The following is a 124,847-nucleotide window of genomic DNA, read 5'->3' as shown; positions in this document are numbered from 1 at the left end:
GCCGTCCCGGGCCAATGGGGGCGGCGAGAAGCGGCGCGGGCAAGCGATGTGCTGGCCGCGGCTTCTCGCCGCCCCCATTGGCCCGGGACGGCGAACCGCGGCCAGTGAGGGGCCGCGATCAGCCGAACCTGCCGCGTCAGCAGGTAAATAAAACTGGCCCGGCCCGCCAGGGTGCTTACCCTGGCGAGCCGCGTGCCGAACGTTGCCGACCTCTGCATTAGAGTAATGCTCCCAGTGCTGAACAGAGGAGCCAAATTCCAGTTCAAAACCCAATTTTATACGCCAAGGATAAAGTGTCAATAAGGATAAATAATTCATATTTAATGTACAATAGCTGTATCTATAAATGTTGTGTAAATATTTTTATCCAAAGTCTGGACATTTTGTAGACAGCAAGAACTAGCTAAAGACAAGTTTCCTATCAGGACAGCTACAGAGATTATTGTTTAAAACTGGAATTCTTGCCCTTATAAATTCCTGTGTTTTTCCAAGAAGTGCAGATTTGACAAGAAGTGATTCTCTCCTTGTAGTATTTGCACAATGATTTGTTTTTTAAAGGACGAAAAAAGCAGATCTTGGATTTCAGCTGTCAAGCATACAAGAAATCCTAAAAAATTCATCAAGCACATACAAACAGACTATACAATGAGAGCAGCAGCAAGTTCCTCCATCACCTCTAGATATATTTTGGCATTAATACCAAACAAGATGGAAGTATGACAGGAGTGACTGCAGAAAATCTAGAAGCCGAGGAAACAACCAACCATTTGGGCACGGAAAGGTAAGAAGAACTACGGCATGATATCAAATTCAAGCTATCACACTTGCCATTTTGATTTTGACTCAGTTAGGTGAACATATTTTTTTTACTGTGAAAAAGTGCATATTTACCATATTAAATCAGGACTAGCAGTGTTCATGGAGAAAGGCATAAATCTGTGAGTTATCCTATCTATAACTATAAGATAGTTGAAAAGAAATTTACATGAATGAATTCCTGCTTGTGTCAAAAATCGCAAGAATGTGATGTTACGTTACCCTTACCAAAATGTAAGAAAGAAAGACAAAATGAAAAGGAGCTACTTTAGAATAGCAGCAAGTGGCATCAGTTTGTCTTTTATTTAGGACGGGGGTTCTCAAACTGTGGGTCGGGACCCCTCAGGGGGTCACAAGGTTATTATATGGGGGGGGGGGGGTCGCAAGCTATCAGCCTCCACCCCAAACCCCGTTTTGCCTCCAGCATTTATAATGGTGTTAAATATATTAAAAAGTGTTTTTAAATTTATAAGGGGAGGGAGGTCGCACTCAGAGGCTTGCTATGTGAAAGGGGTCACCAGTACAAAAGTTTGAGAACCACTGATTTAGGACTTATAAATGAGCTAGTCTTTAAGGAAAAACTTTTGAAATTATATGGTACATATTTCAATGATATTATTCCCTAAATAAAATTAACATGCAAGTAATGTATAATTTTTCCAGACCTAATTCATAATTTGACACTTAGCTTCAGTAACGTGCAAGAGGCAACTGTTACTGCTACTATAGCAGTTTATCTACGTTAGGTCCTAGACCCTGAGAAAACTTATACATGTGAGATAAGTTTTACACACACACACACACAGTTTTTCTTCCATTGGTTTCATTCAAAGAAAACCTTGTCTAGTTTTGATATCATATCAGTGTCAAATAATTTTAATATTTTTGTATATAAAAACAGCGTGTGAAAAACCAGAAAAAGCTACCTATAACAAAATGTCACAGTTTAATGGGAGTTCACTGAGAAGACAGAGGTAGACAAATATAATTAAGACATTTCACCAAAAATATTAAAAAGTGTTTTAATCTCAGTACATTATTATTGTGTAATAGAGAATTCTCAAAATTTTAAGAAAGCACTCTAGTTTTCAGAGCCAGGACTGGAACCGTGGACCACTAGTTCCAATACATATAGGCCTCCATTACTTGAGACAATTAACAGATGTATCAGCCATGTTGGCACCCATACTTTTTTCATGCTGTTGCCAATCAGTAGAGGGCACCATGCTCACAAACTGTGCCCAATCCTTTTCCTACTGAAATCAATGTCAAATAAAACAAGAAAACCTCATATTGAAGTCAATGGAAACAGGACTGGACTCAAAAACTATCCACAACTACAACCTTTTTTTTTCACATATAAACAATGTGCAAGTTGAAGACATTGGAGTATGCAAAAAGTTTGAAAGGGTAGTAGTAAGCTTTTTTAAAACAAGGTCAGGCAAAGACCATTAAAACAAAATCATTTTCAAATTAGAGGGGTTTTTTAAGTGACTTGAAACAAGTCAAACTTTGCAGAAACATTGTCAGAGTAAATCTGGCAGTTTACAGCCATCCCAGTCTCAGGGATAAAATAGGATTTTATAATGGAACCTGGCTGCTCAGCATGGATGCCAAGACCCTGAGTAAGTTAAGATTTCCTGTAGATCTATAAAAATAGATTTACAACAAGCACTTTAAAACTGTGTAAACCCCTCTGAACATGCAGTGAATTCAAAGCCCTAAACAAAGAAGGTATGCTACTAGTGCTACAAAGGTGCTATTCACACTACTAGAAGTATGTCAGCGCCTTCATAAATATCTGTATTTTTCAAAGTTAACCAGAAAGTAAATCAACTAGCGATTTTGTGTGCATATTTCTGTTGATATCCAAACCCAGTCCCCGCTTTTTCCTAATGAGTAGGCGACAGAATCAGTTCTGCCATTTTAAGATTTTAGATGCCTTTTTGTACACTTGTTTAAACTGAATGTTTTTTTAAAACATTAAAAAGACGGGAGAGAATAAACCTTAGCAAAATTACCTTGAGTATATACTTTACCTATATTTCCATAAAGTATTATCATGGTAGCACATGACCTAATTATGTAACGTGCACAGGATGCTGGAACTAATCCAAGTGAACCCTTTGTTTTATCTGACCCATAAAGTATGATTCTCCAACCACAACTACAGATTTAGTCAAGAGAGTAACATCTATTCTGGTCCATCTGGTATATAATGCACATTTTATAGCCTCATGTGAGAGACTGGGGGAAGGGGTTAAAATAAAAGCTACATAATAACGCCAAGCTCCTGTGACAAACCAGTAAGACCCATGTCTATGGTGTACATTTTTGAATAGTGATGTTATTCAAAAATCATGAGCCATATTTCGAAATTCCTTGATTTTTCAATTTTTTATGACCTTAACATTATTTAAAACAGTTTGTGTTTGGGGGATGGAGGTATTAAGCGCAGACACTGATGAGCAGGAAATAATCAGTTTCTTGTCAGTTTACACCTAAATTCACTCTTCCAAATAAATAAATGCAAGGCTAGTGTACACAAAGTCCCAAACAGTTGTTAATTTATATAGAACAGCGGTTCTCAAACTGTGGGTTGGGACTTGGACTTAGACTTGCTGGCTTAGACTTGCTACAGCCTGGGGCTGAAGCCTGAGCCCCACTGCCCAGTGCCAAAGCTCAAGGGCTTCAGTCCTGGGTGGCAGAGCTCAGGTTACAGGCCCTCTGCCTGGGGCTGAAACCCTTGGACTTCAGCTTTGCCCCTCATCCCCCTTCCAGAATGGTGGGGTTCTGGCTTTGCCCGCCCACCCACCCAAGACAGCAGGGCTCAGGCTTTGGTCCCCCCCACCTGGGGTTGTGTAGTAATTTTTGTTGTCAGAAAGGGGTCGCAGTGCAATGAAGTTTGAGAACCCCTGATATAGAACTTTTTACTTCACAAACTAATTATAAATCAAAATAATGTGTCACTCGGGGGGTTGGGGGGGGGGGAGTGACGTAGCTTACATTGACCTAGCGCGGTGTCTACACCATGCTATGTTGATGGGAAATGCTCTCCTGCAGACTTAGCTTCCACCTCTCTGGGAAGCAGAGTACTGAAGTTGACAGGAGAGCATTCTCCTATCGACTTGTCGTGTCTTCACCAGACTCACTAAATTGCCAATTTAGCGGGATAGGGTAGACAAGCCCTAAGAGACAAACAAGTGGGCTGAGCTGGGGCGCACTGGAGGCAAGGTAAAAAATACAACAGGATGTGCATAATTCTCAGCCATTCAGCAGCAGTGATCACAACTTTCCATCTGCCCAGTTGCTACCTCATTTGAATTTCTGTATGTATTGCAGCAGAGGTGAATTTTAGGAGGGAGCTGAAGCAGATTAAGGTGGTGGCTTCTTGGATTTTGACTGGGAGTTTTTCCCCGCCCATGAGGCGCACACTAAGAGTAAGTGCATAAGTGCTTTTCAGAAAAATAGGTGGTCAAGGTGGTCAAAGCAGAGCAAAAGTATGAGTCAACCTTGCCACAACACAACAGGCTGGATAGAAAGGAGAAGTTTATGTTTGGTACAATGGAGGAGGGTAGCCAATGAAAGGACTTGGGAGGAGGAGCATCACAGCAACAAGCCAAGAAGATTATTTTAGCAGTCACACTTTGAATGGTCTTGTGGGGAGGCAAGGTTGCAGGCATCCAAGCCAGAGAAAGAGACTACAGTGGTAAAGGAACAAGACGCACAGATGGAGTAAGCTGCCTGGTACTCAATTTATCTACTGTATTTTCTGGCGTATAAGACTACTTTTTAACCCAGGAAAATCTTCTCAAAAGTCGGGGGTCGTCTTATACACCGGGTGTCGTCTTATAGGGCGGGTGCTGAAACTTCCGAGACGGACTGGAGAATCTGTGGTCGCCGCATATGGTGGGGGGAGCTCAAAAACGGCCGCATCCCCGCCCGATGACGAGGTGAGGGGGCACCTCACCGGGAAGGTGTAAGTGAAGGGCGGAGCAAGCTGCAGGCGTCCGGGAAGCCCGGGGGATGGAAAAAAGATAGAGCAGCGCTATGCCCAGAAAAACACGCCTCTTTCACCCGTCTGGCCCGCCCTTGTATCCTATTACCGTACCTCCTTCTCTGCCTCTCAGATCTCGCTCCTGAGGACTGCAGTGAAGCGGCGCAGGCGCGCATGTGCGAGATCTGAGAGGCAGAGAAGGAGGTAATAGGATACAAGGGCGGGCCAGACGGGTGAAAGAGGCGTGTTTGCGCTACCGCTCTGATAGTCTTGGAGACAGGGAGGGCTGGGCAGGCAGGGAGAGCTGACCAATCCAAGCAGGCTTTGTATACAACAACCAGCCAATCGCCGGTAAGGTACATCGCTTGCCATGATTGGCTGGTTGTTGTATACTGGGTACCACATACAGTACAGCACCAGTATCTGTACCTGTTCATACAGTATAGCACCAATACATACAGTACAGTATACAAATGTCCAACAGTCAAAACCCCATCATGGCTCCACCAGCAAGAAGAAAGAAATATGAAGCCAGTTTCAAACTTAAAGTTGTAAACTTTGCCATGGAACATAATAACTGCACTGCTGCAAGACAATATGGAGTAACAGAAAAGATGGTTCGGGACTGGAAAGCAAATGAAAAAGCATTAAAGAGTATGCCAAGGGGTAAGTGTGCATTAAGAAGAGGCACTCCACATTGGCCAGAACTCAAAAAACATGTAGCAGACATGGTGAATGAGCATCGCCAAAACTGTTATGTAGTAACACGAAATAAAATACATTTGTTTGCACTTCAGTGGGCCAAATCTAACCCAAATCACAGCAACAGATTTAAGGCCACTGTATCCTGGTGTACTAGATTCATGGGAAGGCATAATATGGTACTGAGGCAAAAGATGAAAATTGCCCCAAAATTACCTGCAGATCTTGATAGCAAAGTAAATAGTTTCCATCGATACGTAATACAACAGCGCACTAAACATGGCTATGCATTAAGTAGTATTGGAAATATGGATGAAACTCCAATGAATTTTGATATGGTTGGAAATAAAACTGTCCATCAAAAAGGTGAAAAAACAATTTTAATTAAAACAACAGGACATGAGAAGTCCAGTTTTACAGTGGTACTAGGATGCACAGCTGATGGCGCCAAACTGAGACCAATGATTATTTTTAAAAGAAAAACAATGCCGAAATTCAAGTTCCCTGTTGGTTATTTTGTACATGTGAATGAAAAAGGCTGGATGGATGAAGAAGGGGTAAAGCTATGGCTTGATAATGTATGGAGCAGGCGACCAGGTGGACTTATTCAAAAATGTAGTCTACTGGTGTGGGATATGTTCAGGGCTCATTTAACTCCCAGCACCAAGCAAATGCTTGCAAGACTAAACACAGATGCGGCAGTTATTCCTGCAGGATTGACATCGTTGGTACAGCCACTGGATGTGTGCCTAAACAAGCCATTTAAAGATCGCATTCAAGAACAGTGGAATGAATGGATGGTTAGCGGCAAAAAGTCATTCACAAAAGGAGGAAACATGCGTGCTCCACAGTTGGATGTTTTGTGCAAGTTTGTCATAAAAGCCTGGAATGATATTGATGCAGAAACAGTAATCAAGTCTTTCAAGAAGTGTGGCATATCAAATTCATTAGATGGTATGGAGGATGACTACTTGTGGCAAGATGAAGAGGAAGCCGAAGCTGAGACCACACCATCTGATACGGAATTCGATCCATATGATGACTGCCTTACAAATGTATCACAAGATGTCACTGATGTACTTATGATATCAGATGACGAACAGGAGGATTTTGAAGGCTTTTAAAGGGAAACTGTCACGCCAGCAAAACCTGTAAAAATACCGTAGCTTGCAGTTATGATGGGCGTTGCTAACTCGCCAGGGACTTGCCCGGCACTTGCTCTCTCTCTCTCTTGTTTGTTATCTTCCTCCGATCATCATCAGTTCCAGTTTGGTTGACAGCTTAGAAAACAAACAGCATGGCAGCTCCCATGGGTTTATTGTCTTATCCTTCCTTTCAGCTTTAGAGTGAATTAGAAAAAGTTTAATCCACTTGCACTGTTTTATGTTTACATGTTTGATGACAAACAGCCTTATGTTTATAAGTGACAGTTTTCCTGCTAAGTACCTGCATGTCATAAGCATTTGAATTAAAATTACCATATTGAAATCAAATCTGATGTTTAATTTTTTTTTGGTGTGCGTTGGAAGAGGGGTAGTCTTATACGGCGAGTATATCCCAAACTCTATATTTTAACTGGAAAAGTTGGGGGTCGTCTTATACGCCGGAAAATACGGTACTCAAAAGTTGGCTGCCTGGATTTGAACCAGCGGTCTTAAGGCAAATAAGTATTTTTAACAGTACTTCAGCATCTACCTAGATACCCAAACCACTTAAATGTGTGCCATCCTGAGATATGTTACTAAGCAAAGAGTTGCAAAATTACTTAATATTCACGTTATTCTAAATAAACTAAATATTCAATAATGTTTCAAATTATTTTAATACATGAGAGGCACAAATATAAAAGCCGAATCAAAGCCCCCCCATCAAATAAATAAATAAATAAATAAATAAAAGATTGTGCACGGTGAAAGTTTTTAAAAAATTATTTCAAACACTGGTCACTGCAAGATTGGTGAAAACATATCCAGGCATTGCATCTTGTTTAGTTTTCTTGCTGTCAACTAGCAAATATAGGACAGCTTTCCTAAGTAGCATTAGCTACACCTTTTCTTGTAATTTTAAGCAGATACCCACCCCACTGCTCAACCCTCCCTTAGAAGAGAATTATTCAAACTGGAAATTGGATACATTATCTCAAAGACAATAAGTTATTCTGGACAACATGCACCATTTTACTGCCAACTTGCATTACTAACTCTACTTCAGACTTGCATCAACAAAAAAAAGTTAATGTTTCACCAGATCAATACAGCATGCAAATACTATAATAAAAGTAGACACCACTGAAGCAAAGAAGAGATTTCAAAAGAAATAAATTCATCAGTAAAATATATCCCTTTTTGGGTAAAATATACTAAAGGATCATTTCCTTGCCTTCCTCTTTCAAATTTTAAAGCAGAATTCACAAATACCAAACCTCTGTTAAATACTGAATTTTCAAATTTAGTATCCACATCTTGTAGTCACAATCAAATATTGCTTAAAGGGACACAGTCAGAGTACAAGTGTTCTTCCCTCCCACTGATTTATATAATAGTCTTTCCATCAGGGAGAAAGAAAAAACTGACTACAGTAGAACCTCAGAGTTATGAGCAACAGAGTTTCAAACTGACAAGTCAACCACACACCTCATTCGGAACCGGAAGTACGCAATCAGGCAGCAGAGACAAAAAACAGTACAGTACTGTGTTAAATGTAAGTACTAAAAAAATAAAGGGAAAGCAGCATTTTTCTCTGCATAATAAAGTTTCAAAGCTATATTAAGTCAATGTTCAGGTGTAAATTTTTTGAAAGAACCACCATAAATGTTTTGTTCAGTTACAAACAACCACCATTCCCGAGGTGTTAGTAACTCTGAGGTTCTACTGTATACAAAGTGCTGTCACAAATTACCTATAAACTGTAAACAAAGTGAATATATAGAGGGTTTTTTTTAAACCACACTTCTTAGCAAGCCACAGGTGCTATTTGCAACAACAGAGTTACAATGTTTTCAAACAAATGTGGTCATCAAGCTGATTGTTTCATTTTAATAAAGACATAAAACCACCATTAATAATCTTACCCTGTGAAACAAATAGGTGTGGGACATTCTTTTGTTTTAAATAATGTGGAATTGGAGTATTCCATGTTAGTTTGTTTATTTACTGAGCACAAAGAAATACGCATCCTCTGTCTTTGCCTCAAAAAGTTTACAATCTAAGTGACACAACATAATGAAGGGAAAACAAAACAGTAGAGTGGGGAAGGAGAGAAAAGTAAACACAGCAACAAGATTACATAATTACTCAACAAAAGCATATGTATGAACTCCTTATGCTGTTAGGTCCCAGGTTCAATACCCACAGGCTAGTTGTAACCCAAAAACATAAACCTCTACTCCTCAAGCCAAAGGACCAGGTCTGTTAACTGAAGCTATGTCTACACTGCAGCTTATGTCAGCATAATATATGTCACTCAGGGGTGTGAATAAACTACCCCCTTCCGTGTCCCCCCCACCACCACCCGAGCAACAGTAAGTTACATTGACAGCTACCGCCACTCTCGCAGGGGCTGGAGTAGCTAAGCTAAGCTGCTGTAAACTCTCTAGTGTAGCTGTAGCCTCAGAAAGTAACAAGATTCAACACCTCTCTCTTGATATCTATGTGTCTAGTCTCTCTACTAGAGGGGCACAAAAAGCCACTGTGTGTATAGGTGGGTTTTAAGAAGGACTCTGAAGGAGAAGAGGGATGCGGATTTGTACTGGATCAGTTTAAGGAAGGGAAGGCAAGGCACAGAAAAACAGTAAAGATGATTGTGGGAGAAGCAGATGAATGGGGCATCCAGGTTTGTTATCATTAGTGGAGCAGAGAAGTCAGGGCCAACATGATAAGAAACAAAGTTGGATAAGCAGACAGAGGGAATTATGCAGAGTCTCAAAGACCAGGACAAGAAGCTTAAACTGAAATGTGATAGACTAGACAGAGCCAGTGGAGAGATCCATAGAGGGAGGAGAATTACATGGTCAGATTTTAAAATAAACATTTTCACTTACACTACTTTGTCATATCTCCCTGCTGAATGAGAAGTCACATGTTAAACTGCCTTCAGACATTTCCAGTTTAATGAGAATTATGAAAACAAGAACAGCAAAAGATAAAAGGAGCAGATGAACATCCAACCTGAAGCCTGCTAATACAACAAAATACCCCCCCACACCCTTGCACAACAGATTAGAAAGTGTCCCAAACTGAAACAAATTTAACTGAAAACACTTAAGCACTTGAATAACTGTAGTCATGGAGTAATCATATTGATTTCCAACTTACTCATCAATTTAAGTGTTTTCACGATCAGGGCCTAAATACATACCAAGTTTTTCTAGTATTAACTCTTCAGAAATTTAAAATATTCTATAAAGGATTTGGCTGTTTAAGAACATCTTGAATTTAGCACAAAATATTTTTTTAAATAAAACATTCTGTGCAAATTAACTTGTAAAATATTTTTTTCTGAATATAATGAAAGATTTGACAAACACCAAAGAAAGCAGAAGGTACAAGATACTATAATGTATCTACTACACTGCCAGAAAATAAATAAGTCAGCTAATGCTAATTCAACCCAGAAACCTGTGACAGTTAAGGATCAATTTGCAGTACAGTCACAGTATGTAACAGGAATAACAAATACAGGATGAAACTTTGTGATGCAATCTCTCAACTCATCAAATCTAGGTCCCAATATTTAAGAGAGAGAGAAGTCTAATTTTCAGCATCTGTCCTAAAATTTCTAAGTCTTACATTTGTACTAGTAAGAGAGGCATAACATTTGTGTATAGAAATGTAAAATATAGTAGGTGAGAATCAACATGGTTTCACACAATAAGTCACGTTCTAAAAGATTTTTTAAATTAAAAACATTGGTCTAGATAGTGGTAAACAATAGATTTAATACTCTATTTGGATTTTCGGAATGCTTTTGAAACAGTTCCACATGATGGATTACTCTATCAACTCTAAGGCTAGGTCTACACTACCCGCCTGAATCGGCGGGTAGAAATCGATCTCTCGGGGATCCAATTATTGCGTCTCGTTGGGACGCGACAATCGATCTCCGAATCGACGCTCTTACTTCACCAGTGGAGGTGGGAGTAAGCGCCATCGACGGGGAGCCACGGAGGTAGATTTACTGCCATCCTCACAGCGGGGTAAGTCGGCTCCGATACGTCGAATTCAGCTACGCTATTCACGTAGCTGAATTTGTGTATCTTAAATCGACACCCCCCCCCATAGTGACGACCTGCCCTCAGTATCAGCTACGCAATTAACAGATTAGTAATTAAAAACAGAAGGTTAAAATTAAAATTGTGTATTCTTTGCAGAAGGCTGTAAGTAGCAATATCTTACTAGAGTGCAGGTCCTAATATAGCCCTGTATTTTTATTATTTACATAAAGTTATGACATGTAAGAATTAAATAGGGAGGAAAAATTAAAATGGAGGAATGGTTAAGTCTCAGAAAGATATAGCTGTGTACAAAATAATTCTGATTGACTAGGCAAATGATTAAAGGGGTACATTATTAAAGATTATGTGTCACAATGGAGTAATGTTCTTGAATAGAAACAAGACCTAAACAAGCAGTTTGAGAAAAGGGGTTGAACTGATGGACCCAAGATTCAAATTCTTAGTACGGTATGCAGCAATAATACAACGTTGGCTTATATCAAGAGGAACATGTGATTAGGCTTGGCAGAATTCAATTTTCATAATTTTGACAGATATTATCAATGTTTATGTTTAAGCTTTTTTATTAAAATTTTCAGTTGTGCAACATGATGGGTTTTAAGCATTTTTTCCAATTGATAGCTATTTAAGTTTTCACAGTTGCAACAAGGGGGGGGGGGCGAAAATTATTATTTAATGACACTAGATGTTAAGATTTAAGAAGTTAACGCTTCAGAACCTTTACAAACACAAACTATCAACATCACATGTTAACATATACAAATCAACCTCTAAAATAATCTCAAGCAGCATTTTTCTTTCGATTACTATTGATGAAAATGTTTTTCATTGGTTTGTGTGGGTATGGAGAAACTGACACTTACTGGTAAAAAAAACAAAGCCTGCCAAGCCAACATACGATAAATGCCAGAAAATACTGTGCAACGGCAAGCTCTTGCCTATCTAAAGTATGACGACACCTGGATTATTTAGTCCCGAGAGAGGAGAACGAGACAACACAAATACTGAAAACTAGCAGAGGGTTATTGGGAAACCAAACTCGCTCTGTTTGAGGGCGCAGGGCTCAGGGAGGCACCATCCGCTCCAGGAAACGTGCAGTCACCTCTCGGAGAGCTGAGCGCCCCTCAGGGCGAGCAGACACCCGGGCGCATCACGACAGAAACACCTGACCCCGCTCCCCCCCCCCCCCGGTCACTAGCGCGCATCTGACAGCGCGTTGTGAGGCATCAGTACCGAACAGCCCCGCGAGCCATGGGGGGGGGTTACCGCCAGGGGCTAGCCCCAGGCCCCGCTCCGCCAAGGGGGCGGGCGGAAGCGGCCCTGGCCGGCGCGGGCTCGGAGCAGCCGGCGAGGACCGGTTCGCTCCAAGCCGGCGAGCCCACTGCGGTTCCCGGGGCCGAGTGGGACAAGACAAGCCCAGCCCCCCCCCCTCACCATTCTCCTCAGGGTCGGGCTGGGTCTCGGCGCCGGCTCTGGCTCTCCTCGGGCCGGGCTGCTCCTGCTCGTGCTTCGGCGGTGGCGGGGCCTGTCTCCATCTATCGGGGCTGAGCTCGGCGGCTGCGGGGGGCTGGGCAGGGAGAGGCCGGGAGAGGGCAGCGCTCCAGGGACGAGGAGGAGAGCGGGGCGGCTTGAGCTCGGCTCTGCTCCGGGACCCAACGCTGGCGGCGGCGGTCTTGGCCCGGCGGCTCCTTCTCATAATTGTGCGACTCCCCTAGGCCGAGGGCAGCAGCGCTGCCGCGTCAGCGCGCACCGCCCCCGGGGGGAGGGAGACGCCGGGCTCCCTCCCTCCGCCTGAGCTGCCGCTGCCCCCCCGCGTCTCTTCGCGGCCCCCACCCCCCCCGTCCCCCCCCCCCCCCCCCCCCCCCCCCCCCCCCCCCCCGGGCCGCAGGGCTAAGCTCGGCTCGGGCCAGGGTCACCTGAGGGACAAAGACCCACCATGAGGGAAACGCTGCTGCAGCAAATCTGCCCCGCTGCCCTGCCGCGTGACTAACTCTCCTGGCGCTCGGAGCCAACGTCGCTCATTTCCATTGGGGAAAGTGCTGGGGCACGACGGGCCTTGGGACTAGACTGTGGGTCATTTGAAAGACGCGCCTCGGCTCCAAGACGGAGACTGTTGTTCCGTGCGTGCCGCGGAGACGGCTGTAGATGTTCCCAAGCAGCCGCCTCTGCCCAACTCAAGGTCCGTGGTGACCCTAACAGCGAGGATCGCAGCCCACCTCTTATCTTCACTCCCAAGAGGGGGTTTCCAGCAGAGAGGACAGATCCCAGCACATGATTGTGGCATGTTGATCTGAGTGTGTTGTGCAGAGTTATTCGAATCGCTGCTGTGTATGGGATGAGGAATCATAACAGAATTAGAGATACTTAACAGGTCAGCTGTTCCATCCCCCAGAATTGACACTGCTCGGCCTGCAGCACTCAGAAGTTCCCCTGGTTAGTGCAGTTGCCTAAAGCCAGCTGTAGTGAGCCCTCTTATTGGGGGGGACCTACAGGGACAGTCCAGCTGGCTTGTACCTTACACTGCTCTTGGAAAGATCAGATGTCAGGTCCCATGTTTCCACACTAGCAAGGACTGAGAGGCTAGCTCTCAACTGCTGGAGTGAGGAAATGTTTTGCATGAGCCTTAGCAACTTAACTTACCCTATACTATACAGCATAGCTGGGTCTCAAAGAAGCATTTTAAAACTAAAAAGAAGCTTTTAAAGCTAGCACAGGGATTTGCCAGTTCTTCAACATGGCAACAGTAGGCCCTTCTTAAAGTTTGTTAGAAACCAGTTTAACTGGAACCATATTATTCAAAGGCAAGTCGCTTAACTCCGTTCCTGCTGGGGGCCTACAATGCCTATCTCTTAAAATGTTTAAGATTTTTCATGCAAAAACAGTACTAGCTTTGGGGAATGGGTGAGAAGTTTTAGGGCTGATCCCTTGAGGCATCGGTGGCATGCAGAAAGTAGCTGTTCTCAACTCTATTTAAGTTGCTGGAAAATGAGGGTGTTTAGCACCTCAAGGAAGTGATCACTCAGTACATCAAAGAATTAAACCCTAACTGCTGTTTTTCTCAATGTTGATACAAGTGCCTCCATAAAAACCAGTCACTAATATGCACCCAGAAGTTCATAAAGCACAGTACAGTTGGTGTATTTCAAAAGTGAGCGGTGGTATTGCTTATGCTTAGATAAGGGAGAGAATTCTTCATTAACACTATGTTAAAGTGTATGTCACGTGTGTTGGACAAAATTTGCAGAAAAATCTTATTAAGATGATAAAAAAAAGTGAATGGTACAGAGTTTAAGCCTAGAAGTTTCTGGTTATCAGGGAATAACATATAGATTATCGAGGGTGCAAAGTTTGGTTTAAAATCAGGTGGCATAAGGAATACATAATCTGCAATACTATAGTTGGAATTGATCGCTTTTGTCGGTAATAAGCCTTGTCCCATTTGTATTGTAAACTCTTCAGGGCAGGAACCTTGTCTTATAGACAAAAAATAAAACTAGCATACTTTGGAATTTATCTCATTAATTTAAAATAAGCAGAATTTCATTATGGATTTTCATGGTAAATCCTCTGTAACAAATCTCAAACTGGAATAATGTGCAGTTTGTTTCCAGGAGATAGCAAAATTGATTTACTAGGCCCAATGCAAAAACATTGAAGTTATTACAGAAGTAGGGGGAGGAGGGGAATCTCAGTCAGAGTTGCAACTAGCCGAGAACCAGATTTTGCCACCTTTATGTACAATGTATGGTACATTCAAATCAGTGTGACTCAGCGTGAGTAAGGATAGAAGATTTGGACCCTAAACACTTAAGCATACCTAAATGTAGTAGAGAAAACAAATCAAAATACTTTTTCAGGAAACTGATTCACATTCCATAAGAAACAAGCTCTGATGTAATTATATGGAACTGATCTGCAGATATTTCCCTGCTCTGACACTCTTGTAGAAGGGAATGATTTTTCCATTTAAAGTTCCAGTAACAAAGACAAATATCTGTGAGATTAGCAGTGGATAGCATTGTTGTGACAAATCCAGGGGCTGCAAGCAACAGACAAATTTCTGTAACAGTCACACAAACGGATAGCTGGAACTAACATCCTGGTCCTTCAGCTTCCAAGTCACACATCTCTGCAGGTTGAACTGAAGGATAACCAACTACTAACAGGAGCAGTAGGTCTGATCCTCTCTGTGGGCCAGCCACTTTAGAACATCACTCATTCCTATATGCCAAGTGAGCACATAGTGCTGCACCAAGAACTGGTAGCAAGTTGCAACAGATCTGAATACAAGAAGTGGAAGATTGCACCACCTCAGCTCTTTAGTGCTGCCTCCCCAGCAGAGAGAGCTGGGTGACACTGACAAGAATGGTGCCCATTTTATTGTAACCAATATGCTGGGTGAGAAACAATAAAGGGTAGCAGCAGAGGCAATCTTCCAGAGGAGTTTCAAGGGCTTTCCATGGGGAAAAGCAGCAAGAATGTGGGATTCCCACCAATGCTGTAAGTACTTTTGACACAGAGTGCCTCTATTCTGTCTCCTCCGCCTCTTCATATCTCTCTCTCATCTCCACAGGTTATACCAGTCAAGGTTACCAAGTTTTGGTTATGACGATTAGGTCACACTCCTCTTCATAAAGTATCATTTTGGGCTAGTCTGGCTTATTTCCCATGCTTATAGCACTGGAACATAGACTCTTGGGGCTTGATTTAAAGTGCTGAAACCCTAAACTCCATCTAAATGCAAAAGAGGCTCAGGGAGTTCAGCACCTCTGAAAATCAGACCCTTAATCTATGCACATCCATTTATTTCCTCCTTGCTCTTTTCCACCTTATCACTTCATTAGCCAGAGAGTATTTAGTATGAATGAATGCGCTCCCTTTGTCGGCCTCCTCCTTCCACTTTAAAATCAGCCTAACAAATCTAGACAGCTTTAGCCCAGGAGACTGGCATCTCATGCTGACTTGAAGACAATACAGTCTCCTCTCTCTGCAGAAGGTACAGGTATTTCAATGTGCTGTAAAGCCAAAAGAATCAAGCGGTAGGTAGCTGGAGGCCAAATTAGAACATCGATTGAGACATTCCTGTACAAGCTATCATTTTAGGAGAACATATCTTGAGGCCAGGAATAAACCACATCTTTGTCCTACTGATTCTGCAAAGTTGCAATTAGATTGACAATCTAGCCCGTTGCTAGTTAAACAGTTTGTGATCAGCCGAGAGTAAGATGGGGCAGCTGCTGCTGGAGCAGCTTGGGAAGCAGACTGTAATTAAAGGTGTCAGTCTCCCTTTCTCTTTCACCATTGCTCTGGGGAAGCAGGGTCACCCGTTTGTGCGAGGTAGGGGAATAGCATCTCCACAGAGCCTACTACTCCCCATGCCATAGAACAGATGGTATGAGGTGCAAGGAAGTACCTTGCCCCCTTTAATCCTTTGAGTTTACAAACAGGATAGCCCACAAATCAGTAGAGTTAGTCACCTAGAAAGAGTCAATTGTTCATAGATCATATATGAAATCTTTTGTTTCTATCCCTGATATTCAGACTTCTTTTTTAGATGCAGGTGGTGAGGAGAAATACATTTTCAGGCATTAAAGTAAACTTCAGAATGCTTTAGAAGGTTACACATTTACTAGTTCTAATTAAGGATTAATGGCTTTCCAACCATAATGCTCGTTAATTTTAGACACCGTTTTTTTCTTCCATGTGGGATGTCCATCGTCACCTGTGAATTTATTCACCTGTGAATAAAGGGAAAATAATTAAACGTCATTTTATATTCCACTAAATTCCCTTTTAGCTGATGCAGTCTACTCTTATCATTAAATTCAAAACGGATGCTTTATTCCTTTAAATTAAGGTCTTTTTTCATCTCATTCTTACATCTGAAAAACAAACGAACAACCTGTTACTGACTGTTTATTCTGGGCAATTGTTTATTTTGTAATTACCACGGCTACTAGCGAAGCTGAAATATAGCATCACAGCGATCTAATACTTGCCAGAGATTTAGGAATCTCATGCCTACTAGGATTTACATCTCACTAAACCAGTTGTAACTTGATCTCTGTAACTTGATCTCATTGCAATAAAAAGTGCTAAGAGATAATAAGGAGGATCTTTAAGAATGCCCCTTGTCCCAGTAATGCAATATAATCAGTAACAGAGCAAGCATACAATATTTGGAAAAAGTTGCTTAACTGCTCTCATGTGCATGCAGAAGAAATACTGAGATTCCCATTGAAAGACAAATGGAAATTTCTTCTTACAATAAAAGAAGTGGGTAATTCATGAAGAAGTCTGGTTTTGGATGCATGACCAGTTATACTTAGTGAGCCTATGGATGTACATTTCAAGTTATTGAAAGTATGTGCTGGTATGCAAGCAGTTAAGCCAAACACAATTGCTAACTGATAAGGAAATCAGGTTAATACCCCAACCAAGGTCAAATAGACTCTGTGTAGAAACATTTTTTCCTCTTATTAGAGTCATCGATGGCAGAAAAGGGTAATTAACGAACCTCATTTACTTTCTTAACAAGGTGGAGTTTCCAAGCCTTCTCCCGCAAGCACATATTTGTCTCTCATTTTATAGGTTGGTCACTTTACAATATGGTTTTTATAGGGCACATGGCTCAGTTTCTAGAGGGATACACACATAGAAGGATCATTCTGTGATCTTCAGTTAATTCAGTCTGATTATTTCCATTGTAATTCACTTCAGTTACTTTGAGCCTTTTTCAAAGAAGTGTCTGTGAACAACATTTTATCTTCCAATAGTGATATATTGTAAAGATTCCTCTAAAGAGTCCTGCACTTAGGACGGAAGAATACCATGCACTGCTACAGACTAGGGACCGAGTGGCTAGGCAGCAGTTCTTCAGAAAAGGACCAAGGGGTTACAGTGGACGAGAAGCTGGATTTGAGTCAACAGTGTGCCCTTGTTGCCAAGAAGGCTAACGGCATTTTGGGCTATATAAGTATGAGCATTGCCAGCAGATTGAGGGACATAATCATTCCCCTCTATTTGACATTGGTGAGGCCTCATCTGGCGTACTGTGTCCAGTTTTGGGCCCCACACTACAAGAAGGATATGGAAAAATTGGAAAGAGTCCAGGGGAGGGCAACAAAAATGATTAGGGGGCCGGAGCACATGATTTATGAGGAGAGGCTGAGGGAACTGGGATTATTTAGTCTGCAGAAGAGAAGAATGAGGGGAGATTTGATAGCTGCTTTCAACTACCTGAATGGGGGTTCCAAAGAGAATGGATCTAGACTGTTCTCAGTGGTACCAGATGACAGAACAAGGAGTAATGGTCTCAAGTTGCAGTGGGGGAAGTTTAGGTTGGATATTAGGAAAAAGTTTTTCACTAGGAGGGTGGTGAAGCACTGGAATGGGTTACTTAGGGAGGTGATGGAATCTCCTTCCTTAGAGGTTTTTAAGGTCAGGCTTGACAAAGCTCTGGCTGGGATGATTTAGTTGGGGATTGGTCCTGCTTTGAGCAGGGGGTTGGACTAGATGACCTCTTGAGGTCCCTTCCAACCCTGGTATTCTATGTTTCTATGAACTTACACATAACTATTCACAATCCCCAAAGAGCTATTACAGTGGCTGGGGATTGTCAGAACAGGAGGACACTCTGACCATATCCCTTTTTCAGGAAAAGTCCCTGCTCCAGGGGCCGAGAAGAGGAACAATTGCTAGAGTTATTCTATACCTATAACTTTATTAGGTAGGTGATTCTCCTTACATTGGGCCAGAACCTTAACTGGTATAAGTCAGCATAGCTCCATTGAAGTTAGTGAAGTTACACTGATTTACATTAGGTAAGAATCTGGCACATTATAGTTTAATTATACCTTAAAGTGCTTGCTATCTTGGTTAGTGGGTGGGACTTGGGAGTTCTCAGCTTTGTTGCCAATGTTGTTTGCCCAGCTACAGGTTTCTTTTGTTGTTGTTGTTTTTTGCACAAGGTTGGTTCATTAACAAGGTAGCAATATATCTTTTCACATTATGACAGTTGCAGCTTCACAACAGAAAAAAGACAAGCTTGATTTTTCAAAGTGAAAATTTAGAATGTGTAGAATATTGTAGAATGCAGCAAAAATCACAACCCATGATTTTTTCCCATTCCTAGGGTTTCCTCCTATTCCTGGAATTGAGGCAGGGTTTTAGAAGAGATTTTTCTCAAATTTCCCCCAAAATACACCTTCCTTTTATGGACCAAACATAGAATATTTCAGCAAGTTACTATATGGCAAGTTGACTTCAATGGAGCCAGGTTTCACCCTCGAAGTATATTGGCTGTTACACAGTTTTAAAACTCCTAATTAGCTATTTCACTTATATTTATACCAGTTGACTCGAGAGATACACACCTTGTTTTCAGGAGGTCTCAAGGATTCAGCAGTCTCTATCTTGCACTAACAAACATACTTTAAGACAGCAAACATAATGAGTGTATGAGTAAAAGGTTAGTTTTTAAAATCCTTTTAAGGAACAATGGTTCAGAGATGTATATTTGAGAAACAAATTATAATAGCTGTGAGATTGTCAATGACAGTGTAGAGAAAATTATGAATATTTAAAGTTAACTAGCATGTCTTAATATCTGTTTAAAAAAGTCACATACTACAGATTTAGACCCCAATCTTGCAAACACTTAACACACGTTTAAGTCTAAGCAATGGGACTACTTACATCAGGGGTGGGCAAACTATGGCCTGGGGTCCACATCCAGCCCTCCTGATGTTTTAATCCAGCCCTCGAGCTCCCGACGGGGATCGGGGTCTGGGGCTTGTCCCGCTCCGGCACTTCAGCCGGGGAGTGGGGTCGGGGGCTTGCCCCACTCCGCACAGCTCCTGGAAGCAGCGGCATGCCCCCCCCTCTGGCTCCTATGCATAGGGGCAGCCAGGGGACTCTGCAGGCTGCCACTGCCCTAAGCGCCACCCCCACAGCTCCCATTGGCCGGGAACTGCGGACAGTGGGAGCTGCAGGGGCAGCTGGCCACACCTCCGCATTGGATCCAGATGGGGGACATGCCGGCTGCTTCTGGGAGCTGCTTGAGGTAAGTACCGCCCAGAGCCTGCACCCCTGACCCTCCTCCATACCCCAACCCCCTGCCCCAGCCCTAATCCCCCTCCTGCCCTTGAACCCCTCGGTCCCAGCCCAGAGCACCCTCCTGCACCTCCAACCGCTCATCCCCAGTCCCATCCCAGAGCCTGCACCCTGAGCCGAAGCCCTCACCCCCATCCGTACCCCAACCCCTGATTTCGTGAGCATTCATGGCCCGCCATACAATTTCCATACCCAGATGTTGCACTCAGGCCCAAAAGTTTGCCCACCCCTGACTTACATACATAAGGTTAAGCATATGTGGAAATGTTTGCCTTCAACTTGAGATGCAGGAACATTACATTTAAACAAAAAAGTAAATTGCTATTAAAAGAATTATAAAGATATTTCTTCACAGCGGAATTAACTCAAATGTTGCCCCAATCCCTCTTCTGCCCACCCACAAAACCCTCTCACCCACATTTAGTGGTGCTTTCAACCCAGGCTAGCTGACTCAGCCCCCCAAGTGCTGTATTCACTCTGGCTGTTAATCCACACACTTTGCAGCGTGGACTCAGTTTAACCACTTGAGCGCTGATAGTCCTCCAGTGCTCAGAAGCACAGACAAGTTCTCCCACAATTCACTAGGAAAGAATTATAGATCGGCTCAGCTTACTGCAGTAGAAAGAACCATGAGATATCCTGTCAGAAGTCTTCATGACATACATGGGCGAGTTCAACACCAGCGATGAAAACATTTCTCAGTTATATCCTAATACTTTCAAACAAAAACACCCCAGGCATATATTAAAGGACACTAAAAATTCAACACCTTGACGTGGTTTAAATGTACAATATACATTAATTAAATGGCTTTTATTTAGGTCAAATCTTTGTGGCAAAAGTAACTTTCATACTTCTGTCTCATAGGAGTGTACCACAAGGATTTCTTCTTCAGTCTATATTCCATTTATGTAAATCAGTGAAAAAGGGGAAACACCTCTCTGTGTTTTGCTCTCTTGTTCCTCAGTTCGTTCCTTATTTATTTGCATTACTGTAATAGCTATGGGGCACCACATTCTAGGCACTGGATAAACACTGCAGCATGGGGCACAGGTCACTTGGGACACTCTGCACCTTGAGGTCTTTAAACCACGATTTGAGGACTTCAGTAACTCAGACATAGGTTAGAGATCGGCAACCTTTCAGAAGTGGCGTGCCGAGTCTTCATTTATTCACTCTTATTTAAGGTTTCGTGTGCCAGTAATACATTTTAATGTTTTTAGAAGGTCTCTTTCTATAAGTCTATAACATATAACTAAACTGTTGTTGTATGTAAAGTAAATAAGGTTTTTAAAATGTTTAAGATGCTTCATTTAAAAGTAAATTAAAATGCAGAGCCCCCCGGACCGGTGGCCAGGACCCGGGCAGTGTGGGTGCCACTGAAAATCAGCTTGCGTGCCGCCTTCGGCACGCGTGCCATAGGTTGCCTACTCCTGGGTTAGGGGTTTGTTACAGGAGTGGGTGGATGAGATTCTGAGGCCTGAGTTGTACAGGAGGTCAGACTAGATGATCATAATGGTCCCTTCTGACCTTAAAGTCTATGAGTCTATGAGTGTCCCTGTCCTGAACTGCTCACTCTTTCATATAAGACAAGACACAATATGGGTATAACTAAGAGTGGGAGGGAGGAAGGACAAAGGAAGCTAGTTTCTTTGTCAGTGCTGAAGCTTCTTCTCTTATTATGCATCTCTTTGCAGCTCAAGTAAGAAAATATTTTTTACCCTCTTGTGGGATTGCATATAACTTCTTTAAAAAAAAAAGCAGCACAAAGGAGAAATACCTGTTTGCTGGTTTTCTGCAGCCGATAGCCATAAATCCATAAGGATGAGTTGGTTTCGCAAGATGTCGAATCACCACCTTCTGATAACACTCTCAAGGGAAAGAATCCTACCTTGTCTCTCACACTAATCAGAATAAACCATAACAAAGCTTTGAAATATAACATAAATAAAGTGCAAAATATATTATTGGTGAGCTTTTAAGTATACCAAAATCAGGAAAGTCAGTTACAGTTCCTACTGGAAGAGTAACTCAGGCCTCTCTTGTATTTGTAACATGTTTATTGTGTTATTTTATATGACATTAACCTTTATGTCAAATATATGTATGTCTAATGTGGCTGCATCTCAGCTGCTGAGAGAACTGTAACTTTGAATTCCCTGTCTTGTGCATTTAAAAATTTCATCATCACACTGCACTAACATAGGGCCTGATTTGAAAAATTTTAGCCATTCAATTCACCCTTGAAGCCAGTAGGGCTACACACATGAGTAAGGGTTTGTAGAAGATCTACAGCATATTAAAGTATTATTTCTCTGTTGTTTAAAAAAAAAGTTTAATGAAAAAATAGAGCAGTTGTTTGCATAGTAAAATAAATGTGCTACATGAGTTTATTTGAAGTTAAACGTGGTGTTCAGTGCCTCAGTACATCATTAAAAATTAGCAGAAAGCTTTCTTCAAACAGTATAACTTGTCACTTTTAATTTATCAGAAGCATTTATCCTCACTGAGGATTAAGTCCAAAGAAAGGATGAACTATTACAAAATAAGTTGTTTTGGAGTTAGGTGAGTGCAAAGGAGATCCAGAGGTGATTTGAGCTAGAAAAGAAGAAGCCTGTGTCTTAGGAGTTGTAGCTGTTTTATATTACGTTTCTTGCTCAGTTCTGGATGTGTCAGGATTAATTATTCTGTGCTGCTATGGAAAGTAAATTCTTTGTGGACTGATCAGTGGTGGTGGAGGTTGAGGAATTGTTTGATATAATTCATTGCTTTCAGGCAATTGGAAACTCCTCTTTCTCACACACCCCTCCCCATCCCAAGTTGGAAAGATGTGTATTTATTGTTGGGTTTTGGGCTTGACCTGCTGATGGTGCTTTCATTGGAACAAAACAAGGATAAAACTATTTCTAAATGTAATTGGTTGCCTTGGGACATTTTGTGTTGACAAGGAGCAAAAAGGAAAAGCAATGTAATTTATACCTACATCTAGCAGCTGTTGACTAACTTTTATGGGTCATGACCTGATTAGAAAGCTCCTATGCCTACAGGCTTGCAGCAGAAGCCTCTGAGATTTACAGCTGAGTTACCACAGAGGGGAGGTGTCACCTACTGAGAAAGTGAGAGACTATAATCATAGACTATCATGGCCTTGTCTACACTATGGGGGGGAGATCAATCTAAGTTACGCAACTTCAGCTACGTGAATAACGTAGCTGAAGTTGATGTACTTAGATCTACTTACTGTGGGGTCCACACTATGCTAGGGTGACCACATTTCCCTGTGCTGAATACGGGACACCTTGTAAAATTGCTCGTATTCAACAGCAATCAATCAGAACGATGCAGTAGCCCCCCCAACATGCTATAAAAACTCCAGAGCCCAGCAGGGAAAGGGGAGCCTCAGGGGCCTGGGGCGGACACTCAGGCATAGGCATAGTATGACTTCTATTTTGGGGGACAGCGGCCAGCAGGGCTCAAGCCAGCTCCACATGGCGGGTCCGGGGAGGGAGTGCCACCTTCACCTAGGGTGACCAGATCACTGACGGGAAATATCAGGACGCAGGGGGGAGGAGAAGGAGGGATACTGGGATGCGCGCGGGGGAGGAGAGGGGGGCGGAGCAAAAAAAAAAAGCTGTTTTGCAGGTGCCAGCCGCGCCATGGCTGCTGCCCCCGCCCCCAGGGCACATGCGGCATGTCCCGCCGCCCCACGGGGAAGGAGCCGCTGGAGCGAGAGGCGCGGGGCTCCGGACCATGGCAGTGGCGGGGGAGAGCGGCTCAGGGCCGCGCAAATGGGCACATAAAGTTTATCGGCTGAGGGGGGGAACCCGGCCGGCACCTCACCCTGCCCTGTAGGGGGGTAGCATCCCCGCCCCGTGTCAGCATGTCTCGCCAGCCACCGCAGGCCAGGTAAGAAACCGAGTCCCCCCTCGCTTCCCCCCGGCTCCTCAGCTGAGCGGCATTATTCCTCCCTCCCAGGCTTGCCCCTGGAATGCCGGCGCAAGCCTGGAGGGAGGGGATGGTGGCCGGCTTCCAGTTCCTGCAGCTTGTGAGTACGGGCACCGGGCGGGCAAGGGAGGCTGGCAAGGGGGCTGCTCCCCCGGGAGGGTGACGGGGGGGCTCAGCTGAGGAGCCAGGACGAGGGGGGAGAGGGCGACTCGGCTCCTTACCTGGCCTGTGGCGGCCGGCGCAACATGCTGGCGCGGGGCGGGGAGCCAGCCGGGGTCCCATCCAAGCCGATAAACTTTACATGGTCACTCGTGCAGCCCCGAGCCGCTCTCCCCCGCCGTTGCTGGGGTCCAGAGCCCCCCCCGTCTACCTCCTGGGGGAGCAGCCCCCTTGCCAGCCCCCCTTGCCCGCCCAGTGCCCCTACTCACCAGCTCCAGGAACTGGAAGCCGGCCACCAGCCCCTCCCTCCAGGCTTGCCCCGCCATTACAGCAGCGAGCCTGGGAGGGAGGAGGAGTGCCACATGCATGGGGGAAAAGGCGGGGCCAGGGCGGGGATTTGGGGAGGGAGCCAATGGGGGAGGGAAGGGGCGGAATCAGGGTGGGGGGGGCAAGAGCCCTTCCGGGAGGGCAAAATTGCTTGTTTGTCCAGTGTCCCGACCGCACATTGGTCGGGACGCGGGACAAACAAGCAAATATCGGGACAGTCCAGATAAAATCGGGACATCTGGTCACCCTACCTTCATCCCCGACTCACCTCAAGAGGCCACCCAGCCTGTCTTGGTTGTGACGGAAGGGAGGCACAAAAGACGGTTCCTTACCTCTTGTAACTGTTGCTCTTTGAGATGTGTTGTTCACGTCCATTACAATTAGGTGTGCGCGCATTGCGTGCACAGATGTCGGAAACTTTTTCCCTTAACAGCTCCCATCGGGACAGCAGGGGAGCCCCCTAGAATGGTGCCCTTATGGCAGTGTATATAGTACCCTGCTGGCCTGACCCCCCTTCAGTTCCTTCTTGCTGTTGACTCTGACAGAGGGGAAGGGGGATGGGTATTGTAATGGATGTGAACAACACATCTCGAAGAACAACAGTTACGAGAGGTAAGTAACCGTCTTTTCTTCTTCGAGTGCTTGTTCATGTCCATTCCAATTAGGTGACTTCAAGCTGACCATCGGTGCTGGGTAGGAGTCAGGAAACGATTGATTCGAGGACAGCTCTGCCAGCCGCTGCATCATCTCTGGCCTGTTGGTTGACAGCATAGTGGGCTGTAAACGTATGCACTGAAGACCAGGTAGCTGCCTTGCAGATCTCCTTGGTTGGGATCCTGTGCCAGAAAGGCGGTCGAAGACACTTGCGCTCTCGTCGAATGGGCTGTGATTGCTGGGACTGGGACCTTGGCCAGCTCATAGCACATGCGATTACAGTCTGTGATCCACGACGATATGCGCTCCGCGGAAACCGGAAGGCCCTTCATTCTATCAGCTATGCCCATGAACAGTTGGGTTGATTTGCAGAAAGGCCTCATGCACTCTATGTAGAACGCTAAGGCTCTTTGAACACCAGCGTGTGTAAGCTGTGGTGCTGCGGGCTCGTGCGGGGCTTTGGAAAGAACACCAGCAGGCAAACATCCTGCCCCATGTGGAATTGGGAAACCACCTTGGGGAGGAATTTAGGGTGCAGTCTAAGCTGTACCTTGTCCTTATGAAACACTGTATAAGGGGGTTTAGAGGTGAGAGCCCTCAGTTCAGATACCCTCCTTGCTGAGGTAATGGCCACCAAGAACACTACCTTCCATGAAAGGTAAAGGAGGGAACAAGTGGCCAGGGGCTCAAAAGGTGGGCTCATAAGTTTGGAGAGGACCAGGTTCAGATACCAGGTAGATACGGGTGGACGAGAGTAAGGGTACACTCTCTCCAGACCCTTGAGGAAGCACACAACCATGGGATTTGAGAACACTGAGTGCCCAGATTTCCCTGGATAGAAAGCTGAGATAGCCGCCAGGTGCATTCTGACGGAAGAAAGTGACAGGCCTTGGTGCTTGAGGTGCAGCAGGTAGTCCAAAATAACTGGGATAGAAACCTGGAGCGGTAGAAGACGTTTGGGTTCGCACCAGCAGGAGAACCTTTTCCACTTGGCCAGGTAAGTTGCCCTGGTGTAAGGTTTGCTACTACCAAGGGGAATCTGTCTCACTGGCTAAGGGCACTGGCTCTCCATGGTATTTAGCCATGGAGCTTCCAAGCCATGAGGTGCAGAGACTGCAGCTTCAGGTGGAGAAGGCACCTGCGGTCCTGCGTGATTAGGTCTGGGTACAGGGGCAAGGCTATCGGGGCATCTACGGACAGGTCTAGGAGTGTCATATACCAGTGCTGCCGTGGCCATGATGAGGCAATCATGATTACCATCGCCCTGTCCCTGCGAATCTTGAGCAGGCCCCGGTGGATCAGCGGAATTGGAGGGAAGGCGTACTTCAGTCCCTCACCACACGGTATTAAGAACGCATTGGACATCGAGCCCGGGCTGTGGTTTTGAAATGAGCAGAACCGAGGGCACTGTCTGTTGTCCTTGGTGGTGAAGAGATCGACTCGGGGATAACCCGACCTTTGGAAAACTGACTGCAGGACGTCCGATCGGATCAACCACTCGTGAGCTTGGTAGGACCTGCTGAGGTGATCCGCCAGCTCGTTCTTTACCCCGGGGAGGTAAGATGCTTCCAGCTGAATGGACTGGGCTATACAGAAGTCCCAGAGGAGAAGAGCCTTGCGGCAGGGTGAGCTCTACCCTGTTTATGTAAAACATGGCGGTGGTGTTGTCTGTGAGGACTGTCATGCTGTGACCTTGCAAAGTGGCGTGAAAGGTTTGACAGGCCAGATGAACCACTCTGAACTCCTTCAAGTTGATATGGAGGGGTATCTTGTCCTGGGACCACAGACCTTGTGTCCTCAGATCCCCTAAGTGTGCACCCCAGCCCAGATCTGACGCGTCTGTTACTAGCATCAGAGAAGGTTGGGGCATGGCGAAGGGGACTCCCGCACAGACTACTGGTCAGTCCAGCCACCAACGCAGGGACTCATGGACTTGCCCGGATACTGTTACTATCAGGTCCAGGCTGTCTCAATACAGGCATTAACATGCTGTGAGCCACGTTTGTATGGGCCTGAGCCTCAGTCTGGAATACTTGACCACATATGTACAGGCTGCCATATGTCCTATTAGTTTCAGGCAACTCCTGACGGTAGTGGTGGGGTACTGTAGCATTGTCCTGGCAATTTGCTCTATGGCCTGAAATCTGGGCTCTGGGAAGCTTGCTTTCACCTGAGTCCAGGACCGCCCCATGAACTCTATCCTTTGGGTCGGTATGAGTGACGACTTGTTTACGTTGAGGAGGAGCCCCAATCTGCGAAAGGTGTCCCTGACAAGTGTCATATGGGACTGTACCTGATCTTTGGATCGTCCTGTCAGAAGCCAATCGTCGAGGTACAGGTACACTCGAATGTGTCTTTTGCGCAAAAAGGCCGCCACCACCACCATGTACTTGGTGAACACGAGGGGGGCCATGGACAGGCCGAACAGGAGTACCGTGAACTGGTAGTGCTCTTGGTTTATTACAAACTGGAGGAAGCGTCTGTGTGCCAGATGGATGGCAATGGGGAAATAGGCATCCTTCATGTTAAGGGCAGCGTACCAATCTCCTGGATCCAGAGACGGGATGATAGTGCTTAGGGAGACCATGCAGAACTGGAGCTTGACCATGAATTTGTTGAGTCTGCGAAGGTCTAGAATGGGTCGGAGACCCCCCCTTTGCCTTGGGGACTAGTAGTGTCCCTTTCCCCTTAGCTCCTGGGGAACCTTCCCCTATATCGAGGAGCAAACAGACCTCCTGCATAAGGAGTTGCTCATGAGAGGGATCCCTGAAGAAGGACAGGGAAGTGGGGTGAGAGGGAGGGAAGGAGGAGAACTGGAGGGAGTATCCCACCTGTACCGTGCGTAGGACCCAGCGGTCCGAAGTTATACGGGACCACACATGGTAGAAGTGGGATAGCCGGTTTAAAAACCCGGGGGATGGATCCTGGAACTGGGTTGGTAGGCTGTCCTCATGCATGCCTTCAAAACCTTTGCTTGTTCCCTGGCTGGGACTTATTCTGGCCTTGGTTAGGGGTGTTATTGGACGGCCTACGCCTGTTATTTCTGCCTCGCCTGCAATACGGGTCTTGTCTGGGGCGAGGTTGGTACTGCCTCTGCTGCGGAGGCTGCAGCCTGAAGGGCTTCTTCTGGGTTGCTGGTGTATGCATCCCCAGTGATTTCATCATGGCTCTGGAATCCTTAAAGCTGTGCAGTCTGGAGTCGGTTTGCTTGGAAAAGAGGCCCGAGCCTTCAAAGGGGACGTCTTGCAGGGTGTTTTGGACCTCGGGAGGGAGGCTGGATGCCTGCAGCCACGTTGAACGCCTCATAACCACTCCTGAGGCTATGGTTCTGGCTGCAGAGTTGGCTGAATCAAGGGAGGCTTGCAGCGATGTTTTGGCTACCGCTTTTCCTTCCTCGATTAGCGCGGTGAACTCTGGGTTCGAGTCCTGCGGCAGGCGATCCTTAAACTTGGACATAGCGTTCCAAGAGTTGAAATTGTGTCTGTTAAGGTCGCCTGTTGGCTGGCTATGCAAAGTTGGAGGCCTTCCAACGAGTAGACCTTCCTATCAAAGAGGTCTAAGTGTTTGGCCTCTTTGGCTTTTGCAGCCGAGGCTTATTGACCCTAGCCTTCCTTCTCGTTTACAGCTGAAACAACCAGAGAGCAGGGAGTAAGATGGGAGAACAAGAACTCGTAGCCCTTGGATGGAGCGAAATATTTTCTTTCCACCGCCCTGGCTGTCGGTGTGATCAAGGCCGGGGTTTGCCAGATAGTCTTGTAGTTGCTCTGGATGGTCTTAATCAGAGGTAGTGCGACTCTGGAGGGACCTTCTGGAGCCAGGATGTCAACCATGAGATCCTCCGTCTCTACGGTCTCTTCCGCCTGAAGGCCCATCTTGAGGGTAGTTCATCTGAGAAGCTCTTGGTGGGCCCTATGGTCGAACGGTGGTGGTCCTGAAACCGATGTACCTGCCACTGCTTCATCTGGGGAAGAGGAGGACGTGAGTTGCGGCTGATTGCCATCGTTCTGCCATAGCCCTAGGCGGTGTTGGGGCCTGACAAGGTTACCCCCTCCTGAGACGTAGTCTGCTTCGGCAACGGCGTGGGCAATGGACCTGTTGCTGTAGGCTGCTTCTGGGGAGCCGAGGGCAGTCTAGAGAGCATGGCCTCTCTTGCCCTCGAGGTGTGCCTATATGGTGACCTTGAGTGGCATCTCATTGAGTGACCGGATCTAGAAGCTCTAGAAAGGGTGCCCTGTTGTTGGTGGTAGGCCCATGGGGTCCAGAAGGATCACTGTTCCGGAGCGGCCACTGCAGCTGCTACGCCGTGTGGGACTCTTCCCCGCAGCCCAAGGCTGGTGCTGGAACTAACTCCCAGATACCCGTAACTAAAAACTGTATCTAAGAACAACTCTAACTAGAAAGACTAAATTGCTAAGGGATCACTTGCAAGCAAGAGAGCACATTCCAACGCCATCCCGGAAGGTAAGAAGGAACTGAAGGGGGGTTGGGCCAGCAGAGTACTATATATACCGCCATAAGGGCGCCCCCCCCTGCCATCCTGATGGGAGCTGCTAAGGGAAAAAGTTTCCAATGTCCATGCACACAACGCGCGTACACCTAATTGGAATGGACGTGAACAAGCACTCGAAGAAGAACCAAAAATTATAACTCAAAGGGGGGGGGGGGGAAGGTTCAGCTCAAAAAGTTTGAAAACTACTCAGGGTGCAGAGAGGGGGCAGTATGCAGGCAGGGGGTAGCTCAGGGTGCAGGGAGGGGACAGCTGGGGGCTGTGTGTGGGCAGGGGGTAGCTCAGGGTACAGGGAGGGGGGTAGCTAGGGGCTGTGTGCAGGCAGGGGGGTAGCTAGGGGCTGTGTATGGGCAGGGAGTAGCTCAGAATGAAGTGAGGGGGTAGCTAGGGGCTATATGCGGGCAGGGGGTAGCTCAGGGTGCAGGGAGCAGTCCCTGTTCCCTGAGGACTCTGCCAGCCCCATCCCTACGGCTCTTACCGGCTGCATGAGAAAACAGGGCTGGGAGCTGAGGTGCAGCCAGCAGGCGAGGAGGGAACACCATGGCTGCCTGCTCCATGGCACCAGCCAGAGGAGCAGTTGCCCCGCACTGCCCGGCTCCAGCTTCCCGCCTCCGAACTGGCCAGAGGGCAGAGAGAGAAGGAAGTGTGTGGGGTGTGGAGCTGCCCCCGGGATACCCCTTCACATGCACTGCAGTTTGGGGTGGCAACATTCCCGGTGCCCCCCACCTCTGCCCATGGGCTCTGAGGGCTTCTGCCCCATGGATAGCACCAGGGATCCAAGATCCAGCCCCACGGCTTCTGTCTTCAGCCTCACGGAGGTTGCCAGGGCTCAAGCATTCAGCCCCGCGGTGGGCGGTAGGAATCAGGGCTTCAGTCCCCCCCTGCGGCTCTGGCTTCAGCCCTGTGGTGGGCACTGGGAATCAGGGTTTTAACCTCCCCTTCTCGTAGCTCCAGCTTCAGCCCCGCAGAAGGGGCCAGGGATCGGGGTTGCAGCCCCACAGGGGGCGCTGGGGCTCAGGCTCTGGGTTTCAGCATCAGTGCCCAGTGATCCCCCTGAAAGCACTAGCAGACCCCAATTGAGAACCCCTGCTTAAGGTTTCACATGGTGAGGGGTGACACACACTCCTAACCCCTCACACGTGGGTCTCGTCCTACCTGACTTGTCATCTTCCTGCCTCTCCACCCGGCCTGAAGCCACCACATGCTCTCATTGATGAGCCACTGCCTGCCTGCACTCACTTGCCAGCCACAAACAAGACATGGCAGAGGCGGCGCTGACTGACCACTGACTGACCAGCAGGAAGAGCGGAAAATACAGGACAATTTGTCCGTTTTTTAAAAAAAAGGCGGGACACCTGCAATAGGGCTTAAATACGGGTCTGTCCTGTTAAAAATGGGACGGATGGTCACCCTACCCCTTGCGCTTCTCGTTCAGGTAGAGTACAGGAGTCGGCGGGAGAGTGATCTGTGGTCGATTTAGCAGGTCTTCACTAGACTCGCTAAATCGACCGCCGATGCATCGATCCCCTGATAAGTGTAGACAACTTTGGAAATTCAGTCTTGAGAAATATCACTAAAGTTACATATGGCCAGCAGCAGAATGGAACTCAAGTTAGAAGCCATTAACACCTCAATAAATAGAAAGGAGATTACAATCCATGCATTTAGCACAGACTTTTGATCACTTAAAGGAGCAGAGGGTTGAAAATCAATAGTAACTATGCTTCAGGCTTAGCTCAGTTCCCTAATGAAGACTGGTCTAGTGCAAAACGCAACATCTGCAGAAGGCCTCCACACATTCATAATGGTGGTTAGTAAATTTTCCTGGATTGCTGGATGACAGTAATAATTTAACCCACTTGAGTTATTTACATCATCTCTACAAGTATTTAATATTGCAGAGAACTAGTTTATCCCAGTCACAAAAATCTTAGTGGTCAAACTTCAAGCTTATAACCCAGAAAGATCAGGTTTCCAGGACAAGATGGATTTGAAGCAAGCAACTGTACATTTCAGGGGCACCTATTTAAAGCCCTTTGTGTTTAAAAATGAAGAGTAACAGGCCGAGGTACCCTTTTAGGCAGCAGAGCCGAGTGTTGTTCATTTCCCCGTTGTTAGAATGACAGCATCTTAAGGAAGATGATTCATAGCCTTCAAAGAAGATATGCCAACCATTCAAGGGGATTTGAGGGTAATATAGCCTTACCTGGGTCAGGTTAGATTGATGGGCCTGATTTATGCATTTTATATTGTTTATCTATTGGCCATCTTCCTCCTGGACAGAGCTCTGAGTAAAAAAAATAATAGTAAAACACTAGCTACCTTATCACATGAGACTATTCTTCAAAGGTTTAGAGATTTCTCACTCTATATTTGTTCCCTTATTTTCAGGAGGGAAACTGCCAGGATCATTTTGTTTGTTTATTTTCAATGAAGATTGGTGTGACTTGCTTTTCTCCTGTTTTCTGGTAATATTCCAATTTTCAAATTATAAGTAGTAGTAAGCTTATCTGCTAAATCTTTTTACTCTGGTATACCTATAACCTGAACTAGACAATCTTTGCATGTTGTAATTTTTCAAATATTATCTAATTAAAAGCTATTTTGGGACCATACTATGACATCATGAGACATGCTACCTAAAATTCTGACAGTGGAGCCTTCTGCTTGAAAATGGATGGATGGTCTTTAATACAGAACATACTCTTCCCTTCATTGTCCAAGCTTTTTCTTTCTTGTTCTTGTTGAAGATAGGATTTGTTTTTTTAAAAAGGAGTTCAGTATCTGTGACCCAGAGCTCCTAAATGCCAACCGGCAGAGGGCACACCATACCATAACTCACATCAGGCCTGACATACTCATTGCCCGAACTCACTCTTGGCATAATCTGTATCTAACAGGTGCCATGTAAGGTATCACGTGCAAACTGATAACACACTGGTCATTGGTATTATTGCATAATGCACGTATGTCTGGTGTATAAAGAATTAGACGGGAGCTAGAAATACATTCAGTGAGCAATGCACAAACCCAGCATGTCCTAAACAAAGGAACATTGTCTCACCTGCTTGACTGTGTCTCCAATGTAAACTGAGCAAGGAGAGGTCTGAAAAAATGGAATTATATTTACATAAGGTAAACAAAGCCATCAAACTAGCAAGGGGGGAAGGTGACCACTTAACAATCATGACAGTGGACAGAGGCTTTACCCCACCGGGAAGCCTTCCTGACACTTGAAACAGACAATGGACTTTGGGAAATATAAGCGGAAACAGAAAGCCATTGAGGCATCCATCAGCTGAGGGACAAAAGAGGCCAGAGTTCTTGAAATCTGAGAAAGTTGAATCCTTCAATTAAGGGCACTGAAGTCTCTGGGAACTGACTACAGATGAGAAACCTGCTTAGACAAAGATTGTAACTTGCTGAAGTTAAGTTTTAGACACAAAAAAACGTGTTTTGTTTTATCTGTAACTTTTCATTTTTCACTCTTATTTGAAATCACTTAACCCTATATTCTTTGTTAATAAACTTACTGTTTTATTATAAAGCCATCTCAGTGCTCCCAACTTGAAATGAAGTGTAAGTCTTCAGATAACTTAAAAGGCTGTTGTATGCTTTGTCTCTTTGGAGGCAGCAAACTCAACTTCTGAGTGTCCATTGAGAAGGACTGGACACTGCAGAAAGATGTCTCTGAGGAACTTGGGAAGTGGGATTCATTCAGTGCTACCTAGCAGAATTCTGAAGAGTTTGCTGGCAAGGCAGGCAAGGTGGTGGGTCAGGAATCTGACACAACTTAGCAGCAGCCAAGCTCACTCTTGCTGAGGCAAAGTGTAACACAGTGTCTCACAATTCTGGGTGACCTGAGCAAGCCCTCACAGCATCTCAGCCAATTTTGAGTTAACTTCACCCTGTTTTTTTCCTCTTATCTTCTGCACAAAGGAATTGCAAACGGTTGCACTTAAAATCATCAGAAGAGGTGGTGGTTGTGAAATCCTACAGCACCACAATTAAATACTTCCTTCCCACAGAAGTTATTCAAAATTTTAATTCCTCAGTTTGCTTTCCTGAAATGTTATTGCCCTTGGACTACTGCACTCTAACCACTTATTCTATACCTTGACAAATTTGAATATCCCACATTCAATGGGTCTAGATGTCTCCTCAGCTGCCCAACCAATTATTTTGATATTATCGATTTCATTATCATTTGAAAAATAAGTGCAAATGCCTGATTATGGGAAGTTATCTACATTTTTATACTGCACTCCTCACCGGGACACAAGCCATTTTGGTAGGTTACATAAGTAATCTTTTCAAGGGTCGTTTTAGTTCTGACATTAGGTTTCCACATAATAAGCTCCAAAAAATGAGTTATTTGTTCCCATCTCCCTATTACATGGGTAAGAGAGACATTTCTGGAAGAGGGAGGCCTGAGCAACAAAGCTGGGATATACATTTCCCCTAAGTTCAGCCATGTTCTGATACAGCTTATGCTAGAGATAAAGGCCAGCTGCAAAGTTTTGCCATGAATCCAAACTGCCCCAAAGTTTGGGAGGTTTGCCCCTGGGGTTTCAGGTCAGGCGCAGCATTAGTTAATGATCAGACCTAATCTGAATATGTGAATTACACCCCACCGCTGAGGATTTCACAACTCTATGAATGAGACAGTATTACAGAGCAGCAGCGGAGACAGTATTAGTTATTCAAGTTCAAAAGTTACTCTGGGTATGAAATATTGTTAAATTCTGCTTCCCATTTGACTTTAATTTCCATAGCTGTTAGCTATAATAGTGTTCTGAGTCAGTGCATGCATACAGTACAAAGTGCACCCTTGTAACAGTTGTATAAATTTTCAACACAGCAATAGCAAGGTCATGTAGGGCAATAATGGGAAAACACATTTGATCTTTAGTTCTCAATATTCCACACTGTGGTTAAGGTTGGAATTTGTAGAGACCTGAGTGAGAATAAAGAGACTGGGACTTGGCGGTGACGCTGCACCCGATCCTGACACATGGGCCAGGCCTGCCCCAGAAACACCCCGAGCCCCTCCAAGCCAGGCGTACTAAGATAGCAAGCAAGAGGGACAGAGTCTCCTCCTCACGACCAGCTCTAGCCCCCACTCCAGCTGTGAAGCAGGCAGGCTCATCCCAGCAGGATCCAAATGTGGAGGGGCTTAGTGTGGGGGATCCAAGTGTGGGGTAAGAGGGTTCTGTGTAGGGCAATCTGGGTACAAGTGGCTTGGTGGGGGATAGGGGTCCAGGTACAGGGGGGATCTGGATGCACAGGGGCTCATCGGGGGTTCCAGATACAGGGTGAATGGGACTCTGTGGGAGGTCTAGGTAAAGGTGGTTAGGGTTCAGCAGGGGGATTTGGCTGTTTGGGGAGGGGGAGGGGAGTCTAGGGGTGAGGCTCGGGTGGGGCGGGAGGGAGAAAGAGATCCGGATGCAAGAGAACAACCCCGCCATGGTGATTTACCTCTCTGCCATGGCTGTTCTGGGTGCCTGAAACAATGCACCACATTGCTGGGGAGGGGCATGATTGCTCCTGTGGCTTCCCTTTGCTTCCCCATCAGAAGTCATTTTTCTACAGAGAAGCAAAGAAATTTGAGGGGGATATAAATTCTGCACGTGTGCAGTGGTGCAGAATACCCCCAGGAGTCATGGAGGTCTATAAAACCATGACTGGTGTGGAGAAAATAAAGAAGTGTTATTTACTCCTTCTCATAACACAAGAACTAGGGGTCACCAAATCAAATTAATAGGCAACAGGTTTAAAACAAACAAAAGGAAGTATTTCTTCACACAATGCACAGTCAACTTGTGGAACTCCTTGCCAGAGGATGTTGTGAAGGTCAAGACTAACAGGTTTCAAAAAAAAAAAAACAAAAAAAAAACAAACACACTAGATAAATTCATGGAGGATAGGTCCATCAATGGCTATTAGCAAGGATGAGCAAGGATGGTGTCCCTAGTCCCTGTTTTCCAGAAGCTGGGAACGAGCGACAGGGAATGGATCACTTGATGATTACTTGTTCATTCCCTCTAGGGCACGTGTCGGAAGACAGGATACTGGGCTAGATGGACATTTGGTCTGGCCCAGTATGGCCACTCTTACATTCTTCTTTCTTCTCTGGTAATAAACTTTTCAGGGTGAACTATATTCTTAGAACTGTGCAAACCATGCTCATCAAATGAAGCCCTCTGTGACAAATGTAAAGCCATTACCATCTGAAGAGTTGCAGAGGTGTAATGGATTAGAAATTAGTAAATTACTGTAGTGGACTACACTAGAATACAGAGGGACTTTCCTATAGCTAGGTTGGAACTACAGAAAAGTACAATAGTTAAAATATAGGGTTTGATTCTGCAAATGCTACCAGGCACAGTATTTGTCATGAGTAGTCCCACTGTATCATGCCACTAAAAGCTACACAGCAAGTGTTTAGTGGCAATACTAAAGGTCCAGCAAAGTAAATGGATGTGACTCAGAATTCACACAGACCACCAGACTTGATTAGCACCTTCTTATTTGGGGAGGTACTCTTAAAACAAAAGAAGACAGTTCTTTTTCAAAATAGAATTGTACTTTAGACAGTGGATAAAGTTTTCAGATGTGTCTAACGGACGTAGAAGCCTAGGGCTTGTCTTCACATATAGCACTGCAGCTGTGCTGTTGTAGTGCTTAAGTGAAGAGGCTTCTATGCTGACAGGAGACCTTTGCCCGTCAGCATAGTTAATCCACCTCCCCAAGAGGCAGTAGCTGTGTCAACGGGAGAAGCTCTCCTGCTGACATAGCATTGTCTACATGGAGGGATACGTTGATATAACTATATTGCTCAGGGGGGTGGATTTTTCACATCCTTGACTGATGCAGTTTTACATAGATATAGTTCTGTAGTGTAGACCCATGAGACTTAGGCGAGGAGTTAAGTTCACAAGTCACTTGTGCACTTTTGAAAATGTTACCACGTATCACTATTAATATTGTCAATAGTACTAGTTTTCTTTTAAAAAAGACACAAGGAACAAAGCAATTACTCAAATTACTTTTAAAAAGAATTTATTAAAAACATTCTTAATGTGATCATTTAAAATTGCACAGGAGAGGGCTGTTGTCAGTATTCAATCAATGAAAAAAGTTAAAGCACAATTTTATATTAAGTAATGCTAGTAAGGCTCTTAGTGTAAAAAAAAAAAAAAAAAGCCCAAGTATTAAACAACCAAAACTTCTTAAAACAAATTGAAAATACATGTTCTCTTGAACTATTCATACAATACATTTCAGTAGTTGACACTAACTACTTACAGACATCGAACTTTAATCTTATTGATTTTTTCCCTAAATCAAGCACAAGCATTCAAAGAAAAAAATTGTTAGTTTACATCCCATGTGTGTGAAACCTCACAGAACAGTAATTAGGCCTTGAGCGATACAGACCTCTCACAGCAAGCTGCTGAACACATTGTTAAACAAGCTATCAAACAGCTCCTTAATTTACACTAGACTGGTTATCAAATAGTTTGGAAGTTTAACAACATAAAATCAGATAGAGATTCCTCCAGAGGGAAAAAACACAAGGTAATTTTACATGGGTTTATGAAGCCTTTAAAGTTTGAAAGTACAGCAAAACGCTAAGTTTTGATCTCTTAGTTTCTTATGAAATTTTCAGGTACTTCTCCCTCATTACCACTCCGTTCTGATTGACATTGGGCATGTCAAAGCTAAAATTTCATTACAGCAATTTAGCAGTTTGCACTAGAAATAGAAAGTAATTTAAAGAAGAAAAAATACTTCTTACCCTATTTTTCTGTACAGAATTTTGTAATCTGATTTCAGATTACCTCAACATTTACTGTAATGCTATTAAGCATTGAGGTATTTCCAATGGCTGAAATTGACTGTAATAACTAGAGTCTACTGAAGAGGTATTGGATAGCTCAGAGAATCGATAATGGGATATGACAGCATTTCATCTTGATATAGCCTGGGTATGTTTAGCTCAGGAAAGTAGAAAGTGACCACGATCACCACCTGAAAGCAGTTTTGTGATCATGGTAGTTTCAGTGCAGTTACAACCAAATAAAGTGGCTAAATCACCATCAGCTGGCATCCTTGTTGTCAGTCTCTACAGAAAGGTCAATGATTGACTGAGCTGTGGAGATTAAGTGAGATGGTTGAATCACTTAAGTGAGATGTTACAGGGAAGCCGGCATTGCAGTTGCTCATGTTGTGTCTGCTGTTGAATTGCAGTTTCCAGGGATCTCACTCTGGCACTTACTGTAAGAACTTAATTCACTTACAGAAAAGGAAGAAGATTCATATTTAAATGGCTACCTGAAATTAGCAGTGGGTGAACTTCAGTGGTTTGCAGTTGTAGGCTTCTGCAAGCCTCTTTGGTCAAAAAGTGTTAGCATAACTGCTGTAGCGTATTATGGGCCTAATCCCTCAGTATCTTCTCAATTTGCAGTTCCAAAAGAAAATCAAGTGTTAACAAAATCAAACTCTCCTAAATGTGAACTAATGATTTATCTCACTTTCCTTTTTAATTTTTTTTAGAACATTTCAATAAAACAAGACAGAAATTAAGATTAAGTGACAAATTAAAGACATGCTTTGGCCTTAACTAACCTAGGAAGGATTACAGCTACTTTTACTTATTTTGTATAGTATCAACGACAAATAACTCTTAAAACTTCCTCTCCAAACTTCAGGATTGGGTGGGTACAAATCTAGAGGATTCTTCTCCCTCTATAGGAGACTGATCCTACACCCATTGAAGTCCACAGATGCAGGATCAAGGCCTGGGGTTCTAGGGCAAGTTGCCAGGCCAGAAATCCAAAGCAGTCAAGAACTCCAGAGATTTTTTTTTCTAATTAAAGAAATTCTAGGAAAAAAGAAGCTGGAAGTTTGCATGGTTAACTACTATGGGGCTGTATTTAGACTTCTAGGCAATTGGGTAAAGAAACCAAAGCATTAAATTTAGTTTATATTATATATTGTAGTTCTGTTTTCACTGCTGACTGACAGATGGGCCAATGTGGGGCAGAAAATGAAAGCAAGTTGCACCATATCCACCTTTATGGCTTATGCCATATAGTTTAACATACAGACCTAAATCAGTCAGACAGTTGCACTACCATTTTATAATCTAATGAACACAATCTTTGCATTCAAAAGTTTGAGAGAAGTCCTGTGAAGGGAACTTCTAGTTCCTAGTAGTGCAAGCCAACCAATTTTAAACAAATATCAGTCAGAAAGTCACTTTATACCCGATGGAGATGGGGGGCAAGATATACTTGTATAAAAATATATTGTATATAAACACATTTAGAAAATTGCATAGACAATATTCTTTTATTTAAAGTGATATAAGGCACAGTTTTACTAAATATATTGTCTGTTAAAAAAGCAAATCTATTTTAATCACTTTGATATAATGTAATTAATAGTACCCTTTCCATAAAAATATGTGCAAGTGTAAAAAAAGACAATTTTCATTTGGAACATGAAATACTCTAGTGTAAATGTTAAATCAGTCAATTTTCTAAAGTTTATTTGTATAAAAACTGAACACCACTATTTTAGATCACAATCTTCGGCATTATTGTCCTCCAGACTGTTCATTGGCGGTCGTAGTGCTTTCTTCATTCGCTGTATAATCTAGATGTTCCATCATCTAGGCAGAAACAAGATTATTCTTTTTAAAATACTAACTTCTCATTGGTCCAAACTTTTCATCTAGTTAAGAGAAATTTAATTAAGTAAGGATTAGAGTGGAGTTAAGCAGCATATATTGAGGAAATTCTCTACACAAGACTGAAAAGGAAATATCCAAGCTTATTTTAATTAATTAACACTTTGCACTATGACAATGCTTTTCATCTAAGGATCTCAAAGCACTCTATAAGAAATTAATTAAAAGCCTCAGAACACCCCTATGAGGTAGGGAAACATCCATTAAAAAAAATTAATAGTTGCATAAGCAGGCCAGCAAGGTGAAGAAATTTGTTCAAGGTCACAGTGTCACTGGAAGAACTGGAAATAGAATTCAAGTGTCTTATTTAATATTTAAACTTCGCAAAATCCTTTCTGAAGAGAAAGTTAGACTCTGGCTTCACCGCAAATAAATACAATTTACAACTATGGTATATAACCTATCCTTTAAATCAGCTTTTGTACCATATGAGTGGAGGATAGTTAATGTGACGCCAATTTTTTTAAAAAGGCTCCGGATGATACAAAATAAAATAAACAAATCTCTTAGGTACAGAAAACAATTACATAAACATAACTACGGTTCATATTTGTCAAGCCTAGAATAACTGATTAAGATCACCTATGTATTTAGGTACTGGGGGGAAAAAATTAACTGATTTAATTTAAAATCCATAGATTTCTGTTTTGTGATGGAAAGTAATTTTCAAATTGGGACGTTAAAAACAAAGCTGGATTTTTTGTTGCCAATTACCATTGATAAATAATAAGCAAGGAATAACAAAGGTATAATTCCATTTTTAGTTGTACCTGTAACATGCATATACATACACTCAGGGTGAAATCCTGACTCACTGAAATCAGTGGAAAATTTCTCACCAACTTCAACAGAGCCAGGATTTCATCTTTGCAATCTGACCTGAAAAGACACATTAAGAGCTTTCTGTGATTCTATAGATAGAAAATCCAATGTTCTGACAAATCAGCCAAAACAAAACCCCTCCCAGATGTGTGTACACAAATCAAGCATTGGAATCTATGTTCAGAATGGTGAAAAAAAATATTACAAGTCTCTCATCGGAAGCACTACCACATCACTCTGCCAACGGTGCATATCCTCCTCTATCCCAATTAGTCCAAGATCATACATGCAACACTGAGTTGGAAAAGAACTTGTTATTAACTCTTTAAAAAAAATCCTGCTAAACAGGCCAGTATTAATTATGGGACCAATTCAAAATCCACTGAAGTCAATGTGAGCCTTTCCAATGACATCGGTAGGTTTGGGATTAGACACATATTAACAATAGTGACGCAGCTACTACACACACACACACACACACACACACCTCACATCTGTCAAGATCCAAATGAAGGATACAGAATGAATGGGAGTACTGCAGATTGTTTAAGATGGCAGGCAATTAATTTCTTCAGAATAAATGTTCTATAAACTCCATTTCAGGATCTTGTATTATTTCTTATATACTATACATATGTGGTATAAATATGTTTTGCCTTATGTTTTCAGGATGGCTGCATTACTCATGACCATGTATTTTGTAAGTTATGTTTTATAGAAATTATTTTTGGAAATGTTTTGATTAGCTAAACAATGGTTATTGAAGTTCTTTTTCAAATCCCTCCAATCTGTAAATAAGGTGTTGAAGTTACCATGGGTCCCCTAATGAGCAGACACTGGAGGAAGAGACAAATGCAGGGCCGGCTCCAGCTTTTTTGCCGCCCCAAGCGGCGAAGAAAAAAAGAAAAACCCGATTGAGCTGCTGCCGAAGTGCCGCCAAAGACGAAAAGAGGGAGTGTGGGGCCTGCCACCGAATTGCCGCCGCAGACCCGGACGTGCCGCCCCAATAATGGACGGAGTGCCGCCCCTTTCTATTGGCCACCCCAGGCACCTGCTTCCTTCGTTGGTGCCTGGAGCCGGCCCTGGACAAATGATAAATATATTTGAGAAACATAAGCTACCTAATATAGCTTTTCCATATGTAAGTGTGACAGCTTTACAGTCCAATATCTCAGGATCCTCTCAAGCCAGAGGCAAGTGCTGAGTCCAGCACTGAAAAGCGGAGACTTTTCCATTTATAGTGACTCATAAGGACCAGGGTCACAACCACGGTGGATAAAAATCAATGATTTAAAATAAAAAAAACAAAAACAAACGGATTTTTTTGATAAAATTCTTTTTGAGGAAAACACCTATCTTAATTAAAACTCAAAGATATCGTCATGGAATAGGGATTACAAATTCTAATTCTATAGCATGAGACAATATATTCATGTATTGTTTAAGAAAAGTTTTGTAAATAAGTTCCAATAGTTCATGGATTAGGGACCCAATCTTATGGGATTCCAGGGGCTTCTGTATAGATTATTTAGGTTAATCTTTCTATCTACCCAATGGGACTCAGTGCTCAGTCTAGAAGATACTATCAGAGATGCTTAGTTTTGCAGTTCTCAAACTGTGGATTTGTGTCTCCAGAGATAACATGCTTGTTAACAGCAAAAATGTTTTTAAATAAATAAATAAATAAATAGATAGAGATGAGAAATAACAGACCTCAACCCTATTGTCCCTCTGCAAATTTGTGTACAGAGTCCATCCCTTACCTCTCTCTAAAAGTGCAAAGTTTCAAAAAGTTCAATGAATAGAAGATTGTTGGGGACAGAATAGAACTGGACAAGGAGAAGTCTGGAGATAAATGTGAGAAGGGAGGGTCAGGCAGTAGAAACAAAAGTGAAACTGTTTGAGCAGCATATTCCAGAAGTCTTGAGGTCTTTCTGAGTGTAGCCTTCATTGATTTGAGATCTACCATACCATTCTCTCACTAGAAGGAAAAACCTGTAATGGCAGCAAGCCATAAGAGAGACCCAGTTTGGGAATATTTTAATAAAGTGCTTCTACCTGTGGGTAAGACAGGCATGCATGCAAACAGTGCAACAAAGAAATGCAAGGCCTTTTTGCCCGAATGAAACAACATCATGAGAAGTGTTCCTTCTCAGGAGAAAGCTGCATTGAAGACGATGAAAGGAACATGTCTGAACATGCATGATCTTCAGGTTAGTAAACTTTTTTATTTCATACTTCTTTCTTAAGGACTGCCTGTCTTCCTTCTGGACTATTCTTGAATTCTCATGTTTGAGCAAAAAATATAGTTGTTACTCTATGGTACTATCATTTTAGATGCAGTTGTGATAAAAAGTAAATAGCTGAAATAGGCAGATCTTCGTTTTACAATTTCAGTGAATGCAATGAGTAATACTAAATGAGCAGTATGGTAATAATAATTAAATAACTGCATTGACTTATTTTGTTTAGGAGAATCCACCCTCAACATACAGGATTCTGAAAACTATCCACTTTCAAGATCACCATTGTTTTCTATAGTTTCAGAGTTATCTGCCAATGATAGTGTTTCAGTCACATCACGTATGTCACATAGCCACAGTATATCACCTGTAGCAAAAAGAAAAAAAAATCTCCATCATCCAGAAACAACCACAGATAAGTTTGCGATAAGAACCAGCAGATTACAAAGAGAGGCAATTGATGAAAAAATTGCCCAGTTTGTTTATGCAACAAACTCTCCTTTCCGTATGATTGAGAACCCACACTTCATTAACATAGTTCAGTCATTAAGACCAGGATACAGTCCACCCAACAGAGCAGATGTCACAGGCAAACTGCTGGATAAAGTGTATGAAAGAGAAATTGAGCAGTGTGCAAAAGGTCTAGAGGGTGAAATTGTTAACCTGAGACTTTATGGGTGGAGCAATGTCCACAATGATCCTGTTGTATGTGCTTGTGTGACAACAGAAGTAGGGAATGTCTTCCTTACAGAAACAATTGATACATCAGAAAATGCACAGCAGAATACTTACAAGAAGTAGCAGTAAAAGTTATAATAAACTGTGTGTGTGTGTGTGGGGGGGGGAAATCAAATGTCTAGTACGCAGCTTGATCACAGACAATGCTGCAAATGTATCCAAGATGAGAACAAATTATTTAGAAGAGAGTCCCAAGCTAATATACAGTTGCAGTGCTCATTTGATGCACCTCCTAGCCAAAGACTTCAGTGTTCCAGAAATAAAGGCTAATGTTGTTGAAATTGCAAAATACTTCCGTAACAACCACTTCGCAGAGCTGCTCTGAAAAAAGTGGGAGGAACCAAGCTAACTCTCCCACAAGACGTGCGATGGAACTCAATAGTGGACCGTTTTGAGCACTATATCAAGAACTGGCCTAATCTGATGACAGTTTGTGAACAAAATCGTGAAAAAATAGATGGCACTGTCACAGCCGAAGTTCTCAACACTGGGCTGAAGAGAAACGTTGAACACACGCTGAGTACCCTGAAGCCTATTTCTGTAGCCTTGACCAAAATGCAGGAAAACAGCTGTTTTATTGCTGATGCTGTTGAAGTTTGGAAGGAACGGAGTGAGATCTTAAAAAGAGAAATATGCAATGACAGAGTTAAATTACAAGCATTAAAAAAAATAAATGGGACAAGCACTATCTCCAGTTCATTTTCTTGCAAATATTCTCAATACTCGGTACAAGGGACAAACCTTATAACTGCTGAAGAAGAGGAGTTGGCTATGACATGGACATCCAGCAATCATCCCTCCATAATGCCAACTATAATAAACTTCAGAGCTAAGGGTGAACCATTCAAGAAATGGTTTGCTGATGATGTTTTAAAAAAAGTCACTTTTAAAGAAAGTCAGTGAACTGACGGAAGTCACTTAAGCACTTGGATTCAGAGACTGTTGAAGTGATAAGCTCACTTTTAACAGCAGCAGCTTCTGCCGGTGAAGAAAGAATATTTTCTTCCTTTAGATTAATTCATTCCAAATTGAGAAATCATTTGGGACCTGAAAAAGCAGGAAAGCTTGTTTTTCTTTTCCAGATTATGAACAAACAGGAAAATGAAGGTGAAGGCAATTGAGTTAGCTGCAGAAGCCAATATTTTAAGTTTCTCATGTTGACCTGGCTGACATAGTCGATTTATTTTTTTTTTTTAATATTTCATTTAACTATTTTAGTTAACAATGTTAACAAAAACAAACCTGATTTTAAAAAAATTGAATGTTTAATTAAAATAAAAATTTCATATAATATTTAACAAAACAAGCATATGTTTGCTGTTGAAGAAAAAAAACAGAATACATAACGTTGTTTTAGTTAAATAAAACAATTTAAATGTCTCTCTGGTGATGTTCTCCTCCTAATACAACGTGGCAATAAAATCCTCCAAATATTAATGATCAACCGTTGAACTGAAGATCGTTCACCGCCTAATGACTTCATAAATATCTGCTTCAATTACCTTTGGTAAAGGAAATAACCAAACAATCATTCATTTTCTGATATAGCCGTAAAACTAAACTGAAAAGTTTTCAAAATACATCACTTTAAAAATGTATAGTGTGTACCTTCTAAAAATCAAACCTACATCTATCTCTGAGTTGTGAAGAAATGTATTAAGGTTATAACAACGAATAAGAATGCACTTTTATGTAGAAATCCATGATTAAATCGAGTCTTCCCGACTAGTGATTTAAATCAAATCCACGCTGGTCACAACACTTGTTTCTAGTTCTGAGAAGTCCTAAGATATCAAACCTTAAGATAATGACATTTTTGTACATGGAAAAACTCAATTAGGTAGTTTTTTAAATGTGTTATAATTTTCTTCTGTTTTGGGGGTTTGTGTAGTAACTAAGGCAACCTGGCTTTAATAGGTGGAAAGTTAAAGTGCCAACTAAAAGTATGATAAAATCTCTAAAATAATTCTGCCTGATGTGGCATATACAGAATACTTAATAGTATGGTGTGGTATAAAGGTTTTTCTGACACCTGTTTCAGATGACCAGCTAACTTGTCTGTGAACAAGTCAGTCATCCCAAACTCATACCAATTAAAAAAAAAAAAAATCCAACCTTACACTGCATTGCACATGTACATTTTATATGTAGACATATGCACCATAATGCTAAAGCCTGATGATATTACAATAAACTACCGCTAGTTAATCAAATCCTTAGCTTGCAATGATGACCTTGTGTGATTTAAGTTACAGAACTAATAAAACACATACATTGTGCAACATGTCATGTTATGGATATACTTGTTTGTCAATATCCAGTATAACAGACAGATGGGTGAGGAAGGTGTAGATAAATCTCTGATAATTTTCATATGACTTTACATTGTGCCTCTTCATATAACCTTGTGGTGGGTCTACCCACGTGTGACCTCTGTTTTCATGGGACTCTGTATCAAAGCCTCATTTAGAAACTTTGCATTGCCCTTGGTATAATATTATAGCCCCTAAGGATAGAATAAGATAGAAGAAAAATTTCTTTTTGCTAGCAGTAGAACAAGAGCTCTTCCCCCCCACTCTTAATCAATTGCCCTGTTGAATGAATGAGGTGTGGATGAGCAAGGCATGGAAGGCAGCACCTCCAGACAGCCTCAACTGTTGGAGAGGGGTTGGGAGCCAGACCCAAGGACAATAAAACGTGTCAAGAAGGGCTCATTAAAAACAAGCAGACATACTGATGGCCTCGGGGGTTAGAAGCAAGCACCTTCTTTTGAAAACACCCTCTTTGCAGCATTGGGACAACACTCAAAAGAAAGCAGCACAAAAAAGGACCAATGGACACAGACACAGAGTTTGAATCTGGTATAGATTTGCATAAGAGGAAAGCTGCTATAAAAGTGAGGTGTCTTGCAGAGGACCCCGGGTCTCGTCTTGTCAACATGGGAGCATCGATCCGGATCGGCAGAAGCCCGGCTCCACCCCCTCCCCCATCTAACTCACCTGGCCAGTGAAGTTAAGGGGAGCAACTAATTGGTAACAACAAGACGGAGTGTGTTTGTGTGTGAGTGTGAGTGTAAGTGTAATATATTATATGCATATAATACAGTGTTAGTGAATACATGTATTACTAATAAATGTGGCGTTTTGCCTTATTCCCCCTGAAAAGATCCTGTGCAGTACTTTAAGTACAACAAAGGGCTCTCTACACAAGCCAATGACTTATGTTTACAGGTTGGGAAAAATCTGAAGATAGAAAAACAATGATCTCCTAAGTGTCTCAGACATTATATAGTTTTAATATTGCATTTTTTTCCTCCAGTGGGAGAACTTTTACTTTAAATTCTTTTTAAAAAAGTAACTTTAAAAACACCAAGAACAATTCTATAGGCTCCGCTAATACAAACGCAGTAAAACAGGCTATGGAAAAATATTTGGATTAAATCAATAATTGGTGATAAATAGACCAAAAAAAGAAGATTTTCCATTTAGCTACACCTGTGAAACATAAGCAATCCAAAAGCCCAATTCATTTTTTAAAAAGCTATGCAATTTTACACAGAATTGCTGTACACTTAAAAAATGAGTAAATTTACTTTTCCAAGTAAATCATATATTATATTGAGTCATGAAAGCTTTTCCTCTGTGCAATGATTCATTACAATTTCCAGCAGAGTACACCTTAAAAGGTCAGAATCTGAAAGTAGGGTTGCGTCATTGTGAGATGTATACGGTCATGCTCATTTCTAAGATTTGAGCCTCAAAAACTATCTCAATGTAACATAAAGGAGGAATTCCACAGGAGCGGTTGAAAATTCGTGCTGATAACACTGTCCAAAAAATAAGAATATGTACTCTTGTGGTGGAGTGGTAGGAGGAGAAAAGAGGGTGAAGAAAGTGAGTTTAAGGTTACAAATCCAGACTGCCCGTCCTATTTTAATTTGCATTTTAAGACTCCCGCCTATTTACTAAACACACACACACACACACACACACACACACACACTTTAACAATATAAGTAATCTTGGATTTGTAGCCTTCAGCTGATTCTTTACTTCTGTGAAATTTGATCTGATTATTAATGTTGCTTAAGCAAGTTCTGTATTTAATTTCATGTCTCTCTTTTCAGAGGGGAGGAAGAAAGATCAGGGTTCAAAACACTGTATTTGCCCAATAGTGTGCAGTTCCCCTTCAGAGTTAGTTCAGACTACTAGCAAATAAGAATTAGGATGTTTTTACAAAGCATAATAATGAGTGGAGACTGTGGATAGTATTCCAGTACAAGACCACTACATCTGCATTCTAAAAATCCCAATGAAATTTGATTGGAAAAGGTATATTGCTCATACTGTAATCCTTTTAAAAAAAAGATACAACAAAAAAAGTAAACAGAGCAAAAGCAATTAATTTACATTATGTAGTCAGGCATACATTTTTAGCCTGACATTTGGAGATAGTGTCAAAGTGATTACCATTAATGTTAATAGCCAAGAGCTGTATGTGTGTGAAGTAGCGTGCTATTCCAGATATTGCGCACAGAGTTACTCATCTCAGGCTGTGGAATACAACTGCTCCATCATCTCCCTGTAAGCTTTGAAAAGAAGCGTACAAATAAGGGGCAGGGTACTGTGGTAGTCACAGGGAGATCTAAGACCAAGTCAAGAAAGGCAGCACAATATATGGCTGGACATGGAAGCTGTTACCTAGTAATGACTATGAGATAATATTCACACACAGACAGTTGTATACAAGAATTATATGAGGCCCTGAGCCAGATGGAAATAGCAGCGGGGTACCACACAGTGAGGATTAGCAAGCAGTGTAATCAAACACCAATCCAGGGACTCTCATGGCATCCATGGAGATCTGGAGTACTGAGTAGTAGTGAGGTACACACGGCTGCTCCACTCTTATGAAACATGCTTCCACTTGCTCTCAGCCTGCATGTGCCCTGAATTTGGACTAAGTTCTAACAATATTCTCAGGAAAAAGGTGATGCCTAAAGAGCAGAATAACTCTTGTAATATGTCTTCAATGAGAACATTTTATATATTGGAATTCTTAAAACATTCTCACCCTCTGTCAAAAAACGGAACACTTTAATTTTGACAAAGGATGGGGGTTGTTAGGGGAAAGACAACAGAAGGGCATCCTCCAGTTAGTTCCATGACATGTTTTTATTGCTGTGGCAATGCAGTGCAAAGTGGCTGCTGCTGCCGCCATTACCCTACCTGAGTAAAAGGTAGCTAAGTTCCGGAAGAAAATGTGTACAATTTGTTTTGGGGAAAAACAAAAACAAAAAAGTCTTTAGTAATACTCATTTTTAATGCAGTTATTAGTTTGCCTGATTATTCAAATTCCACATTAAGGCTGAAATCTTCATGACTCTCATATTTCTTAAAAGTATATAATCAGAAGTTCTCATCTGCCTTATATTTTAAATGAATTATATCCAAAAATGGAAGGAAAGCAGATGCAAAAAAGAATTGAAAAAAGAAAGCAAAAGAAAAGAACGAATGAGCAGATTAATACAAATTGCACTAAAAAGACTATATCACACCTTGTAGCAAAGGCTTCCTGGAGGAGTCCAACACCTAAATGAAATTCACTCCATTATTACAGTCATATACAACAGGAATGTTTCAAGACAAATTAACAACAAAAGAATTATTTAGTGATAACAGCATCTAGAAAACCAGAGCTATTGTGTCAAATGACTAAGTATAGCTTACATTATACATTACAAGATTCTAGGCATCTTCTAAGGTCCCTTTGCCCTGTTGAAACAGTACAAAGGAACATTAAACTAGCTATAAAAGGGATGTTGAGGATTTTCTCAGTGTGGGAAAATCCTCACGGGCATAAAGCGTGTGCAGCAAGTACATCGGGGTCCCCCTCCATCCCAGTAAGGACTACTCCAGCTAATGTATTCCAGTGCTATTTCAGCCCCCCGTGGCCTCAAGAGAAGGTTAGCCGAAAGATGGCTGTAAACACACCTGTAATGCACTGAGCATTAGCGACTGAAGATTTGGCCCCAATATATTTTTTAAAATAAAAGGTATGTAAAGAAACCATTGCTAGTTCAAAATACAGAATATGCATATACTGCAGGAAGTTAAACTATGCAATAAAGATCTGAGATATACAGGATTCTCTGAATCTGAAGATGCATTGAATAAGATCCTCTGAAAAAAATAAATTGGGTGAAATAAAGGCAAAGAAATCCTAAAACTGTACAGAAGGAATTGAGTAAATGTCTCATTAAGATCACACAGAATGTTTAAATCTCCAATAATAGAGCCAAGTTCAGAGCAGTTTTAATCCTTAAAAAAAACAAACAAAAACAAACCCCACAGTTGAAAAAGCACATAAAATAATTACTATGGCAACATAAATATGAATTTTGTTAGAGGAAGTGTGAGAGAAAATTTTGGTAACTAAAAAACTAGAAGTTTTTAGACCAAACATACTAACAATTTAAGCGAGGAACATTATATTGTTCTCTCGGAATGAAGTTAACTATAACTCTCTACTCCCAGAGGCAACCTACGCAATTGGGCTTTGTACAAGGAACTCCACAGGAGTGGGGAGAGCAAGTACATACATAAGTATGTATTCAGGCTGGCTATGCAGTTTCTCCATAGCCTATTTCAGCCTATACATTAGAGTATTGAGCAAAATCCCGCCACACCGTCATGAGGCACTTCTACCCAGTGGATTTATGTGAGGAGATGTTACTTCTTCCCTCCCCCCAGCACCCAGAATATACACACCACGTTAAATGAAGCTGGTGTAGAATTATTGCTCTCTACATTGCAGACAGGCAATGTAGAGCTGACCTGGCATGGAAGTAACCTCTCTACATCTGGATGAGTGTCATCCAATATTAGCAACAACAACAAAAAATTCTTCCTGCTTTCCTTAACACAGCTATCTGAAAGTTAAGAGCAACTTCTCTTGCCATAAATCAATTGTTCTTGAAAACAGTGGTCCATAATCTGGCCGAGCTATCACACAACTCAGTGGAAGGAGATACAAAGACGGCTTTAAGACCCTTTAAGTTCTCCCAGTATTCTTGGATTGTCCTACTGCTGAGCCAGTTCCCAGAATAAATCAGAGTAACATCAAGGCTCCTTTTATATATGCTAGCTGCCAACAGCTCCCAAGAGATTGCAGGGTCAGAGACATTCTCACCACCCAAGAAAGGATCAATTTAGGCAGGGGAAATCCTCAAAGTGCCAGTTTACAACTTCTTTGTGCTGTCACAGTAAGACAGAAGTTTTTGATTGTAATTGATATTTCTAAGCCCCCACTCACAAATGGTCACTTTGTTGCAGAATGGCATTTGTGATCATGACAGCATAAGACCAATGCAGAAAACATTAGAAATTAGTTTCTAAACTACTGGTCAAACCAACTCTAATATGTTTCCAATTTTTTTTCAAGTGTATTCTAGTACAAAACTATTGCAGCCTGGAAACTGGTTTCCAATTTAACATTTAAGTGCCATATTCAGTGTTCCAAATGATAACACTTTGCATCAAGATGATGGTTCAGAGATACTGAAGATAATACACATTCTGGCACAATTCCTATTGTATTCATGTGAAAAATGTCATCTGTTTTGATTTTTCATATTACTGGACTAAGCCAAATATCTGTATTTTCCTTTAAATCTTGTTCTATTAAGTTGACTTATAGACTAAAATATACTTAACTTCTACAAAAGGCTTCTTTATTTTTTTTTTTTAGAAACGCAATAAGCACTACTAATACAGATGTAAAGTGACTGACTACTAATATATTACCACATACTTACTTTAGGAAGAATACACACGAAGTTACAAAACTGTTTTGACTATCTGAATGTATTCTACTTACCTGATAGCTGCTACCTTGCCAAAACTTCTTCATCTCCTTGCGTCTCCAGGCAACAAGTGAGCTGGTAATGAGTGTACACGGTACCAAATAGAGAAGGGCTGGCTGTCCCATCTTCATCAGTGCCAGAACAACAAAAGTCAACACCATGCCAACAGCATAAGCTATTAAAAAAAATTCAGGACAGCTACTGAATAGTATACAGCACTACATCACTCAATGTATTACAGATATCCCTTGCATACAGGACTTAATACTATAGCTATTACAGTATTTTCCATTTGATTATGTAAATGTGCAATAATAGTAATTTCAGTGCACTTTAAATATTCATTGACGTTTTCAAGAGTACTGATTTCTATAATGATGCAACTCGGATACAGACAAGTAAAACAAAACTAGAGATTAAAATACTGGCAGTATTCATTTTTGTAAAATTGAAGAAAATGATCTAGTAATCTCACAAAAGCAGCTTACAGAAAAATACACTTTGCCAAAACACTGTATTAAAATTATTTACCTATGGTGCAGGAAACATAATATACAGAAGACGATCTTGTCTGAACATCAAATCTTCGACAATAGGCAACCAGGAGACCTAAAGAGAAAATATGGAGAAAGTATTTATTGGAAGAAGTTTAAGTTGCCATAATATGAATTTACATTCATACTTCTCATAACAACAACAATATGGAAGAAAACAGTTAACTATAAAATTGTAAGTTAAATACTGTGGACAGCTAGAAGACAATTAGTTTTATTTAAGAAACCTTAGGCCAGGTCTATACTAAGGCCTGGTCCACACTAAACCCCCACTTCGAACTAAGGTACGCAAATTCAGCTACGTTAATAACGTAGCTGAATTCAAAAGTACCTTAGTTCGAACTTACTGCGGGTACAGACGTGGCAGGCAGGCTCCCACGTCGATGCCGCGTACGCCTCTCGCCGAGCTGGAGTACCGGCGTCGACGGCGAGCACTTCCGGGATCGATTTATCACGTCTAGACAAGACGCAATAAATCGATCCCAGAAGATCGATTGCTTACCGCCGGACCCGGAGATAAGTGTAGACCTACCCTTAAAAACTTACATCAACATAGCTACTGTGCTCAGGGGTGTAAAAAATCCACACTTGACTCCCGTAGCTATGTCGGCCTAACCCCAGAGCAGACACAGTTAGTTCCACAGAAGAATGCCTCTGTTGACCTCGCTCCTGTTGCTCAGAAAACCTCCTTCCTTCACTGTACTCTGCATCTACTGTACAGAGTCACAGTGCCATGGCTATGATATAGCTATGCTGCTATAGCACCCGCAATGTAGACATGACTCTAGAATAAGCCTGTCTCTAAAGTCAATATCCCCATTTAAATGAGTTAATGTGCTTTGCACTTAATTAAATATAAGCGACAGATCTGCACTACACAGTGGTAACAAACACCCAAACTTTGCACGTATGGAGTGCCTTCCATCAAAGACTCTCAACACACTTTAATTAAATTTTGCCTCAGTACAGCAGAGAAAATTAACACTCATATTTTACAGATGAGAAAGTCAGAGGTTAAGTGATTTGCCCAAGGTTTCAAAGAAAGTCTATGGCGGAGCCAGATGCAGAACTCAGGTTTTCACAAGACAAGCATTCTAATCTTTTGTAAAGTGCTGTGAGATCTACTGATGAAGAGAGAGAATTATTATTATGATGTTGATTAAAAGGCAAATATATTTTCTCCTTCTATAAACACTAGAAATAATTTGGTTTATGTAGTATACATTGCTCTTTTAAAATGAGGATTTTGTATTGTACCATACATCATATAATTAGAAATTAAGTGATGATAATCCTTTGCCATGTTACATTTCCTGTAAAAACCAGCTTGATTTAAGATCACTGATCCTGATTATTATATTATTAATGGAACTATATTCTACAAATACAAGTGCCATGAAAATAATTTTATATATATATATCTTCATCAGTAGATCTCACAGCACTTTACAGAAGATTAGAAGGCTTGTCTTGTGTGTGTGTATGTGTGTGTGTAATATATATATATATATATATATATATATGTGTGTGTGTGTGTGTATGTGTGTGTGTGTGTGTGTATGTATGTATGTATACACACACACAAAAATAAAAGCAGATTGTTTTACAAATCTTAAAATACTAATTGTACTTAGACTACAGAGTATTATAAAAATACAGATTGTTTTACAATGCATTTATATAGATCAAAAGCTAGAAATCAGTATTAAACTCTGGAGTAGGCCTGAAATATAGAAAATCCACTTTGAAACTCAGGTTATTATGAAAAAGGTTCACAGATAATTTTGTTTATAGTTGACAAAAACATTTCTTTACCTGGTACAATGATGTCTCCGAAACCCAGTAGTGAAAACGGCGTTCCACATAACGTCAGTGCAGAGTATTCAAGTCTAGGTACCCTAATAACAACTGGTAACTGTAAAACAATATTTTTAAATCCCACATAAATTCAATCTAAATCATATAATTTTTTTAAAGAAACATTAAAATTATATAAGAACTACTTATTCATCTAGTTTCTGAAAAACATCAAATTAGGAAGAACCTGAATTAAGCAAACAGGAACCAACAAACTGAGTGTTTAAAATGTGATTTTAAGATTAAGAGTAGAAAAAAATGGATTTGCAATTTTACAGATCATATACATGAAAGAATTAAAAACAATGTAACCACAAGCAATGGGAATATTAGATATGCATTGTTATCCTGACTAGAAGCTATTGACCAACAATGATAACCAGGCCCTGAAGAGGACAATTTTGACAGTCAAGTTTTCCCCAAAAGAATAGCCTTTTCAGAGGATGCAATTTAAAGTCCAGTGAACATATCTGAAATACAATCCTTACTTTCTCATGGGGAGCTGAGCGTTCAGCAGGGCCTTCCACCAAGTTTCCATCATTCTAGGATCAAACCCAAGTCAACAGGTATTTAATACTTTAACAAAAGTAGCAAAAGCTGGCTATATTTTGTGAGAAAGTTATACCTAAAAGCTACTTGAATTTACTCACTTTCCATAGCTAATTCAGTTAGTGTTATATCCTGCACATGTGTATTCATATTATATTCATAATACAGAAAAAGACTATTCATACCTTTTCACTATTACCAAAAGGACCAGCTGCAACTTCAACCATTATACTTTCTCCATTCTGAAATTTAAGGTTATTTTTCAATTAGTGATTTAATACTTACTTAAGTATATAGTGTAACACTTCAATATTAAACATAGAATTGCTGCTTGCACCTCAACGTCCTATAATCCTCTTAATGTATTATTGTATGCAGGATTATTTTATCCAGGACATTATCCAGCAAACCCATTCAAAATGGAATGCACTGATCCAAAACAGAAGTTGTTCAAATTCCAGTGAAGTGTACAGATTAATGAAGTAAAGATTTATGCTTTTGTTTTGTATTAAAAACAGTCAGATCTAAACTGGCTACTAGAGTTTGTTTTCTAATGAAAGCAGCTAAAGTTGTTATTTAGCTGAAGAATGTGTCAGCAATGTACTCCTCTGCCATTGTAGACTTGGTCTTTCTACTTTGAAATGTGGGTACTTGCAAGTAATTTGTGCCACAGCAAGTTAAAGAATCAGCATTCTACAAAGCACCAAAACCTCAACTGATACATAAGGGTCTGAAAGCAAAAGATGGGGTACAGTAATGAAAGTCAGAATTTAGACAGGGTGCAGTAATAAAATTGAGAATTTGAAAAACAGCAGGCTGCTGTATGACTGACAGCATTTATTAGAATGTCAACTATAGCAAGTAAAAACAGAGCAGGCTTTTGGGGGCTGTAGCACAAAACAGATATACAATAATTTACTTTGTGATCCCATTTTTGAAGGATTAATGACCATCTTGAGACTAGTTCCCCCCCATTATATCATTGCTCCTTACCTCCCTATTTCTACTATAATCCCTTTGGATGTATCTACCGCTATTCATCCCCACTTCCTAGGCTGCATTTAGCTTGGATCCACCTTATTTTCGCTACATTGTTTCCATCCTTTCCCCTTTGTTTCTAAGTTTAAATTAATGAGACAAACATTCCTGTGCAACCTTTCATTAAGATGTTGGTAGACTGAGAAACTTAGGAGAAATCACTTAATAGACAAACTCTTGGGAGTAACAGACTTTGAGCGTCTAGAATGGTAGCCATGTCTGGACAATATTTAAATGCATAAAATTCAATGCACAAAATATAAAATGCATCAGCAGGCATTCATACCACAAATCTTTATCAAAACTGTGGACCTACCTTGGTGATAAATGGAGTTATGAAGACGAAAAATACATCGTACAAAAGAAGAAGACCTAGAAGTATCACACATGACTGGCAAACAGAGAAGGAAACATTAAACACAAGTTTTCAAAGACTGCATGATAAATATCATTAATACATCAATATTTACTAAATGCCTATGGGTTATCTTTAACATTCTCTCATAAAATTTATGAAAACATTTTCTATTGGTAGTTTTAGTTTATGATTTATAAGAACAACATTCTATTGAGTCCTTTTGCTAACTTTAATGGTTTGGGAAAAAAGGAAACATTCTTTTTCATTCTTTAATTTACCTCCAGTTACTAGTATTTCTATGTGCATATCAACATGCTTTATTTAGGTAAACTGTTTACTGTACCTTAAAGTTGGGCATTTTCAGTGTTTTAATAAAGTTTAGGCAGAAAGCAACTCCCAAGATATCTTGTAAAATCCAAGCCCACCTACAAATAAAAAATGAACCTTCTTTACATTTTATTTTTCTATATTTTCAGAGTACTGCAGGTTTGTTTGGTCTTGTTGGAAGAAAAACCAAATTCTACAATCTTACAGCGAGATATTATAACGATGACTGGAGTCTAGTTTTTATACCTACTTATCGATGTTCATTAATGGAACATTATCTTAACTTATAAAAGTCACACTTCTAACTGTAAGTCTTTTATCTGCTATTATAACAGGTAATACTTAAGATGACTTTAATGGGAAAAGGAGCAAAAATATTCAGTTTTGTATATAGTCAGTTTCTTATTCGCCATGTATAAGCAATTAGGCTTCATTCCTGCAACTCCTTGGAAATGGGTAGGCTGCTATGCCTATGCTGAGCTTCAGTGGAAATCTGCAGGGCTGCAGCAGTCAACTAACTCAAAAGAAGTTTCAGGATTGGAATCTTTTTTAGTAAGTTTCCCCAACTGTGTGAGGGAGAAGAAAGCTTTTAAACAATAGGAAAATATGATTGTAAGCCCCACAAAAATGGCCAGGGGAACTCAGGTGCTAGGGCAGTACCCAAAACTACTTTGAACTTATTTTAAGAGGAGATTTCAAGTTCACCATGTCCATTTAAGTAGGCCTTAAATCATTGCAATGCCAGGAAGGTGAAGTACTGAGATCTATTTCCTTACTCATACTAAAATTAACTCAGGAATTCCTCATTTCCTTCCTCAATTAAGCCACTGGGAAAGCACTAATAGGTAGAATTTGTCTTTATAAACTGCAGCACTGAGCTTACGTGTAAACAATCCACTCTGCAATATGAAGATTATTTTCAGTAAGTTAGCTGTTAGGAAGCAATGTTAATTACAAAATAAAGAGACTTATTTCAAGATGGCCCATTTACACATGAGCAACCTCCTCTGATAGAATTGTCAGACTCCCCTGACCAGCATGCTGTAGAGTACATCAACTGCAAAGATGAACTGGATGGGAAGATACTGATGAATCAGCTGCCACCGCCCCTCCCCCACGCACACTCTCCTTTCCCCCAAAAACCTCAGCTACATACACTAGTAGAGCTATACTTTGTGCCAACCTGTGGTATGCCAGCTCCTTTAGCTTTCCTTCTTTGAGGCTAAAATTAGCCTTATAGGTTGTTCTGCACAAGGCTTCAAGTCATCAGGATCAAGAGACTTGTTTTTAGTTGAGGATGGTAGCGGAAGACCTGTTCGCTTAGTCAGTCTTTTCCAAAAAAAGTAACATGTTCCTGTTTCTGCATCCTTCTTTCTTCTCCTTCTTTCAGTATTTATTCTTCCGTTAAGTAAGAAGGAATTATGATTCCCCCTTACACCACTATGAATTTCTTTATTTAGTAACTACAAATAACTATATAAACATGACTTGTATAGGTTTGTTTTAATTTTACCAGTTCTTTTCATTCATCTGTTTAAGTTTAGTGAAGTTTTATATACTTTTTAAAAACTAACAACAACAAAAACTTAAAAAGGACACTGTGCTGCAGGATTTTCTATATGGATAGGTGATTTATATATTTGAGTTATTGTCATGACATCTTACAAAGTTTTTCTAAAATCATCACATACCTATCTTCATTTCGAAACACTGCCCAAACAACAGCTGTTGCTATGCAGAATCCAGCAAGAAAAATAAGTCTCACTTCAATACTTTTGTTGCAACATGAAATCCTAAAAAATGAAATGGCTAAATTAATTTGTCTTAAATACAAAAAAAGGCCTACAATATAACACAACAAATAAAATACACAGTTAAATTCAACAGAGGTGCTCACAAGGCACTCTCTCAGGGCCGGCTCCAGCAAAAAAAAAGCCGCGATCGCAATCGCGACAGCAATTGGGGAGAAAAAGAAAAAAAAAGCCACGATCGGCGGCGGCAGGTCCTTCACTCCTCGAGGGAGTGAGGAACCTGCAGCCCCCGAATTGCTGCATGTGCCGCCCCTCTCCCTTGGCTACCCCAAGCATCTGCTTGTTAAGCTGGTGCCTGGAGCCGGCCCTGCACTCTCTCTATGAGGAGTCCTTCATTTTGAAACTCACTCTGCCCACTTGCTCCGCCAGAGTCCAGATTTATTAACTTTGTAATCACACTGCAAAGCTCTCAACAGCCCAGGAGAAAACAAAAGGCATGGGTACCTATGGGCAATCCTTTGCTTGTTTTGCATTTTAGATTTATGGGATAGGCATCCAAAACACAGCTTGGATGACTTTCGGTATATTATAGAAACTTGGAGAAATAAAAAATATTTAACAGAACAGTGCAAATGAAGGACTGTTATGGCTTGAAATGTTCATGGAACATTTTTAACAGGTTAAAGAGAGAAAATTATAATTAAATGTAGCGCAAATGAGACTGGTGGAATAGGAAGAATGTGCAATCAGGCAGACTCATTTACATGCCATACATGCAGTTCCATGCTCACCACTAATTCCACAGCATGTCTGAAAACAGATAAGACCATATGACCATAACACACGGCTTGAAAAGTACATCTCAGACATTATAATTTAAACCCACCACTGCTGCCAAGAAAGCATAGGTGTGTTTGTTCAGCCATGGGTTTTGCAGGGTCCCAGATTTCTTTATGCTAGTATTCCTTGCTGATACAGTAGTCCTAATGAAGTAAGTAAGGACTACTCAGGAACCATTACTTTAAAGTTTTGCATTTTTAAAGTTTTATTAAAAAGAGCCGCATCTCACCCCCTAGGCACCCTTACTTTGTGTTATAAATCTAAAATATTGAATACAGTACATAAGCAGCTGCAAGCTTAAAGCTTACAGTAGTTTCTCAAACCATTAGCACATTTCCTCCCAGCAGTTTTAGTAGCTACAGAAAAATATCCAAAGCAAATAAACCATAAGAAGGTAAAGAGATGTACAATACCTGCATTGCCCAAATGATATTTTTCTAATTAGTGCAGAAAGACAGTTGTACAGGCTCATTGCAGATGCCAAGCAGAAAACTGATATTATTACATACACTAGAAGGAAGAAAAATGAAAAATAAATAAGTGACAAAATGTATATAACACAAAGATGCTCTGGCAGGAAGGAGCCAAGAGCTAGGAAATACCTGTGACAACAGTAACAGAATAGTGACATTACTCATGCCTCTTTAAGTCAAGATTGTATCAACAGGTTTTCAATAAAACAAATACTGAAACTTCAAAGGTCTGTACCATGCTGTAAAAATTCCTATCAACTAGAGACTTGAATTTTAACGTTTTAAACATCATTTTTAAAGGAAAGATAAAGTTCATGCTCACACATGGGTTTCTTTGCACCAATGCCACTAAGAAATAGAACAACCCCATCCTTGGAACATCAGAGCCTAGATTTGTAAACCTTGTGTGCACACTCCAGGACTCAACTTTTCTTGCAGATATTTAGGAAAGCTGGGATTTCACAGGTGGAGGGGCTGAGCATAGGCACCTACTCTGTGGGTGCTCCAGGGCTGGAGCACCCACAAAAAAAACCACAGTGGGTGCTCAGCAACCACCGGTGGGCCCTGCCAATCAGCTCCTCCCCCTCACGCACAGCACCTCCCACCTGCTGCTGATCAGGTGTTCAGCGGCAGGCAGGAGGCAGTGGAAGGGGAGGGTGGGGCACACTCAGGGGAGGGGGCGGAATGGGGAGAAGCAGGGCGGGAAGAGGCAGGGCAGGGTGGGGTCTTGGGGGAAGGGGTAGAGTGTGGGTGGAGACAGGGACAGAGCACCCCACAGGAAATCAGAAAGTCGGCGCCTCTGGAGCTGAGCACTGAAAGTTATTCAGGTGGGTTCTTATGAGATAGGAAATTAAAGATACTCTATTTAACTAGGTGTCTCTCACTTGGAAAAAAAATGATGAACTAGAATATTATACTAAAAATTGTGTGTTATTAATTCTGCGTTTCAAATTTTGAGAAGTCCCTAGAGTTTTGGAGAGGCAACAGAAAAATAGAAAAAGTGAACAAGCAAATAAGACATAATAATTATTTGTAGTTACACTGTTTCCCAGTCAGTCTTATCCTACCAAATGAAGGGTTCATGCCTGTTGCCATGGAAGTTAGTGGTGAAACTCCCACTTACTTCAATAAGAGCAGCTAAGAAAGTTAGACTTTGATAGAAATAGATACTTCACAGACATGCCCAATAGTTGGATTAAACACTAAAGGACCTATTATGCTCTACCAAGCCTGTGCCCCTCCGAGCCCCTCAATGCCCACTGGCACAGGGCCCACTATACTGTAACTCATAACTCATTTGGGGGGAGGGATAGCTCAGTGGTTTGAGCATTGGCCTGCTAAACCCAGGATTGTGAGTTCAATCCTTGAAGGGGCCACTTAGGGATCTGGGGCAAAATCAGTACTTGGTCCTGCTAGTGAAGGCAGGGGGCTGGACTTGATGACCTTTCAGGGTCCCTTCCAGTTCTAGGAGATGGGATATCTCCATAACAGGCCTGACACACTCACTATCCTCAACATACTGCCATCCTAGTGTTTCCAAAAGGCATCTTGTAAGATATTGTATGTAAACTAGTGATGCACTGGTCAGGAATTTCATTGCATGATGTATGTATGGGTTGTGTATAAAGAATTATGTATGCGTACTGAAAATATGTTCTTAAAACATATTTGAGAGACAGTGCATAAAACAAGCCTGCCCTGGACAAAGGAATGGGGATTTACCTGTCTGATCAGCAGAGGACAATGAAAGTACATGTATATATAACGCAAACAAAGCAATCAAGTTAAGCAGAAAATAGCTAAGTGAGCACACTGTGGGACAAAGACAATGGACTTTGAGGAAATACGAGGAGAGCAAAAAGACATTTTAGTTTTCATCACTTAGGGAACAAAGGGGACAGCATCCTAGGATTCTGTGAAAATTGGCTCCTCCAGCCTGGGGAGCTAGAGATGCTGGTAACCTGATGCAAGTGAGAAAACTGAATAGGCAAAGATTGTAACTTGCTAAAAATTTAATTTTAGTCACTAGAAAGCATGGTTTTTGTTTTGTTTGTAACCATACCTGTCTCTTTTACTCTTGTTTAGTATCACTTAAATCACTCAACTTACTCTTAGTTTTACATAAACTATAAACCTCAATGCTGTTGTACTGAAGAAAGTGTGAATTTTCAGGTAAGCTAACAGGCGGATTTGTGCCCTGTCTCTTTGGAGGCAGCAAATTTAATAATTTCTGAGAGGGAGATGTCTCTGGGCAACTTAGGAACTTGGGGTTCACTGCTTGTTACCTGCAAAGCAATGTTTAGCCTGGCAGAATCTCAAGGAATTTGTTGGCAAGGCAGACAGCCTGGACTGTCAGGGAGCTGACAAGAGTTTAGCACAACTCTCACTTGCTGAGGCAAAGAGTTAACACAGTGGCTTCCACTTCTGGGTGTCCTGAGCCAGGGCCACCTGGGGGCAGGGTGGGGGGCAAGTGGGGCAATTTACCCCAGGCCCCACAAGGGCCCCCACGAGAATATAGTATTCTATGGTATTGCAACTTTTTTTTATGGAAGGGGCCCCCGAAATTGCTTTGCCCCAGGCCCCCTGAATCCTCTGGGCAGCCCTGTCCTGAGCAGAGCATCACAAAGACATCAGTGTGTAGAATAAGGATTTACACAATAGGTTTCTCATGAGTCAGTTACATATAACCAGGCTTAATATGCATATGATTTTCCTCAAAAGAATATTTATAGCAAAATACATTTATTAATTATGTAATTAATATATTTGTAGACAGTGTTGCATGAATATTATTTATTCAAGCCTAAATGTGTGTTCTACTATGTACCTCAAAATAATTTCCTCTTATAGTACCATAAAAATGATCAAATACCAAAAAATCCTTCTTCCATTTAGACATCTCTGGGCCTTAACCTACAAGAATCAATGCACCTGTGCAACTTTACACGTGGGTGAAGTTACTGCTTTCATCATATCATCTTAGCTATTACACACTTTAATTAATTTTAACCTCCCTGTGAGCTAAGGTGGTACTACCATCCCCATTTTGCACATGGCGAACTGAGGCACAACCATCAACAGCCATTGTCCAGCAAGGGAATTACAATTCAATGATTCACCTGCATAAGGCCACACTGCATAAGGGGAATTGCTCAACTTTGCTTGGAGACTCAGCAATGCCCACCAGAAATACCTGGACTTGTGTTCTCCAAGCACGTGGACTAAGGATATAAACAGAACACAAAGGCCAACGTCTCGGCCTTTCTCCTTCCCCCACCTACGCTGCAAGCAACAAGGACACTCAGAAACTGAAGACTCCAACAGAGGGGACTGGCCCAGGTTTCAAGAGTGAGATCTGTGTACTGTGAACTGCAATATCCAGTGGGGTGAGAAACTGATTAATCTAGGTCAGGGGTAGGCAACCTTTGGCACGTGTGCCGAAGACGGCATGCGAGCTGATTTTCAGTGGCGCTCACTCTGCCCGGGTCCTGGCCACCAGTCCAGGGGGCTATGCATTTTAATTTCATTTTAAATGAAGCTTCTTATACATTTTTAAAACGTTATTTACTTTACATACAACAATAGTTTAGTTATATATTATAGACTTATAGAAAGAGACCTTCTAAAAATGTTAAAATGTATTACTGGCACGCGAAACTTTAAATTAGAGTGAATAAATGAAGACTCGGCACACCACTTCTGAAAGGTTGCTGACCCCTGATCTAGATGTTACCCAGTCTAATAGGGTTGAGATTTTAGACTGCCTGCTTATATTTTCTTTTCTTTTGGTATCTAACTCTTAGTTTTTAAGTGATTATAAGTGATAGGGAAAAAGTATCTTCTGTAGTCAATAAATTTAACTGTTTATCTTTACCAGTGAGTTTGCCTGAAGTGTTTGGTAAGGGTGTTTGCTCAGGTTTACTAAGGCTGGTGTATATCCACTTTCAATCGATGTAGTGGTGAACCAATTAATAAATCTGCACTGCTCATCTTGAGCAATGCAAGATGGTACATTCCTGAGGTACAAAGCTGGGGGGATTTGGCTGGTGCCTTTCTCTGTGTGATTCATGAGTGGCTCTAGGAGCATTCAAGCAATCTAGCTGGGTTTGGGGTCCACATGTGGTTGTGCTGAGTGATGATAGCACCTGGAGGGGTTTGCTGCTCGTTACTAGCAAAGCATTGTGAGAGACAGCCCATGCTGGAGAGTTAAGGGAGCACAGCGGTCCCACAGTCCCAGGCTGCACCCCAGAGATCCCATCACACCTAGAACTTAATTTTTCCAAGTACTTTGCATTTATAGTACTTAGTGTGTTCAGAAAAGAACTCCCATGAACTTCTGTTGCAGTTGTGAATACTCAGTACTTCTGCAAATCAGATCCCAGGAGTTTCAAGTTGGCAACCCAGAAAATCAGGAACACACAGTGGCCACATATAGAAATTTTGGGCAAGACATTTCCCCAGCCCAGGAAGGATTAACGCCATGCCCAGAGTTTGTTCAGGCCCTTTCTTCAGGACACCATTTATTGGGTGCACTGATGATCTTCAGAAAACCACAAAATAAACCAATTCAACATAAATCCATCAACTAACTTTCCCCTGACAAAGGGACTTTTTGCCAGATCATCTCTGCCCCGGCAACTCTTCCTATAGGCCTGGGTAGTCCCACTGCTCTAGGGCCTGACATAGGAGCCAATCTCCTTCCTGTAGCTCCTCCAGCCTTTATAGGAATCAGGTATCCATCAGGCAATCACCTAATCCCTTCCCAGCTGGGTCTGAAATTATTTCTACCAGGTCCTGATGCTGTTCAAGGGGCTCTCCCTAAGAACAGAGCTGGCTGGCCTCAGGTTCCTGGCTGTAAAAGGGATAGACCACCCAGTTACACTCAATATCACACAGAACTCTGTGGCAGAGGCAGGAATAAAATCCAGTTCTCCAGGGCAGCATTCAACTGCCTTAATCACCAGACCATCTTTTCTCTTCCTGCTATCCCTTGCTTAATCACTACACCCCTTCCAGCTTCTGTAACAAATGAGGCAGGGATCCTGCAGACACCAGCTTCATTCACTACACAACCCACAGAATGAGGCAGGGAAAAAATAGTAGGGGATCACGCAAAAGTTTCCTTGGGATTGCATCATCTGGAAGATAACTATGTCATTGGTAGCATGTCCAACTCTGTCCAATTAGACCCGGTTTACTTAGGCCATTTGGCCCTACTACAAGGAGTCTGATGAAACTACAAATCCAAAGCGAGTTTAGATACAACTCATTAATGTAGGTAAGCAGTTGCTCCAAGTATTCAGCTACCATGTTCCCTCTACAAGGATGAGCAAGGGGTATCGTATGCTCTACTACTTTTTTTTTTTTTTTTTTTAAACCACCATCAAGGCAAGGGACCGTCTCTCACATATACTTTATCCAAAATAACTATTGCCTTGGCAACCTTAATGGAGAAACAAATTGGCAGGTGGGGGGAGACATGGAGAGAGAGAGAGAGAGAGAGAGACGTTGCCCCCTCTCCATTCCCCTCCCCCTGTTTTTTTTTTTAAATAAATAACTCACCTTACTCTGCTCCCTCAGTAAATTGAGGGGGGAGTTATTTAAAAAGAAAAAAAAAGTTAGCTGAACTTTGACTCCGACTCTGAAATAAAACTAAATTCCATAAAAAACTTAACAATGGCATTCAAGGAGAAAATATATTTAAATAAGAAATCAAATGAGATTATATATTATTTCTTACCTAGCCATTTGTAGAAGAAATAAAGTAAGAGTAGCATGGCACAACAGATTACCACAAATATGATAACCGTTAGAGGGGTGAAAGTAACGTTTTCCTCTTTCTTTCTTCTTGTTTCTCTGTCTTCAGGGCTTACCACTGCCTTTAAATCCTCACTGTATAGACAAAAAAAATTTCAGTTATAGACGCTGAACGTAGACTTCAAAACAAAGTGCTTACCTTACGCCCAATTTTTGTTGTATTAAGATTTAAGTAGTCACTGGTGGCCCAATTCAGCAAGGTAATTAATCACATGCTTAACTTTAAGCATGTGAATAGAGCCACAGACTTCAAAAGCTGGGCATATGCTGAACTAACTTGCTGAAGCTGGTTTTATTTGGAAAATAACCCACATAGCTGTAAGGGTAGATCAGGCAGAACATTAAAATTTGATAGCTGAAAAGAAAAAAACTTGAGTATTTATTCTGATCTTTCATAATACTATTACTGCAGAAAAATACGAAGTTGAAAGAAAATGGTATACCAAATTCCCATCATATCCTTTGAAATTCTCCCCCAAGACTTTACTTTTCTATAGGTCCATGCTGTTGTTCCACAATAGGTCAGGATGAAATATTTAATTCCTTCTATTAATCTCTGTTTTTGAGAAAAGGGAGGGTCAAACTTTAAAGAAAATATTCCAACAAAAAAGTCCAAGTTAGCTCTAAAAGAACAGTCTTAAATGGAAGGAACCTCTCATGCCTTCTGTTTTAGAAGCCACTGGTCCAAACTCTGCTACCATCTGCATTAGTATAAAACCAGAGTAACAGCTAGTTTACACTTGAAATACTACAACAGCCCAGCTGCAGCTGTGCCGCTGTAGCGCTCAGTGTAGACACTACCTTTGCCAACAGGAAGGGTTCATCCGTCAATATACTACTGTCTAGACAGGGACTTGGACTGGCTTAAAAATCCACACCCCTGAGCGACAGTTCACACCCTAGCAACACAGCTGGGTCAATCTAATTTTCTAGTGTAAAGCAGCCTCACTGATTTTAGTGGTGTTTTCCTGATTAAGTCAGCAGTGAATTTAGCCCAAGAACTCAAAACCACTGAAAATATATCTGTCACTGACAGGCACAAGATCTGGTAAGTGTTTTGGAACTTGTTCCATCTCATTAAGTGTCTGCAACAACATTATTGTCAGCAAAATCCAGTCAGTCAACCACCAGTTTTTCTGCCTCTACAGTCCATAATTAAACAGGGAGGGAAAGAGAAAGAAAGCAGTGTCATTAAAAGTAACATTTCTTCAAGGATATAATACAAAGGTGCTCCATATTTACCCCTTACCAGAAGACATAATTACACTGAAACTGTTGAAGTGTTGCACCAAACAAAACAACTAAAACCCTTTAACCATACAGGCAAACTACCTCTCTCATGGTATGGGACGCTTGTGAAATTTTCCCTGTCAGACATCACACTCCCCCCAATCCCAAGGCCAATGTATCTACAAATGCTGACATGCTGAAAAGGCAAAAGTTATCTTACAAAATCAACAGGAAAAAGAATTTCCTAAGTGTATTACATACTTCCTGTGAGGCCTGGTTTTAAGTTAGTGGCTTACAAATCTGGAGAAGCATATTTTCAAGATGTGCCGATTTTAACATGTTTCTTAAAGACACATTAGCTTCATAGGTTTCCCAATAAATGAAGTGACACCTCATACACCTGTACCCCGATATAATGCTGTCGTCGGGAGCCAAAAATTCTTACTGCGTTCTAGGTGAAACTGCGCTATATCAAACTCACTTTGATCCACCGGAGTGTGCAGCCCCCCCCCCAGCACTGATTTACTGCGTTATATTTGAATTTGTGTTATATCGGGGTAGAGTTGTATTTTATTGGATTTTTGACACTTGAATATAGTCTGAGTCCTGCATACAACATGTGGCTCCACCCCCCCCAAAAAAAAGCTGTTTCCACTTTCTATTTCCCCAGCCTCTCTCAGGGGAAAATCCACACTCCTGAGAGACATAGCTATGCCAACCTAACCCCCGACATACAGTACTAGGTTGACAGAAGAATTCTTCCATCAATTTAGCTACCACCTCTTTGGGAGGTAGATTACCTGCGCTGATGGCAAACCCGTCTCATTGGCATAGGCAGTGTCTACACTGAAGCAGTACAACGGCACAGCTGCAGGTGTGCTGCTCTAACGTTTTAAGTGTAGACATGCCCCTCATTCCGCACTAAGTGCACCCCTAACTGCCACCCTTTTCCCCCAAAAGGAAATTAGTCCCCCCCCTTACCTTTTTGTGGGCCTTGCCCTAATCCTGCAGGAAGCCCTCATTCAAGCCCCTTTCAAATCCTTTTCTTAGGGTGTGTCTTCACTACCGGCCAGATCGGTGGACAGCGATCTATCCCTGAGCGCTCTCCTGTCGACTCCTGTACTCCAGCTCAGCGAGAGGCGCAGGCAGATTCGGCCGGGGAGCGGCAGCAGTCGACTCACCATAGTGAAGTCACCACGGTAAGTCGATCTAAGTACGTCCACTTCAGCTACGTTATTCATGTAGCCTAAGTTGCGTAACTTAGATCGAATCCCCCCCAAGTGTAGACCAGGCCTCAGTGTCAGAGAATTCCCTCTGCTCATATATGGGCCACCTCCAAAGGGAATCCCCAGCCTGCTGTGGATGTGGCTTTCCGCCTCTGCCTTTAAAAAGGCTGGCTTGTAGAGCTCAGCTGGCTAAGTGTGGGAGCCCGATGCACTGGACCAGCAGACAGGGAAGAATGCCTCCCCGGATAGTGGTATCTCATCAAATTGAGGGGCAGTGGCTCTCCTTGGCAGCTACCCTGAAGAAAGAAGATGGGGCACAGGCCAGCCAGTCACCCCCAGCAGCCTGTAGTGGGGAAAGGGTTGTCAAGGCCCCTCCTCTCAAGACGACTCCCAGGGGGACAGAAGCAGTTTAAAGGATGGGTGTAGTGCGGGATTGAGGGGACAGAAGTTTGGAGGGTTAGGGGAGTAAGTGACTACAGGATCTGGAAAAGGCTCAGGTCAGCAAGTACCTAGTGAGGTGCTCAGAGTGGACAGGGAAGAAGCCAGGGCAGAGGAGTGGAGGGGGCTGAAAGAGGAGGGTGTGGGAGAGCACAAACTGTAGAGTAAGTAGGAGTTGGGGCAGAAGCAGGGGAGGATAGCAGAGATATTAAAATATGTAAACAAAAATCCAGTTATAGTTTATTTGGCAACATAATCGTCTAACTGGTAACTCAATTCTATTTACAGAGCTATCCTTTCTCCAAGAACTGTGTCACATCACAGTTATTCTTAAATGTGGCTAAAAACCCCACCCAGATAGGCAGATAAGGGAAACCCCCAATGTTACTGATATGGAAGTATATGCCAAAGAGGAACAAGAGGCACATGGGCTGGTGTATGCCACAAGCCTCTGCTTAGGAAGATTTCTGAAGAGAGAAGTAAAAAAAGGCTGCTGATGGCCAGTTTCTCTTTTGTCTCCAATGACAGCAGTATCTAGTGACTTTCTCCCCATGTAGAGACACTAACTACACATTTTACTTCCAGAGAGAGACCCACTCTCTCCCAGGAAACACTGCCTTGCACACCTGTTTCCCAGAAGCATTCATCCCCAACTCCTAGATAAATGACTGCTCTCTCCATGAAAGACAAGCACTGTCCACACTCTCTCAATGTTTCTGCTCTCCCACCTGCGGGCTTCCATTTTTCAGACAAGTCTTTACACAAAGCCACCAACATCTGCTATATGCATACTCCCTTCAATGGGATACTATTTCGCCCCACTCTAAAAAGGAACAGCAGGGGGGAATGATTTCTCTCAGTCCGATTCTAACAAAAGAGAAAAACTTCAGCCAATTCTCTTCCACCACAGACCCAGGGGTATATGCCCATCTTAGCCTAATGCTCTCCGCCTAAACTCTGAGATAGAGTATGGAAGACCTGAGATCTGGTTTATGCTTCCAGCTGTATAGGATATGGACTCATCAACTGATAAGATTGGATTTAAACTGAGCCCAAGTGAAGAAGTGATTGAAAAGGGGGGAAAAAAAATGAAGGAAAAACCCCACTAAGCCATACTGAATTAATTCATAGATTCTAGGGCTGGAAGGGACCTCGCAAGGTCATCGAGTCCAGTCCCCTGCCCGCATGGCAGGACCAAATACTGTCTAGACCATCCCTGATAGACATTTATCTAACCTACTCTTAAATATCTCCAGAGATGGAGATTCCACACCCTCCCTAGGCAGTTTATTCCAGTGTTTAACCACCCTGACAGTTAGGAACTTTTTCCTAATGTCCAACCTAAACCTCCCTTGCTGCAGTTTAAGCCCATTGCTTCTTGTTCTATCCTTAGAGGCTAAGATGAACAAGTTTTCTCCCTCCTCCTTTCAGGTTTTAGATACCTGAAAACTGCTATCATGTCCCCTCTCAGTCTTCTCTTTTCCAAACTAAACAAACCCCATTCTTTCAGCCTTCCTTCATAGGTCATGTTCTCTAGACCTTTAATCATTCTTGTTGCTCCTCTCTGTACCCTCTCCAATTTCTCCACATCTTTCTTGAAATGCGGTGCCCAGAACTGGACACAATACTCCAGTTCAGGCCTAACCAGTGCAGAGTAGAGCGGAAGAATGACTTCTCGTGTCTTGCTCACAACACACCCGTTAATGCATCCCAGAATCTTGTTTGATTTTTTTGCAACAGCATCACACTGTTGATTCATATTTAGCTTGCGGTCCACTATAACCTCTAGATCCCTTTCTGCTGTACTCCTTCCTAGTGTGAAACTGATTGTTCCTTCCTAAGTGGAGCACTTTGCATTTGTCTTTATTAAACTTCATCCTGTTTACTTCAGACCATTTCTCCAATTTGTCCAGATCATTTTGAATTATGACCCTATCCTCCAAAGCAGTTGCAATCCCTTCCAGTTTGGTATCATCTGCAAACTTAATAAGTGTACTTTCTATGCCAATATCTAAGTCGTTGATGAAGATATTGAACAGAGCCAGTCCCAAAACAGACCCATGCGGAACCCCACTTGTTATACCTTTCCAGCAGGATTGGGAACCATTAATAATTACTCTCTGAGTATGGTAATCCAGCCAGTTATGCACCCACCTTATAGTAGCCCCTTCTAAATTGTATTTGCCTAGTTTATCGATAAGAATATCATGGAAGACCGTATCAAATGCCTTACTAAAATCTAGGTATACCACATCATCCGCTTCTCCCTTATCCACAAGACTCGTTATCCTATCAAAGAAAGCGATCAGATTGATTTGAGATGATTTGTTCTTTACAAATCCATGCTGGCTATTCCCTATCACCTTACCACCTTCCAAGTGTTTGCAGATGATTTCTTTAATTACTTGTTCCATTAAATTCCCTGGGACAGAAGTTAAACTAACTGGTCTGTAGTTTCCTGGTTGTTTTTATTTCCCTTTTTATAGACAGGCACTATATGTTTATTTTCAGCATGAAGTAAACACACATTCATAGATTAAAAACCAGAAGGGACCACCATGATCATCTGCTCTCACCTCCTGCATAACACAGGCCATAGAACTCCCCCAAACTAATTCCTATTTGAACTAGAACATATCCTTTTAAGAAAACATCCAATCTTGTTTTTAAAGATGCCCATGATGGGTAACCTTCCACAATTATTGATTAAGTTGTTACAGTGGTTAATTACCATCACTGTTAAAAAAATTGTGCCTTATTTATAGCCTGAATGTGTGCAGCCTCAGCATCCAGCTATTGGATCTTGTTATACCTTTGTCTGTGAGACCAAAGAGCCCTCTATTATCAATCTTTGATCCCCATGCAGGTACTTATTAGATGGTAATCAAGCTTAACCTTCTCTTTGTTAAGATAGACTCTAAGAGCTCAGTCTGCTTATCGCTATAAGGCACATTTTCCAATCCTTTAATCATTCTTTTGGCTCTTCTCTGAATCCTTCCCAGTTTATCCACACCTCTCTTGAATTATAGACACCAGAACTGGACACAGTATTCCAGCAACAATTACACCAGTGCTAAAGGCAGGTAATGTAACCTCCTTACTCCTGCTTGAGATTTCTGTTTTATACAGACAAGGATCACATTAGCTCGTTTGGCCAGTGTCACCATCAATGTAGATGTAGTGAAATACTGCATTCCATAGACGCAGTAGCTGTTTATCTGGCATAGGGGCTTTGTTTAAGAAAAGGCTTCCTACTACACTCTGAATACCTACTGGGTTTCCCCTCTGTAAAAACAGAATAATTTTTACTGCAGTTAGATAGACGAAGTTTTTGTAGTTACTCACAAAGGTTAATATGAAGTTTTTGTTTGTCTTTTCAAATTTCCTAGTATTCTTACATTTTCTTCACAGAAACACATAATTAATTACCTCCTTCCCCTGCATGGGGATTTGGCCAGCTGTGACAAATCAAAACACTTATTCACACCCTATCCTGTACATGAACAGGATTTAAAAGACTATTCAAATTTTATTTTCCTCCACCTTCAGTTACACAGCAAATTTTCCCCTTTGAAGCATGAATTGCTATCCTAGTTTCCTTTGAAGTATTTATTGTCAACTTACACATGCTTTATGCCTCATTTCTAGATATACGAGGTTAGCACCATTTAATGGACTCTCAAGATTATGCAGAATGTTATTTATTAATGCCTAATGCAGTTTTTAAAAAAATATAAACTGACATGCCAGCCTTTCTTGATGGCGAGCAATGAATGTAGATGAAATTGTGGTGATCAGGTGTCATAACAGTATGGGGATATTCTTACATTGGCTTATTCTCTCTACTGGCTTTCACTTTCAATGTCATTAATTTATTTGCTAGATTTATGCCTTTTAGTAGTTCAGGACTTCTCTCTTTTTTAACTTAGCCCAATTCTTTAGTGTGGGAATCATCATTTTTTTTAAAGAACTGGATAGGACTTTATCCTGCCAGTGTTCCTGGGAGAGCGCTACATTAGGTGAATTATATTTTTGAAGTGAAAGAGATAAAAAGCTAAAGCCAATATCTAAAAGTGGCAGATTACTTAATGTCCTATGCATTTATATAGTCCCCATTGCCATGTGTATCTGAGCACCTCCCAATCTTTAATGTATTTATTCTCACAAAACCTCTGAAGTAGAGAAGTACTACTATCCCCATTCTACAAATGGAGAACCTAGCCACAGGGAGACCATGATTGCCCAAGGTCTCACAGGAAATCTGTGGCAGAACAGGGATTGAACCTCAGTCTCCCAAACCTCAGGCTGATGCCCCAACAACTGGACCATCCATCCTTCCTCTCGTATCCATTACCACTACCACCAGATATTTAGATCTGCATTTTACATTGCTTAATAGATTATATGGTTTAATGGAACTTACAGCTCTGATACTCCACTCCAGTAGCCTCCCAGCGCCACAGTGAGCACAGCAATTAGAAAGATGACAACCATACTGTAGTCAAACTCTGGCAAAGATGGTGAATAGAGTGCCACATTAATCCTAGCTCCAAGGGCCTGAAAAATGATAAATGTATCAGTTACATATAACAGCATAGGTTCTTTATGACAGGCAGAGTATCCAGTGCTTATCCCGTTTTAAAAAAATCAGATGTTATCTTCACCTTCTGCTGCAAACTGGGTCAGTGTGTCAATTTTACCTACCTACTATGTATGAAGATGTACTCTACGTGACAGATATGACAAACAGAGATATAACTTGGGGTCTATTGTAGCAACTTTATAAATGTTATCTGCATTTTTGTGAGTTAGACCTCAGAAGCATGAAAACGTCAAAGACTTTTTATTAAGACACACTAAACAATATGAGGTCTATAGAATATTTATAGACCTTTGTATCAGTAAGTTACGTGTATATGTGTGTTCCTGGCTCTATGCTTGGGTTTCCTGTGAAATCTGGAATCACTAGAGAGTGGTAAATGCAAAAATCACTTGAGGTGGTTAATGCAGTGCTGAAATAGATACCCAGCTGCTGAAGCTTCACACCCTACATATTTTCTGTGCAATGTTTATGTCTGAAAATAAGTGTACAGTTCTCTGTGAAACCTGTCTGATAACTGGTAACTCTGTCATTGTTCCTGGAGAGAGTTAACTGCAGGTGCTGAGCTACATCCGACTTTCTGGGATAATCACAGTGTATTTCAGGAAGACTAGAGCCTACATCTCTGTTCTGATGGGAGACAGACGATGGCCCTGACCCGAGAGAAGTAATGGCTAGAGGCTTAAGATCTGAAGGAGCATCCCTAGAAGAATCCAGAAAGTGGGTAAGCGGATTATCCTGATGGGCCACAGGTTGCCCACCACTGCCTTAGATGCTTTCACCCATATAGACAGAGAGGACTATAAATATTATAAACTACGTAAAAAAGCCTAATTGTGAAAGTTTAACTGACCTCCCCTGGCCTAAAATCATGGTTAGTAGACAAAAGCCCTAGAAAATTGTGTTTAGCGGGGAAAATGGCAGACCATTAGCCAATGCTCAGCCTGGGAGTGATAGAAAACTTAATAGGGATGGAACTGAATCACAGAGCCTGGATTGGGCCCAAGCAGAGACCCATACTCAAAGGGGAGGACCTGCTCCAAGGCAGAGAGGCCACCTCAGAGGAAATCCTGGGGCAGATGCAGAAAAGCAATGTCATCTGTGACAAACTGCACGGGATTTCCTAATCCGACTTCTGAGACCCAGTGCAGTCCTGCAAAGCCATCCTGCACTCCAACCTTACAGTTAATTGGGTAACTCAATCTCCAGAGGGAGCGAGTTCAGTGGAACGGTTCACCTGTTCCATATGATGTGCATGCTGACGTGCATACACCTCAAATCACTGCACCCATGTCCTGCTGACCCTCCTTGGTGCAGATCCATCTGGTTCCCAGTGGGAAAGGAAGGTGAAAATTAATGGAAAGACATTCTGAGCCCACCAGGACCATAATTAAAACCCAAGTAGTGAAAGCCCCTGAAACACTGAAAGGTTGTGAAATCTGGTTTAGAATTCCTGGTGTAAAAGCCTCCACTCTACCTGCAGCACAGATTTCTGGAAGGGTCAGGAGCGCTGGCTATAGGTGTATGAAAGGATACTATTTTTGGTCTGCTTCTTGGAAATGACACTAATTTGCAAACAAAGCCCATTCCCCTTCTCCTTGTAAAAGCTACAGGCCTGTATCAGGTGCTGACAGATATCTGTAATCATGCAGATAAGGGTGTCAGTGACTATGCAAGTGGAGGGTCTGAGAGGCGGGTGTCAATTAACTCCTAACTGTAACATACAGGAAGGCCCATTAAGCTCAAATCACCTTCTCAGCACAGCCAAACAAATACCTGATACTAGGAGGTGGGGAGAGTGACAGTCAAGGTAAATTCTCTGAGACCTGGAGCCCATGCGAGGGGGATCATTCTCTGCCCATCCATACAAGGGACCCGGAGACAGAACAGTGGTGGCTACGTCTTCAGCTGAAAGTGGGGACACCGAGGCAGCTAGAGCACTGCCAAAACTATGTCACCCACTCAAGTAAAGTGTAAAACAGCTGCCTGGGATATTGCAGAGGTTACTACAGCCAGGACCTGGGAGGGGGAATTTTCTTTCCAGAGTCTGTGACTGCCCAATGATCTGTGAAAATGTAAGTGCTCTGAGCAAGGTGGAGGAGAAAACACTGCTCGCCTCATCTTGGTGTAGGAACAAAAGGCCAGCCCAGTGGAGTGAGGAATCAAATCAATACTCTTCCTCCTCCCCCGCCAGAGAATGAGGTTATACTACAGGACTCCCCTGGCCTGATTTCTGAGGCAGATAAATGAATTTGGCTATGGGGGAGGATTGAAGATACCCTTGCCCACGACCTGGGATCCCTTGGCTGTTAAAAGCAGCGTGTGGTTAAGAGCCACTTCACACGGAGCCAGATCTAATGTAGTTCCCCCTTCCCTCCAAAGAATTGCTTCCTAGGCTATGCCAAGAAAGTATGGGTGGGGAAAATTCCCAACCCATCATGGGAGCAGCTGACACTTTGAGGAACAAAGGATTAGCATCTTCACTCCCTGAAAGCTTCATGGGAGCTGGAAGTGTGAGGACCAAGTCTCAAGTTCTCACCCAAAGGTTTTGGGGTGACCAGGGCAAGCAGGAGTGCATGAAAGCTCCCCCTGCAGATCCATCCCATAGGTTCTAAAGAGAGAAAATACATGGGATGGTCATCAAATGGTGCCATACGGATCTGTGAATCATGCATGCCTGCTTGTTGTGAGAATGTTTATTATATAAGTAGGTGAAACATGAAATTGTAAGAGGTCATGGCAGACATACCATCCAGGAAATACACCTGTGTGTCCTGCTAAGATTCTGGTCGGGCACCCTAGCAACCCTCTCTCTATGGTCATATCTGTCCCATCTCCCCCAACATAGGCATAACTTTGAGACTATTTTTTCAACTTTAAAAATGTTATCTACATTTTTGAGAGCCAGACTTGGAAGCATTAAAATCTCAAAAACTATTATACTGAGATGTTCCAAATGACATAGGTCTATGAATATTTTAAAAACTTTTGTATCAATAAGTGTGATATGTTCCTGGTTCAGTTTCCCATAGGAGACTCAGAGACCGTTTTGAGGCAATTGGCAGCGGGCACGGGAGGGCATAAAGGTTACAGCGTCTGAAATCTACATACTAGTTCACTATATAACATCATGTAAGGTCTCCAGCAAAAGACCTGTGTCATACTGGTCATCATAATGATTATGAGATGTATGTTCAGCAAATATGTGAGGAGTTATGTATATATACTAACAATTATGCTCTAAGTTTGTGAGTTAATGCAGGTCACCAAAAGGTGATCCACGCACTGCCATCAGGGAGCTGGAAAGAGAGGAATGCTTCTCTTTCTCTGGCTGGTCATGTGCAAACTGAGTTTTGTATGGTTCACAATGGATGCCCATTTATAGTCTGAGCAAAATGCTAGTCAACAGATTGCAGGCACTGCAGTAAAAAACAAAAACAGCAGGGGTTACCCCATTTGGGATTAAAGACAATGATTTTTTGGAACTACATCTGGGAAGCAGATCAAGCCCAAGTTATCCTTCACCAGGGGGAGGCAGGCTGCCAGTGTGCTTTGCCTCATGAAAGAAGGGTCTTGGCCATCCTGGTCACACTGTAACAAGGACTTTAGGTTAAGCAGTATCTTATTAGACAAGAAGGCATCTTGTTAGTTGAGTTTAGGCTTTAGAATGCTTGTTATGATTTTCTCTTATATGGAACCCTTTCCATACAAGAATATTCGGAATATTTCTGTTTGCTACCATATCAATCTCTGTTCTTTGTTAAAAAAGACTTGTTTATAAATAAAGAAAATTACAAGTTAAGTGCTGTATATTGAGCAGAGCTTTGTTCTAAGGTGCAACTAGTAAGCTGTGGACAGGGCCGGCTCCAGACACCAGCGGAGGAAGCAGGTGCTTGGGGCGGCCAATGGAAAGGGGCGGCACATCTGGGTCTTTGGCAGCAAGTCCCTCAGTGCCTCTCAGAGGGAAGGACCACCCACCGAATTGCCGACAAAGAATGAAACAGCGCGGTAGAGCTGCCACCGAAGTGCCGCCCATCGCGGCATTATCTTCCCTCCCCCCTCTCCCTTCGCTGCTTGGGGTGGCAAAAAAGCTGGAGCCAGCCCTGGCTGTGGAGTACTGTTCCCTTGGGAACAGCAGGCCTGGTAATTCTGTGAGTGTCCAGGGCAAGGGGCTGAACACCATAGGGAGATGCTTGAAGGACTCGGGGGTTGGAGTGTACCTATAGCATGTTGGTGTGCATGACAGACAGCGGAGCCCACATGGGTTGAGAACACTTGTGTTGCTGTGGCTGTGACGGTCAAGCAGCTGATCCCTGGCAGACACATACACGGTTTCCTCACACTAAGAGCAGGTGGTAGCAAGGTGCCTCCCAACCTTGGGTAACCCAGAAAGTGTCACATTGTGGAATCTGGAACTACTAGGGGGTGGATTAATGCAAAATCCCAATGCTGTTATGCAGATACCCAGCTGCTGAAGCTTCGCTGCTAAAGGAAAGGGGCACTGACTAGTTTTACCTGTTTCAGGAGGCCTGGGAAACAAAGGCCCCAAAACCATGTAAAGCATTAGCCTGAACTGACTAAGCAGCCTTGATTTTGATCCAACAATGGACATAAACCTTTAACAAAGGGGGCAAACCTACTCAAAGGTTTGAAGGAATTTGACCTACTACATCCCCACATGGAAGTTGGGCGACCTCTGGTAAACTCAGTATGTGTTTAGACTGTTTATTGTTTTGTTATAGGTTTTCTGTGTAACGGTTTTGTCCTAAAATAAGTGTACTGTGCTCTGTGAAAACTGGTTTGGCCACTGTCATTGCTCCTAGAGAAAGAGAGTGAACTGAAGGTGCTGAGCTAGGTCAGACCTGCTGGGATAATCACAGTGAATTGCAGGGGGACTGCAGCCTAAATTCCAGATCTGAGGGGATAGGGCACAGGTCTCTGCCCAGAGAGAGGTGACAGAAGCCTGAGACCTAAGGGGGCAGCCATACAGCAGACCACAGCGTGGATCTGAGGTGCTGTTACCCTGAAACTGTAACGTTATATACTTATAATGAATTGATATAGTAGGATAACAGCATTTTCCACCGCAATGCAGGAGACATAGACCTGGAAGCAACCTATAATTCATGCTGTGGGAGTACACTAGGCCCGCCAAGGAGGGATGATACTATTTCTTGACCCCTTAAACAACTTGAGAAGTTGTACACCTGGCCCATGTACCTGTTAGTCCACTATAATATATTTAGTGCTGTCAAAGTAATCTGAACTGTACAAAAACAAGCAGACACAAAAGGAGGAAGCTGCAGTAGTAAAACATAACCATGGCATGGAAAAGAAATTCTGCAAGGGAACACAGAAGGACAGACATATCAGAGATGATGCAGAGGAAGAGCAAACAGATTTGTGAATAGCCTGGATCTGGGAGAAGAACAAGAAACCGAACATGACAAGCAAGTTTGGCCACAGGGAATACAGTAACTCCTCGCTTAACGTTGTAGTTATGTTCCTGAAAAATGCGACTTGAAGTGAAACGATGTTAAGCAAATCCAATTTCCCCATAAGAATGAATGTAAATAGGAGGGGTTAGGTTCCAGGGAAATAAATATATATATATATATATACACACACACACACACACACACACATACATATATATATATATACATACATATACACACACACACACACACACAGTATAAGTTTTAAACAAACAATTTAATACTGGTACACAGCGATGATGATTGTGAAGCTTGGCTGAGGTGGTGAAGTCAGAGGGTGGGATATTCCTCAGGGAATGCCTTACTGCTAAATGATGAACTAGCAATCGGCTGAGCCCTCAAGGCTTAACACATTATTTTTAATGTAGCCTCACACTCTACAAGGCATTATGAATGGAGGAGGGGAGACAGCATGACAGACCGAGACAGAGAGACACACACACACACACACACACACACAGTGTGTCAGAGAGAGAGAGATGCGCATTGCCCCTTTAAGTACACTGCCTTTTTAAATAGATCAGCAAGTTGAGACAGCAGCTCCTGCCAGCAAGCTCCCTCCATCCTGAGCCCTGCCGTGTGTCCCCCCTGCTCTTTGGAAATGGGGTAAGCGGGGTGCAGGAGGAGGAAGGAGGGGGACACCCTGACATTAGCCCTCCTTTCCTCCCCCGCACAGCAAGCAGGAGGCTCCAGAGAGCAGCTCCAAGGCAGAGGGCAGGAGCAGCACATGGCAGTTGAGGGAGGGACAGCTGAACTGCCAGCAATTGATAGCCTGCTGGGTGGCTGCTGCACAGGGAACTTAGGGGGGCTGCCAGTCCACCCTGGTTCCAAGCCCCCACCAGCAAGCTCCAACAGGCTGCTCTTCCTGCAAACAGTGGACAAAGCAGGCGGCTGCCAGACATTGGAGCATTGTGCAACTTTAAACAAGCATGTTCTCTAATTGATCAGCAACGTAACAATGAACTTACATTAACCAAGACGACTTTAAGTGAGGAGTTACTGTACAGTGGAGTTGCCAGTGGAGATGAGGAAGGGAGGATTCAATAGTGAATGAATGGAGTGTGCTAGCAACATATTGATGATTATTTTACTTTCTATTCAAGAAATATCACAAATTTCAGAAAAATATAATCTCAATTATCTGAACATGAAGGGGCATTGAATACATTTGGAAATCTGAAGTAACTTTTGATGCAGTTAATAGAACTCAGGAAAATTACCTTGTTTTGAATTACTGAGCTTCAGATAATCAAGGTTGTATATAACATGAAAGAAAAGTCAACTGCTATCTGTTATTGGAACATTAGTATTATATATTGCATTGTCACACTATAATAAAAGTAATTCACATGTAATGTTTGTTTTGTCCTATACAGTATCCCATATGTCAAAAGGAAGAGTTGCTGGCTATTGGTCATGACATTTTCAGTTCTATATTCTCTTCTAATTCAGTGTCAGTCTTTTTCTAATCTGTACATTTCAATAAAGTGTAAAAACAGATCCCAGTGCATGAACAAATGGACAACTGAAATAAAGTCTGCTCTATACTATAAGCTGAAGGAACACTCTTACAGATTAGCCTGAAAGAGTCAAAGAGCAAGTTACTGCTTTCATGACTGAAATCTCAATCTCCTTTCTCTGAAAATGAAGATAGAAGACAGATATTGTCTAAACACTTGACTCAATGAAAAAATATAAACATGCATGCCTAACTGGGCACTACCTGATAAATGATAGATCCTAAATGTAATTATGAAAAAAAATTATAAAATACTGTAATCATTTATGATTTGTGTCACTTACCTGCTGCATATCCATTATATCATTATATCTTACAAGAGCAACTGGAATGGTTACATTTTGTACATCAGTCTTGTTACCTGAAAGAGAAGACTAAAACAAAAAACCAATATGAGAGGACTTGATAGCGTATTTGCAGAACTCAACTCTATATGCAAATTATCCTCTGAATGCCAGTATTTATGTTCACAAACAAAAATCAGCAGACACGATTCAAAGCTATAGAGAAAAACTCTCCGACATTTTACGGAAAACTATGCTACAGACACTGAAAGGCTGACATTAGAGACCCAGAGATGTTCTGGTAAATGTCTTATGATTTTATGTAGATAATCAAAACTCAATAGTTTGACTCTGATAACCCACCTTTTAGAACAAGTTTAACTCAGTTTTTTTAAACTAACAATTATTAATGATGATACACTATTAATATTGTATTTTGCTGTATAGAAATGTATTTGCGCAAACTGCAAATGCAAGAATATGTACATACAAAGCTATCCAATATTTTAAAAGAGCAAGAAAAATAGGACATGCATGTCTGGCAAAGTGATAAGACATGATCTAAAAGAACTGTTCTTATCTTGCAGTTGTTACTGTCAATTTTTCTCTTTTTGTTCTTCTGTATTAGTTGATATTTTAAGTGATTTTGTTTTCTGTAGCAATGATTGTGTACAGGTACTGGATTATATTAATGCTTAATAAAATGTAAAATTTTCACTTAAAAGATTATGCAACTAAAATTAGTAGAAAATAACAAAGATAACCCTTTTCATCTAGTAGTTTGAGTATATAAAATAGATGACCACAGAGGTCAAAATACAATAAATGCAACTAAGACAATGTCACTTTAACAAAGATTAAGCCATAGAATGTTAGAACTTACTAGACCAGTTTTACTGGCAATCAGCAGTATTTTAGCACCATGACTTTGAGCAGTTCTCGCTTTATCCACAAATGTGCAGTTTCCCCTCATCACTACAACTGCCTTGTCCTTTATTACAAGAGTAGAAGGAACTTCAGAATTACTGCAGAACACTTTGGAGGTCAAGTTCTCCAAAGTACTGGAAGCCTATAAAAATCAAAAGTTATATAAAAGTTAAAACTAAAAATCAAAGATTAGTTTCCAATATGGTTTCTCCCATTTATTTATAATCACAAAAACATGTATTTACAGGGAGTAAATAGACCTACTAAGAAATATAATGGGATAGTTGACTCAGCAATGTGGACTCAAAATAGGAAATCAGTAGGGGGAGAGGAATAAACTTTCTGGGACATGTTCATGTGGGTTCGTTGCAATACGAAGATCACAAAAACAATTTAAAAAGTATAGAAATAAGCAACTAAGTATATTTGAGATTTCTGAACCAGTCCTAACCGTTTTACAGCCTATTCCAAGGCCAATGCTACTCTGTAAACTAGTCTTCAGAATAGGTTTATGATAAGCAGCAGACAGAAACTCTCTAAAGAATCCAACTATGTCATACACAAGTTTCACCAGCCAAAGAAGCAGTGACTCAGATACATATCCAAATTCTGGTTCTCTTGCAACACTCACACCAAGACAGTAGGCTAGCCCTAAAACAAAGTACTAGTAGTTTAAATAATTTTTCTGTATATTTAATTTTAGTTTTAAAAACATTTATTAAGTCCTATTTAAAAAAAAAGCTGTTTTCTTTGGCTAGTCAAGTTATGTTTGGCACAGTAGGTCCTTGACAGAAAAAATGGCTGTTACACTTCCCCTGGTTTTGTACAGAGTCAGCCTTGTTTATGAATCATAGAATATCAGGGTTGGAAGGGACCTCAGGAAGTCATCTAGTCCAAACCAGGACCAATCCCCAGACAGATTTTTGCCCCAGATCCCTAAATGGCCCTCTCAAGGATTGAACTCACAACCCTAGGTTTAGCAAGCCAATCAAGGGAAAGAATATTTCTCTTGATTATTTCCAAACCTATAGCATTTACCAATCACATCAAGGGTAGCAAAAGGAAAGGAAAAAAAAACGCTTTAACATATATATGTGGGATTTTTCTAATCTTGGCTCAAGGAGAAGTTTTGACCAAGAGTAAGGCATGGCGATATAAATTCCAAATAATGATTAAAATACTGCCACCTGAAAACCCATTTGCAATTAAATATATTTTAACATTTTACCCAAATGCACATGCTGATCAATATTGGCAATTCTTGTTTTAAACAGATCAAGTTCTAAAATAAGGTGTATTCCATACAAAATCACTTCACTCAAAGTGTCTCCAAGAACACTTAACTAAAATATTTTTAAAATCTAGTTCATTTTTCTCCATTTTGGTATTTATTTTTTTGAGATTCATTCAGTCTGGACAACAAAAGTCAATTACACTTTCTTTTATAACCATTTTAAACTTTTTTTTGCCAAGAACTGACTTGATACTAAAATATCAGAGTTATGAACACTTGGGGAGTAGATGAGTGTTTAAATCTAAACATGAAACTTTGCTGATTTTTATTTCTCTCAACTTTCATTAATGCATTTCAATATTAGGCTTTGAAATTTGGTGTCTAAACAGCATGACAATATCATTTGGGATATTGTGGAAGTTGGGCTTACTCTTAAATATATATTCACAGTGCTAAATTTAAAAAAAATCTTTTTTATGATTATTTTTGACAGCAAATAAGCAGTGGCACCCATTTAGAAGTTATCCTAATGAGAACATAGAACATAAGAACGGCCATAGTGGGTCAGACCAATGGTTCACCTAGCCCAGTATCCTATCTTCTGACAGTTGCCAGTGACAGGTGCCCCAGAGGGAATGAACAAAACAGGTAATCATCAAATGGTCCATCCCCTGTTGCCCACTCCCAGCTCCTATTGATGGATCTATCCTCCAGGAACTTATCTAGTTCTTTTTTCTTCGCCAACCTGAAGTCCCAGTCTTTTTAATCTCTCCTCATACAGAAGCTGTTCCATACCCCTAATCATTTTAGTTGCCCTTCTCTGTTCCTTTTCCAATATATCTTTCTTGAGATGAGGCAACCAGATTTGCATGCAGTATTCAAGATGTGGGTATACCATGAATTTATATAGAGGCATTATGATATTTTCTGTCTTATCTGTCTCTTTCCTAATGGTTCTTAATATTCCGTTAGCGTTTTTGACTGCCACTGCACATTGAGCAGATGTTTTCAGAGAACTATCCACAATGACTCCAAGATCTGTTTCTTGAGTGGTAACATCTAATTTAGACCCCATCATTTTGTATGTCTAGTACAGATTATGTTTTCCAATGTGCATTACTTTGCATTTATCAATACTGAATTTCATCTGCCATTTTGTTGCCCAGTTACCCAGTTTTGTGAAATCCCTTTGTAACTCTTTGCAGTCTGCTTTGGACTTAACTATCTTAAGTAATTTTGTATCATATGCAAATTTTGCCATCTCATTGTTTACCCCCTTTTCAGATAGTTTATGAATATGTTGATCAGTATTTGTCCCAGTACAGACCCCTGGGGGATACCACTATTTACCTCTCTCCGTTATGAAAACTGACCATTTATTCCTATCCTTGGTTCCTATCTTTTTATCAGTTACTGATCCATGAGAAGACCTTCCCTCTTATCCCATGACTGCTTAATTTGCTTAAGAGCCTTTGGTGAGGGACATTGTCAAAGGCTTTCTGAAAGTCTAAGTACACTATATCCACTGGATCGCTCTTCTCCATGTTTGTTGACTCCCTCAAAGAATTCTAATAGATAGGTGAGGCATGATTTCCCTTTACAAAAGCCATATTGACTTTTGCCCAACAAATTGTGTTCATCTATGTGTTTGATAATTCTGTTCTTTATTACAGTTTCAACCAGTTTGGCTGGTACTGAAGTTAGGCTTACCAGCCTGTAATTGCTAGGATCGCCTCTGGAACCTTTTTTAAAAATTGGTGGTCACATTAGCTATCCTCTAGGCATCTGGGACAGAAATTGATTTACATGATAGGTTACATACCACAGTTAGTAGTTCTGCAATTTCATATTTGAGTTCCTTCAGAACTCTGGGTGAATATCATCTGGTCCTGGTGATTTACTACTGTTAAATCTATCAATTTGTTCCAAAACCTCCTCTAATGACATCTCAGTCTGGAACAGTTCCTCAGATTTGTCACCTAAAAACAATGGCTCAGGTGTGGGAATCTCCCTCACATCTCTGCAGTGAAGACTGATGCAAAGCATATTTAGTTTCTCTGCAATGATTTTATCTTCCTTGAGTGCTCCTTTAAGAACTTGATCGTCCAGTAGCCCCACTGATTGTTTAGCGAACTTCCTGCTTCTGATGTACTTAAATTTTTTGATGTTAGTTTTTGAGTCTTTGACTAGTTGCTCTTCAAATCTTTTTTTGGCCTTCCTAATTATACCTTTAAAAATGACTTGCCAGAGTTTATGCTCCTTTCTATTTTCCTCAATAGGATTTAGCTTCCAATTTTTAAAGGATGCCTTTTTGCCTCTAACCGTTTCTTAGTTGTTTAGCCACGGTGGCACTTTTTTGGTCCTCTATGTTTTTTAATTTGGGGTATACATTTAACATAGCATTGATTTTACTCAGTAATTTCTCCTAGAAATTCCACTTGATCCAAAACTGTTCTTGGTTTTATAATTCTTAGACAGTATAGCTACGTAACTACTTACAATGTTATCCAGGGTATTTGGAAGAGATACCCATGAAGGATTGTAACTTATGCAGTAATCCTTTGTTAATGGGGGTATCCCATTTCCAGAAGCGTGCAGGATTCCCTCCTGTGCATTTACCTACAATATGAAGTTTCTGCATTAGACAACACCGTTTACACTATCAGTGGACAAATAATATTCTTCTAAATAAGAATAGGACAACTTAAAAGTTTCAATAGCCAAAAAAAGAAATGGAACAGGTAATAAGATTAACCTTGACAACTTGGTTTTGATTCTGTAATGCAGGTAGAAAAGTGGAAAACTGATCAGAGTTTGCATGGCTAATCATAGCAAGGAAACAGTGATGCTCAAGTACATTTCAGATGCAGCATATTCATTTTAAACACACACACACACACACTGTGAAGAGCAACCTAAAGAGATAGAAACCTCCAGGAAAGCATTCTTACATTCTAAAGACAAGATTTTACATTCCCTTTAAACTGGAAAAAAGGTTATTAAAAACACAACTGATATAGCCAGCATAGGGGATGTGGTGTACAAATTTATATTACAAGTCATGGGCTCCATCTTAAATACCTTCTCTCATGTGCATAGTCCTCACTGGGAATGCTCATATAAATTTACTTTTGTGACCAGTAGATGTATGATTAAGCCTTATGTTTTTCCTGGAGTTACAGCAATTCTAAAGATTCAGTCTTGGCTTGGAAGTTTTGATTTGCTGGTTGGTTCGGGGGAGTTTTTCTTTTCTTTTCTTTTTTTTTTGTGGGAGAGAAGGGAGGATAAACACAGCACCCCATATTTGATTTAAATTTTAAACTTAATTCTAAATTGTGGGAATACTTGGTTGCAAATTATTTGGGCACCTGTAAATCAAAGAAGCTATTTTATACAGGGTGGATTTGATTTAGTCAGGAAGACTCGATTTAATCATGGATTTCTACATAAAAGTGCATGCTTGTTGGTTGATATAATGATTGTTTGGTTATTTCATTTACCAAAGGTAACTGACGCAGATATTTATGAAGTCATTGGGAGGTGAATTATCTTCAATTCAACAGGTTAATCAATAATATTTGGAGGATTTTCTGGCCATGCTGTATTAGGAGGAGATCACTAGACAGACATTTAAATTGTTTTATTTAACTACAACAACAACGTTATGTATTCTGGATTTTTTTCTTCAACAGCAAACATATAATATTTTAACAAAACCAGCATATGAATTTTTGAATTTAGTTAAACATTCAAGCTTTTGAAACTTTTTGAAACTTTGCACTTTTAGAGAGAGATAAGGGATTGACTGTGTACACAAATTTGCAGAGGAACAGTAGGGTTGAGGTCTGTTATTTCTCACCTCTATATATTTAAAAACATTTTTGCTGTTAACAAGCATGTTATCTCTGGAGACACAAATCCACAGTTTGAGAACTGCAAAACTAAGCATCTTGGATGGTATCTTCTAGACCGGGGTGGGCAAACTATGGCCCACAGGCCGGATCTGGGCCGTCAGCCGTTCTAAGCCGGCCCTCGAGCTCCCGCTGGGGAACGGGGTCTGGGGCTTGCCCCGCTCCGGCACTCCAGCCGGGAAGCAGGGTTGGCAGCCGCTCCACACGGCTCCCAGAAGCTGTGGCATAACCCCCCATTCGACACTCCAGCCGGGGAGCAGGGTCGGGGGCCGCTCCATGCAGCTCCCGGAAGCTGTGCATGGCCCCCCTCTGACGCACCAATGGGAGCTGCAGGGGCGGTGCCTGCGGACAGGGCAAGGTGCAGAGTCACCTGGCTGTGCAGCCACGTAGGAGCCAGAGAAGGGACATGCCACTGCTTCCAGGAGCCTCTTGAGGTAAGCACCGCCTGGAGCCTGCACCCCTGAGCCTCGTCCCATGCCCCACCCCCTGCCCTAGCCCTGATCCCTCTCCCACCCTCTGAACCCCTCACCCCTGATCCCCAGCCCCAACCCAGAGCCTGCACCCCCAACTGGAGCCTGCATCCCTTCCCACACCCCATTCCCCTGCCCCAGCCTGAAGCCCCCTCTTGCACCCCGAACTCCTCATTTCTGGCCCCACCCCAGAGCCTGCACCCCCAGCCGGAGCCCTCACCCCCTCCTGCACGCCAACCCCAATTTTCTGAGCATTCATGGCCCCCCATACAATTTCTATTCCCAGATGTGGCCCAGAGGCCAAAAAGTTTGCCCACCCCTGTTCTAGACTGAGCACTGAATCCCATTGGGAAGACAGAAACATTAACCTAAATAATCTATACAGAAGCTCTTGGAGCCCCATAAGATTGGGTCCCTAATCCATGTACTATTGGAACTCATTTACAAAACTTTTCTTAAACATTACATGAATATATTGTCTCATACTACAAAATTAGAATTTATAATCCCTATTCCATAATGAGATATCAAAAAAATCTGATTTAAAGAAAAAAATCCATTTTTAAAATTTTTTTTTAAATCGTTGATTTTTATCCATCCTGATTTTATAGGATTTTTAAGACAGGATTTTATAGTTTATACCATAATGTAATCCTTGTGAGTGTGTGTGCAGGCACAGAATTAAAGAAAAATTAAGATGCTAACGTCTGAAAACTGATTTCTGAAAGTGGTCAGTAACCAAATTTCATAATAATATTCTGATATAGCACTTTTCACCTGTATTTCTCAAAGCTGGCCACTAACTGACAGAGACAAAGAAGAACTCCAGCTGTGGACATGTTATTGTATGGCAATTCCTATAATTATGTTTTGGCAAGATTGTTGGAGGGGCACATTAGAGGATGGATTCTGAAACTATATTTATTATAAATACTTAAAAGCCTTTTTTTTAAGTTAAATTCTTAATTCCCCAGTTTGATACATACTTGATTAAATATAAAACAAATGCAGACTCATAAAATAGTCAGGTACTATATGAATTTGTCCACAATAAAGGAAATATGTAACATTTCTTTTCCATGTTCCAGAAAAAGATCTATAATTTAAAAAAATTATATCTAGAAGGTGACTAATGAAAGGAAAGGCGTCATTGCTTGTTTCAGTTAGGTGTTACCAGAAGAAAGTAATTGACTGGGAACTAAGGGAAATTAGGCCATAATTTAAAGCTGGTCATCTTGACTTTTCTTGAAAGAGGCACTTACCTTAACATCAGGAATGAATTAATAGAGCAAAAGGAGTCGGCGAGCCCTGTTGTAGGTTTTAGATTTTTTTGTTATCTGCCAGGTATAGACTTAAGCAATATTAATAACCGAGAGGTAGAAAAAGAGACGCTTGGAATTTGATGCCTGCCATGTATATAGGAAGTTCACTAATAGCTTGTATTTCTCTGTGATCTTCTTTGAAAGGCATTAACCATCTCCTATAGCAAACAAGACCTTGGGATAAAAGGAGAAAATAAGCAAGAGGTGCTCCTGTGTGGTTGTTTCAGAGTTCTAGGTCTGTCTTGTTTGAATGGCAAAAATTCTTATTAAAAGCAACCCATTTTATCAGGCTCTGAGAGTGAACATCTGCTCACAAAGCAAAGTGTGAAAATAGCCACAGTTTGTTAGTATTTTAAATGTACAGTCCTTCAGTTACTAGATAAAGTTAAGACAGATTTTGAAGAGTTATTTCATGATTTATAATAAGCAAAAGAAATGCCAATCTTTACCTCTTAAACTAAGCCCATTCATCTAAAAATATAAACTCCTGGCAATTAAAAGTCATGATATTAATCATCTTACTTCGAATGGAGACAGGAGCGAGTCTGAGCAGCAAGAACTAGAGGCTTTCACATTAGCCCCTTCCATTATTGGAACTTTCTTGTGTATGAATGAGAGAGGTATAAATAAATATGGTGTTATGAAAGTTGCAGTGCTAATTTTTCATAAGTAGTAATCTTTTTTCTAAACAAGTGATCACTTGTTCTTCAACACTACACTACATTGTTTTGCTAAACGTTCCCAACACTGCTATCACCATTTAACGTCCATTAGCAGTAGCCATAGTTTCATTGTTAATGTATACAGGCTCTAGGTGACCGCCAGTGTTTTAAGCATGTTGCATAATCCTACTAAGAGCATGTCAATACAACACTATACTTAAAACACCAGCTATACTAAGGTGCCTGCTGTGGATCTGGTAAGAAGCAACAATAGGTATGTTTATAAAGTTTCCTCCTGTTGGAGGAGGCCAATCAGCACTGACCTATGGATAGAATGGACCTCAAAAGATCGGATGTGAGGTTAGGAAGCATCTGAAAGTTTGCATATTTATCTAACATTTTTCTGACCTTTAGTCTGCAGAGTTGGACTGGAAATACCCTGACAATTCAGGCCCAGCTAGAAATACTACCAGGATGGCCTCTGTCATAATGTTTAAAGCAGTTTTACTTCTGATCCCGGACAGGAACTGGAAAACCCAAAAGAGCCAATCCATCTTTTTCAGACAGACATTTCAGATCTTCAACAAAACAAGCTGTGATTGAGTTTGGTTTTGAAAGTGAGCAGAGTTCCCAACAGGGGAGAAAATGACTGGTTCTCATCACAACCAGTTTGCCAGCTGGGATAGAAAGACACCTTTTGCACACAGCAGAATCGACACAGAGTCATATTAGCTCACACAAGCAGTCCTACACCCAAACCCATTCACACCAGCCCACATGACTAGGACCCATGTCCACTACTACCTCATCACCCTACTCCACAATCTTGCAATTGTGACCTGCAGCTCACACTGTACAGTCCAGGACTGTGAACTCAACCATGCTCCATATGATGCCAACCAACCTCGCCTCAACATGACATCATGCTACACCCCTCCCCCAGGTCTACCACCCCAGCCCCACACTGCATCTCCCCTCACAGACCCCTGCTAGCCCTTGTCCCCGTTCTCCCTTCCCCAGCTCTCGCACCCCCCTCCGCTCTTCCCACAACCCCCTGCCAGCCCTCATCCCCCACAGCTCCACCTCTCTCCCACAGTCCTCGCCCCCACAGTCCCCTGTCGACTCTCGCCCCCCACTTTCCCACATCCCCTGCCAGCCGTTGCCCCGCCCCCTTCCCTGCCACTACACCAGCCCTCGCCTCCCCATACAGCTCCAGCTCTCTCCCACAGCCCTCACCCCCCTCTTCCCACAGCCCCCTGCCGGTGCCCTCACCACCACCACCAGCTCCTCCCCCCCTAACGCCCCCCGCCTGCCCTCGCCCCCCTCCCCCACCCCCCCCCCCACTTCTCTCCCACAGCCCTTGCTCCCCTCTCTCCTCCCCACAACACCCTGGCGGCCCCGCCCCCCCGTTCCAGTTCTCCCCCACAGCCCTCCCCCCCCTCCGCTCCGGCTCACCCCCTAGTACCCTGCCGGCCCCGCCGACTGCCCTCCCCACGATCGCAGGGGCCGGCGGCCCAGCAGCGCCCGCACCGCAGCCCCTTACCCGCGGGAGCAGCAGGGCCCAGAGAGCGGCCCACAACAGCCAGGCGCGCCTCATCCCGCTCATCCTCCTCCGCCCGCCGGGGCAGCCGCCGGCACCGGCTCACCCTCCGCCAGCGGCCTTCCCGGACCCGCCACCGCCTGCACAGCGCCGCCAGCTAAGCTCCCCCGAGCGCGCGGCACTTCCTCTTCAGCCGGCTGGGTAGGAGGGGGCTGCCAGGGCGGACATGTGACCGCCCTTCCCCCGCTTCCGGGAGCACTGGGCAGCCTCCTCTTCCTGCTCCTGGGCAGGTTCTGTCCGGCAGCCAGCCCTCGTCCCACTCTGCCCGCCCATCCCCGTAGCGTCGGGCTGGCCTGAGCATGCCTTGCCCAGCAGGGGAGCGGGGCCCCGCACGGTCCTAGCCCTGCTGTTCCCCCTCCACCCCAACTCAGGACAAAGCTTTTAGGCGATGAGGGTGGGGATGACGGGGCCGGTCCTTGGTGAAGCAGGGCAGAACTGTTGTCCCTATTGCCCTCCAGCAAAGAGTTTGGCTGCTGCATTGCATTTCTAAGGCCCTGGACAAGGCCACCCCCCCCCCCCGCTTGCTACTGCCAAGGTGGCCCCTAGCTGGGCCCCAAAACGGGGCCCTCCCCCAATTGAGTGTTTCCCCCTTCTGACAACTGCAGCATCCCTCTGGAGTGTTGCTGCTGCAACATTAAAACAAGGAGCCTGTGGAGCATGCAAAGAGTGTGTGTATTGGCTTCAGTTTCTGTTGCCAAACATAGGACCCCCTGCTTGTTGCTGAGCTTGCAGGTGGCCTTCACTGCCCCCTCAAACACATATACACTCAGGCTAGGCTTTCTGTACTACCTTCCACACTTTGCCCCCTTCTGGAGGCTCCTTCCTTTACTGCTGTCTCTATACTCTCCTCCTGTAATTAGGGAAACAGCTGATGTGCCTCCCACTCCACACCATAGCTCTGTCTCCTCCTGTTTGATGCTTTTTTTAAAGTCCCAGCACTCAAGTAAGAACATGACATTCTCAGCTTTAATTTTTAAAGAATAAGTTTGTAACTCTATATCCCTCCAAGGATAATGGCATATTCCACTGGTTTCTTCGTGGGAGACTGATCTCTGTGTTTACTCCTTTTCCTGCCAAGGACAGAGCAGAAAGGGAAAGAGAAACTCTTTTCAAAGGCTTTGGTCAGCAAGTGTTGCTGTAGAATCCCACCAAAACTCACAAGGGCTGTGAAAGAGGCAGGGGTGCTGGAACAATTTGTATAGTGGGGGTGCTAAGAGCCATTGAACTAAACTAAACCCCATATATAATGGAAACCACTTCAAGCCAGGGGTGCAGCAGTACGCCTAGTTCCAGCACCTATGGAAAGAGGGAAGGCAAAAAAGTGAAACAACAGACAAAAATGTAAAAGGGGATTAAATTACACTCAGCACAGTGGGAGGGTGGGAAAATGGCTAGAGTTGGGAGGGTAGAGCACTTGGTATGAAATCAATCAGTCCATTGGCTCTTTGATGAAAATTGTTTTCATACTAGCCACTGGAGTGAGCCCACCAAGTCTTTACATAGAGCTTTGGATCAAGCTTGCAATGGTTCCAGAGGAACACAACTTTGGACACTAGTTTCCAACTCCAATTGCATATGAAATAGTGACCTAAAAATGACAAGCTCTGTTACCAATATTCCAAGCCATCAAGTCCCTGATGTATATCTCAGCGTGTGCTGCCTTTCCTTTGTGGCACCTGACAATTTCTGGATAATAAACTAATAGCCTGTCTGTTACTCATTTTTAATAGAACTGCTCTGAAACTCTTATTTATTCTTTATACATCACTATAGTTGTATGGAGCTAACCAAAACTGAAAACAAAAAGCCCAATCATGCAAGATGCTCAGCACCTGCCAAAGTGTGAGTCAAGGACACTTAGCACCTCTCAGCATCAGGCCCAAGATCCCTGTAATCTTTTCTGATGAGCATATATGACTCTTCATTAAACCCTGTTCAAATTTGATTCATCATATGGTAATGGGAACGATGACCGATGAAGGTAGAGATTTCTTTTATAGCAACAACACTGAAAAAAAACCAGGGAAAATCATTGATACGATCAGCTTGTATATTGGTTTCAAGAAGGTGAAGTAACTGGGGAACAAACTAACTAATGTATTCATGAACAAACAATGGTTATTAGTTGTTTTATGGGGGAAGGGGGAGAGGGAAGAGAGCTTGTGTGCATGTGATTTCCCCCTCATTGCATATGGTGGATTTAAAAACCAAATAGAAATAAAAATGTAGCATCCAGAGGCAATTCCCCACCCTATTGTTGCAAGTTTACAGTAAATCACATTTTGGCCCTAGGAACTTAAATCATCTTGAAATGTAATTCTGTAAATAATTACTATTTTGATCTACAGAAGTTCTTTTTACTTTGACTATGCCAAACAAGCATTTTTTCTCAGTAACATTCAGAACTTTGTTCCTGTGTCAGCAACAGCTAGACTGCAAGTGGTCCATTCTCCCATTTTAGCATGCTTAAACAGTGAGAAGTAATGAGACATTGCGACAGACTGACAATATCCTGAACAAACCTTATGGAATTAAAATAAACTGTACTGAATTAGGGTTAATACTGTTGGGGTACTTTGTATTAAAAATGCAATTGTGCAGGTGGTGTTGTGGCATTATATGTACCTTCTCTAGTAGGGAGGGGGGTGGTAATGAACTTCCTCCATTATCAGCCTTTGAAATCATTCCCCCTGGAAAAATATGGATGTATGACTTGTTCAAACTGGATTTTCTAGAGATCATGTGTTTCTAAAAGGTATACTCTAGGAATTATTTTGGGGAAATTCTATGGCCTGTCTTATACAGGAAGTCAGACTAGATGATCACAATGGAACCTTCTGGCCTTGGAATCTATGAATTTATTTTGTTGAAGAATCTAGGTGGTTTCCATTCACATATTTTTGCTGGTATGTTGTAGTGCTGACTTTCTTACAAATGTCAGCTTTAACAAGGGAGATATTTTCAGGTACCAAAACCCACTCCTGATAATTATGAGTACATTTCAGATCAGGTTCTGGCCTTAGTTACAGCAGTGTAAACCCAGAGTAACCCTACTAGTTTCATTTTAAATCAGTGAGGCTATTCCCATTCACACAACTGTAACTGAGATCAGAATCTCTGTCCCTCTCTCTAAATAAGTAGAAAGATGATCCCCTTTGTGCTGGCAGTGGTAGTAGGTTAATATTTTTTAGGTCAGCCACCTGGCTAGGTACAGAAAAGCAATCCCAGAATTAAAGTAGAGCATACATATTCTTAATAAACTATTGATTATGTATGTAGATGAAGACATTCCAGCATTACCTCACTTATAGGAAAGTATGTTATTACTTTACCATCTTATGTGGAAATTAGCATTAAAGGGCATAACTTCAATGGGAGCTTTGCTTGAATAAGGAGTGGGCCTTTAGTAATAATCTACCCACATAACCTTTTTGCCTGTCCAGTTTAGTTTTATATAGAAGTATCATAGGTGAATTTAACATTAGTCAATGTAAAAAAATTTTAAAAATCTAGAAGAGCTTCTTGCTTACATTTTCATGACAATTATTTTAAAATACAATAGCCAAACCCTCTAGTAATTAGAATATTTGGACTACAGGTTTGAAGCCTGTAATTACTGAGACATTTTAGATAGGTGACTAGGGACACAGAGCTGGCCCTTGTGTACATAGACTGCTGCCTTCTACTAGACAGAATTTGAGCTACCAGGTGGGCGAGGTAATATCTTTTATTGGACCAATTTCTGTTGGTGAGAGAGAAGCTTTTGAGTCTTTCAAGTCTGGGAAACTTAATCAGACTGTCACAGCTAAATACAAGGTGGAACAGATTTGAGCAAAGTTCAGTTTGTTAAGTTTAGAAAGCATTTTATCTTTATTTTTCTTGTAACTATTTCTGACTTTAATACCTCATTACGTGTACTCACTTAAAATCTCTTTGTTATGAAATAAACTTGTTTTGTTCTTTAATCAGAAGTAATCCAGTGTTGTGAATTGTTTTGGTAACTTCATTTAAGGTGGCAAGCTGTTGAGTATTGATCCCCTTAGAGGGGCAACAGACCTAGTATATTTGGACTGTTCAGGAGAAGGCTGGACAGTGCAAAACATATTTTTGGGGGGAAAATTCAGGAGTGAGAATGTCTTGGGGTCACCCTGCAAATAGTAACAAAGCTGCTGGAAGCCAGTGTGGCTGGTATTTGCTGACACTCCGCTGGGGTCAGAACTGCTGGACCAAGACTGTGGCTTTACACAGACACTCAGGGTGTAACCTGCATGCTGGCAGGCTGATTATGAGTGACCCAAAGTTGGAAGTTACAACAGCGAAGGATTGTGAGGCAACCAAGGTTGCAGAATTGGAGCTAGTCACAAACAGATGTCACACTAACAGCTACAGGAGATTCTGCCTTAGCTGAAGTAGAAAGGACCTACACTTTTGGAGCAGACTTATAGCCTTTTGGTCACTTGTTTTCAGTGGCCATGGTGTATAACATGAACAACAGCCATGAAGTAGGCACTATGGGTAATTCCAATAAATAATATTAATAATACAGGGCCAGATGTGTTACAGTATTCATTAATGTCTTCAGGGCTGGATTACGGTAATCCAGGACCCAAGGCACACCATGGCATAAGGCCCTTCATGGCTCTGTCCATGTAGCCCGGTCTCTGGGCTGTGGTCCCACCCCTGACTTGGGAGTGGCAATAGCAATAGGTTCCCCCATCACTTCCCAGAGAGTGAGGGGCTGTGGTCTAGGATGCACATCCCTTGGGAGCAGCAGGTGTTCCCCCACACACACCTTGAGAATAGCTGGGTACCTTCGGTCCCCCAGAGAGGCCAGGCAACAGGGATGCGCCTCCCAGTATTTTACACTCCCAACTCTTCTTGGATGAGCCAGTCTAGCCCACTGCACACCTTTTCCCTTGCTAGACCAGTACTGGCAGAGGGCTCCAAGTGCAGAAGGCCTTGGAATTAATACCACATTGAGATGCATGGGGCAATTCATACTTCTCAGAGGCATCACTTCAGGTTCTCTGCAGACTTAGGTAGATATCACTGTATCAGTTACATTCAGATTAGGTTTTGTTTGTTTTGAAATCAATTAAATGGCTGGAAATTATCTTAATGGAGCGGTAAAGTTGCTTAGTGGTAAGTTGTCCCCTTCCAGAACATTGCGCTGAGTAAAACCCAAACTTCTGAAAACCCATAAATGAAGAGGTAAGATTGCTCATGCAACCTTAACTCTGCCCTCATTCAACAATGCCTTAATATGCCCCATTAACACACATACCTGTACTCTGCCAACCCCACAATTCACCCAGCACAGTTGGAGGGCACGGGGGAGGGGTTGGCGTGCATGGAGGTTGCAGTGCACTGCCACAGCTGTGGAGTGCAAGGGGATTGGAGTACAAGGTGTCAGATTCACTGGCAGGGCTGGGTCTGCAGGGGGTGAGGTGTACTGGCAGAGCTGGGGATTCAGGATATTTAGGGTGCACTGGCAAAGCTGGGGCTGCAGGGGGGTTGGAGTACACTGGCAGAGTTTGGGGGCATTATGCCTCCTTCACCTGAGCCCTCAACCTCTCTCACCATTCATCCCCTTCCCCATAAGCCCTCTCCCTTCACTGCAGCCCCAAACTGCTCTTTTCCCCCCCCCCCCCCCGCCCCCTCATGCCTCTCCCTGTGCAGGACAAATTCACGTCTAATTCCCCCCACACACACACACAATACTTTAATTCCACTCAGGTGATTAATTTATCCTTAGCTATGTTATGGCAGGGTAAGTTCACAGCCATCTCAAGATCTGTAATTCATTCAGTCATTAATACCTATCAGTTTAACAATACAGAACAATAGAAGGATACAAGTTGTGGTGGTGGGTCTGTAACTAAGGAGCCCCTTGGTCAAATAACCCGAAATCTGGGTCACTAATACTACCCTGTCACCCTATGAGGCACCTCAAACTTCAAAACAATCTGGTTAATGGTTTGGATTTTAGAGCATTTCCAAGAGTTGAGCTTCAAAGCATCCTAAGTGGCAGGAATGGAAACATTCTAGCTGTTTTTCTGTATTGGCACATGTACAGTATAAAAATGTACTTTTTCTTAAATATTGTTCTCACTTTGGGTCTCCTAAAAAGTGGGATTCATGCAGTACCTTGGGAATACCATTTTGATCCACTAATAATGAATAGTTTGAACTTTACACTGGGTAACAACAACCAACCAAACCCACGTAGAAGCTTTTTTTTAAAAAAAAATGGCTATTTTTTCTACAGCTCATATCTCCTGAACCCCACTCTCAGATTTTTCCACTAAATTTTTCACTAAATTTCAAACAAATCCAACTAAGCATGTCCATTTTTAGAGGACTTAGAATAGTCAACCTTTTAACAGATGTCTTGATACAGCTTTAACTATGACAGTGCTGGCGTGCTGTTATAATGAAAGCTAAGATTCTGATGTATATCACACAATTCCATGAAGCTAGGTGCCGGTCTGTAATGCCTCTGCATTAACCCCATCCTGATGGTAGATAGCATGAGTCTTCCTACAGCCTACGTAACCTAAAAGGTTAAATAACAGTTGCAGCATTAATTTAAAAAGTGTTATGGGAAACAGCCCTGCTTCTCTAAAAACATTCCACTGCATTTACTCTTTGTTTCCTGCCCTCAAGTCAATTTGTAATCTAATGAGCCAACTAGTTTTCTATTTCAGGACTCCACTCCTTTGACATTAACTCTTTAATACTGGAGTCATTTCTCCTATATTGTCTAGGGCTAAAGGACTCTACCTTCAAAAATTACAGGCTACAATTATGGACTAGTGGAACATGTTGAAGAGTTAGAAGGGAGCTCTATCAGTGCTTTTAAACAATGTGATCTATTGAAAAAGAGAAATTTTTAGAAAGAAGACAACATCCCAAAGTACAGGAGCTGAAACCCTGCTCAAAGCAAGCACTTTGATGTTTAATCCTTCAAAGAGCCAATAATCTAATGCAGCTGTATAAAACAATATTTTGTCAGTGCAGGATATCTGGAAACCTTGCAAAATACAACCCAGAGGAAAGAAAGCTTTGACAGCAGAGTAAAATAGCACCATGTCCTCCCCCTATCCTCCACCCCCCTGCCCCTCATGAATCTTACCTCCAACAGCAATTATGAAGCACAGATAAGTAACATTTGATCTTGGACTGTTAAGCTTCATGACAATTCCACAAGACTGAGATCAAAGTAATGTCCAAAGACAACCCAAAACAGTCAGGTATTATAATCTTCAGCTAAAAATAAATAAATAAATAAAATCTACTTTTCCCAAATTACTGTAATTCATAGATTCAAGGACTGGAAGGGACCTCGAGAGGTCACCGAGTCCAGTCCCCTGCCCACATGGCAGGACCAAATACGGTCTAGACCATCCCTGATAGACATTTATCTAACCTACTCTTAAATATCTCCAGAGATGGAGATTCCACAACCTCCCTAAGCAATTTATTCCAGTGTTTAACCACCCTGACAGTTAGGAACTTTTTCCTAATGTCCAACCTTATATAAAATATACTTAAATTAAGAATCCCCCTGCCATCCCTGCCCTCAGGCTCAGCAACGATAGACAAGGAACTTCTACTGTACCGATAAATTAAAAACACTGATTTAAGTATGAAGAATATCTAGTGTTTTCTGAATAGTTTGTCTCCATTCCCACAGAATGGACATTAAACTTAACCGATTACCATATTCTCCTATGCCCAGTCATTGACCTGCAGCAGTAGTACAGTAATTACTATAAAAGGGAAGCTAGTTCCTGTGTTAAAGATTATCCTATGCAAGTGGTATTAAATGCTTACAGGAGGTATCTGATAATACTTTAAAAAAGAAAATAGTATTGGAGTCTGGATTTTTGATAACCTGCCATATTTGACTTTAGATGCAATGACACCTATGCTTTGCTCCCCACTATATCTAGTTCTTACACCCATAATATAAAACATAGAAACTATTCAAAACAGCTACCTCTGATTCATTTGAAGAAATCTCTAGTATTAGGACTGTGGCACTGTTATATACGTAGGGCCTGATCCTCTTCTCCCTTATACATTGTGTTATTCCTTACACCTGTGAAAAGTGAGTATAAAATACTACCAAGTCAGAATTTTGTACAGATGTGAGTAGACAAGGTACAAAGGAGCGAAAGAATGAGGCCCTTTACATCTAGTTTGTGGCCGACCATACTTCACCTAGGCAAATTTTAAAATAACCTGAAGCGTGTGGATGGGGAGACTAGGACTAAAGGAAGGGAAAAGATTGCTCCTTAGTGCAGAGATTTGAGTTCTTATAACAAAAAGGAAGGATGTAGGAGCAATCAGAAGCTTAAGCAGGAGTATCCTCTTTCATACCCTTGAGGATCTCCAGTCTGGCCCACATGAACACACGGAGAGTGGCAGCCTCAGAAATCAGCAAGGATTCCTTATACAGCTTTGTGGCCTTAGGATCGCCATTCCCTAAGGAGAAAGGGACCCAGTTTCCACAAGACTTTGGAGCAGATGGGAACCATGACAAGCCAACTATTCTGAGGAGGTGAACTGGAGAACAGACACCTCATCCTGGACTGAGGAGATCTTGGTGTATAGGACTCATGACCTCAGCTGGGCCCTTCACCTGCTAGCTGGCAGGCAACAGATTCTGAGAGTTTAGCCCATCTGCATGTGGATCACTGGTGGGCTTCAAGGCCAAAGCTATACAGATTCATTAGTTCAACAGGAGAGGCATGCTAGGGGAGCAGCTCTTTTTATGGCAGATAGGGTATGAGCTGGTGCGAGTGTTCACTGATGTTGGGTTGATTAAGCAATTAATTGTGGCCAGATTTCAGCCAGGCATGAGGTGGATCATCACTACACTGCAAGGCTGAAGCCACTTATCTTCAATGTTATGGCACTCAGGGCAGGTTGGAGCTGGTTCCACTGCTTGTTGATGCTGCTTGTAACGTTGGCTTAAGCAATTATGGGCTGGACATCAACTGGTGGATCGCAACTGAGCTTCAAGGCTGAAGCCATTTGCCTGTGATGGTACTGTAGGCAGGGCATGAGCAAGTCCAGCACTTGTAGATGGCAAAGCTACAGTCACCTGGTGTCCTGAGATTATTCACTAGGGTGAAAATGATCTTGGGTAGTGCATTGAATTAAATTTAAGGACTAGGCTACAGAGAGATGTGGAGTTATTAGATAGTTTGGCCTCATCCTCCATTAGTTTAGTCAGGGATGTGCATAAGATGAGTTTGGGGGAAGCCAATGAGCCACCCCCTGTCAACAGGGCAAGAAAGAATGTGAGCTATGAGGTAGCCAGGATAATTGAGAATTTTTTTGGGAGGAGTGGGAAGAGGGAGAAGACAGCGATATCTGATACAATGGCACTGAGCTCTTTAAGAAAGATGGAGTTTGGTAGATGCTGGGGCTGATAGTTGGCTCCATGGCATTAAGGATAGGGTCAGGCAGGAGATGGGGGTACCAGGCATGGTGGGTGTGGTGTGCATCCATACTAAATCATTGGCACTTGCTATAACCAGTACAGGTAAAGGCTAAAAAGAACCAAAATTGCCCAGTTGGATCTTGTGCTTATAAGAGAGGCACTTGAAACCTTTTTGGACTGAAGATTCCCCTGCCCCACCTTGTGGCCTCTTTCAGACTACCCCTCATCTAATGGGGGGGGGGGGGGGAAGAGAGAAGAGGTTTCAAAAGTGAAATGAGGCTGTGGGATAAACCAAGGAGGGTCTACCCTGACTGGGTGGGGCTTATGGTAGGAACCCTGTAACCAGATAAATGGCTGGTACATGAAAGCTGGGATGGGCAATGCAGTGCCCCTCCCCAGCTATAAAATAAAGCCTGCTGTTTAAGCCCCTCCCTGTCAATCATTTGCCTGCTTGTGCTGGTCACACAGAAGAGGGGTGTAATGAGGTATGGATAAGTAGCAGATGGAACAGGATTACCAAAAAAAGCTCAATTTATACACTAAGACTAGTGTTGAATTGATGCACTATTCTGTTTTTCAGCCATCAGCATACATGTTAAAACTGGTCTTCAAGAAGGTGATGGCTGTTAACTTTGCTTCTGTGCTAAGAAACTTGTACAGCTTTGACTAGTTGAAGTTGGCCATTTAGACGGCTAGCTCTGCTGGCAGATTCAGGCTATCTCCCACTGTTATCAACAGGGCACTGTATCTCCGCTACTCATAGGACACTTAACACTACATTGACTAGAGGGAATGAATGTTACCCTGCTAGCTGGTCTAGAAAGTGTGGATTCCCTCAAGACTAGGGCTTAAATTCAGCTGGAGCAGAGCTGTAGTAAATATTTTCAAATCCCTTGGAGTTTTTAATAGCATAGTGGTGGGGAGAGGACCCTTGCTCAGCCCATAAAATCAGTAGAGATTAAGTGCTGTCAGCCTGAGTTCCTGGTTTTTACACCACTAACAATAAGATATGTTCTTTATCACAGCTATTAGAATTCTGAAACTGGTTATGCCTCCTCCTTTGTCTAAGGTGTGGTAGACAAAATGTTAATTCAGGCTAATAAAAAGTTACATTAGAACCTGCTCACGCCAAGCTATTAAGGGAACATAAGGTTCTTTTTCAAGTGTGTATAAAATACAAGCAGAAGTAGTTGAGTTTGCAAGGTGGTGTTTATTGAACAATTACAGTATTTATGATCCAAAAACCAAGTTGGAAAAACTTAGTATGATTGATCTTGTGTTAGAATTACAGATTAGATATTCATGCTAGTCTATAGTTTGCTATTTAAAAACAGGGCATGTATTCTAATCAGATATACACATGCCAAAAAGAGTAATCTTTGCTTTGTGTAGTTACTGCAGTCACTTTAGAAAATTACAGTAAAAATAGTGTTCAATTCATTTGAAAGAAGACTGTTTCTCTACTCTCAGTGTACAGAGACACAGAACAGCCCCTCATCTTAGGCCTTCACATCAGCTCTTATAGCAATATGTATATGCTGACACATTTCAGTCACAGAAGACCTCTAATTTATAGGAGAGTCACATGACAGTGGTCAGATCACATGGTGTTGAAAGATATTTTAAAGAAACCTGAAGGCCTGATCCTACTCCTGTTGAAATAAATGAAAGTTCCACTGACTTACCAGGTGTCTTGTCAATGCTCTAAAGTTGGCAATAATTCAAGTTAATGAACTTAAGTGAAATCAAGGAAGCAAGTTATGACCACTTTAAGTTGCTGCATCCATACCAACTGCACAGTTTGAGAGGACAATTGTTTATTACCCAAGATAAAAAAGGGTATGGATGCACTTGTGACAGTGATTATGGACCTAGTCACTTCAAGGGATATTTAAACTTGTTGCTTTTGTTAACTAGTCATGAAGGCCAGAAGCAACATCTCAAAATGCCAGCACTGTACTTATATCAAACATACCCAGAATACAATTTAGCATTTAAGTGTCAAATGTGGTATGTTTCGAGAAGTGATTAAGACTAGTCTACCTATTTTCCTCTTTAATTTAGGCCATTACGTAATCTACTTCAGTTAAAAAGAAAAATTTAAGACCTTCCAATGCATTTAAAAAACAAAAGTAATCAGAGACTGGTTTTATTTTTTTAAGTGTCTGGAAGACAGGCTGTCACTTGTTAGATAGATCTGGTATCACTACCATGGGGGGGGCAAAATAATAATAATAATAAAAAGCCAATCAGCTACCAAAAAACCCCACCCAACCACCACCAGTGCTACATGACTGCTTGATACCTAGAATGTCATCTCTAGATGAGAGTTTAAAATTCAATTGGTACTTAAATTTATGCAGCAGCAATTTACATTAAGTCTAAAGAAAGTCTTGAGCATTCTGTTGAGACCCATCCAGCCTCTTTCAGAGACTTTGGCACAGTGAAGATCTGTTGCAGTTATTATAGTAGTGGGAGAGAACATGCTAGGCACTTACAGCTCAGTGAGGGAAAAAAACATACCTGTGACTGGAAAAAACTATTTTTCCAGTCACCTGGACCTACTTTAGGGTGGAGAACCTAGTTATTTTGTGAGAGTATCCATCACAAAAGCCTTAGGGTTGTGGAGACTTCACTGGGCTTTAAGACAAAAAAAAGTAAGATCTAATTTATAAAGTTAAAAGCAATACTAGTGTACAGTTCCAGCAAAGAATTAATTAGAATGTGGGCATCCAACCACTGGATTCAGAGAAATGTTCATTACTATGAAATACTCCATTCCCCAGTAGAATATCTTTTACTATTAGTGTAAACAAGTGAGGTCTTCCAGTAACATCAGTTTCCAGAATTTCTGTGAAAAGAAGAAAGTCAAGACTGTTTTTATGCAAGTGGTTTTAGACTAGTAACAATGCCTACCAAAAAAAGGCCATACAATCTAACACTAAGTTCTTTGGGATAGGGCTGGGGTCTTCCCATTTGGAAGGGGACCAAGGATGGTGTTCTAATTGGTACTGCACCATCACCATACCAGGTTGACAATTATAATAGCCGCCATACATTTGTATACAAGCCATTCTACAAAGAATGCTGAAACCTGAATTAAGCTTCATAATATGGTTGGCGTTTTCCCTACCAGTTGCTAGCTCATAACTTTTATTGATCTTTAGGAAGCCCTCAGAGAGCAGAGCATACCAAAAATTGGTGCATCAGTCTCCTTTCGAGTTTTCTATAGCTGTGCACTTGCAGGAGGGCCATTTGCGTAGCCACCTTTTGACTTCATATGGTCCTGAATTGACCCAGCCTAGAGAAGAATACAGTAGGTTAGTAGATGCCCTTTATTTGTCAAAGCATTAAGCCTTAAATTGGAAAGGAAGAGAAAGTACTTCAAACATTAATCCTAATGGGCAAGACATACTTATCCACATATGGAGGGATGTCAATACTCAGGGTATCAGTGACAAAACCGAGATTAGCAACATGCTGCTCTTTCTAAATGGGTGTGCAAGTCCTGGTACTTCAGTGGAGTGACAGAAGAATGAGGCCTTATGAGTACCGACATACTCCATTCCCCCCCACCACCACTGACTGTATATGCCAGGACTGCAGTGTGTCAGATGAGAAAGTGCTATGAGATAGTGTCAAGTTAAATGACCTAAAATAAATCTATTCTGGGTGTGTAGGATGTAGAAGACTATGGTCTGTCCTGACACTATTCTGCTGCATTCATTCTCTATACACTGGCAAGTGATGCTCACAACTTTAAACATTTAGTTTTAGCAGTTAGGCATGTCTCACACATTTCTGCTCATCTTGAGGAGTACATACTTACAGATGTAAAACCACTATTCATATCTCTTGTTCCAACATGGGCAGTATGGACAAAGTTCATTGGTTCTCCAATCATATTTCGGTCTAGTCTCCGACGTCTCTTCTTTAAGAGAAGAGGGAAAAAAATAAGTGCTTAAGCAGAAAATCCTTTACATAAGACAGTCAAGGTTGTGTCTGGGAATTATCACCCAGTTGATAAGAACCTTCTAGTGACTCCTAGTGGAAACAGAACCAACACATTTCAGTGTTGTCTTTTTAAAAAGAGCAGAATGTACTAAGGTTTTTTGTTGACATATGAATCGGTTTGTCAGCAGAAGATTTGAAGCAAGCACTAAAAAGCTGTTTTCTAGCACTAAAGGAACAGACTTTTAGTCTTTCACTCAACATAACCAAGGAACCTATAAAAAAAGGCACTTACACGTGTGGTTTAGACTAGACACTGCCTCTGCCATTTCCACTTGCTTTTCATCTGATAACACAAGTTAAGAGCACTAGGGGACTCAATGTGACATTTACTCCATCAGCAGGACTGCTATAGAGAAGTTACATAACTTTAAACTCTTACTATAGTCAGATGAGCCAGTTGCAAGACTGGGGCCTCTTTCTATGGAACTTTGCACCCTCAAAGAGCCTCATTGTAGTCAAGAGAGGTTCCATCTTCGGATTAGTTTCCAGGATGGGGGTCTGAAGATTGCACGTTTACTTTAATTTAAGAGTCTAAATAGGAGTTGTTTTGCACCTTTGACTATGTCTAACTGACCATTTGCAGGTGCATTTTTGCGAGTCTAGGCCTCTTGGGTTAGAAATCTATGCACCACAATGCTAAATGCAATAAGGGAGATTTATGCATTTTTTTAAGCTAGCTTCTCAGCCAGTCCTTGAACAATGAAGTCAAGATTCCAGGAGTCAGATTTAGTTAAACCCAGTTTCTCTCCTGTCTTGCATTGGGATGACTTAAGGAAGCTTAATATTGCTGGTAGGGTTGCCAACTTGTTAGACAAATTCCTAGAGATTGCCTCATGTGATAATCTTTAATTAAAGATTAATCTTTAATTCCTGGAGACTCCTAGGGTAGGAAACCTTAATTGCTGCTGGAACAATAATCAATTGAGTGACTGTTGCAGTGTGACCAGCACCACACTATTTGCATGCAGCATCTTTCCAGAGAATTTTCTCTATCCCAAGAAAATGGGATTACTGAGATCAGAGAACCCTATACAAGTATTTTTTAGAAGTTTGTTTTTGTTTGAAAAATATGCACTACCTCTGGGGATTAGAAAATCCTTCCTGGGGGGTACTGAGGAGTTTCAAAAGAGAATCCTCTTCAGTTCCTTTGCCAGAAGGCTATGGGATCTGCATGCCGAGTGTAGAGCAAGATGAGAGAAGTTATTTCTATCAGGGAAGCAGAGTACATAAATAGGCATTCCCAACTATTACTACTGCTGCTTTGGACAGACCACTCCCTACCTAATCAAATGCAACTGAACTGGGAGCAGAGATACCCAGTAAGTCTTTATGTTAGTTTTAAAAAGCACTTTTGAGGAAGAGAGAGTCAAGTGTCCACATGGCAGCATGTAGGGGAAGAGCAGGACAGTCAAAAATAAATAAAGGAGGGCAAGTATTAATTTTGCTTCTACCACAGCATCACCTGTAGTGTTATATATTCCCAGGTATATATTACAGTAGCAAGACTTACCTTCCTGGTATACAAGATACCCAAGGCTTGCCAGAATGATGTCCTATGGGAATTCTCCAGTATCAAGTTAGTTATAAGACCAGAGAGTTTATCCTTGTGCCACACAAGTACATTAGCCAGTGTATGAGTTGGTGTGACAGATGCGGGTTGGTCTGTAATGATTTATAACCAATGCATGTTGATGTGGTTATTGGGATGTTTTCTATGTAGCCATATTGGTTTAAACCACAAAGTAGTATATTAACCCTTCACGTCAGGATATGTGATTTGCCACCATAATTTACTTTCCCTTGATATGCATCACAAAGCCAGTTTGCTTGTCTCTAGTCAATAGTGATCTAGGACCAAGTCAAGACTAAGGAGCATTTGCAGAGCCCTTAGGGTAATGGTCAATGAAAGGGTACTTTCAGAAGCACTAAATATATCGCAGCCTCCCTTCTTTGAAGTCTGCAGGTAGAGGCTAAGGGTCGCTTGCGTACTTCTACTGAAAAGTTCAGCCCTAGAGACAGTTGTTTAAATGTTCTTCAGTGAGAACCAAGAAAGATGTTGACCTTTTCAAATATTACAACAAATATTACGTTCCAGAGGCTGTAGCCACACCTCAAAGGCAGTTCGGTTTCAGAGTAAAATGCAGTGCAGATACATTATGAATTATTGGTACACTCCAATATTTGAAGTGCTGTTCTATTCGGGAGACCCTAAATTGCACCTTTTAACTTAGATCTAGTTCTTGATTATTCCTAGTCCAGTCTGCTAACCAAGGACCCCCCAGATCTCGAACTATCTGCATGGGGACCCCCAGTGAAGTCACGGGGGACTCTGCAGAGGCACAAGAGGCCACCCACAGATCCAGTTTCAGCATCAGGGATTTGGTGACAAGTTTACTGCTTTTTTCTCTCTAGCCCTGAAGAGTCAGCAGAGTTAAGAGTGAGCCAATTCTTGTCCTTTTTCTGCATCAATAGATTTTGACCTGTTGAAACTTATGCAAAGCCATTGAAGGCAGTTAGTTGCCCATGTGTCACTGTGGGCAAAATTTGGCCTGCAGAGTGTTTCCATGTTGTGAGCCCAGGCTGAATTTGCAGAGTTGGCAATTTTTAACCATTTGTTATTACAATTAAAAGAAAATAGGAGTGTAAGCTAAACACGTTTGTCTCAATGATTAGTTATCAGACATGGAAGACTTCTGTAGCTCTCTTCCCCAATCCCAGTTTGGAACTGAACTTTAAATAAAACACATTAGAAGAGTTGTGCACAACTGTATGGGTAGGTCCTGTATCTAGATCCTGCTTCAAGCTTTTAAAAACAAGTATTAAAGTTACAGATAGAGAGGTTGATAATTGAAGTGTTATTGAATCCTCAGTTATAGCAAAAATGGCAGCTATCATATTGAGTAAATAATCCACTCCCCCAGAAAACTCCACTGACTGTATACATTTTAAGGGTGGCTATGTATCCTTGTTTTTCCCCTCTTATTCTCCATTAATAGCCCATAGATAAGCATCTGGAGGCTACATTAAGGGTTCTAGAGTTCTCAACTCTCTTACCAGACAGTCCTTAAAGAACAGTTATTACAAGAATTCTCCCCAGTTCACAGGGTTTAATTATTTTGACTTCCATCACATCTTTACAAGACATCACATTCAGGATTGTTTTGAAATATATCCATGTCATGTTTCATTAACAGAATCTGTAGCCTCCCATCTGATGCAGTCTATGCGAATTCCTCATGAAACTACATCCTAATTGCAGAATAAGTATTCAGCAACTGTGTTTCTCAATGTAGGGAAAGTTTACAGGTGCAACACTAATGTGAGTTAGACAATTAATTTCCTATGCATCTAGAAAATAGCAACTCTAATTAATGTTATATCAGATCTTCTGATAGAGCTCATGCCTTTTACTACAGATAAAGGTTCCCCTATTAGTTTTTATATTTTGCTTTCCTTGGTGTAGCTGATCACAAGAATAAAGGCTACACAGAGATTAAATCTCTCATTGTAAATTCAAAAGCATCTTAAAAATCCAATGCATGCATGTACTTACTGGCTGGGGCTGCTCACCACTGCACCAGTTAAAGCAAACCAAGAACTCAGTCATAGTGTCTTTCAGTAGCTTCCCTACACAAGGTGGTTATGAAATCTTGTTAGCTTGTTGATCTTGCCACATCAAAGGGAACACTGGAACCAGGAGACCACTTCTACACAAAAACCAGTTCCTAAAATGGAGTTTTAAAGGAATTACCCAGAAGGCAGCCAAGTCAGATGAACATCTGGGGATTACATGTTTAACAGAATTTTTAACAAGTATGTTTATTTTTACTGATATATGCAAGAAGTGCCAGAATACTGTTAAATAGCAGTTACTGAGCAATAAAGGCTTCAGTAGGCTTAGAACAAAAACAGAGATTGTAAGAAGAAATAGTTCTAAACATAGTGCCTCTAAAAGAGAGTGTTAGAATAGTTTTCATAGAAAGGAACAGAACAGATTAGGTACTTGGAAACCCAAACCTCTTCAGAAGATAATATAGGTATGATACAAGAAAGAAATCCCTTTCTTACCTTTCACAATAAGATAGTTACAGAAACTTCAAGTCTCAGAAAAACTTCTGATTCTAGTCCTAGATGGGAAGAATAGATTACACCCTTTATAACTGCAATGAAAAGCTTTTTATGACCGGGGAAAAAAGAGTCAGCAAGTCACCATTAGTTTTATATACTCACTAGAGTATATAAGAACATGAATGAAAAAACAATACTTAAACTAGGGTCATAGACAAGAAGTTAACTAAAAATAGCCTCTAAAGCCACAGCATAGTCTGCCTTTTATTTACTCCTACATTATGCTTGCTTATTTGGTTATAAACCATCCCTCTTCCAAACAACTTTACAGAGAGCCATAGAGTAACATAATCCACACAGTAGCACCTGTATCTTGGTCACCTAGATAATAAAAATATCACAACTACTTTTTAATTTACAAAAAAAGTAGAGTAAACAGAAGCTCACAAGCAACTTCATTCATTCTATACCAACCCAACAGCCTTCATCAGGAAACAAAGTAACAATAATCTGTCACAAGCATTCTTTATATAGTGCCACAATTACCCAATTATCACATTTGTCTTCCTCACCCTTGCCTGTGTTACTCCTCCCACTTTATCCCTTTCCTCTTACACTTCTGATTTTTTTTCTTTTTGAATGTTCTGTCATTCATTTTTCACAGTATCTATCTTATTTGCCCATTAGTTTTCAGTGTTCTATATGGTATGTTGTTATAGAATGCAAAGCCTTAACTTTATCTTTGGTGCTTTGAATACTATTTATCTGTCTTAATTATCATTTCCCACCTCATTTAATATACTCACAAAGGATCAAATGCTCAAAAAGAGTTAGGCCCCTAAATGCCATTGATTTCACTAGATGTTAGCAGCCTAGCTCATGAGCATCCACCCTAAGGTCCTTACCATTATACCCCAATGCAGAGCAGAGGGACTGTGGACCATGCAGGTGTCTGGATGCTGGCCTTTTATAAGGTGATGAAGAAGTCTACGGCCCAAGTGCTGTACTGAGCTCTGTGACTGCAGATCCCTGCATCTCTGCTGAGTTCCATTGCAGTCATCTGCAGAATTGGGGCCTAAAATAGGAGCAGGCCAAAAAGGGGCCTCAGAACTGATATTTATAAGGATTTATATGGCTTTGTCAAGCCGGGCCTTAAAAACCTCTAAGGATGGAGATTCCACCACCTCCCTAGGTAACCCCTTTCCAGTGTTTTCCGACCCCCCTAGTGAAATAGTGTTTCCTAATATCCAACCTAGACCTCCCCCCTGCAACTTGAGACCATTGCTCCTTGTTCTGTCATCTGCCACCACTGAGAACAGCCTAGCTCCATCCTCTTTGGAACCCCCCTTCAGGTAGTTGAAGGCTGCTATCAAATCCCCCCTCACTCTTCTCTTCTGCAGACCAAATAAGTCCAGTTCCCTCAGCCTCTCCTCATAATTCATGTGTCCCAGCCCCCTAGTCATTTTCGTTGCTCTCCGCTAGACTCTCTCCAGTTTGTCCACATCCTTTCTGTAGTGGGGGGCCCAAAACTGGATGCAATACTCCAGATGTGGCCTCACCAGTGCCAGAGGTTGCCGATCCCTGTTCTACACAATTTAAAATGGGACTAGAACCCTTTTTAGGTTAAGTTAAGGAGTTACCCTTACTTATTATGTTATTTGTAGGCATTTACGTGGTACTGATCGCAATAGTATCTGAGAATTAAACAATCACTGGTAAATGAAGCCTCATAACTCACTGTGAGAAAAGGAAGTATCATTAATCCCACTGTATAAATGGGCAAACTGAAGCACAAGAATAATTCACATAGACTGATATCTAGCCCTATGCGTTGGCCACAAAACCAGCCTTCCTTGCTATAGCTTAATGATAAAAAGCATAATGTAATCAAGTAATCTGAGGATCAAATCCTGCCTTCAGTTATGCTCAGGCACCTGTAACTTGGTGTACCAGAATGGTATCAGTGCCCCCCCATAGTCAAGAGATGTAAATAGGAGTGTGAAGAAAGGAAAGATGGTGGTGTGGCTATTAAGGGTATGCCTACACAGCAAAGAAAAACCCACAGCTGGCCCATACCAGCCAACTCAGGCTTGTGGGGCTTGGGCTCTGGGGCTATTTCATAGCTGTGTAGACTTCAAAAGTGAAAATCCAAAAAGTAAAAGTCCCAAAGCCTTTCCAATTGAAAGTCCATGCGACTTGTGCTCTTAAATCACACAAGTGCTGTTTAAAATCCCATCCACAATGTACAAAATGAGTACATTGAGAGGGCTGCAGGAGTAGCAAAAAAGCTACTAAAAAGAGGGTGTAATTTAAAGTTAACCCCTGCCTTCTACAGTCTCTCTCCCCTCCCTGCACAGCTTCCAGAACCCAAGAGTCCAAGAACTGACTACTGGAATCCAAGTAACAAATTCCAACTGCCACAGAATCTCACCGATGTCCACATTCTATATCCTCTCCTAGTCAATGGTTTATTTATTTATTTATTTATTTAAGATTCAGGACTGTAATCCCCATTTTGGCAAGGGGTTAGACTAGATGACCCTTGTAGTCCCTTCTAACTCTATGATTCTATAGGAGCTAAGCACTCTAAACCATGTCTGCTTCCTGGTCATATTGCTAGTGTATTTAAGTGCTCATTTAACAACCTCACTGGTTTCACCGGGCATAAATCAGCACAAATGTTATCCCAGGGTGTAGAAAGTGTTATGCTGTTTTTACCTTTGTCAGCATGTTGCACATTTTGAAAACAGTAGGTGTCATTCTGGCATCAAAACAGACAAACAAAAACTCTGTCTGTTAAATTTATGGTCTGACTGAGAACTGCAACTGCACCATGTTTTCCTCAAGCCCAATAATAAAAACAGTTTTACTGTGCTCGTTATTTCTGTTGTTCCAGCCTCAGTTACAACACTTCTAGATAAATATTTCTTGCTTTGATACTTTCCATTGGATTTTTCTAATTTTGTGCAAGTGTTCATTTTTTTCCTTCTAACTTTGAGTTTTGGGCAGTTTCTGTCTTCCTTCTGTTCTTGCTTACGTATGCTCTATTTGGGTTGTAACTTAAGAGTTACTGTTGATCTGATGATACAGTTTTGCATCTGTGATGGGAATTAGGGGTTCCATTTTCTCCTCCTGTTGAACTGAATTGGTAACTTGATTTGTTTAGTAGTAACAATCACTTGAGTTTTGCTGGGATAGTAGTGTAGGAATGGTTCTTGGCATCTTTACAATGGAATTCTCTGATAGATGTGTGCACTGCTATTAAAAGTATACATTTGTGGCTCTCTTAAAGTCATGTCTGAGTATAAATTTTTAAGACTCTTGCAGAAAGTTCAGACTGCTGTACAGACTGATTAACTCAGTACCTTAATATTGGAAGAGGAGTATGTTTACGGCATGGTGACTTATGGAATTCAGTTATGCTTCTGCTCAGCCTTACAACGTATTTTGGAATTATGCTCTCTGTGTTTCTAGCAACAAGTGATAATGATGGTAGTACGATTTAATTTTTGTTTTGCAGGAACATTAACTGATTAATCTTCACAATATCCCAGTGCCAACGAGGTGGTGGATATTATCCTCGTTTTATACCTGATACACAAAGGAATGGACCCAGGCCATAGTCAGAGCTAACATTAGTATCAGGAAGCTGGGTAGATCTCTCCCTCACCCTGCCACCTGTCCCTTAAATTGTAAACCCTTTAGGTCAGAGGCAAGGTCTTCTCTGATTTGTTTGTACCCTACTAAGCACCCTCGAGACCCAACACTGACTAGGGACACTGGTTGCTACTGGAATAAAATAATAGTACTAATAGTAATTCTTTGAGGCAAGCAGCAGACATAGTGGGGTGAGTTCTGCCTAGCTCTGTCATGCAGGTGGGATTGGGGGTTCCCCTCTAGGGTGACCAGATAGCAAGTGTGAAAAATCAGGAGGGGGCAATAGGTGCCTATATAAGAGAAAACCCTGAAAACTGGGATTATCCCTATGAAATCGAGAAATCTGGTCACCCTATTCACAGCTCCCCCAGGCACTGCCTAGGGAGCCAGGTTCCTCCTGCGGCTGGAATTAGTGGGTCCTTGTTCTGTAAGCCCTCAAAGATCCCCGCACACACACCCAGAAGGAAGGCAGAAGAGTCCCCATGAAGCTGGCATTATGGGGTCCCCAAATCAGTTATCCTCCTCTCCACAGACGCACAGCTGCCCCCAGCCACCGACCCTCCATCCCAGCTCGGGACACGGTTTAAGCAAGTTACTTCACCACCCGATAGGGATCCCTGCCCTTTTGGGGGCGTGGCCTGAAGGGGAGGGGGCCAAGGCGTGCCCTTCTAACTCACGGAGGCGTGAACGAAGCGGTTCCGCTCTCTGATTGGACGAAGGGCGAGATGGCCAGGCCAGTGGGCTTTGCGGGATCTGTGCTGTGTTACCATTAGGGGAAGCTGGCGCCCCGCCAGCCAATGGGTGGTGTAGCGTGGACGGTGCTGTGCTCTGATTGGGTACAGGCTGAGTAGGCGCGGTGTGTTGTAGTGGGCCCGCTGCCCAATGGGCGTGTGGCAGCGTGAGGGAATCTTGGCGCGGCGGTTGTTTGCCCCTTTTGCGGAGCGCTTCGGTGCGGTACCGACGAGCCCAGCTGCTCCCTCCTCCCGGGACCATGGCGCTGCTCTATAGTTGACGATTGTTTTTCCCCCCCTCACCTTCTTCTGCTTCTTTTCCTCCCTCCTCCTCCTCTCTCTCCTCCACCGGGTCCCGGCTCGGACGAGCGGCAGCTCCCGGACCCCCTGTCCTCTCCCTCTGCCCCCATAGGAACAGGCTATAAGGGAAGCGCGGGCGGCTTGCTGCCGCACCATGAGCATCATCGTCGGCATCGGCGGGTGAGAGCCGGGGGATGGGGGAGTTCGGGTGTGTGTAGGGAAATCGCTAGGTGGGTGGCCGGGAGGGGGCTGCGGGAGGGAACGCTCATGAGGAGCCTCCTGGTGACGCCTTCCTCCCGCCTGTGGTCTGCTGCAGCTGCCCCGCTGAGGTGGCGAGGTCAGCGCACGGGGCTGGGGTTGGTGGTGCCCGTGGCCTGCGGAGCCCAGCGCCGTCTAACGGTCCCTGTCCTGCCCTAGGGTCACCAATGGAGGCAAGACCACGCTGACCCACAAGCTCATGCAGGCCCTGCCCAACTGCAGCGTGGTGCATCAGGATGACTTCTTCAAGGTGAGTGGCCTGTGCGGGAACCTGTACATGAGGGACCCAGGACTCCTGGGTGCCCCGCTCTGCTTCCCGCTCATGGCCAAAGTTGCTTGTCACTGGCGCACCCTGTGCTGCTGGCAGGGGGTGACTGGGCTGGGGCCAGCTGTGTGGCTGGTGGATAAGCTCCTGGGCAGTGTCCTGATGACTTTCCACTTTCCTGGAGCACTCCACGTTAGTGGGAAGATAAAGGAGCCAACCGCTTTATCACAGTCTTCTTACTGCTTCTTATCTTGCCACAAACAAACCCTGTGGTGGGTTAAGGCACTCACTGTTAGGATATAGATATTCAGGCGTGTCTGTAAAGGCCTATACTTTAAGAATTTAGGTGTATTCTGATCAGTTAGCTAGTTATAGAGGTATAAAAGAGAGCCTCAAAATCACTGTCTGCTGGTGTAAGGGCCTTCTCTTACTGTGACAGTCTGAGGCCTTGTTCTTAGGCTAAGTAGCAAAGGCAGCCATAATCTGGGAAGTGTATGGTCACAGCCTCACATTCCAAACTAGTCACATTGAAATAAGATGCTATTGGGCTGTTAAGAATAACAGGATAGGATTGTATTCCTATCATCTCCAGGGAAAGGGAAAAGCCTAGAAGATGTAAAAGGAAACTTAGTTTGATAGCATCCTGTCTGGCAAGAACTCACTTATCAATAACTGGGATGTGAAATCCTCATTTCTGTATTGTTCTGTCTCTGTAGTCTCCACTTCCCTATTGTTTGTCTGTATGATCTCTGTCTGGTTCTGTGATTGTTTCTGTCTGCTGTATAATTAATTTTGTTGGGTGTAAACCAATTAAGGTGGTGGGATATAATTGGTTAAAGAACCATGTTACAGTATGTTAGGATTGGTTAGTTAAATTTCAGTAAAATGATTGGTTAAGGTATAGCTAAGCAGAACTCAAGTTTTACTATATAGTCTACTGTCAATCAGAAAGTAAGGGGGGGATGGGGGAATTGGAATCATGTTTCGCTAAGGGGGGGGAATGGGAACAGGGACATAGGCAAGGCTCTGGTGTCAGAGCTGGGAAGGGGGAAGGAAGGAAACTTGAATCATGCTCGCTGAAAGTTCACCCCAATAAACATCAAATTGTTTGCATCTTTGGACTTTGGGTATTGTTGCTCTCTGTTCATGCAAGAAGGACCAGGGAAGTGAGAGGGTGAAGGAATAAGCCCCCTAACACTCACATGCAAAGGGATGTTTTCCAGTGAAGTTCAGGTCTTTAATCTTGCTTTAAAATGAATGTTGAGCTTTGCAGTAGCCGGTCAGACTAAAGCTGTTCTCTTTATCACTGTTTCAGCCCCAGGACGACATAGAAGTTGAAGATGGATTTAAACAGTATGATGGTAAGGCCCTGCTTATTGAACCATCCATGTAGAAATTGTAACTCTTAACAGGATATCTGTTCTCTTTCCTGTTCATGTTGCTTTCCTTCTGGTGACTCTTCTGATAGTCATAGCACTTAATTACTTTTCTGGGCTTTTGTCTTAGTTATTAGTGCCTTGGATATGGAAGCTATGATGAGTACCATCAATGCTTGGATGAAAAACCCAATTAAGTTTGAACGCTCACATGGCATCAATAACACCTTGGATGCCAAAATATTACAGTATTCAGGAGAGAGAGATGAAACAATCCATATTCTTATTGTAGAAGGCTTTCTTCTTTACACTTACAGGTAACTAAAGACTTACAATATGTCTGATAACTAGTAATTCTGGCTTGATATGTATTTTGTTTTCTATTAGGTAAAGTTGCAGGAAGTCAAACTGATTCTTAAAACTAGAGTTGGGCAAATAACTGATTTTTCTGTTTGCTGGTAATTCTGAAAAATACAAAATTGGTTTGAAACAAATCTAAAAATTGCAAAATAGTTGGCAAATTTTAAAAAATCCATATTGGGTCAAACAAAACATCCTATTTGTCCCAGAACATATTGTTTCGGGCATTTTTAAAGGGCTAGATTCATGAAATGGGTCAGGAGGAGGTGGATCCCCCTTGTAAACTTTGGTCAAGTTATTAGGGAACCCCCTGGGATGTGGGAGGCAAGGTTCAAGTCTCCCCTCTACCTGATGTGGAGAAGAGATTTGAACATTGGTCTCCCACATTGCAGGAGAGTTCCTGACCCTCAGGCTATAGGATATGCTGGTGGCAGGTTTCTCAGTCTCTCCCGTTGAAACTGTTCCACTTCCTGTAAATGGTCATTGGAGCAGGGTCTTGAATGTTGGTGTCCCACATCCTTAGTGAGTGCCACAGCCACCAAACTATGGGGTAATTCTCACTTTCCCTACCTCAATGACTAATTTATTGTCATTATGAACGACAAATACATTAATCGTAACCACTAAGCTAAAGGTATAGAACATACCTACCTCTTACACAGTGTTCTTCATCAGCTTCTAATTCTCGTCACGATGCCTGTGAGCTAGGGAAGTATTAGTTCTATTTTATAGATGGAACTGAGGCACAGAGAAGCTAAATGACTTGCCACTTGGGTCTCTCAAGTCCTAGGCTAGTGCCCTTGCCACTGAACCACCTGGTCTTGCTCTGACCATTTTGTGAATTGCATCTAAGTCCTGCGAGGGAGGATTTTGGCCAAAACTCTTTGGCATATTATTGTTTAAAGTTGCAAGTAGCTTCAGGTTGACTGAAACTGCAGTTTTTATTAATAAACCACGTCTGGAAAAAATTCACTCAGCTCTACGTACAATTTATATGCTTAACTTTTTAAAGCGGCACCTAAAATTATTGGAATTGTCATACCGTCGTCAGACAGCCCATGCAACTGGGTTTCCTGCTGTTAATTGCCAATCAGAAATCATAGGAAGGTGTAAAAATCTCCACTAATGCTCTTACAAATGTTGCACCTTTAGTTCTTATGCAGATCAAATGAGTAGCTGTAAAATATACAAAAACTAGAGAATTTCTTTTTCAGACCATTGACTGAGATATTCAACCATCGGTACTTCCTTTCCATTCCATATGAAGAATGCAAGAAAAGGAGGAGGTAGGCTTTGATGTTTTTTCTTAAATGAAGTAATCAGTAAGGTAATCTGGTAATTACTACATTTTATTTATAAAGCTTTATTTGGTTCAGGCAGCAGTAGAGGATGCTTGAGAGTCTTAGATTTACTGGGTTAGTCATTTAATTGCATACTCCATGGTATCTGAGAAGTTCCTGCAAAGTTCTAGAAATATACTAGCTGGTATCAAAAGCCAATATATAACTGAAATGGGCCCCAAAGCTCAAAGGATGAGAGATGCAAAAGAACCTGTGAGGTCTGAATTGTTTGGGATATGGCTTTCCAGACAATCTCTTGACATTGTCTTCATGATTGTGTCTTTGGGATTTAAGAATTGCCTAAATGAGAAGTTTTCTTTAATGGTAAAATTGCCAGTTAGTACTCCGCTATCTTTTCCCTTCACTCCTTTACGAGAAACTAAGCTTTTGGGCCTTGTTTACATGTGGGGTTTGACCAAATTTCAGCCACTGGTATAGCAGTATTGGTGCAAACTCCTGTAAGAAGGTAAAGCACTCTTTGCACTGGTGGAGCTTACCCCTTCCTGAAGGCAGGTTATGCTCCACTGGTGAAAACAGCTATTTTTGGCCTACCTTTGCTAGGGACTAGCCACTTTTGAAGCTCAAAACATGGAAGTTTTTCTGTTTCATGCCATAATTTAATGCATGATGTCCAAAAGCTACAGCAATTCTTGATATGAACAAATATCGTGTAAGTAAGGTCAGTTGATGTAGAGTTTTGAGAATCTTAATCTGTCATTTCTGCAACCTGCCATACCTGTCATATCACACTTCATTATTCTGTTTTGTCTTCAATCTATTTTGCAGCCGATACATAACATATCAACTTTGACAAAAATTCAGAGAATTTACATCAAGATAACTAGTTTTGATTTGGTGGTGGGTAAAGAGATTGAGTGCACTGTATCTAGACTTTTTACCTTGTAACAAGAAATACTTATGTACCATTGTCTTTATAATCTCTAGTTCAAGGAACTACACTGTACCAGATCCTCCTGGATTGTTTGATGGCCATGTCTGGCCCATGTATGTTAAACATAAGAAAATAATGGAGGATTTCGAAGTGGATGTGGGTAAGTATATTGGATGGTGGAAGCTCAAGACTAGTGTATAGGGAAGTTTGTTTCTACTGTCTACTCTGGGAGGGGGGGTACAATTTAAATAACTTAATTCAGTGAGTAGATTTGAACCAGTGCTACTTGTGATGTATGTAAGGCAGTTAAACTTCTTTGGGATTGGTCTAGTTCCTGGCCTATGTTTTTTTGTTGTTGTTGTTTTTTGTTTTTTTTTTAAACTAGAGATTTGATAGGATTGTAATTCTAGGATGTTATCAGGATGTTTTTGTCTTCATTCAGAAATGTCTCAATTGTAACTTTTTAAAATATTTTTAAGTTCAATTGGATGGAACAAAATCAAAGGAGGAGCTGTTTAATGAAGTTTATGAACAGATCCAGAACAAGATTGAGAAACTGCTGTTTATGCAGGTAAAAAACAAACGTGAAGTGTACCTCACTGCAATGGCAAACTGGCTTAATGTTTCTAAAATGAACAAGAGTGACTTTTTTTAAATACTTCTTTCAGAAACTCAGTGATTGGTAGTTGTACTCAGTAGAAGGGGGACTACTAGTGTTTTCAGACAGGAAAACAAAGTGTTAATTGTGTACACTATTGTAAGTGAGCCTCTTATGTATAATGTCAAACACTGAAATTTCCTTCGTTTTACAGAGATAGACAAGCAGCCGATGGATTCCTACGATCTAAAAAGAAGCCTGTTAACACTAACTTACTTTTTTATGCATACCAGACTTTGGCAGTTAAGCTTCTGCTTGTTAAGATTTTCCTTTTTCACTTTTTAAAATTGGACTTTGTTCAGCTTTCACCTAAAACTCATGGAGTTAAATGTGGCCTTGATTAAAGCATTTCCCCTCCATGAAGTCTCTGTAGTTTAGTTCATGCTTAAAGTTTGAGACAAGCTTCCATATCCCAGATATAGAGAAAAGTAGTTGTCCTTGGAATGGGCCTGTATTTTAAATTTATATGCATTTATTTAGACTTTGACTTCTTGAATATGGTAGCACACTTGCCAGTTGGAAGTACAATGGCACTGCCATTGTCAATAAGTCCATACTCTAAGTTACAGCTGTATCCTTTCCACTATTAACACTTCCCATTCAATGCTGAAGGAAAAGGCATAAAAATAATCTGAAATGACAGTACACTTGAGATTCTATTGGGCAGTATTGAATGTGATTAGAGGCATGTAGAGGGAGAAGAAATTCTCCCTGATTAAAAAATGGTTTGTGATGAAATGAAACTCACTTGTGGGGTTAGGGTAAATGGAGTGATTTCTCTCCCTTCCCCCCCCCCCCCCCAAATTAAAAGCATCTGCTATCTTGGATTAAAGAATGGGACTGTTGTGGTGAGTTTTTGTAATACATCTTATTTGATCCTTATAATACAACCCTCCCCTCCCATTTGCTTACATGGGAATGTATTGTATTATAGGAGCAAAGATAAGCAGGATCCTAAAATGTAACTAGTTTGACATCTTTATCAAATTCTAGCATGAGCAGAAGTGACCAAATAGGTAGCCATGGAAGGTGTTAGGTTTAAGCAAAAACCATTTTCAGTGGCACAGGAACACCTAAACTAAATAACAGGTAAAACAGACAGAAGGGATTGAAATTAATGACCATCTAAACCTACTACAACTTAGTCTCCCAGTGCAGACTTTTAAAGTAAATACTAATTAACACTTAAACTATATTACACTTGTTTAGTATTATGGTATGCTCCCTCAGATTTCCTGGCTTCCTTAGAGTAGTATATAGCCTACAGAAAGGTGTACTTTTTTCTGTGCTCTGACTCTCAATAAGTCCTCCTATTTTTAAAAAAGTCCCAACTTATGTGGCAAGACACTGGGCTCTTACATCCATAGATGCAAACCGTGTCCAGTTCTGGCTGCCACCCTGTAAAAAATGTGGACAAATTGGAGAAAGTCCAGGGGAGGAGAACAAAACAAACAAACCTGGGCATGTTACTTGAGAAAAGACGACTGAGGGAAGACTTAAAGTATGTAAATATCTTAAAAGCTATTAAGAGAACTGTGATCAATTGTTTTCCATGTCCTTTTAGGTATGACAAGAAGTAATGAGTTTAATCTGTGGCAAGGAAGATCTAGGTTAAAGTATTTTCCTAATATCGATCGATAGCTTTAGTTAAGCTTTGGAATGTGTTTCCACAGGAGGTTGTGGAATTCCCTAATTGGAAGGGTTTTTTGTTTTGTTTTAAAAACAATGGACAACTGTCATGGATGATATAGGTTTATTTGGTCCTGACACTGCAGAGGCTTGGACTTGACTTCTTGATGTCCCTTCCATCTCTACATTTCTATGAAACTGTATAGTCCCTTACTTTTTCCATTGAGGGTAAGAGCAAAAGGTTAATGTGACAGAAATGCACTGTTTTGGAGATACAAATTCATTTTCTATACTCTGCACAAGTACAGTGGATTTTCCACAAGTAGTGTCCCTTATTTTGCCTTTGCTCTCCCCTGATATTTAGAGCTTCAATTTCATCTTTTGCACCAGTCCAAGTCAGGTTTAAATGGATTTGCCAAATACTAGTGTAAATGAGATCAGAATTTGGGTTCAAGTTCTATCTATCTAATACATACTGTCTAGACTTTCCCCTTGACTCTCCCATGTTAGGGGGATCCACACTGACCAAGAAACACAAATGGCCTCTTCCTTCTCAAGTACAGGGCGTATTTTTCTTTATTCTTAATCTGTAACTTGCTGCTTTTGCATTTCTTTGCTTGCAAGGCTTGCTTCTCCTACCTTGCTGACTATTACTATAGCATTTTGTGTTGTGAACAAGTGGAGGAGAAGGTTAGCATCCCTCATTCTCTTCCTCTGACTTCATCCATTTCATGAATATCACCTCTGATCACATTTCCTAAATCTGGAAGCTGCAGCTCTTGGCTGTCTATCATCTCAAACTTCTTCCACTTAGCCCAAGATGACAACTGGAGATGAAGAATGCTCTACTGGTGAGGATGCTAATGTGGGCACTGGGAGATCCAAATTCAAGTCTCTTCTCCATGACAGATTGACGCTGGGCAAGTCACCTAATCTTTGTTCCTTCCCTCAAAGGACTGTTGTGAGAGGCTCATTCTGGTGTAAGCACTATCAATAGAACTCTATCCTTGTTGTCTTCTAGTGTTGCAATTGCTGTTGTTCTGGTCTTAGCTCTCCTTCCCTCCTATGTAGTCTTTTACCAAGACCTGCCAGTTGGGGCTATTTTAAGATCATTGATATACAACTGTCTTGCTATCACCATTGCTTAATCCTTTATGCAGCAGTCATCTCATTTGGACTACCTGAAGTATCTTTTGCCTCTTAACTTTCCCTCCTCTTATATCTGAAATACAGCTGACAAATCTTCTCTCCCCCATTCTCCACTTTACGGGCTACATGAAGTACAAGATTCTTGTCCTTTTTATGGCCTCCTTCTTGCCCTATTCTTGTTTGCTTTGGATGTTTATTCATACTACTGCCTAGTTGTCTTCAGATCCCTCCTTAACAGTTTAAATCAGCCATCTGTTCTCTCATCCATTCCCCATTCTTCCCTTGTTTTAAATTAGACTAAACATTCTTAAGGAATGTTAGTATTGTGTAAATTTAAAACACTTTTTTGAGGGGCAGGGCCTGAGTTTGACACCTCACCCTCAATTTAGCAGTTGTCTATCCAGGGTAGCTTCTATTAACTGTCACCTCAAATTAAGTCCACTATTTTACAGTATGGGCCAGAACCCTATTGATGGGGTGACATCTGACCTTCTTCCCAGCCATGGCTTTAGCACTTGCTCTGAAATTGCCATTGACCACTTCAATCTATCAGCACAATCACCTTCCAGCATAATATCCATCACTACTGTCTTTCCTTACCCAGATAGAAAGTGACCTGCTATAACACCAAGTCTGATATAACGTGGTAAAGCAGTGCTCCGGGGGGGAGGGGGAAGCAGATCAAAGCAAGTTTGATATAATGCAGTTTCACTAATACATGGTAGGATTTTTTGGCTCCCAAGGACAGTGTTATAGGGAGGTAGAGGTGTAATTGTTCTTACATGGTTCCCCTAAGGACACCTATGGGGCAGATCAGTGAGAGGGAGAGAGATTGATTCCTTCCTTCCTGCTTCAAAACCTACTGTGTTGGGTGGAGAAAAAGCAGCAACAGAGCCCCTGGCATGTATGTGGGGAGTAGGAAGAAATGGAGGAATGCAAGAAGCTCCTGCTTTGTGCAGTAAGTTTGACCTATCGACATAACAGCATGCATGCCCTAGTTACATGTACTTAAATTAAGGGAAGATAACCATTTTAGTACTACCCATGCCATGAGCAACTAATGAATAAAGGAAGTCTCATCTATCAGTATTGCACACATAGCTGAACTTCCCCTTTCCTGTCAGTTTTTAAATCTGGCTCTAGACTTGTCTGAACTCCAGTCAGGATGAATAGAGGTAGAGAGGCCTGTTCTGTGATTATTGCTGAAACTAGAACTTCCTCTAACTTGATAAGGAACTAGATCGTGCTGATGGGTGAATGACAAACTACCTAATTTTAGTTAAGTGGCTTAATAATTTATTCTATGCTAGATATAGAGTGTTTTGAACTGAAACACCATTTAGATCACTAGTCTGCATATGCCGACTAATAGATGTCTTACAATAACAGAAGTTTAAATGATACATTTAATATTAGAAGGTAGATGCACACAGTTATTATGTAGCTCCCATCGTTTCCATGCTGATTAAGTGTACACAGTAACAATCAGATGCAATAGGCTTTAGTAAGTAAACTTGTATAGAATGGGATCAGTTATTTAGAGTTGGGTTCAGACTCACTTCTTTGTGTTACAATACTCTGGTATGGTACTTATCAGCAGTAGAAAACTGCTATTATTTCCACCCCATTGTTCCACCATTAACCCCAATGACATTTTAGTAACAAGACATCTTACATTACTTTTAAATTCAAGGTTTAATTCTCACCAGAAGAGAAACCTGGCCTTTGATACATCAAGTACAATATCCACAGAAGTATGTGCTATTATTTGAGAGAACAGGTGTGTGTTTTAAAAATTGTTCCTTTTCTTAGACTTAGTTCTGGCCAGTAAGCAAAGTTGATTGGATCATCATTTCAAACCAAGATGCATCAGATTTCTTATAGGAGCAGGACCTCCCCAGTAGCCTCTAAGGGATGGAAAAACAAAGTTTTAGCCACTGTATACTACACAAATTAGACAACCTCTTTCATTGTAACTGAGTAAACTTTACTATTGCTTCTAGCTAGCACCACACCCGTTACAAATACAATGCTTCAAGTTTTCTTTTAGGGAACAGGGGTCTTTTTGGATATAGTTTCATGGGTTTACTAGTAGGTTGCAAATAGATGAGCAGGAAATTAAGGAGAGTTCTAAGAGCATAATGGGGTTTCAGTATTGGTAATGTTTTATCACCAGCACTGATTTGGGGAAAACAATTCTTGACTGCGTAAAATGCTTAGGATGATCAGAAACAGTCTTGGTCTTGATATTAAAAGTCAGAATATTTAGTATTGCTGAATGTGTCAGCTAAAGTAATTCAGATATGTTAGATTGGGGTGGCTAGCCTGAGAAGGAGCTAGAATTTACCAATGTACATTGCTGAAGAGCCACAGTAATGTCAGCAGCCCCCCCCCCCCCACACACACCCCAGCACCTCCCCCTCCCTCTCAATCAGCTGCTTTGGTGTGCAGGAGGCTCTGGGGGCAGCGAGGGCACTGTAGGCTCAGGGAAGGGGGCAGGAAGGGGTGGAGTGGGGACAGGGCCTGTGTCAGAGCCAGGGGTTGAGTAGTGATCCCCTCTGCCCCCCTTGGCACATTGGAAAGTTGGCGCCTGTAGCTCCAGCCTCTGAGTCGGTGCCTTTATAAGGAGTCACATTAACTTCTGAAGAGCCCCATCTGGCAACCCCTGTGTTAGATGGTGGTGACATGAAATGGAAGCATTCTGATGAACATAATCTGCTCATTTTAAACCACAGTACAACCTGCTGCATGGGTATTGTGTATGTTTTGAATGGGATCACCTCAGAAGCCAAAGTTAGTTTGTATACATTAGGAGTACTTACTTTAGTAATCCATTCCAGTAAAGAAAAGGCATTACATCAGCTTTCATGTAGTACATGAGTAGTCTCTCCTTACTCTGGTCAATGGGAAATGTTTCCAGAGGCTGAGAATTGTAGTCAAATTCTGCTAGAATCACTTTATCGTAGCCTGTTACAATGGGACAGGAAGTGTATCCATCGTACTACAATGAAAGGTATCTTATCATCATCATGTACATTTTGCACAAAGAGCTACAAACAAGCTCTACCTAAGAGGGTTTATCCAAAAACCACTTCAAAATGAATGTTGAGCTTGTGAAACTGTAGTTTCCAAAATCATAACAGATGCAGCAATTCAAGTTTCTCTATAACACCGTACCAACAGGCCTCAACCCTGGATCTAGAGCAGGAACCATTCAATCCTTTTGGTGCTGCCAAAAAACTGTATGTAGTTAATGACAGCCCCATTTGTGGTTGTGAGGATATTTAAGTACTTTTCCCTCCCTCCCTACGAACTTGAGCCAGTGGTCGCTAGACAGGAGCTTCTGTTCTCCCTCACACCAAGAGGACATAAAATGTAACTGGCAAATTCAAAAAACTCACGAAGGCTATACTTTTCCAGTCCAATAGGTAACTAGACTGTTGAACTCATTGAGACCAAGACTTTAGCATGATTCAGAAAGAGATGGGACATTTATATGGATAACAAGAGTATCCAGAGAGATATGGTGAATGCTAACAAATCTCGGAAGGGTATTAAATCTCAGGTCTTAGATTGAAATGAAGGCACAAGCCGATCTCGATTTAGGGTTCTTGAGACAAATTATTTGCTGGTCTCAGTCTGGCCACCAACTCTTGCTGGTGGCTGTTTTCACACTTTTCCTAAAATTCCTAATTAGCTTTAGGAAAAAACAATTTATGCACATGTAAACATCCTAATAATTGTAATGTATTTATTCCTACCTAGTAAGTCTTTATCACTTTTTAAAATAGCCAAGTATCACTTTTCACAGCAGACTTACTGAGCCCTGGCAAGTCTGGGGACAAATTAAGACCTGGATGGTGGGAGGGATGGAGCCTGAAGCCACACAGCTGGGGGACAGAGCCCCAAGCTGCATGTTTGGAGAACTGGTGCCTGGGGCTGAAGCCCAAAGCCTGAGCCCCACCATCCTGGGAAGGTGGGGAAACTCATCAGCTGTCTGCTCCTCCAGCTGTATCGGGGGGAGGGGGGGCGGCAGAGCCCAACCCCTGCTGGCAGCCCCACCAACCAACACCAAGGTGGTGCATCCAGAAGCAACAGGGAGAGAAAGAGGCTGCTGCTTTGTTGCCCCCCAAAAATCACACCCCAGGAGGCTGTGGCTGCAAGAAAAGCCCCTCGTGGCTGCATTTGAGAAACATGACTAAACTTTTCAGGGACGGAGATTACCGTATTTTCCGGCGTATAAGACGACCCCCAACTTTTCCAGTTAAAATATAGAGTTTGGGATATACTCGCCGTATAAGACTACCCCTCTTCCAACGCACACCAAAAAAAAAATTAAAAAAACATCAGATTTGATTTCAATATGGTAATTTTAATTCAAATGCTTATGACATGCAGGTACTTAGCAGGAAAACTGTCACTTATAAACATAAGGCTGTTTGTCATCAAACATGTAAACATAAAACAGTGCAAGTGGATTAAACTTTTCCTAATTCACTCTAAAGCTGAAAGGAAGGATAAGACAATAAACCCATGGGAGCTGCCATGCTGTTTGTTTTCTAAGCTGTCAACCAAACTGGAACTGATGATGATAGGAGGAAGATAACAAGAGAGAGAGAGCAAGTGCCGGGCAAGTCCCTGGCGAGTTAGCAACGCCCATCATAACTGCAAGCTACGGTATTTTTACAGGTTTTGCTGGCGTGACAGTTTCCCTTTAAAAGCCTTCAAAATCCTCCTGTTCGTCATCTGATATCATAAGTACATCAATGACATCTTGTGATACATTTGTAAGGCAGTCATCGTATGGATCGAATTCCGTAACAGATGGTGTGGTCTCAGCTTCGGCTTCCTCTTCATCTTGCCACAAGTAGTCGTCCTCCATACCATCTAATGAATTTGATATGCCACACTTCTTGAAAGACTTGATTACTGTTTCTGCATCAATATCATTCCAGGCTTTTATGACAAACTTGCACAAAACATCCAACTGTGGAGCACGCATGTTTCCTCCTTTTGTGAATGACTTTTCGCTGCTAACCATCCATTCATTCCACTGTTCTTGAATGCGATCTTTAAATGGCTTGTTTAGGCACACATCCAGTGGCTGTACCAACGATGTCAATCCTGCAGGAATAACTGCCGCATTTGTGTTTAGTCTTGCAAGCATTTGCTTGGTGCTGGGAGTTAAATGAGCCCTGAACATATCCCACACCAGTAGACTACATTTTTGAATAAGTCCACCTGGTCGCCTGCTCCATACATTATCAAGCCATAGCTTTACCCCTTCTTCATCCATCCAGCCTTTTTCATTCACATGTACAAAACAACCAACA

At 41.9% G+C, this 124,847-nt stretch overlaps 5 protein-coding genes across 8 annotated transcripts in view; 1 reads left to right on the top strand and 4 right to left on the bottom strand.

Moving 5' to 3' along the window:
- The window catches only part of TRPM7 (transient receptor potential cation channel subfamily M member 7), a gene marked incomplete in the record, with an annotated part of 126,184 nt that extends 113,714 nt beyond the window's left edge, over window positions 1-12,470 (bottom strand). Inside the window, 1 exon segment of the mRNA XM_034782908.1 lies at window positions 12,183-12,470. Within this exon segment, the coding sequence (XP_034638799.1) occupies window positions 12,183-12,185 (3 nt within the window).
- Window positions 12,471-36,648: 24,178 nt separating this feature from the next.
- Window positions 36,649-89,554, bottom strand: SPPL2A (signal peptide peptidase like 2A). 3 transcript variants are annotated; one of them, XM_034783416.1, is made up of 17 exons: window positions 89,307-89,554; window positions 83,898-84,017; window positions 80,121-80,306; window positions 79,238-79,327; window positions 71,760-71,893; window positions 64,366-64,517; window positions 58,566-58,662; window positions 57,253-57,354; window positions 55,578-55,659; window positions 55,193-55,267; window positions 54,024-54,080; window positions 53,778-53,831; window positions 53,248-53,347; window positions 51,410-51,487; window positions 50,893-51,053; window positions 48,572-48,605; window positions 36,649-39,133 (listed from the first exon to the last, which is right to left on the bottom strand). In XM_034783416.1, the coding sequence occupies exons 1-17, from the start codon at window positions 89,367-89,369 to the stop codon at window positions 39,102-39,104; spliced, it is 1,617 nt and encodes a 538-aa protein (XP_034639307.1). In that variant the 5' UTR covers window positions 89,370-89,554; the 3' UTR covers window positions 36,649-39,101. The 3 variants fall into 3 exon arrangements, with proteins under 3 accessions (XP_034639307.1, XP_034639306.1, XP_034639308.1); XM_034783415.1 differs by lacking the exon at window positions 48,572-48,605 and having other exon boundaries at window positions 89,307-89,552; XM_034783417.1 differs by lacking the exons at window positions 48,572-48,605; window positions 53,778-53,831 and having other exon boundaries at window positions 89,307-89,551.
- An 11,829-nt stretch (window positions 89,555-101,383) lies between these two features.
- On the bottom strand, window positions 101,384-106,547 carry LOC117884291 (CDC42 small effector protein 2-B-like). Its single transcript, XM_034784576.1, has 4 exons — window positions 106,385-106,547; window positions 102,647-102,748; window positions 102,010-102,118; window positions 101,384-101,668 (listed from the first exon to the last, which is right to left on the bottom strand). The coding sequence occupies exons 1-3, from the start codon at window positions 106,436-106,438 to the stop codon at window positions 102,044-102,046; spliced, it is 231 nt and encodes a 76-aa protein (XP_034640467.1). The 5' UTR covers window positions 106,439-106,547; the 3' UTR covers window positions 101,384-101,668; window positions 102,010-102,043.
- Window positions 106,548-111,467: 4,920 nt separating this feature from the next.
- Window positions 111,468-124,847, top strand: part of LOC117883569 (nicotinamide riboside kinase 2-like) — an 18,795-nt gene continuing 5,415 nt past the window's right edge. The window contains exons 1-8 of one of the 2 annotated variants that reach the window (XM_034782960.1): window positions 111,468-111,767; window positions 112,005-112,095; window positions 113,426-113,471; window positions 113,617-113,803; window positions 115,061-115,132; window positions 116,132-116,238; window positions 116,558-116,649; window positions 116,891-117,099. In XM_034782960.1, the coding sequence (XP_034638851.1) occupies window positions 111,742-111,767; window positions 112,005-112,095; window positions 113,426-113,471; window positions 113,617-113,803; window positions 115,061-115,132; window positions 116,132-116,238; window positions 116,558-116,649; window positions 116,891-116,896 (627 nt within the window). In that variant the 5' untranslated portion in view covers window positions 111,468-111,741 and the 3' untranslated portion in view covers window positions 116,897-117,099. Of the gene's footprint in view, window positions 111,768-112,004; window positions 112,096-113,425; window positions 113,472-113,616; window positions 113,804-115,060; window positions 115,133-116,131; window positions 116,239-116,557; window positions 116,650-116,890; window positions 117,100-124,847 lie in introns of those variants that run through there. The other variant, XM_034782959.1, reaches the window with a different exon arrangement.
- The window catches only part of SQOR (sulfide quinone oxidoreductase), a 15,988-nt gene continuing 12,042 nt past the window's right edge, over window positions 120,902-124,847 (bottom strand). The window contains exons 8-9 of the mRNA XM_034782958.1: window positions 122,337-122,515; window positions 120,902-121,421 (exon numbers count right to left, since the gene is read on the bottom strand). Of these exons, the coding sequence (XP_034638849.1) occupies window positions 121,364-121,421; window positions 122,337-122,515 (237 nt within the window). The 3' untranslated portion in view covers window positions 120,902-121,363. The remainder of the gene's footprint in view (window positions 121,422-122,336; window positions 122,516-124,847) is intronic.

The sequence above is a fragment of the Trachemys scripta genome, chromosome 10 (assembly GCF_013100865.1).
Source record: "Trachemys scripta elegans isolate TJP31775 chromosome 10, CAS_Tse_1.0, whole genome shotgun sequence".
NCBI lineage: Eukaryota > Metazoa > Chordata > Testudines > Emydidae > Trachemys > Trachemys scripta.
The sequence above is the reverse complement of the archived record's forward strand: the minus strand, read 5'-3'. Positions and strand labels throughout refer to the sequence as shown.

Bases quoted from the DNA above. Each gene is read 5' to 3' on its own strand.
- SPPL2A (XM_034783415.1), bottom strand. From the start codon at position 89,369: ATGAGCGGGATGAGGCGCGCCTGGCTGTTGTGGGCCGCTCTCTGGGCC. The intron at 64,518-71,759 runs GTAAGTTCCATT...TTGTCTATACAG, and splicing joins TGGAGTGGAGTATCAGAGCT to TGAGGATTTAAAGGCAGTGG. The intron at 55,660-57,252 runs GTATGTGATGAT...TTTTATTTGTAG, and splicing joins GTGTTTCGAAATGAAGATAG to GTGGGCTTGGATTTTACAAG.
- LOC117884291 (XM_034784576.1), bottom strand. From the start codon at position 106,438: ATGACTGAGTTCTTGGTTTGCTTTAACTGGTGCAGTGGTGAGCAGCCC. The intron at 102,749-106,384 runs GTAAGTACATGC...CTTCTCTTAAAG, and splicing joins GTGGTGAGCAGCCCCAGCCA to AAGAGACGTCGGAGACTAGA. The intron at 102,119-102,646 runs GTAAGTATGTAC...ATTCTTCTCTAG, and splicing joins TGAATAGTGGTTTTACATCT to GCTGGGTCAATTCAGGACCA.